This window comes from Chelmon rostratus, chromosome 19, assembly GCF_017976325.1.
Source record: "Chelmon rostratus isolate fCheRos1 chromosome 19, fCheRos1.pri, whole genome shotgun sequence".
Classification (NCBI taxonomy): domain Eukaryota; kingdom Metazoa; phylum Chordata; class Actinopteri; order Chaetodontiformes; family Chaetodontidae; genus Chelmon; species Chelmon rostratus.
The window spans coordinates 16940195-17062090 of NC_055676.1; the positions used below are offsets into that span (position 1 = coordinate 16940195).

At 41.1% G+C, this 121896-nt stretch overlaps 10 protein-coding genes across 15 annotated transcripts in view; 5 read left to right on the forward strand and 5 right to left on the reverse strand.

The window, feature by feature from the left end:
- The window catches only part of slc45a2 (solute carrier family 45 member 2), a 15253-nt gene extending 13561 nt beyond the window's left edge, over positions 1-1692 (forward strand). The window contains exon 7 of the mRNA XM_041960784.1: positions 1471-1692. Coding sequence (XP_041816718.1) covers positions 1471-1692 — 222 coding nt within the window. The remainder of the gene's footprint in view (positions 1-1470) is intronic.
- Positions 1693-5116: 3424 nt separating this feature from the next.
- Positions 5117-6346, reverse strand: rxfp3 (relaxin family peptide receptor 3). The gene has a single exon (XM_041960699.1). It carries the CDS (start codon positions 6344-6346, stop codon positions 5117-5119), a length of 1230 nt encoding a protein of 409 aa, XP_041816633.1.
- A 5838-nt stretch (positions 6347-12184) lies between these two features.
- On the reverse strand, positions 12185-18369 carry btc (betacellulin, epidermal growth factor family member). 4 transcript variants are annotated; one of them, XM_041960480.1, is made up of 5 exons: positions 17661-18369; positions 16851-16958; positions 14289-14397; positions 14040-14183; positions 12185-13353 (listed from the first exon to the last, which is right to left on the reverse strand). In XM_041960480.1, exons 1-5 carry the CDS (start codon positions 17698-17700, stop codon positions 13203-13205), a joined length of 552 nt encoding a protein of 183 aa, XP_041816414.1. In that variant the 5' UTR covers positions 17701-18369; the 3' UTR covers positions 12185-13202. The 4 variants fall into 4 exon arrangements, with proteins under 4 accessions (XP_041816414.1, XP_041816415.1, XP_041816413.1 ...); XM_041960481.1 differs by having other exon boundaries at positions 14289-14394; positions 17661-18368; XM_041960479.1 differs by lacking the exon at positions 17661-18369 and having other exon boundaries at positions 14289-14394; positions 16851-17644.
- Positions 18370-20723: 2354 nt separating this feature from the next.
- gng10 (guanine nucleotide binding protein (G protein), gamma 10) lies at positions 20724-22529 on the reverse strand. The gene is made up of 3 exons (XM_041960518.1): positions 22398-22529; positions 21233-21360; positions 20724-21133 (listed from the first exon to the last, which is right to left on the reverse strand). Exons 1-2 carry the CDS (start codon positions 22476-22478, stop codon positions 21235-21237), a joined length of 207 nt encoding a protein of 68 aa, XP_041816452.1. The 5' UTR covers positions 22479-22529; the 3' UTR covers positions 20724-21133; positions 21233-21234.
- A 1267-nt stretch (positions 22530-23796) lies between these two features.
- On the forward strand, positions 23797-26711 carry nxnl2 (nucleoredoxin like 2). The gene is made up of 2 exons (XM_041960543.1): positions 23797-24374; positions 25831-26711. The coding sequence occupies exons 1-2, from the start codon at positions 24073-24075 to the stop codon at positions 25997-25999; spliced, it is 471 nt and encodes a 156-aa protein (XP_041816477.1). The 5' UTR covers positions 23797-24072; the 3' UTR covers positions 26000-26711.
- Positions 26712-30145: 3434 nt separating this feature from the next.
- On the forward strand, positions 30146-63961 carry csgalnact1a (chondroitin sulfate N-acetylgalactosaminyltransferase 1a). The gene is made up of 8 exons (XM_041959742.1): positions 30146-30282; positions 42131-43476; positions 46346-46562; positions 48477-48578; positions 57671-57849; positions 58674-58768; positions 58988-59069; positions 61614-63961. The coding sequence occupies exons 2-8, from the start codon at positions 42660-42662 to the stop codon at positions 61907-61909; spliced, it is 1788 nt and encodes a 595-aa protein (XP_041815676.1). The 5' UTR covers positions 30146-30282; positions 42131-42659; the 3' UTR covers positions 61910-63961.
- Positions 63962-65229: 1268 nt separating this feature from the next.
- Positions 65230-79700, forward strand: plpp1a (phospholipid phosphatase 1a). 2 transcript variants are annotated; one of them, XM_041960903.1, is made up of 7 exons: positions 65230-65374; positions 65592-65808; positions 68478-68632; positions 72597-72877; positions 75431-75488; positions 77342-77518; positions 78581-79700. In XM_041960903.1, exons 2-7 carry the CDS (start codon positions 65751-65753, stop codon positions 78698-78700), a joined length of 849 nt encoding a protein of 282 aa, XP_041816837.1. In that variant the 5' UTR covers positions 65230-65374; positions 65592-65750; the 3' UTR covers positions 78701-79700. The 2 variants fall into 2 exon arrangements, with proteins under 2 accessions (XP_041816837.1, XP_041816839.1); XM_041960905.1 differs by lacking the exon at positions 68478-68632 and adding an exon at positions 70904-71055 and having other exon boundaries at positions 65246-65808.
- On the reverse strand, positions 79591-99316 carry mtrex (Mtr4 exosome RNA helicase). Its single transcript, XM_041960902.1, has 27 exons — positions 99201-99316; positions 98687-98827; positions 98086-98152; positions 97794-97856; positions 97606-97718; positions 97331-97505; positions 97106-97196; positions 96480-96604; positions 96222-96320; positions 95901-96021; positions 95661-95792; positions 91994-92073; positions 91406-91516; positions 90719-90820; positions 89356-89481; positions 88590-88740; positions 87964-88136; positions 87811-87879; positions 87615-87740; positions 87396-87506; positions 87103-87291; positions 84870-85033; positions 83838-83943; positions 82358-82414; positions 82101-82263; positions 80639-80743; positions 79591-80219 (listed from the first exon to the last, which is right to left on the reverse strand). Exons 1-27 carry the CDS (start codon positions 99299-99301, stop codon positions 80167-80169), a joined length of 3114 nt encoding a protein of 1037 aa, XP_041816836.1. The 5' UTR covers positions 99302-99316; the 3' UTR covers positions 79591-80166.
- Positions 99317-99395: 79 nt separating this feature from the next.
- dhx29 (DEAH (Asp-Glu-Ala-His) box polypeptide 29) lies at positions 99396-110030 on the forward strand. The gene is made up of 28 exons (XM_041959782.1): positions 99396-99698; positions 100174-100247; positions 100437-100550; positions 100644-100773; positions 100877-101016; positions 101107-101247; positions 101866-101992; positions 102089-102247; positions 102609-102777; positions 102991-103111; positions 103196-103585; positions 103688-103954; positions 104075-104218; positions 104399-104575; positions 104799-104939; positions 105023-105167; positions 105256-105376; positions 105495-105579; positions 105846-105934; positions 106447-106575; positions 106740-106815; positions 106938-107162; positions 107295-107431; positions 108365-108455; positions 108549-108833; positions 108915-109046; positions 109168-109264; positions 109667-110030. The coding sequence occupies exons 1-28, from the start codon at positions 99527-99529 to the stop codon at positions 109720-109722; spliced, it is 4134 nt and encodes a 1377-aa protein (XP_041815716.1). The 5' UTR covers positions 99396-99526; the 3' UTR covers positions 109723-110030.
- pstpip2 (proline-serine-threonine phosphatase interacting protein 2) lies at positions 108066-121479 on the reverse strand. 2 transcript variants are annotated; one of them, XR_006007803.1, is made up of 15 exons: positions 121186-121479; positions 119861-119961; positions 117562-117636; positions 116289-116323; positions 116074-116180; positions 115915-115977; positions 114319-114417; positions 113658-113703; positions 112835-112914; positions 112644-112742; positions 112323-112419; positions 112073-112157; positions 111921-111958; positions 108936-111051; positions 108067-108818 (listed from the first exon to the last, which is right to left on the reverse strand). XR_006007803.1 is itself a non-coding variant. In XM_041959784.1 (14 exons), exons 1-14 carry the CDS (start codon positions 121216-121218, stop codon positions 110999-111001), a joined length of 1011 nt encoding a protein of 336 aa, XP_041815718.1. In that variant the 5' UTR covers positions 121219-121479; the 3' UTR covers positions 108066-110998. The 2 variants fall into 2 exon arrangements, 1 of the variants encoding a protein (XP_041815718.1); XM_041959784.1 differs by having other exon boundaries at positions 108066-111051.
- Between the last annotated feature and the right edge of the window lie 417 nt (positions 121480-121896).

A 121896-nucleotide genomic window follows, 5' to 3' on the forward strand; every position in this document is an offset into this window, starting at 1 on the left:
GCTGTCAGCGGAAAAACAACATTGTGAATCTTAAAAGAGCAAACAGGTTCACACGTGCAAATCATTTGGGCTGTTTCTTTTATTCAGTTTTCAACATCAGAATTGAAATTCTTCTGTCTGCAGTACTTTCAGTTTCATGATTAAATCCTTCAAACTTGCCTTACCTAGACCTGCCACGCTGAAAACTTCACATACCCCATAAATCTAGCAACCGAAAACAAAGCTAAACATATGTTAATGTGAGCCATGTGGGCAGTTCTAAACCTGAATCCAATAGAGGTGCAACAATTAGTCGAATAAGTGACCCTAAAAGTAATTAGCAACCATTTTAATACAATTTTTAGTAATTTGCTGATTCTCAGATGTGTGAAAATTTTATCTTTTTCTTTGTCATACGTGATAGTAACCTGAATATTTGTTTGTTTGGGACTGTTGGTCTGAAAAAACAAGACAAATGAAGACACTGCCTGGCTGTGGGAAATTATAACAGCCATTTTTCACAATTTTATAGACAAAATTATCAATCAAGGAAATCACTGGCGGAGTAATCAATAATGAGAAACTAAATTCCCCCTCCTTAATCTCGACAGTGAGCACTGAATACTGCTGAGACCTGGTGAGCAAAGCCATTTCTGTACTCTTAGTTTGAGCTGTATTAAAATATCTGAATGACTTGAATGAAAGATTCGATTTAAAGGGAAACGCCAGTGATTTAGTATTTTAATTCCAGAGAAGGGAGAATATATACTTTTAGTCGTTAGTATTTAATAATGAAATAATGCAACTAATCTACTTTAGTACACCAGGATAATCCACTTGGTATCAGTGCAGTTTTCCAGGAAGTCCTGAGTCCTTAGAGTATATTAATGACAAACAATAAAACTGTAAAACAATTCAAATGTATCAAATAATAGTCTGCCAATCAGCTACACATTGAGAGGTTTCATTCCCAGATATGGAGGCCGTAACACCCTTAGCTGCTCCTGAACGCAGCATTTTTAGCGGCAGGAGATGTGGATCCTCCCTGTTGAATAATTTTTGTTGCTTATTTTTGAAACTCGCTGCCATTTAAAAGAAGCTTGTGTTGTAATATCAGGTGTCTACGCTGGAAGGAAATAAGTTCAGGGGCTATTAGTCTAAACAAAGAAATACAATATCCTCTCCAGGCCGGTGGATCAAAAGTCAATCGTCAGTTGAAAAACTGTCAGTCGTATGTCCTGGCATGCTCAATCAATACTTCATTAAGCTGATTCAGATGAGCATCACATGGCTGAGGCGCCTGAGGAGAGCTTCAGTCATCATAAATTAATACAGACACCAGAAATATATGACAGTATTTTCCAGAGCTGACAGCTGTTAACTGTCACCTGCTGCAGACATGTCTGGGGATACATTGATCACATCAATATATGGCTCCCCTCTTTCCCCCTCCTCCTCCTCCTCCTCCTCTTCCTCCCTCTGTGCTTCCAGGAACAACTGAAGCTGCGAGGGAGCAAAGAAAGCCAGCGAGGCTCTGGCGTGGACTGCGCCGCGCTCACCTGCATGGTCCAGCTGGCTCAGATTATTGTGGGCGCGGGGCTCGGCGCTCTGGTCAACATGGCAGGAAGTGTCATCGTAGTGGTCCTCTCGGCCTCGACCATGTCCCTGTTTGGCTGCATCTTCATCGCCCTCTTCATCAGATATGTGGAATAATTCTGCTTATGTGAAAGTATTTTAATGGTGTTGTTTTAATAAATAAAGATTCTTTATTATATCCTTGAAATGTCTTTGCGTGCACTGCTTGATCCAAATTGAACCCAACTGAAGTTCTACTCACACATAACTTTTACTCTCACTTTATCAAATTAAGTAACTAATTTTAAAGAGAATTCTATGATAACAATTACAAACACTTATTGATTTATCTTTAAACATAATGTATAAAATAGCATTTGTTGTAATTATATTGCTTAGAATTATAGTTATATCTGTATTGGTATATTTTGGGGGGGAAACTCTGTTTTGTCATATGGTTCAGATTAAAGGAATTCTGTAGTTTGAGGTTTTGGGCCGTCCGCTTCTTTGCCTTTAGATGAGAAGATCAGTCCTATACTTTACTTTGGTAAAAGTACTAAAGCATTAGTATAACAGTCCTGCAGCCCGAGAAAACGTACTGAAGTATTGTCAGCAAAATGTACTCAAAATATCAAAAGAAAAAGTACTTGTTCTGCAGAAAAAAATATGAAAATGATCATACATGACAGTTAATTGCTCGTTCAGCGTAAGGAGCAATTCACTGTTCTAGGATCTAGGTGGGGACTTTATGTACGGCCTAATCTGGTGGTTCTTAACCTGGGGATCGTGTGCCCACCAAAGGATCATGAGACAAATCTAAGGGGTCATGAAATGATTCATGAAGTAGGAAAGACCTCATAAATGTAGGCTTTTCTCAGTGTTTTTTCTGTGATATATTGGATACTTTTACCTCTTTGCACAAACAGTTATTTGAATAAAAATAAATACAAAATATTTGTATATTCGCAGATTCTTGGAAATGTATTTTTAAGAAGTCTGTGATTAAACTTCTTCTGGGGGAAAAACCTCCAGGACAGATTATTATCTAAAGCACAGTACGTCTCAAAGCATGTCTAGAGTGGAAAACATGTCAAAGCTGATTGGACTAGAGTGACGACCAGTCGGCCTCGCCATTATTTGTCAGCATGTCATTTTCTCAGTGGATTAACTGCAAAACAGTCAGTCACCCTTCTTTGCTCATCATTATATCTCTGTTTCTGCCTCCAGACTTTGTGAGAAAGGAGTTTTCAAAGCTTGTTTTCTCTCTCGTCTGTTATCCACTTGTCCTCACATTACAGAAGGCAGCTGCAGCGTCTCTATTTCTGCCAACATTTTTCAGGTTCTGGGTGTTTATCATAGTAAATCAAGCTCTGTCAGACGTGTTTTCATATGGTAATTTTTAAGAATTTTGGTGCACAACAAAAACCTTCAGACTATCTCAAACTCTTTGAAAATCTGTTTCCTCAGCATTCAAAACACATCAAAGCGTCTTCTCCAGCACCTCAGGAGATCAGTGGGGATATTAGCTCGTCTCTGGAGGGATACACGCTGTTACATTTGAATTTCTAATCACGGTTTTAACTCAAGTAATTTTTTCTTCAGTGAAATGTGGGTGTGTTGAACTGACAGTGCACTGTGGGCGCCAGATTCAACATCCACATGACAGATCGCTGTGATGGACCAATCTTTCACCCCGGTCCTGGGGCAATTAGCCATTTATTTCTAAATGAATTAGTCTGTCAGTAAGTGCACACCATTAGACCCTTTGTTTGTTATTTATAGCTGATTAATTTAAAAAAAATCAACATGGTGTCTGTTGGAGGTTCTCAGGTGAGTTCCATTTCTGTCAGATACAGATGTGTGTTTTCTGTTTCCCGCTATCATTCACTCACACAAACACACAAAGTGCTTAATTAGGTAATTGAAGCACCAGTAGTAGAAGATGCTCAGTATTAGCGGCAAAATATACTTAAAATACTAAAAGTATTCATTATTCAAAATTCAAAATCATTTTATAATTCTGGATTGTAATTATTGATGCATTTATGTGTACATCTAATATTGCAGCTGGTAAAGGTGCAGCTAATTTTAATGTATAGTAATATATCATAATCTATTAGTTGATTTAAATTTATATATATAAAACACACAAGTAACGTGCATGTACCTCAAAACTGTACTGGAGTTCAGAACTTAAATGTGCTGCAATCAGTGCACATTAAAAAAATGATGACATGTACCTTCAGCTGCAAACGTGCATCAGTCTGTTAACATGTGACTGGAGTCAGCTCAGACAGGCAGCTGCACCCATCTCTGACTTTTAACTGCTGTAAAGCTATAAAGCGCTGATAGAGTGAAGAGGATTAGTGTTTCGTGCTGAATTTGATGACCGATGACTTAATTTTAAATGATCATGAATAAATGAATCATAAGTGAGGGGGATACCCACGAGAGCCCCTCTGCCCTCCTGCACATGACGACACTTCCTGTAGATTCGGAGGAAATCTGTGGAAACCAAAAACACGCGATCATATCCATTAAATCCTCCTGATTTCTCTGTGAAATCAGTATTTCAGTATTAAGGGTTTACATGTGCTTCTAAAGGAGGAAGGGTTGATACATGCAGACACTAGTGATGAGGGGATTTATCAAGTTCCTTTAGTGCTTGGTGGTGATATGATTAAATGTGCACAGTGCAAACACTGAATGCCAGTAGTTACACTCAGTTTGACATTTGAAAGTATGCATTTGCACTTTTCTGACACTTTAATGGTAAATCAAAAATAAAGGATTTGGAGATTCAGGTAAATCCTTCTGACATTTCTACTGCAATTTCCCTTTCAGGATAAAGTATCAATCTAATTAATTGTTGATTTCTTCCCTCCAATAACCCTTACTTAATTTCTGCATTACTATGAATTAATTAATACATACTGGGTTATTTAAAGTCAATGCAGAATATCTGATATACATTTATGACACATGCTGGCATCTTTTTAAGCATTGGTCCAATTTGCTCTCTCCCAGAACAGATTCTGCTCTCTGTTCCTCTCATTCATTCAAAATCTCACTGTGCGGAGCTCACAGCAATCATTTTATCTAATGTACCATGAGGCGTTAAAAGCCGACAGAATGAATAATGCTGGTTATATTTGCCCATTTTTCACCCTCACTGAGCTCCGCATTAATGCCGAACAAAGAGAAGTGTCTCCCATATTGAAGATGCACTTTACTTGCACATTAAAACATTGTTTTGACATTTTTGAACACACATATTCAAAATACAGTATGTCTCCTGTCCTTGCGCACAAGAGAGTCCTTGCCTCTTTTGTTACTAAGAGCAGAGACGTACAAGATCACAGGTGCACTTTCACTGTCTGTCGATGAGTCAGGTACCAACGTGATAAATCTTTCTGGTAAAGCGAATCCAACATGAACTCAGGCTGCGGCTTTCCAGGCGACTGCGAGGCTAAAAATGGAGCTGTGAACATAAATGCATAGAAATAACAATCACATAAGTTAAAAAAAAAAAAAAAAAAAAAACTGTCCGTGCGGCTTTTTTTTAACACGAAGTGCTGTTTTGCGGCAGATCCCGCCTGTCATTGTACATAACAGCCCCCGGAGGATAGAACAACACAGTGGGCTCCACGGGCTGGCTGACCGGCACCAGGACGCGCTCTTGCTCGTTCATCTCCTGCTTTGTGGTGGCTGTGATCGGCCTTATGGTGGGCGAAGTCATCCTCCAGAAGAGCTTTTTCAGCGCTTTCCTGAACTCGCGCCTCATCAGGCAGTACAGGACGGGGTTCAGGCAGCTGTTGGAGTGCGCCAGGCACACGGACACGGGGAACACGTACACCTGCGTGGTGTAGTACTCATAAGTGAAATGAACCACGTTGAGTTTGATGAGGATGCCCCAGGCTGTCAGTGCCTGGTTGGGCAGCCAGCAGAGGAAAAAGGATAAGACCACGATGGTGACAGACTTGGTGACTTTGGCGCGTCGTTTGGCGCTCGATAAGTTGATGTTTTCGGAGGTGATGAAGCGCAAAAGGAGCAGATAGCAGGCCGAGATGATGGCCAGCGGCACCACAAAACCCAGCAGCACTTTCTGGGAGTGATAGAGTCCCAGCCAAAACTGCGCGGTTCCGTTAGTTTCCGGGAATCTAACAAGACACAAGTCCTCATTGGAGACGGTCACGGTAGTGGAGAAAACCGCGTGCGGCAGAGCGGCGGAGACAGCGGCGACCCAGATGAAAACGGTGATGCACCGCGCGGAGCAGCAGCGCGTCCGCCGCCGCCTGCCTTTGAGCGCGGAGGCGAGCGACCAGTACCTGGCCACGCTCATGGCAGTGAGGAAAAACACGCTGGCGTACATGTTCATGGCCGTCACATAGGAGACTATCTTGCACATTGCTTTGCCAAAAAGCCACGTGAAGTCCAGCGCGTTCTCCACCGCCCAGAACGGCAGAGTCAGCACGAACTGGAAGTCAGTCACGGCCAAACTAGTCACGAAAAGGTTGATGGAGGATTTTTTCCACACTTGCTTGGACTTCATCAGGTACAGGACCAACAGGTTCCCAACCAGACCCAGCGCGCAAACCAGCGAGTAAATCACAGAGATGATAATCCTCACAACAGCAGCGCCATCTCCCACAATATCTGGTTTATCCAAGTCTGACAGGTGGTCGCCGGAGGAGCGGTTGGTGGTGTTGAAAATAGCGCTGAAGTTGAGACTTGCAGCATAAACTATCCCCACTGAGCCTTCGTAATTAGTGTCGGTGAATTCTCCAGACATTTTCACTTTAATCCTCGAGGATGCCTACTAAAATCATACCTGATCCAAATGTTTGAGAGAAAAGCTTGGGCTTTAGGTTCGTGCGCAAGCCTCCATCTTCCTTACATGACGCATAAATACGCGCCGAAAAGCGGCATGGACTTTCTGTGCATCGATACACACACGAAATAATTAAGATGCTGCTGTGTATCGCTGAGAGGTCGCAGAGCTTCTGGTGAGGTTGCCGCGCTGCTTTGAGATTTTCTCTTTGCGTCTCAGTTCTCCAAGCGCGAACAAGACGCAGCGCTCAAGGCCAATCTGGCGCTGTCCTTGGTTCTGGTTTGGTGCCAGGCGTTTATGAAATGTAATTAAATTCCACGCGGAGAAAACGTAAACGCATCGCCCCACACATCACCCACACGCACATGCGTACGCGCGCGCACACACGCGGCCACATCCCATTTATATTTAACTGTAGTGAAGGTTACATGCTAAAAGCTTTCATGAGCTGAATTCTGGTCTGGTTTTTTACATTAAATTTGCTTCATTTTGGGCCCCACTTTTCCTCAGGTGGGGGTCTTTTCCATCTGTGCTTCTTGGGATCACCTGGCTGTATGGAACAGATGACACGGAGGGTGACATCATGACCGGACGCGCGAGAACACAAGAAGTTAGAAAGGAGATGGTTGTTATTGAATTAGAAGGCACCAGTGGGATCTATTAGAGTGATACAGTCTAGTGATATACACAGTAAGATATGCTGGGCAAGCAAGGTCCATCAATAATGTGGTATAATGAAATTCAGGTGTGAGCGTAGTCCACATGAGCACAGGTGCAGAGAAACCGGCTTGTTCTTCATCCAAAGTCACGCGCATCAGGTAACCTTGAGAGGCGCTGATCGAGGTGGTTCGATCACCTGCACTGACGTGTTTTGTTGCTTGCCTTTTCCATCTTTTTTCATCGTTTTTCAAATTCTCCACAAGAAGAGGAGAGCAAAGAAAAGTGAGCTATTCACTTGAAAAAGGTTTTGAAGTCTCAAGGGGCTTGGAACAAGAAATGAGGCCAACAATGGAGAGGCAGCAGAGGAAAAAACAGCATGTCGAGTCAGAACATCTTCCCGTCCAGCTCGGTGAATTCAGAGTTTATTTGCACCAAACCAGAGCTGGTGATTGTTGGAACAGTGAAAAGACTGACCAAGATGGTTTTGGTGAGTTTTGGTGTCTCATGTTGGCTCAGTTTGGCAAAAGAGAGAAACTTAGAAGGTGAATTGTTTTGTTTTTCCTGTTTAATAAAGAAAAAAGCTGTAAGAATTTTTCATTTCTGACATTTTTGTGAGCTAATTCTGTTTATTTATTTGACTGAAAAAGCTTGTGGGATCTAGTGAACTATCTCCAAGCTGAAACTGGCAGGGGATTTAAAAATACAAAACCAAAAGAGCTGTTCATGAGTCGGTTTGTTAGTGACAGGTGAATGAAACAAAGCGGGTTGCTTCAAAGAATCTGCCTCATCATCGCCAGTGAGGACTCTCCAGCAACCTGTGCATGCTGCACACACCTGTGACAATATAGCTGCAATCACCTGTTGCTGGGCGGATGGTGGCTGGTGGGAAATTTTTAACAACTCACCCAACACTAACCCCCACACATACAGTATACCCTCAGCAGAAAGAAGAGTGAGCACAGAACATAATACAGAACACCACACAGAGACATGCAGTATACACATGCGTGAAAAATACATTTTAACAAGATGATGCATTGTGTGGATGCTGGGTACATGTTTCCTTTTGAAACGTTAGCCAGCTTCATTTGCAGCATGAGTATAACTCTTACTACATTACTGCTATAATGCCTGTAAGCTGTTGTGGTGGATGGATCCACGATGGCATTTATTTAGAGCTGTGCTTCCGGCCACCTGATGAGTCTAAGGCCAATCTAGTATTGATGAGTGTAGCTTTAAAGCTATAAAACTGTGTGTTGAGGTGTCAGTGTCAGCTTTTATAAATATAGGCTTTGAAAGCGGTTGCGGTAATTTCCCTTAATGCACATCTCAGACAGGAGTATGATTTGATCTCATGATTTAATGCCTCGCAGTAATTTTACTTTTCTCTTATTACATTTTTTACTGCAGTTTTTTTCCTCTCCTTGTTTTGTTTTAAGCTAAAGAGAGGAATATAACTGTCACAGTCTAATTAGAAAGAAAAATCTTCTCTGTAGTTTCAAATAACAAACTTGACATTTTGTGCTTTATAATCTTATTGAGTGTATGTATACAAATCAGAGCCTGGTGGATGGTCTGGATTTTAGAAATGGTTGTTCGGGACTCTGCCTGTGTCACTACAAGGCTAATGGCCAAGAGGTTATTTGTAATTGTATGTGTTGGCATTAGAGATAAGGGTGGGTGGGTGTAATTGGTGCTGGAGCAGCTACGGATGAGGGGCTAAATTTGGAAAATTTTATCTCCTTGTCCTGTATTTCCTAATGGCTGGCCTGCACTGGTTTGGTGTGTTTGTTTGCCACTTTAAGCTAATGGATGTCATCAGATGGTATTGGTGTGACCTTTCATATGCTTGTGCTTGAAGCTGTTTTTTCCAACTAAATAATATTTTTTTTCCTAATAAAGATTTATATTTGAATGTAATTCTTCTTCCTGGTCACATTAGGCGTAACAGTGTTTGAACCTGCTGTTTGTGGCTGTGACTTTTACATCAGAGGACGCAAATAGAAGCTAGTGATGAAAGAACTAAGCTCAGAGCTATAAGAGAGACTCTCAGAATGTGATCTCAGCATGTAAAGGGTAATTTTCTATGATGCAGTTTTCCTATATTCATCATGCCACACAGTGTCATTTAATAAGACAGGCAGGATCATGTGAAATGATCGTCAGTGCTGACGATAGTACAGGAGCCAAATTGCATGTTATCCAGGAGCTCAGCAGGACACAAACTCCATCCATAGTGATGTGTTTGGCCCCCAATCCATTTTCTAGTTGTGGGAATCAAGATGAAAGAGAAGAGCATCTGCATCATCCCTCTAACATTCCGTCACCCAACATTTTTTGTTCGTTTTGGGCTTTTATACCACAAATCCTCTGCGGCTATCAGCATGTCAGAGACCTCTGCAGCACTGAGGGAGAAAACTGAACGTTTGTGACAGGAAAAGAATTTCCATTACAACTGTTATCTGACCCAATCACAACCTGCCATCTCACTAATGGCTTCCTGATCCTCCTTCTTTTAAAGGGTATCTTCGCCACACGACAGCTGATGGCAGGTGGTTGCATTTACAGAGGGAGAATGATAGCTGCAGCATCCACATGATATTTACCCATCTAACCTCCTAAAATCTCTATGATAAACAAGTACTTATGTCAAAAAGGTGATAATAAGAATTTTCATTCGCACTCTGGTCTTAATAATACTAATAGATGGGCTCTGATAGAAGTACAATAGAGGGCAGATTATACTACTGGCCATGTGATTCTAGCTTTTAGAAGAAGGGAGCAACAGAATAACATCTGTGAAATATTAAATCCACTGATGGAGAAGTATTCTGTGTAACAATACTTATTCTTCTGTGCAATAGTATTAACACTGTTATTATCTTTAATCTAAAGGCAGCATACATTGTTTTTTTTCCACAGCTAGTGGGGCAATACGTATTTTTTTAGATTTTTTAAATATATTTTTTCTACATTTTTTTCTTTCATATAGTCAAATTTTATTTTGCTTGTATAATATGTACATACATAGTTTACTTTTGTATGTTGTATTTCGGGGTTTTTTTGGCTTTTTTTTAAAGATAGTTTTATCTTATCTTATCTTATCAATGCGCCATATTGGATGTGCTCATTAGAGGTTTTTAAAGCAAAGTAGAAACAGAGTATAAAGTAACATAATATGTAAATTCTCAAGTTAAGTTCAAGTACCTTCAAACTGTACTTAAGTAAATGGACTTTGTTACTTTCCATCACTGATTAAGTTCAAATGTCTGTGATGCAAATTTTAGAGGTCTGTTGTGATAGGTGCTCTGCTGACCTCTGGTGGTATTTATGCTAACTTCAAAAACAGCACAAATTGATATGAACAGGAAATACATACGACACCGCCTGAACAACTCGTCTTGTTCACTTACAGCACTGATCTGGTTCGCCCTGTGTGGTGCAATATAACTTCCCCTCAAACTCAGCCCAGCTGTCGGAGCCACCAGCTTGCACACATACCACAGAACAGATGGAGCTGTTAGAACTGTGTCAAATGAACTCCATCCGAGGCTGATATACACAGTCCACCGAAGCATACAGTCATTTTAAGTTGTTTCAGAATGACACTATGGGTCGATGTAAGAGATTTTAACATCTTGGTTCCAAATCAAACATCTACTAGAGTTTGGCTGGTATCTGTGTTTCTTATCAGCCTCATTTCTAAGTCCTGCAGACACACCCCTCATATAGAAACTCCAGCATTCCACAGCTGTCACCCTTTAGAAGACAGTCAGCCACCTGAAATTAGGTCAAAGATCCTAACAACTTCATTGTTAACAGAGCAGAAAATAGATGTCTTTGAATACAAAACTGCAGGTTGGTGTTAGCAGGCAAAATGTATCACTTCTTGTTTTTGATTGCATTTGAAGTTATTCTCCTCTTATCTTTTTCCCAGTAAGAAGCCAAAAACATGTCAGCCACGTCTCTGCCTCTGTCAGATGAATTAAGGCTGGCACACTGCAAAAGAAATGCAGCCAAGTGTCTTTTATATGGGATTCCAGTCCAGCAGACCATAACCAAAACAACTGAAAGCTTTTCCAAAGGGATTCGGTGACTGAGGCTGGTGGCACAACCCAACACTGATACTGACTATGCATATGCAAGAAGCACAGACTGTACAAAACATGGCCGTAGTCTCCGTGACGTCAGCCACAGCCACTGTGAAGCTCAGTGACAGCGACTCCATCCATCACCATCTTGACATCTTGATTTTCGCTGGAAATTTTAGCATTTTAATATGGGGGTCTATGGGGACTGACTCACTTTTGGAGCCAGCCATTTGGCCATTAGAGGAACGTCAGTCTTTAGCACTTCAGCGTTGGTCTCATTCCTGCTTGGTATGAACATAGTCTTGCCACCTGTTCACCCACTTTCCATTGTGATGCTACCCATGTCACGGATTTAAACCTTCATATTTTATTCATTTTTAGCGGACGGTCCAGCACGTTTTAAAGAACGACATCTGGAACAGCGTTAGAGTCACAGATGAAGTACAAGATAATTACCTTGTGCCAACAGGATTAAGTCACATTATGTGAGCAGATTACGCTGTATTATGTTCACACTCTCACACTGGAATTTGTTGGCTCCTGCAACATGACAGCTGGCAATAAAGCACCATAGCAGCACAACAACGCAATAAAAATGTAACCAAAGTACAATCACCTGAAAGGGATCTTAAACTGAACAGGTCTTGCACATTTGTTTATGTAATAATAATATAAATCTTGCATGTTTTTTTAATTAAAAGTTGAAACTGACAATCTGTAACAAAGGTCGCAGTTGTTCGTGGAGCATTCTGGAAAGGCCAAGACGTTTATCTGTGACAGAGTGCAAGTCAGCAGCGGCCTTGTGAACTTGAGCTCATTGGTCTGAGATCAAAGCAGCGTACAGTCTGAGTGCACTCACACTTCTCAGAAAACGTCTCATAATGCTGAGTAATTTTTCTTATGAAACACAAAGTGGGTCTCATTGCAAAGGATTTTGGTTTTGTGGCGCTTTGCGTTGAATCTTTGGGAAAAATAACTTGAATGGAAAGCACGTATACAGACATATTTATTGATAGGTGGCACATAAACAACCTTCTCTGCCTCTGACTCCTCACTACCTTCATCCTACTTTTAGATGCAGAGTTAGCACACATACAGATACACATTAAAAAGCCAGTGAAAGGCTGGCAGTTTGGAAACTGTCTCGTACAGTGGAGCACTTTCAGGCCTCTGCACACAGGCTCGGCTGTTCTGCCTCTGCAGCTCGGAGGCTGCTCGGCTCCAAATATACAGTTCAAAAGAGCCTCCAGCACAAGTTCTCCTTGTCCTCCGAACCGGGGTTCAGAACTGCAACCTTCTGGAAGGCTTTTCTTGCATTTCTTGTGTTGATAAGTAACAATATTCTGCGTAAATTTACATGTGTGAGTAGATAGAGAAATAAATGATGCAAACTGTTTGATTTTGTGATGTGGATTGTGAAATATCAATACCAAACAAAGCAGAAACAATATGACACAAAGATGCATCACACTCAAACAGTAATATTGATTATTTCTATGCATTTAATGATCTATTCATGTGACAGGATTTGCCCAAAGAGAACATGGAGTGCAGTATCTTCACACAGTCCCTCTCCTCTCATTTTTCAGAGTGTCCCAAGCAGACCAATTACCTGATCAACCGTTATTACCGGCTGCCAGCTGGTGTCACAGCTTTTTCCAACACAGCAACAATTTATTTAGCACCGTGCAGTCAGCAGTGCAAAGTGAAAAGGTTACAAGCGGCTGTGGCTCCATGCCACTTGGAAAAGGCGTCCGTGCCAGCATACAACCAGCTGAACACTCATCTTGTGTTAATTGTAAATCCAGGATGGCATCATCTGTGTTCTGATGCTTCATCAAAGTTTCAGACAAGACTGATCTTTAGGTAGGGTCAAAACTCCTCCCTGAGCTGACAGCCTCTATCCAGAAAAGTCCTTCCTGCGAGCAGGGCCCCAGTCCTGTTCAGTCCAGAGGGACCTTCAACAGCACGCTGTGAGACAAAAGGCAGCAGCTGTCACATGAAGGACAAAATCCCTCGCGTCTAAACAAGCTCTCTGTAGTCGCACACATCCTCACACACACTGCTCATACAGCATTGGTGTGTGGTGGCTCTGTTGAGTCTTCAGTTAAGGGTGTTTGTGTTGCACCGGTGTCCATCATGCTGAGCTTCTCTGTCCCGTTCCTCGGCTCTTCCCTCCGCCGTCTTCTCCTCCGCCAGCACAGTCTGCATCTACGACTGACAGAGATGTAAACATGTTGTTGACAGGACCCAAGTACATTTTATTTATATGCAGCAGTAAACAAACCAGTCAATAATCACATTTTTAAATGAACAATGGTGGATTCTGTGACCTTATGTTACAGCCAGGCTAGCTGTTTCCCCGTTTCTATTCTTTACATGAGGCTAAGCTAACTGTCCACGCTCCAGCTACGACCCCAAAAAGTTGGGAGTTTTACAAGTGGCCCCATGGAGTAATATCCTTTATACAATCATGTGAACGACTGAGCCTTTCCAGAATGCCCCTCTCATACCCAATCATGATACTATCACCTGTTACCAAATGACCTGTTTACCTGTGGACGTCCAAACAGGTGTTTTTGGATCATTCCACAACTTTCTCAGTCTTTTGTTGCTCCTGTCCCAACTTGTTTGAAACATGTTGCTGCATCAAATTCTGAATAAGCAGATATTTACAAAAATCAATGAAGCTGATGAGATAAAACTTTAAATATATTGTCTTTGTACTGTTTTCAATTGACTAAATGTCTAACGGATTAGTAAATTATCACATTCTGCTTTATTTACGTTTTACACAGCTTTTTTAGAACTTGTCCCCAAACTGTCCCAACAATTCCTTTAAGTACAGTTTAAATCACATGTTACATCACATTTTTAGTCCGTCCCACAAGCACAAAACTTACTGTGAACAAATGCAGATGAATACAATGAGAAGAACGAGGAAAACGAGCCCTGCAATGCAGGCAATTATGATTTGGTGTTTCTCTCCTATCCGCCAGTCCAGGTCCAGATATTCACACCTGGAGCCAATGTAACCCTGCTGACACCTGAGTCAAGGACAGAAAAAACTTTCACGACAAAAACCAATTTGTAGTGCAGAAACACACAGTAACAATGAAAAGCTTCATCTTTTAGCTGCGGACATCACTCACCTGCAAGACGGTGCCTGCTGTTCTTCAACGTAACGACACTCCCCGTGGACACAATAGTTGGCTAGTTCCTCAGGACATTTCGAGTAGTGGCCGGCATCTGTCGTGTCTGCTGGAGAAATGAGGCGACAACATTTAAAACTGAATTAGTTTCAGAATGGGTGTATTCAAAGACAATGCAATACAACAGCACTTCACAGTACATAAACTCATGAATAGAGAAAAGTAGTTTCTCATATATCGTGTTCAAAGGAGTAGTTAGATATTTTGGAAATTTGCTTTGTTGCTGAGAGTAAGATGAGAAGATTGATACTACCATGATGTTTGTCCATTCAGTGTAGGGCTACAGCCTGTTAGCTTAGCTTATCTTAGGTTAGCATAGAGGCTCGAAACAGGAAACAGCTGACCCTGCTCTGTCTGAGGGCACTTAACTACCAGCACCTCTAAAACTCACCAGTTAAAATGTTACAGGTGAGCTGTTTCCTCGTGTTTCCAGTCGCAAGCCTATATTAAGTTAAGCAAACATACCGCAAAATATCTGACTATTTCTGTAACTGTGTCACGTTCTGTCAGCTTGCTTCTTGGACTTACACGCTCACCTTCTGGCATGGCCTGATGTATAAATAGACTGTTTGCAATACGATCCGGTGAGGAGTCCTGATGAATCAGTGCCAGGAAAGGCCTAGTGTCATCAAGGTCTCATTAACCATCTGTCTTTATTAGAACAATTCTTTACTGGATGAAAGACATGCTAAGGTGGGATACAGTCACACTACAATTCCCATTCTCCCCACGTATCGCTTCCCCCTCTTCTCTCTAGCTCACAGACCAACACTAAAACACACCCTAATTGCTAGTGTGGCATAATAATGCTGAACTTCTGACCACCAGTTACACATAGTGCTTTTTATACTACATGCTACCGCTATCTTTACAGCACATTCCAATGAGATTATCTTTGAAAACTTCCCTGTAAAAGAATACTGCGCTTCAGGTGACATCAATGAGACCGCTTCAGTTGTTAGCAGAAAGATGAGCTTCCATGAGCTTATTGTTGACAAATATCCAGTTACAAAGTTCAAAGGGATAGTTTGGAAAGTATGTTTATTGCTTTCTTGACAAAAGCCTAGATGAGAGGATTGATACCTATGACTGTTTCCTACGCATTAAGCAAACGCTAGCAGTTGGTTAGTTTAGCTTATCTTAAGAGGAGGAACAGCTAGCCTGGAAATGAATAAAACTGCATATGAACACCTAAGGTAGCTAATTAACATATCTCATTTGTCTAAGCTGCATAAGAAAATGTAAAAACAGTTTATAAATGACAAGTTGTAGTTTTAGAGGGAGTTGTTTCTGCCTATTTCCAGTCTTTCTGCAAAGCTCAGCTAACCTGCTGCTGGTTTTATCTAGCTAGCAGTTGGTTGGTGTATCTTGCTTCACGGGGGCAACTGCTAGCCTAGAATGGAATAAAAACATCTACTAGCACCTAAGATTACTAGCTAACATGTTATCTCAGTTGTTCAATTGGTAGAAAATAATGTAAAAATAACAAGGTTTGGTTTTAGATGGCGAAAATAGCTAGCCTGGAAGGTAATAAAAACATCTGTCAGCACTTAAGATAAGTACTTATGTTATATCTAACCTACCTTATTTAACCCCAAAATGTAAAAATGATAGATTGGTTTTAGAGGGACTTCAGATGATGAGATATGTTTACCTGTTTCCAGTCTTTTTGCAAAGTTAAGCTAACTTCTTGCTAGCTCGCATAATATTTAGTGTACAGACATGACAAAGTTGTCATTCCTTTAAACTAGCTCTCAGCAACAAACCAAAGGAGTTTCCGTCTCAAAACTTTGATTCTTAAAAAGTCAGTTTTTATAAATCCATTCCATTATATGACGGGTCCTTTGGCGGGTCACTGGGGGCTTGTGCAAGAGACGGGGTACGCCCTTGATTGGTTGCCAGTTTATCAAAGGATCAGAGACAAACCTGCATCTACGATAAAGAATCAGTCACATTCTCGTTCACACCTACAGGCCCAATTTAGGCTTGCCAATTAACCTGCATGTCTTTGGACTGTGGGAGAAAGCAAGTGCACCTGAAGGAAACATACAAACTCTACACAGGAAGCCCCCAGCTGGCCAGTGGGTAAGAACTACCCACCCTTAAGTTTTAGAAAGCAGCTCCTAGATCACTTGCTGTACTGAAAAGTATTGTGTTTGTTTCTTTGAGATTCAGCAGAGTTAGATGACCCTTCCTCTCCACAAGAGTTGATTTGTTTTTCAAAGACACAGAGGAGCTCCAGCCCAGACTCTTGATCAGCTCAGGCATTTTAATTACTCCTCTGCTCTCTGGACAGCCTGAAATATGACTCCTCCACAATTAACTGGCTCTATTTATGTCTTTTCTCATTCTTTCCTCTCCTGTAAAACTTAGGTGCGTTTGCATGTTTACATACACATCTGTGCTTTGACCATTCTTCCATTAAACCTCCACCTTAAAACTTCAAAGCAACCATTTATGACACCGCAAAGAAACAGCCCGCCGCCTTCTCTCCATATCTACCTGTGCAATTGTCTCTGTTGCCATGGGGATGACAGTGGGGCACAGTCGGATTGGCAGACTCGTCTGTGGCATTCCATTCTGCCAGGGAGTATTTGCATAAGGCCAGAGCTGCAGCCGGGAACACAAGCAAAAAGACAATCACACACACAGACGTACACACTCGCGAGAAACAAATGCATGCACGTGCACAATGCATAAACATGTGAGACCACATTCCGGCCACCGCATTGGATCTACGTGAGAGAGGAGATGATAAAAACATAATAACAATCAAAGTTAATGGTGAATAGCTGCTGAGTCACGATGCCAACCAGCCTTATAGGGTAGAAGAGAGCACCAGTTTCTCTTATTCACGCCCACTCCTGTCACTCACACACATACACACTTTTACTGCTGAAACTAAAACCATTAACTGCCCTCCCTGGTCATTCATAGAGCAGTCTGATTACACACACCACAGACCTATACGTATATGAGGACGTTACAATGAATTCCCAGGTGTCATATTTCATTCCACATTAGGAAAGCCTGTTTTCACAATGATAATTAATGACAAGGGATATATTGCTTGTGTGTGGACTCTTCACTCAATCATTAACCAGCACTGAAGTCTGGAGCCCATCTCAGCTGACAGCGAGAAAGAGGTGTTTTAAAGGCGCACCAGCAATCACAACAGTAACTACCACTGGGAGAACACATTAAAATAATAATAACATATTCACATCACTTTAATGTGTCTTATTGAGGTGGCCAAGGCTTATGTTTCGATGAAGAAAGATGCAAGTGATAGGAGAAAACTGTAAGTCTTACCTGTTACTATTCCTACATAGAGTCTGTACACTTTGGCCATCTCCTCACTTGATAAAAGTGCTCATCCGATACACAAAAGTTCGGTGTCATTGACAAAGAGGAGTGAAACTGGATCAACCCTTTCTCAGAGGTCAGTGACCTTTGGAAAAGGTGTGGACGAGCTGTGCAGGTTCCCCAGTGGCGTGTCGTTTTGTAGTCCTTCATTGATGGCAGTTAGTCTCATAGTCATCCCAGGAAAGCTTGAAACTACAACCTGAGCGCACACACAGCCCAAAGTGCCTTACGAGACTGTGACTGGACTGCTCTGCAGTGTGTGTGTGTGTGTGTGTGTGAGAATAGAAAAAGGGGTTGGCTCTGTAACCCGACTCTGCTCTCTGCTCCCCGCCCACACCTTTAAAGGAGAGTGCGACTCCATTCAAGCTATTCAGGTTATTTCCTCGTCAAAGAACAACCGCGCCTTTATATCTGACTTTCCTCTAAATGACAGGCGGGACACTGATTGACAGTAAACAACAGCCAGTTTACCAGCAAAGCCTTTTTGGGTCCATTTCTATTTAACATCATGTTGTCTTTTGGAGGAATGTGTTAATATCTGACCTGAGTTTTGCAGAACTAAAACGCACAGCCGCAACATCTGGACCTCTTGTTGGTCTAGACTGACTCCAGCAGAGTATGAATCAGCTGAAGGAAATTTCAATGTGAAAATGGTTACAATCAATACTTGTACTTTAATTAAGTATTTAAATTTTATATTTAGGGGCAAGTATTGTACTTTTTATAGTAACACATTAATATAAAACGTTTTTTTACAAAACAAATTCACTATCTTACAAGAGAAGAAGTGTTGTTGTAGATTTAACCCCCCAACAGTAAAAATTAGGTCCACCTTGGCCATCAGTTGCAGTTAAATGCTGCTTACACATTAATGCATCACTGATAATATAGAGAAATTTAACTTGCAATTGAGCATTGTTGTATTGCTGCTCTTGCTGAAGTATCTTAATTGATCCACCACTGGCTGTGCTGCATTGAGAAATTGATTTTTGTTGTCATGACCAGCAGATGGCACAAGTTGACACATTCCCTTAATAATCGAATAAATATTTTCAACATGTCCTGGGGAAGTTAAAATTGTACTCTTGGTTTAGATGTTAACCTGCTTTCAGCTTAGATTTTTAGCATCTGTGTATGGCCAGCCCACAACATGCACCAAGACCACACATAGCAGTTAAATAACAGCGAAGCATCTCAGGCTCTCTCTGCCTCTCTTATACCTATTTTATGATTTAATCTGCATATGAGAAACAGGACACTCATTTGGAAAAGAAAAATAAAAGGTAAGAAAGAAGTGTGTGTGTGTGCAGCGCCAAAAAAGTTGTGGAAGAATTTGTTTAACGAGCACTTTGAGACAATTGTAAAAGAGAAAACTGTTTGCATATGCATTTTACACACATTAACCCCCTGTCAGCTGCCCAGTACTACCACACAGACACATGTTTTTTACCTGCTGGTCATAATCTCTGACCCACAGCTGAAACCATAAACCACTGAGCCTCCACCACAGGAGTTTGAATGGGTTAAGGTTTCTGTTCCTTTTGTAAAAAGAGATCTCTGTTACTATAAATGAACAGGAGGATGGTGGCACCACCTCATCTCCTGCAGCTCATCATGGTGATGGGGAAGCTGGAGGATGGTGCAACAGGCCTCAAAAACAGAACTCGAAAGTATCAAGTCTGTCTCGCCTCTGAAAACAGCCACAGTGACGAGTGTGCTCTGTGGCACCTGTAACCACACCCACTGGTGATGTCAGCGCGTACTGACACAGCCAGGTGTACACTGTGGCATCACAAAATTTTGAATTGCTGTTTTAAAGTCTCCTTAAAGACCCGAATCAAGTATGTCCACATTGGACCACCAGACTGATTTGCAAATATTGCACACCTGATAAATATGATATTAATTATATTATATTTATGTATATTATATTAATTATATGTTACACTCATACTTTCCTATATTACACTTTATATTCTCTGCTATATTGCTGTGCTATATTATACTAGAAAACTACACTTTAGTTTTAAAACTGAATTAAAAGCCTCCCTGTGAATGTGAAAAAAGGACCTATATAAACACTAATTATTGGCATACTTAAATGAGTACACATGGTAAGTCAGGTTTTTAGGGCCTTCAGAAATCTAATACCACATGATACTTTGTGAAAATGAATTTACTTGACTTTTAATGAATGTAATTCATAAACTTTATTTAGTAATAATATATATAATATAGAAAAGATTTGCATCTTTTAAACCACAGCACAGCTTCAGTAAAAGTTTTCTTGTTTTTTCAAGTTTTAACTTTAAGCTATGCTGCAAGATACTATAATTTATAATTTAAATTAGGACAATGGAAACCCAGTTTCTCATCACTCAAAGGACTCTATTAAAGTTTGAAAAGGAAGTTTGTCACTGATGAGCTGCAGAACAGAATAAACTGCAGCCACAGTCATAGAAATAGTTGTATGAAAGCTTTCCTCTGTCCAACCTCATGCATTTTGCAAGGTCTTTTTTGGTAAAAAAAAAAATATATATATATATAAAATTGATTCACATGTGAATAAGCTTCACATTGCTCTCTCTTTTCGGTCATTTTCACATGCAGATCATGTTCATTTTCATGCATCCGTGGTATACACTTGAACAAAGGCTGTTAAGAAAGGAGGCATCAAAATGGGAAAAGTATTGAGACTCGTCCAAGAACAGTGACAGGAAAAGGAAGTGACAAAGTAGGGAGCTCATGACTGGCTAGACCTCTTTCAGGCTGATCTACACTGTTTCTGGGGTGAACGTCTACAACTTCAAATGTATAAATTCCGTTTTTATACAGATTTTATACACACGAAGTAAAACAAACATACACTGACTTACATGACTAAACACCCTCGAAAAAACATGATTCATAACATTTCCACATGATGGTGATTCATGTTTTATTTCTAATCTATAGCCTCCAGCTTGAAAATAAGTTCCAAATGCTTTAAAGGCTCAAAGGCGGGGTGAAGTGTGACTCTCTGCAGAGTGTCTTTGCAGTTTTGAACAGGAAGACCCAGTTTCCTCTCTCTGGCTGTGCTCCTAACTTAGACTGAACATCAGGAAGCTCCGACGCCACGAGATTCCAAGGCGTAATTTAGAGCCTGGCTATAAACATCCGCTTTGTGTAACCCAGAGACCATCATTATATGACTCCATCTTATAGCATTAGCGTTAAAAAGATGAAGCGGGTTTATGTAAAGTCCTTTAATGTGTTAAAAAATATACAATAATGTAGTAAAACAAGACATTTATCTAAAAATATATTTGTAAAATTTAATTTTCATGTGTTTTTCTTTAAGAAATAAAAATGTTAAAGACAAAATGGAATTCCTTTCTTCTGGGAGTGAGGTGCCACAGCTGTGTCCACATCTTCGCCCTCTGCAAAAAGTGCAAATCTTTTTATTCCTGATTTGAAATTCTGCCACATTAATAGGTGTTGCTTACAAAATAAAAGGTGCAAACTTTGCAGACTCTGACCTTCACACCACAGCACAGGAGCGTGGTTCTCTGAAGGGGTTGCTGCCTGTGGGGACTCCCACCAGCAGCGCGTCTTTGCCTGCGTTCTGCAGGCAGTACTGCTGGAGCTCTGCAGCCGCCTGGGACACCTGGGGACACACACTTTTATCAAGATCACTGGTTCCCAACCTGGGGTTCCTGACCCTCACTAGGGGTCACCAAAGCATCACGTACTTTTGATTTTTAAGGGCTATAGGACAACTTTTTCTAAAAAACAAATTTTGCCTTTATCTCAGCATTTCAGTAATTTCTGTAGAGAACATGAAACGATTATCTTTAAAGTTTAGATAATAACCTGAACCAAACTATATTAACAGAGCTTTCACTCTCTGCTAAACAGCCTCCGCCTGTATTAGATGAGTACACAGCTAAAACAACCAAAAAGGAACAATCGTCAAGAATCAGGGAGAGGAAAACACAGAATTTGTAGAATGAGCCTATTAAGAATGCATGATTGTTAAAAATTTAAAGAATACAGACAGAGAATTGGGACAGTTCATAGTTAGCAACATCACTGTCAATGAGTCAGTGTTAGACAAAAGGCTCATTTCAGCTGACCAGCTGTTAAATTAGCCTTTAAAACAACATGTAAAAGGCAGTTGAATATGCTGCACAATGGAAGCTTTAAATACAAAACAAAGAAACATTAAGCAGACAATCGGTGCAAGCAATTAAAACTGGATTATAATTACAAGGATATAAGTAAAACCATGAAGAAAGTCATGTGAAAAGGCAAGGGGACAAAAACTTAATACAAAAAAAGCCATTGTTTTTTCCATCAGCCTCTAAATTGGTGTGTTTCAGTTCAGTGTATTTTGACTAGTTTATTGGACCTTGCTCGGTTGATATATAACATGCTACAGCCTGGGTGTAATGCGTGGAATAAGAGTAAAAAACCACAAACATATATGGAAGTATGAGATTTTATGGGTTAGTATTCAGCAATCATGCTGTAACAGGACAAGCAGGTGACTAATAGATGCAGTGATTTGGCGTTTGGATCTAACACAGTAAGCTTGTGGTTTTCCATTGGTCATATTCTGTAAATATTTAATTAGTAAACCCAAAACTCTCATGTTCATCAAACATACCTCTTCCTGTCTAATGTTTTATTTCTTTTCTTTACCTTGATTCTTTCCACGCTGGCCTCAAGCTTCAGTTGTTCCACCAGCCGTCGCATGTTGGATAAATTGGAATTAGAGGTCATGCTGGTGGAAATTGTGTTGGGAGAGAAAATTTCCTTGTTAAAAAAAGTCTCTTCAGTGTTTCAACACAGTGGTTGAGTCCACTAATGGGCAGCAACGGGCTCGAGAAGAAAGAATGGCCGGGTTTCTTTCCAAATGACCTTCATCCACTCCACACAGGAAACAAAGGAGAGATGGAAACATACTGACCTCCACATGTACTTGATAGACACACTTCAAATGAAGAGTTTTAGCTCTGTATTTTCAGTGAAACTACTACTTAACAGCATTTTATACACAGACCACCAACATGCTTAAAGTATTTATATTATTATATTAATTTTAAAAAGTGCATTTTTCCCCTCAGTGAATAAATACAGCTTCATTTTACTTCAGTCAAACTTTAAACTGCGCCACAGATACAGAGAAGGAGTTAGAGAGAGAGGGAAGGCACACAAAGAGAGAAATGTAGAATATGTGTGATGTGGAAATTGGAAAAGGGAGAGGAAGGAGTGAAGGGACAGAGCAGGAGGACAGACAGAGAAGAGGAAGTGAAGACAGGAGCGAAAAAGGAGATGGAAAGGAGAAAAAGAGAAGGAATAAAGCACAGGAAGAAGAATGAAGATGGCTGATAAGCAGGAGAATGAGGAGGAAGAGAAACATTTGTGATTAGTATTTCCCATAAAATAAAAATGGACACAACTGGCAGTTAGATGCATAACACCACAACATAATAAACTATAAATAGGCAGAGGATCCACCTCTTAAATAAATGTCTTGACAAAATATTCCTTATGAACCAAAATATTTTTATACCAGGCATTCATGAAATAAATGAAAACTTTTATATTAACTCTTAAAAGCTATAAAGTAATATTGTCCACAAGAGAATTTCAACAACACAGTTTCATACAAAACATTCAAGTTCAAGAAAAAGCAAGAATAAAAAACAGAACTAAAAATGACACATTCAAACAGGAAGTCAGCCATTGCAAAGAAAGCATAACAATATAATCATCAATTGAATTTTTCTTCATGAAAAAAATTAAATCTATCATTCTTATTGTTGTTTCTAATAATTTTAAAATAAATGAGAAGTTTTTAGATACTTTTGCTTATGGATGAAAAAGTTTGCATATAAAAAAAAAGTTCAGTAAGTATTCTATCGGCTTGTTTGCAAAGCTTTCATTCCAAAAAAGTATCTTAAGGGTTGAATGATCGTGAAACTGAAAACTAACTCAGGACAAAACAACCGTCACGTAATACGACTCTGCGCATGCGCTGTCCGGGCTGCCTGAAATCGCTGTTAGACGTCGTGAACGTCGCTGAAGCTGGAAATTACTGGCACAGGAGCGTTTGAACGCAGCTTTGCCCTGTGAAACACACATGGCTAATGAACCACAACACCGTCCTCTTGTGTCCTCATTGGTCCGCAGGTGATTAACAGGATTGGCTGTAAGTAGCTTTCGCAGAAAGGTAAACGTTACAGTGAAGCGGGAGAAAGTTCTCCGGCCGAAAAAAAAAAGCGACGCAGGGAAACATGAGCTAAAACGACACTTTGAGAGCCGTCAGACCTCCCGGACTCTCGTTTGAAGTGCGTGTGAGACGTTAGCGGACATGGTGGAGGTATTTACCGGGCGGACGCTCCTCAATAAAGACGGGGACTTCGTCGAGCCCGAGGAGGCGTTGAGGAATAAAGTGGTCGGCATCTACTTTTCAGCAGGATGGTGTCCGCCTTGTCGCGACTTCACCCCCATCCTGTGTGATTTCTACACGGAGCTGGTGGAGGAGCGCGACCCTCCCGCTCAGTTTGAAATAGTTTTCGTCTCTTCTGACAAGTCGTCCGACGACATGGTTGAATATTATCATGACATGCACGGAGACTGGCTGGCTCTGCCCTGGACGGATGACTACAAGCAGTGAGTCTCTAAATCTGATGAAAAGTCAATGGAAGTTTGGTTATTTCACTTAGCAAGTGTATGAATCTTTCCTCATTTTAAACAAACATTTTAGACTCTCTTTATATATAAATGTCAAAAACACAATTAGCTGCACTTGGTTGTGCTTTATTTGTCTTTTATCTTGTTAGGATATAACACTATTTCCTATATAGCCTATTAGGCTGTGCTCTTATGTAAAATGCTTATGCGGGTCACCCTCAGGGATTAGGTGTGAATGTAGAGCAGACAAACTGGCTCCCAAAGCTGACAGTGATAGTGCCTTCAAACTCATCTTTTCATCTCTAATTTTATGTGGACATGTGTGTGTGTTTTGTTTCTAACAGAATCAAATCAAAATTAGCTCTGTATCTGTGCAGCAGATTTTGGACCAGATCAAGCATCAGTGTTGGAGGAAGTGCTAGTATATAGGTCCTGCATTTGAAGTGTTGGCGATAAATCAGCCATATAAAAACTTAATGTGTCCAGAGCAGTTTCCTGGAGTCCCATTTTGGTTGTCAAACAGTTGGAAACCCTGAAATATTCAGTTTACAGTGATCAGAGTACAGATCAGATCAACATTTGAGGTGCTGGAACAAGGGATTTGAACTTCCAATTGAATAATTGATAAATCCACCAATTACTTAAGCTTTACTCTGTTGTGTATGCAGTGTTTTGATATTGTTGCTATTTAAGGGCAAGCTAATTTGACATTTATTGTACACTAATCACATGAAATATGAATCTGTAGGGTGTTTTGTAGCTGTAGCCATCACATAAATGCAGAGGAATCAAAATACAATATTTTAATTTGGTGATATTTTATCATAATTATTTGTTTGTTTATTTTTTTTTAAGATCATGTGTTCCAATTGTAAAATATGAGTCAAGAAGCCATTCAAAAATCACACAAAACTGAAAGTACCTCAGCTCAGATTTGCACTTATCTACTGACCCTGAGTAAATGTACTTTAAATATAAAAATATTCCACCACATCAAATTTGCATATAAATGTAAAAGTACCCAAGGGGCCAAGTGGCCTCTGTCAGAGTCATATTATCATGCATTATACTACAGGATTACTGATGCATCAACATGTTAGCTGCGTTTTAAGTTGAAGCTGGCCATGGGGAGCTGATTCTACCTATTTTAAATGCTCTGTGGTGGTTTGATTAACTGTATGACAATGCATCAGCTATCATATGTTCATTATAGGATTTAAAAATCTGCAAAGTAACTGGTTACTGCAGCTGTTGGATGAATGAAGTGGAGTTAAAATTACGATTGAAATGAAATGTAGTGAAGTTCATAAGTAGCATCATATGGAAATTCTTAAGTACAAGTACCTCACATTTATGTGTGAGTAAATGGTTGTGTAAGTGTATGTTTGTATGTATAATGTATATGTATAATGCATTCTTTGTCTCTCTTTCTCAGTGAGTTGAGGCAGCGCTACAAGATCACAGCGGTGCCCAAACTGGTGATCGTGAAGGAGAACGGCGACATGATCACAGACAAGGGCAGGAAGCAGATCAGAGACCGAGGCCTGGCCTGCTTCAGGTCCTGGCTGGACGCTGCAGAGATCTTTCAGAACTTTAAGGGTTAGAAAGCAACGACGAAGATGTGTAAGATTGTTCTTTTCATGCTGCAAGTCCTTTTAGCAAGCTGAACAAAACCAAAGTAAAATATTTTTACGTTCGCTTTAGTTCAGTGGTTCCCAAACTGGGAGATGATCGAAGGGATATGAAGAAAAAAAATATATTTATGTTGTGCAAAATTGTGTTAATTTATTCAGATTTTTCTCTATTTTATGCCTTTTAACTTGACAAATCCAGGATATTTTTACCTCTTAAATGCTCTAAAACCCTTCAAATGAAACAATCTGATGAGGAAAAATGTAACTTTGCTTGAATTGCTCACAGGTTATGCTTCAATGAGGGGTTTACATGTTGATATTGATTTGTTTTTAAGGCTTCAAAAGCCAAAAAAGTTGGGGGAACACTGCTGTAGTTGCTGACTTTTACCAAACATCCTATGCATTTAAGACAAACCTCAGGCATGTCCATTATGGTTCACATGAGAAAAATGCTACTGTAGTTTCTCCTGTTGTTTGAATATGCATTCATTTGTGTTCTTTATAGGCTTGTGCACAAAACAGCTGAATTTCACCCACATGAAGTCGATATCTTCTTTCCAGAGAGCTTGCTTTTGTATATTTAAGCTTTGACATGTAGTTCTACCTTGAGCTGCCTGTATATTTTTGTATTTTGTTTTTTATGAGTTGTTGAAACAGTTCTTATTAAAAAACATATAGTGTGGTATTTGGGTCACATTTATTCTCTGTTTTATCTCACAGAACTATTACAGTGTCAAGGAGCCTCTGTATACTGTGTGTCCCATGTTTCATGAACAAACAAAGTGATTCCCTGATGCCTTGTTAAGCTGCAAAAAGCCCACAGGACATTGCCTCCCACATGCTGGCACTTTCACATCCGTGGTCCTAATTGGCTTTTTTCCCCTTGTGCATGCTGACACTGCTGTTAACACTTTGTACATAAAACATCCATCAGGCATGATGACATTATGATGAGTCTGCACAGGCCAGTCGCTCTAGATCTGCTTTGTAATATTAAATGCCGCAAGGCTTCAAAGGTAAGGTAACACCCGGCGGCTTCATTCAGGCATAAATTCGGCCAGGGATTGTGGTTCTCAGCAGGACGGTTCAGGTGTATTTAGGCCGCCCTTCATCACGGACAAGTCTCAAAGAGCTGTGCAGAGAATGGGGTCCCCCCAGATCTTAGTCTGTCACAGGATAAACTGATGCAACTCCTCAAAGACGGGAACTCAAAGCACAGGACTCAAACTGGCATGTTAGAAAGCGGCAGACCTACTGATGTATTGTGACATCCACTAGAAACTGAACTGTATTGATCTGGTTTGAATCATCTCTCTGGTACCCTTTTGTGGAAGCTGCAGTTTCACAGTAAACCATGTGGGGTCACTGTTTGGTCATATTAGAACATGGTGTTTAAATCTAGGACAGTTTACCCACTCACTTCACTTGAGGCACACATAATGAAGAGGAATTTAAGTTGCAGTTTAATCCAGAGCTTCACGATGAGGTGGTTTCTCGCCCTTCACTCAAAAATGTGCACTCACCCGTTGTTTGACACACATTATTATTCAACACAGTATTAAAATGTGTTTGGAGGGGATCTTTAATTTACAGGTCTGTCGTCTGATCACAGGATGCAGTGGGAGTAGTCATCCTATCATAGCTATAAGTGGAAATCACATTACTCATGTGGATGTAAGGGTGTGAAGGGTAAAAAATGACGAGAGAGAGATCAATTGATTGAAAATAGTTGCCGATTATCTACTAATCATCTAACCATTGCAGCTCTAAACTGACTTGAACCAGCACAGGATGTTGGTCACTGTTGTTCTGTAAACGCTGATGTCTTGTATGATGGCAGGATGCTTGAATAAAATTCAGTTCATTCAATTCATATAACCCTTTTTAGAGTTGTTATGCAGTGCACTGTACATATAATATGACTATAAGAGCACATATAGGCTAATTTTGTGTCCTGTAATGGCAGTGTTCGAGTACATTTACTCAATATGCAAGTGCAATCTTAAGGGTCTTTACTCAAGTATTTCCATTTTATTCCACTTTATACCTCTACTCCTAAATGTTCTACTTTTTACTCCACTACATTTCTAATTATGATTAATACAGGTCAAAATGAGCTCCACCTTTAGGATACCAGCTACAACATTAAAGTCACGTACACATGGATGTATTAATAATTATAATCTAATCATATAATATTATATACTTATTCTGAAATGGGCCTTTTGCTACTTTAAGTATACTTTGGTGCTTATAGATTTGTATTTTTATTTAACTAGAATTTTGAATGCAGAACCTTTACTTGCAACAGAGTAGCCTATTTTTACATTGTGGTATTGCTATTTTTAGTTAAGCAAAAGATCTGAATACTTCCTCCACCGCTGTTTTATGGTCATAAGCTAACTGATATATGGGCCTAAAAGGAATATTGTGATTTTCTGTCAAACACGATTAAAATTAAGTGAAATCCACGTGATTTTATCCATACTGGTGACTGAGCTCTCTATTTTTTCTGTTTGTTTTCTGCCTGCTGCCTGATTGAGACCCGTGTCTATAGAAAACTCTCAGGTCAGGTTAGATTAAGATGGATCTTTATGTCGACTTCACATTGATTGGACGTCTTGTTGGCTTTGGAAATGAAAGGCGGTAGTGTTTCCTGCTGCTGTAACGGTGTCTTGAATCAACCAACAAGGCCGTCTTTATGTGCGAGCGGGCGGGGAGGGAGGGAGGAGAGCTGGGAGGACCGGCGGACCCTGCACGAGAGAGCGCTAGTGTCAAGCTCACTGTGTTAACAAACAAAACTTCCGCTCAAAACCTTCAAAGTAAGACACATATTTGCCGAAGGCCTTTGACCTCTGCGGTCCAATTGACCCCAGACACGAGCAATATCACCATGTATAACAACCTGTGGTGGAAGAAGTACTCAGATCTTCTTGAGTCTATAAGTAAAAGTAATAATACCATCATAGAAAAAAGTACAAAAGTACTACCATCAAAATACACTTAAAGTAGCAGCAGTAAAACTAGTTAGATGGCTCATTTCAGAATGACATTTATTGTATTATTGCATCATGATTACTGATGCATTAATGCGTATATCTCTTTAATGTTGCAGCTGCCAAAACTGGGGCTAATTTTAAATTATTTTCTATATTGCTGGGTAATCTGGGATCAGTAAAGTCTTATCTTAACATGTTATAAATCCTCATAATTTATTTGTTCATTACATGTTATATTATTAATCTGAATCTTCAAAGTGAGACATGGTTTAAGTTTTCAGATAAATATAGAAGAGTTTAAGTATAAAGCAGGAGAAAATTGACATAAGTAAAGTACAACGACTTCAAAATTGTATTTAGGTACAGTATTTGAGTAAATGTACTGTAATGTAATGTTTCTTTCCACCACTGATAATAACATTGTACACAAAAACAGAGCAGGAGGAAACAACTAATCTGACTCTGTTCAAACGGAACTAAATCACAAAACTTCAAATAACTTCTTGGATTCTCTGCTGTTTGCCTGGCAACGTCATATCGAAGTAAAGGGAGTAGTCCCGCACCCAACCCTGATACACATCGTCATTTTTCTGTATAGTTTAATCAGGATAAGGCAAACAAAGTATAGGCTAATGTCCAATTTTGGTCCGTGAGGTGCTGGTAGGCAGACTTTGTTACAGCTAGGCAGAGTAAGGCTAGCTTTCCACTTCCGCATTAACGGCTAAGCTAACGTTAACGGTTAAACTCTCAACAAGGAGGCGAAAAAGCGTATTTCCCAAGAAGTCTAGCTATTCCTTTAAACCGGGAATTATTTATTTATTACTCTGGGTCACACTTTAGAAAATTTAAAACATTAATACATTTTAAAATGTCTTAACGTACTGTAACGCTAACCAGTAAAACTCCAGCATCATGAAGCAGGTAGGTTAGCTAACATAGTGAAGAAATGCGTTTAACCTCGAAATACCTGTATGACTTTGTTAAATTGTTTTCATTTGCGATTATTTGACGCTTCCGAATTGGAGCAACTTTGTTGTATTTATTTTGAAGGCAGCAGCACTCATATTCCGGTGTTATTCTGCACCTCTCCGACAGGCTTCACGATACTCAGCGGTACAAACGCTCACACCCGCTCCTGCACTCCGCAAGTGTTGTCTGTAGACCGGTGGAGGGCTGCAGGACGGGACCGCTGCACCGGGACAAAACAACACCTCCACTCAGGATGGACTGAAGCAACGACCGCGGGAGCAAGAGGTCAGTTGGCCGGATGAGAGAGCATTTTAAAACTGTCAACTACAGATGTAGCCTGTCGATAGCCGTAGTGTGAAAATCAGTACCACAAAATCTCGATAATGCGCCTGTGTTGATCATTCTCACGCAGTTCAATGTCAACTTTAAGTTTGCTGTATTTATGGAACACACTGTGCAGCTACTTTTTATGAGCAACAATGAAAAAACAGCTAGAAATTGTCATTAATTAAAGTCATATATTTCCCATAATGCACTTTTTTTGGCCAGGAGAACCTGGTAAAAAATATGTGTAATGTGTGACTATAACTTGGTTTCATGTGTGTTTCAGTGCTTGTTTGTTTTCACTGAAGAGCTTTTGTCCTTCCTTTGAGTGGATGCACACTTTTCTCTCATATTTGATATACGTGAAACAGTCCTAAACTGCAAAGACCTCAATGTGTGAGTCATGTTTTAGGTCACTTGAAAGCAAAATCACATGGAGGAATATGAAAAAAAAATGAAACACCCACAATAATTTCTGTTGAGTAGACCCAGATAATAAAATTACATGCACTCAGTGGAAGTGCAGGCTTCTTTTCCACAGTATTCCCCTGCATCTCTATGTCTCTCTCCCCTCTCACACACATATTTACACACTCGTGCATGCATACAGTACACAGCATACTGAGTGTGCTGGAGGTTTTATCAGGAAAATGGCTCTAATCCTGCTTAGTGCACTCACTAACAGGCACCTAGCACCCTGAAATATTTGGTTTGCAAGCTGCCAGAGTTGTTTTTCTCATATTGGGAGAATGAAACTGGAGATTATGTGGGATTTGAGGTTGTTTAGCAAGCAGAGAGGAGAAAGACTTTGCGGAGTGTACACATGCTCACTGTATATGCCCGTACCATATATGAGTGATAAACTGGAAAACATGATGTGATACTTAATGACATATATGTGCTTGCTGTGCCTGGAAGATAAAGTTGCCCCCTTGTAGATGCTCAATATATGTGTGTGTGTCCTACATGTGTGTTCAGTACATGTCAATGAGTATGGGAGTGTGTACTTTCTGTTGCCATGCAGGCAGGCAGCGTGTACTCTCATGTTTCACAGATCAAATAACAGAATCGGGCAGGGCATTTTAATGGAACTGATGTAATGTCCCTGCAGCATATTGACAAGCTGATGATATTACAGTTGCCCCTGCTCATTTAGATAATGCCGGTTTATAGAAACGCATTAAAATAAATGGAGAGCTTTTGAGAGGCACTGAAGGGTATATTGTCTTTAGGGCTGACTGTCACTCAGGTAAACCAGTATGATTTTTCAACAGCAGAGGGTGGAGCTGTTGCAATACAACAATATAAAGACCTGTTCTAACTGCTAAAACCAAACCACAAGCTGTGTACCTTTGCATGGGAAGAGGCCACTGTTGAGAAATGCTTCTGTTCAGTTAGATATTAATGTCTGTGTGGCAGTTTACTGTCCACGGTGAGGAGGGAAGTAATGAGCTCGCATTTGTCAACGTCTTTCACAACTCCTTTGCCAAACATTTCCTTGCCACAGATTCAGATCCAGTGGACCTCTGTTGCACAAGTGGCAAGAATTGCAAAGGTGATGATGTGCAATTATGATGGTGCGTTGCAGGTGAATGGCTGAGATGAACGGATGGGATTTGTAGACACACAGGATTTATTTATTTTGTGTCAACCTCAATTGTTTTGCCCACTTATATTTCCAGCTATTTGCAATTTTCCACTTGTAAAATCACAATCAGCAACTGTGAAGAAGCATGTGACAGAGTGTCTTTCTGGACAAACCAAGATTTATTATATTTCACCACAATTACGCAGAGATGAGCTGTGCCCTATCAGCATTGTGCTGTGGTTTTTCATTGTGTTTTACAGTACGAGGGAGTGCCCACTAATTTCTTCTTTCCGCAGACAGACAGTACATAGCACAGTGTACAATTGGGCGGTGGCTGTTATTGTAGCATTGGTTGATGGAAGAGATCAATCTTGTTATTTTGACTCCAACAGGCACTAAAATCAATGTTTGTGTTCCCTGCTGTTCATTTTGGATATAAACCAGAGTCACTTGTTTATGATGGCCAACACATACTGCTTCTGTCTTTAAATGCTTACAAAGCTCATCTCCATGTTCTTGACAAGAGTCAGACAGATACTGAAGGTTTAAACCTGATACCGCTGTCGACATTTAAGATAATTTGGTAACAATTTTTGATAAGGATCCTTTAAAGAGACACTCAAATGAGTTAATTGTTCATTTATCTCTCGTTACTGCTAAAGATGTTTTTAAAAACGCCAAACATTTTTGAGTATTTTTCGATCAAAATCCCTCTCTTTTCTCTTCCTGTAGAATGTAGATTTTTTCATGACTCATGTCAAACTCTAGACCAGCAATCCTCTCCCATCATATTTACCTTACGCAGCCCGAACATTATTTCATTTATTCCATTTCTTGTTTTGTCTTTATCTTCCAGTATTGCTGATTAAAATAAATACAAGTAAAAACTTCTGGTGCTGATAACTTAACACAGACTACGTTACATTTCACTAAGTTGGGAACAAACATACCATTTTTAAGGAGGTCATGTGAACTGGCAACACCACATATGCCGTAAATATCCTTTTATTTTATTGGTGCAAAAACAAAATCGTTAAGACTTTACAGATATAGAAATGGGGATAAAATATACAGGGACGGGCAGAGGAAATACGCTGCAAATATCTGATTAATCTTTGGCACCAAGTTATGTTTGGAATGAATTAGCTCACTAGCTCAACTAGCTTGCCGTCTGTTGCCATTTCTACTTTCAAGAGCTCTGATGCTAAATTATGAGAAGAGTTGGCCTACCAAACTGGCACATGATGATGCCCACGGTAAAACATCACAATTGATGTTCGGCTTTTAAATCTCGATGTTCTGATGGTGGACGGCTCAGTGGTCAACGACTGTCAGTCATCAGCGCCATGGCGATGGACGATGGCATTGGCCCAAGCCTACTTATCACTATAGTAATACAAATTACCAAGTTATTGTCATTATTATATTAGAGCATTCTTGACAAACTATCACTAAAGCAGATGATAGATAAATAAATAATAATAATATTGATGATAATAATACTAATGCTAATAATAATAATAGTGATAATGATAATAACAATAACATAAATAATAAAACATTCTGACCAGTCACCATGGCTATTATAACACCAAGTTGGCCATCTGATCCCAGAGCTGTGTGGGAGAACTGATCTATCTGTCTGTCTATCTGTCTGTCTATCTGTCTGTCTATCTGTATTCTCTGCTGCTGCAATGACCCATTTTCCCCATGGGGCCCATTAAAGTTTCATCTGATACGATCTCACCTAACTGTGAGGAAATGGGACACTTTGAGGACCAACAGAGAGAAAGGCGGGGTTGTTGGTGAATGTTAACACGGGCGCTTGCCGTGAAGTACAGGAGTGTAATGTGGTGTTTTTTAAGGGCCTTCCAGATGGCACGTCGACAGGAAGGTTCCGGGGAAACTGGCCCCCTAATGAATGGGAGGGAGAATCACCTGAGGGGACAAGAGACATCAAAGAAACCTTTCTCTGCTTCTCTCTCCCGCTTTTCCTCCCACATGTTCACTTTATACTTCATTTTCTCCTCACACCATGTATCTGATCTACCAGCTTAATAGTTCCCTCAAGTAATCTGTGGGCAGAGTTGACGCTCTCACCAGCCTCCTTTTTTCCACTCATTTTTACATTTATCTTAATTAATCTCTCCCCTCCTCTCCTCTCCTTGTTTCCTCCCAAGAGGACATTCCTCATTTCTACAGTAAGATAGCTGGAGGGCAGGTTCAGACAGAGCTGTCTGAGAAGAAGAAGCCTTGACATTCACTGAGGCCAGCGTGCACATAAAAGCACATTAACATCCTTGACCTGTAACAAATACACAGCCCGCTAGAGGCTGTAGGAAGACAGGCTAGAGAGACGAAGACAGACAGTATGGAGCAGAGTATAAACATGCATGGTTCTGTGGTTTATCAGGTTGTTTGTCATGATCACAGAGGCCACTTTCAGGGAGAGAGTGGGTGTGTATGCGAGGAGGGGGTGCTGTTTAAAAGATTAGTGCATCCATGCGCTCACATATAAACATGCGTGCATGTGTGTACTTTTTAGATGAGTACTATGAGCATCTTTAAAGGACCACCGCAGTGGTTGAGCCTGTTTTAGCCCATTTACAGAACAGCTTAGCATTTTTAAAACCACTGTGATTAAGAAAATTGAGTAGCATCCACTGGTTTCCATTAACTACTGCACCACATGAAAATTTTAGCACCTTCCCGAAACATTCACTAGTTGTGTAATTTTCCATGTTTAATATCAAGTCTGCATTATTTTTTGTCAAAGTTACATTATTTTGAGGTCATGTGCAGGCTGTTAAAGGGGAACAACACATCAAGATCAGCTTACTCATCATTGTTGAGTACTTCTCAGCCTGTGGAAACAGTTGTATAATGTCTCCAGTGACCCTGGAGGAGCTTTGTTAAGTCTGTGATGATGTCATCCGGGGTTATCTCAGTCTGGGTTTAAAGATGGCCCGTTGAAAACAAAAAGCCAGTGTTATAATCTGCGGGAATGGAGTTTGAGAGACGTGAGCGTTCATTAGTCAGGGATGGTTGAGGAACGCTGTTCGTTGCATTTTGTGAAATCTTAATATCTGAAGATATATAAGTACTGTGTAAGTAATGATTTATAGTTCAACACTGGTTTTCCTGCATTGACAGCACCTCCACACCACCAGACAGATGCATAGGGCTTTAATTATATTCCCAACGGCAACTGTGTTCACTTCTTTAGATGTGTGTTGCTTGAAATAAGAAAATAACATCCTTTTTAAAACTTGCTTCACATTGAATCACTTTCAGCAAAATATACCAGCTTTAGAAATTAGTAGAACACATAAGCTGACCAATCACAGTTCCATGTGGTCATCTCCATGGTCACTGTTGTCCTGACGTGTATTTAATTTTTGAGAAAGCACACATCAGCCCTGATTGTTTGATGTGAGTTGCCAAGTTCTGGAGATATTGGCTGTAGAGAGGCTGCCTTCTCTCTAATATAATGGAACTAGATGGCACTCGGCTTGTGTTGCTCACGGTGCTAAAAAAATAGATTTGAAAAACTGAAAAACAGTAATGTCTTTTTGCCGAAATCATGACCTGGTAACTCAAGATAATCTTCAGACCTTGTTGTTAGTAGTTTCATGTAGGAACTATTGTCTTTCTACTGAACTACACCAGCCAACCATATCAATGGGCAGAAGGAAGCGTGCATGTCCTCATGGATGAGAGGATCCCATGACTGACAGCATGGGATGTAAACATTAATGGCATCCTTCTCGGATCTCTACAAGCTAGCAAAGTCAGACAAGGGTTAGGAGAGTAGATGCATGCCTCCTTCTGTGCAGTGATGTGGTTGGCGTGTGGAAAGAAAAAAGTTCCCACATGAAACTGCTTAAAACAATGTGTGTGGATTAAGAAATGAAAAATGTACTTAATTGCAAGAGCAGCTCATAGCAAAGCAGTCTAGATGGACAAAAAGCAAGCACTACAGGTGAGAGGGAAAAAATGCAGTTTGCATTTTGGGGTGAATTGTCCCTTTAACCCCTGAATGCACCACTATAAATATTGCTTCTAGCGTCGGCTGATCAGGTTTTAACTTTCTCAAGTCCCCCAAATGGCAATGGAAGTGCAACATTAAATCAATGGAGCACCACTTTAAACTGATGAATCTTGCAATGGTTGTGTAACTTTGGCAAAACCTAATACAGACTGGATGCTCACTGTTACACAACTCATAAAAGCAAGTTTCATGAGTTCACCCATAGATTTCCAAGAAATGGAAAAACAATGGCACCTCAGAACAGAAAGAAAAATACTTTTAAAAACCAAAAAACTCCCAAGTATGTAAAAGGTCAGCAAACATGTTGTGTAGAAAACACACTGACAAAGTGCTTTAAAGCAGATATACATTATCTTCTCTGTGGTTTCCTCTCTGTCTTGCAGTTTCTTTCGCTTTCTTTCACACTCAAAGCCTCTGAATTAATGCATCTGCAGAGTTTGTCTGCCTTTGAAAAGAACATATACTGTATGATCTCAGTGCATACATTATTCTTTAAGAGTGACCTGCTTGAACTTGAATTTATTAAATAATACCAGCAGAGTGCGAAGAGAATTGGCTCTTTAAATCCAACTGCAAGGATGAAATGCTACATTTGTCATAATGAGAGGGTCACAAGGTTGCTTCTCAAAGGCCTCAGAAGTTTAAAGGTCGACCTGTACAGGCTGTAGTACAGAGAAGAGCACGCACACACACAGATAACCTGTCACCTGTGTGTGATTTTTGCTGTATTAGTGTGACTGACAGCCAGAAATAGGGCAGAGGACTGAGAAGAAATTCATTCTTTCTGTTTTCCGACAGCAAATTCCTGCAGTTCCTGCTCCTCGCTCACCACTGTCTTTTTTCTCACACTCTTTTTTTCCCTTTCTGACTTTTTTCACAAAAATAAACAGCACTTTTAACAGGTGTTTTGAGAGTAACATTGTATTTTTTGCCACAAATAGAACAGATACACACATATTTCCTTATAGGTACACACAAATTGAATCACACACACACACACAAATGCCCTGTGGTCAGGAAGCAGCAGCAGGGGGGGAAGTGATTTCGGAGGCTGAACCAGATGCTGCAGAGCTCTGCTTTGGAAACATCTCTGGCCACCAAAAACTAAATCATTTCTCCTTTTCTCTTCTTTATGACAGCCTGATTATTTATTTCATCTCTCTGTCTTTGACCCTCTCCCACACTCGTCCCTGCATCTCTGTGTCTATTTCTAGCAGAGAGAATGAAATATGTGGTAAGAGGGAAAACACATTTATCAGTTATGTCATCTTAGGAAGTGGAAGAAATCTGTCCTCTGCTTGTTTCTCTATTGGTAAACAAGTCTGACAGTATGTAGATTTATTAGTTCTGTTATGCAAAGAGGATTTTGGCAAACGCCAGGAAATTGTTATCAGGTGCTCGTCCTGCCAGACACAGAGTTAGAGAGGGAAGTCACCGCTCCACGGAGAGAATAACAGGAACTGTTAAATTTCATGTCAGGTTTACTCTGAGTTTTGTTTCAGTTGAAAGTGACTGCTACTGCAATTAAACTGTAAGATAGGGATTATATGCAAAAAATGTGCGTAATATTGGATGAAGTCTGGGCAGGGTGTTTTGGTAAGGTGCCAAATGTAAAGTCACACATTCAAACAATGTCTTTTCCTTTCTATTTGGGTGTACTGGAAATTATTATCTCATCAACAAAGTGTTCTGTATGATATTCAGATAATACAGAAATAAATTGGAATTCAAGTGGAAAAATTTCCTGGGGTAACTGTTTCACTGTTTTAACAAAAGTCTGCAGCCATGCTAGCCACACTCTGTGAGGCTGATGGGAAGTCATTAGCTTTGCAGGCATTTGGTCATAAACCAAAGTGGACAAATTGAAAATTTTACCTGATGATGGTGATAGAGGAAACTTCTGGGGACCATCAAAACTATTACAATTCATCCTGCCAGTGACATGAATTTCTCTGCAAAATTTCAGGGCAGTCCATTGAATAACTGTTTAGATATTTCAGCGTATGTTAACCTCATGGTGGCACCGCAGAAGAAGTTTAGTTATTACAAAAAAACCCCGGCACACATTGGTTAGAAAACATTGATGTCTGTATGAAATTTTGAGATATGTCACTGCATAAGTGAAAACTGATCAGTAATGTTAAGATTTACTTACATGACACCATGAATGTCTCTACAGAATATCATGGCAATCCATCCAATAGTTGTTGAGATATTTATTTTTACTAGACTAGACTGGATAAAAACTCTTAGGAAACTGTGCAATATTGCTGGCAAAAATCTATTTAGTTTAATGGAAATGCATAATATTTATTCTATGGATTTCTTAATCAAACCAGACTACAAAAACATTGGGCAAGCTGTGTAGAACATCAATAAAACAGAATGTGATAACTTGCTAATCCTTTTTGAGATAAACTCAGTTTAAAACAGTATAAAGACAACATGTTCAATGTTTTACCTCATCAGCATGGTATTACAAGAACTACTGTTTTACACAGTGTGTAATGGAAATATAAATATCACACATCAAATACATGCTTTTTCAATAAATACTTTGAACATAAGCATCATGTGGAAACAAGTACGGTAACACAAAGCAGGAAATTACAGACGCCTGTTTAGACATCCCACCACCAATAAAGTCAAACATGATTATTTAGTTGCCTGTGTTCCCGTGCTGCAGCCATGCCCATCCCCACGGGGAGTCAGAAAACCAGGGCTGAATCAACTCATTCATTCCCGGTGGGACGCAGTGGTTTGACTGTGAGTCTCTGCTCATAAATCTCCAGCACACCAGCCTCCTTTCAGTGGTGCATCTTTCTCTTCTAACTTAACAACAGGGATTCACTGCTTTGCCACAGAGGATCTGCACCTCTGTTGTTTCTGTGACACATTTGGTTATTGTTTTTTAAAGTAACACGTCTCAGCAATGTCACAGGGAAGAAATACAGCGCCGTCAAATACAGATATGCGTTGTTACTGTGTCATTATCATGTATAAAAAAAAAAGCATACTGCATTTTATATATTTGTAATGTGCTGTCAGTCGGTTGATCAATAGAATGTGAATTGACAGCAGTAATGAATTATATTATTAAGAGTAGTTCATTATTTATTTGCACTCTTGCTGAGAGTCAAATGAGAAGCTCAAAAGCACGCTCATATCTGTATGCTGAATATGAAGCTAAAACCAGGACTGTGTTACCTTAGTTTAGCATAAAGACTGGAAACAGGGGAAAGAGCTAGCCATAGCTAAGGTTGATCTGCACAAAAACTGAAATGCAAAAATGACAGTTGATGCATAGGAAGTTATGATCTGGACTATTTGTTAGCTGGTTGCTTCCCCTTAACTCCCACAAAACTACATATATTATCATGCATGTCAGGTAAGTCTCAGGCTACAAGCAGTCAGTTAGCTTAGCTTTGTCTAAGCTGGCCTGGCTCTGTCCAAACAACAGTAGTTTTTACATTTTGTCACACAATAATGTGTTAATCAGTGAGCTTTAGGTAGTGGTAGGTGGATTTTTTTATAGCTTTGGACAAGGCTGTTTGCCCCTGTTTCCAGTCATTATGCTAAACAAGCTAACTGCCTGTTGGTTGTAGCTTTAAATCATTTATCAAGCAAGACATTCAGAATTTTTGAGGATTTGCTGAATTCCTATGTTGTATGTTACTGAAAATTGAGTGTCCTTTGGTGAATGTCGTTGTTGATCTGACAAAGCTCTGCTGTCATTAATAGTATGTTGTTTGAGAATGAGTAACTTAGTGGTATTTGTTTTAAGCACGTTGATCTGCTTCTAGCTGAGTCTAATTATAGTAAAAAACGCAAAGTACTGCATTTGTTCCCCAGTTAAAAGGCAAATTGACTTCTGCAATGTCAGAACTAAGTGTGGGCCTTCATTTGTGTGAATAGTTTGTGGTCACTTTAACTGGCATTAGTGTAGTTTGTTACAGGAAGTCATGTAACCAGGAAAGTCAAAGTCATTTCGGAGGAGTGATGTAATTATTTAAAGGTTCCCAGCTTGTGATCACATGGATGCAAGAGTAATGAGAGGCGCTTATGAACTAACCAGAGAAAGTTATAAACCTCCACCACACCAATAATGTCATGGCATATTTTTCTAAGGATTTATGGACTATAATGACATCATAAGGATTTTTCTGTAATTGAAAGGATGATACCCCATCACAGCGGCCATATTTTGCTCTCCAGCTCTCACTCACCCACTTTTCCCAGAGCACCCTTTCCTCAAACATTTTCTAGGTCGGCAGTGGAGGTCCTGTTGGAGAGACGCCCTGTCTCTACTGATTCAGCGTCTGTTAGAGCACAGTCCAGTATTCACTCCTGCCATATACTAACCCTTTCATTAGGCTCGCCTTAATGCAGCCCAGTCAAAGAGCTGACTGTGTGGGCAGTCAAGAGAGACTGAGACTGATACACAGAGATACATTTACAGATATGTACAGTAAGTTAAACACTGAAACGCCATCCCACAAAAACACACGCACACACACACACACATACATATATATGCCCATATTTGAAAATGATCATTATGATCACCTTTTTGGCTTGGGAGCCCTTAAAATGAAGCCATACTTGTGACCCTCATCACAGGTTATGGCCTGTGAGTGTTGGCATGATCGGTGAGCAATTCGACCATCGAGTGATTTTTCCATTTTGGATTGTTTCATTCGAAAGATTTTGAAGGCCTGCACATACTTTAAAAGAAAACAAAAATATCAGAGAGAGATCAGAAAAAGAGGTAGGAGCCTTCTTAGCTTAGCATAAAGACTTGAAACAGGTCATCAGCTATCATGGCTCTATCCAAAGGTAACAAAATCCATTATATGTAGTTTTTACACTTTGATTTTAGTACAAATTAAACTAACCAGATATAACATGTTAATTAGTTAGCTTTTGAGCTGTTTGAAGGTTTATTTTGTTACCCTCAGAAAGAGACTTGCTGTTTCCAGTCTTTATGCTAAGCTATGCTAACATACAATGGGCTGTAGTCTTATATTTAAAGTAATAGTGTGACATGACTCATGGAGAATGACTTGCTTGCTTTCTGGCAGAGAGTTAGATGAGAAAATGTATACACTACCACTCACATCCCAGTCCATTAAATGAAGGGCTATAGTCAGGAGTCGGTAAGCTTATCTTAGTGTAAAGACTGGAAATAAGGAGAAAAGCCATTGTGGCTCTGTTTGAAGGTAATTACAAATTTTGTCCTGAGTCAGTTTTTACACTTCAGTGTTTATATGGATTAGCCAGACTAGCTTTTTCACCTTGCTTCAAGTCCTCATGTTAGGTAAGTTAACATCTCATGGCTCTAACTTCATATCTGATGGAATTTAGCCTTTCTGATTTTTCTTGGCGCCCTTTGAGGGGTCCCAAAACCCCAGGATGGGAGACACTGATCTAGATGGCTACTCATTAATGTCTGTTTTAAACTATACAAAAATAAAGCATATAAAGCTTCAAATCCAAATCAGTCTATTATCTATACCCGCGTATTCTTTGCAGGGTCATTGGGGAAACAGAAGGACCAAGAGGTTCGAACCCTGAGCTGAAAATAAACTATCAGAGAAACTTTATTTGGAAATGTTGCCTTTGACGCAATCCTTCAAACATCACATTATAAAAATGCTTCATGATGAATGCCATGGCTTTAAATAGGCAAGGATTTAATTTTGGGTCTCTCGAAAGAGATATTGTATCTCAAGACACACTGTGGTTGAATAAACCTAAATAAATAGAGAGCAGTCCAGCAGTATACTGCATGTACTGTATATACTGCAGGTATAGATAGAATATATGGATATGTCCCAGTTTATTTTCTCTGCACCCAGTGAGCACACATTCACAATATCACACATGCACTGTCATTTGAACACTTTTAAGTACACACCCTTGCACTCTTACTCTCACACATCAGTGACAACATTGTTTTCCAGGAGCTGCAGCCCTGAAGGAATGCTTGGTTTGGCGAAGGCAGTTAAACCCTTTGCCATCCTAAGCAGCCATGTGAAAGTGGCCTGGCATGTTTCTGACACAAATAATGTTGACGTGAGTTGGTGGAGGTCAAGATGTTAAGAATAATTGTCACTCTAATGACAAACCACTCTGTCTCTCTCTTTCTGTCATTCTGCTTTCTCTATCAGGATAACGACATGAGGAAACCACCGCTGACCAGCAAGGATTTACTTTCCCAAGAAACGTAGCATTTTTGCCCCATGCATCACCCTGCTTCATCCGGGCTGTTGTGGCTGCGTACTCGTGTTCCCAGACGTTTCCTTGAGAATCTTTCTCTGTGTTTGGTAACAGGCAGGCAGACAGGAAGAGGACATCATGGACTGACTGAGAGAGTCAGAGCACATGCAAACAGATGAGTCACATATGAGTGATAGATGATGTAACAATGTAATGATGTCTTCTAGCAGACCATGGAGCTTTTGATGCTCACACATTCACTTTGCCAATGACAAAACAAGCTACAGACTCAGGCAGTGGAGGGGCAATGACCTAATTTAGATCAAGTGACCTCATACTGATAAGTAGCCGGCCTCCTCACTGGGTGATGGAACATAATCACAAATGGACTCTTATCAGCGTGGCTGGAGTGTGTGAGGTTACATGATATTTCTGTGTGTGTATGTGTGTGTGGATGACTGTGTAACTCAGTGAGTTTTGATGCTACATGCAGCAATGTTGCGGCGTGGTCTACTATCCAGGGTCTCTCGTGTTGGGGGCATGCTGGTACTCCTCTGCTGCTCCCTGTCGCTGCTCTATGTGATGACCTGCAGTCCGCCGCATTCTGACGACCCTCCACTGAGTCATGCTCTGCCCCGTCCTGGACCCATCCACCCCAGCTTGGGGGGTACAGGGCCAGGGATTGGAGCAGGAGCAGGTGGGACTGGAGGAGCCCGAGCTGGGCCTGCTCAAAGCGGTGGATCCCCCGGTGTTCAGTCTTATCAGGTGCTACTCCAAGAACGCGAGGAGCAGCACCGCCTCCACATCTCGTCCTTGAAGAAGCAGATAGCTCAGCTCAAGGAGGCTTTGCAGGAGCGTAGCCAGCAGCTGAAAGGAGTACAGGAGAGCCTGAAGAGAGCTGCTGGAGGCCCAGCAGACGGACAGGAAGCAGGGGCTGGTTTGCAGGGTGGTGGTCTTGGGGAGGCCCAGGGACCAAAAAGCCAGCAGGCGGACCTCCAGGAGTTCCTGCGGAGCCAGCTGTCGAAGGCCGAGGTGACCGCCGGCGCCAGGTTGCCCAGTGAGTACGCAGTGGTGCCCTTTGAGAGTTTCACCCTACAGAGAGTGTACCAGCTGGAGATGGGGCTGACGCGTCACCCCGAGGAGAAGCCTGTGAGGAAGGACAAGAGAGAGGAGCTGGGAGAGGTGCTGGAGACTGCCCTGCACAGCCTCAACACGCCATCATCCCAGCAAGACAGCAGGAGTGCGGCTGAAAGGTCCCAAACAAGCAAAGTGTACTCACCGTCTGACTTCGTAGAAGGTATTTTTTCCAAGAAGTTAGATTTATATACCACTTATTTGCAAAAGTAGAAATGTCTTGAAGGTATTGCAATGCCACCTGGATTAAGTTTTCTGTAAGCATAATGAGGAAATGTTAATTATCATATCTGGCAACCCACAAAATGTTGATCTTCCACAAAATATTTACTGACAATGTTTTTAACATTTCCCACCAAAACATCCAATCTTGCAGTATAATATATCTTATAGCAACTACAGCAACTGTGTTACGGTTATGTTTAGTCGAGGAAAAGATTGTGCTCTGGTTTAATGGAAAAAAAAAGTCCACAGTAACTTGAAGCAATGTTTATTAACGTTTAACTGAAACCGTGATCTGTCCCTAAATTGAACTAAATTTCTTACATTGCATAAACCTAACCGAGGTTCATCACAAGATGAGTATGGATGTTTATGTTGGAATGTGCATAGCTCTGAAAAGAAGTATGTTAACAGCAAACTCACTCTCTGCATCAGCCTTGTAGATAATAGCGTAACGTTTGTCACAGCATAATTGGGAAAACAAATTAGCACTATATAAATGTAATTTCCTGGAGACAGGGTTGCATACACTATACTTCACTTTCTTCTTCAAGCTGGCTTACTTTGATCTTTTATTTTGTGTACATGAATCCCTGGAAGGTCAGAAATATGTGTGTTTGTGTGCAACCAGGATATCCTCCTAGTTTGTTCTGCACAGCTCTGCTCACCACCTCAGGAAATGAACACAGCTGTTCCTCGTTCACATGGAACATCTTTTCTAACATGGTATTTGTGTGTGAGTGTGTTTGTGTGTGTGTGTGTGATCTACTCTGTGAAGGTCACCATCTTCAGTGCGTGAGTGGGTGGAGGTTTTAAAGTGAGTAATAGGGGCACCTGGCTTGGAGGAAATGAGCCATAGGTCACTACATAGTGCTTCCCGCATATGTATGGGCTTGTGTAGTCCTGTGTAATCTATGTATGTGACAGCAATTTTAATAGATGTGCATACATTTGTGTGTATTTGCGTGTATTCGCATAAACAGCCTCTACAGTTCCTCAACAAGACAGCAGGAGAGTGCAGCTTGCTTTTAATGAAATAGCGACTACCTCCTGCTCATATTTTGCCCCTAATGCTCCTTAATGGACTCCGATTGTAAGCACATCTTGAACAAGCAGGGATTTATCCAACCAGCCAGACAAGTGAAAGGCAGTCTAGATTACTAGACTGACAAAAGCATCTTCAGGGAGCTTTCAGGGCTGCATTAGCCAGCAAGTGAGCTGAAACTGCACACAAACAGTGGAGGTATGCAAAGAGAACTCGCCAGACACGGAGTTCTGTCCTTAGAAAGGGACCGAAAAAGTGCACTTAGACGGAAAGACAGAGACAGGAAGTGAAGGCATTTAGTCTAAATTGCTCTGCGTATTTACTAAATGAAAGCTTATCGAGTCTCTTTGGGAAATGAGGCCTCCCATTACAGGAAGCTGGCCAACTTAAGGGGAAGGCCTTAATTTCAAGACGCTATCAGACTGTAAATCTTCTTCGCAGACATCTTTCTGTTCTTCTTTTCTATTTTCTGACTTGCTCTTCACTTTCTCTTTATTATTTAGTTCCCTCTACTATGTGTCAGTCAGCTTTTTTTCTGTCATCCCAGCTCTCTTTGAAGGCAATGTCTCTGTTCCAGTGATGTGTTTTCTTCCTCTTTTTCCCTATTCCTTTTCACTCTGGTTTCACTTCTCACTTTCTGCATTCCATTTCCTCTTTTTGTCTACCTCCACAGACCTCAATGGGTCTATTAGCAAGTAATAATCCTTGTAATAGCAGAGTAATTAAAAAACATCTCTCTGGAGGAACAAGCTGACCTAAGGCCTGCAACAAGAAACTGGTGTGGATGACCAGAATAGCCTCTTTTTCAGTGTATGTGTGCTGGGGGTGTGCTACATGTATATGTACAGTTATGGCTCTTTGCCCAGCAGCAGCTGATTGCATGGATAATAACTCCCGTGGCCTCATATGCCCCCCCTTCTTTCCCCACATATACACACAGTATCAGTCCGTCACTAAGAATTGTTTACAAAGAAATAACGATGAAGCTGATGCTAAAAATGATGTTCACTTAAAAAATGTTTATTTTTCAGACAATCTAAGATTAGATGTTAAAACTAACAGGGAAAACATGATCCTTGGCATTTAGAAACACAGACATCTCAAGGGACTTTAACAAAACTGCACCCTGGAGAAAACAAGAAAAACGACACAGAGGAACAACATGCGCAGTAAAAAAATGACATTAAAACTCACAGTCACATTTACATTTTGTCCTGTATTCACATATGAAAACCACAAATATAAATTTTACACTTCAGGTTTCGGACAGATTAAACGAGATATAACGTGTTAAAACAGGGAGGTGCTGCTAGGCAGATTTTTTTTAGCCACACTAGCAATTAACATGGATGTCTTGTCATGAAATTTTGTATAGACATTCATTGTCCCCAGATGATCAATCCTACTGACTTTGGTGATCCCCTGACTTTACCTCTAGCACCACCTTCGGGTTGACATTGACCATGTTAACATTTAGTTCAAAGCAGTTTTCACAGAGTCGCTAGCATGACTGTAAACCCTCAGTCTTGTTTTATCTTCGGACAGAGCCAAACTAGCTGTTTCCGCCTGCTCCAAGTCTTTATGCTCATCTCATCAATTTTGGGCAGTAAATCAAATAAGAATATAGTTTTAAATAGGCTTATATACTGTATAATACTATTGGACATAAATACCCAGACTGGTTATCATGAAAAAGTATGCACAGTCGCTGTGTGTTTGTTTGGTCATCACTCTTAACTTCATGTCTCTGTGTCTGACCCATCAGGTATCACACGTACAGAGAAAGACAAAGGGACGCTGTACGAGCTGACATTCAGAGGGGAGTCCAGTAATGAATTCAGGCGTCTGGTCCTCTTCCGTCCTTTTGGACCACTGTTGAAGGTGAAAAACGAGAGGGTGGACACAGTCAACGTCCCAATCAACATCATCGTCCCGCTGTCCAGACGCACAGACAAGTTCAAACAGTTCATGCACAACTTCAGGTGGGACTCAGCAATTAAGCCTCTAGCGACGTTTTTGAGTTGTTTATCCAGTTTCCAGCTGTTAATTGCAAAATCACACACACAATGTGACATAAACAGAAGCACCACCAGTAATTTATTCAAGACGGTTCTTTGTGTCACACGTAACTAATTCAAGAAAATGCGATACTCTGTTCTTCAAACCCAGTTTCAATTCCAGTTTTACATATTAATTGGGCAGACAGGGACGAGGAGCGGGAGAGATTAGAGGAAAGACACTTTTTTTTTAGGGAACATGTAATTATCATTTTAAAGCTGCACATGTTGTCTTATCAGTTAATTTATTTTGGTGCTAGTCGGCATAATAAGAATGTAAACAAATCTCAGCGCGATTTAAGTGATTCTGACAAGACTATGAATAAAGATGGCCTTACAGAGCCCAGCTCAGTTTTTATCAGCCACCACATGCCCACAGGAAATGTACTTTCATACATATTTTTGATGCATGTAGCTAATAAGCATGTCAAATATACTACATTATACCACAAATAGATCCAGGCTCGTATGTGTATGTGATAAAACAATTGTTGATGAAGACAAAGTATGAAAGGCAGTCAAATCTCATCATCTAACAGCAAAACGTGCTTGTTTCAGCTCAGTCTGTCACCGTCAGTTAAGGAAACATTCTCCTTAATGTCTGCGATTTATTGTGCTGCCGCTGCTGCTTATCACAGCTCTTTTTACATGGTAAATCCTGCTTAGTAGCAGTGTTGCAGCCCATTAAAATGCCCCCCTGGGCGGACCAGCAGTAGTTGATATACAGCATGGCAAGAAGTGTACTTACTTGAAAGACTCAGCAAGTTGCTGAGCAAACACTTTACCCTCATCCATATTAAAGGTGTGCCAGGAGAAATTGTGTGTGTGTTTGAGTGTGATAACGCGAGTTACTGAGTGTTTATCAAATATCCTTTATTCACTTTTAGACTGGAAAATAACATAATTTGTGATGCACTGTGATATGTTTCCCAAGTGGAGAATATAGAGCCAAAATGTGAATTCAGACAAACACAAAGAAACTGCAAACATTTGCAGACAGGCTCTCTGGAGCAGCTTAAAAGGAAATTGTTGCTCTTACCTCATAATGAAATAATTATAACTTTTTTTTCTACTTTGTGGTCCAAGTGACAAAATGAAGAATGCGTCATCAGATGCCAGCTTTTACAGAGAGCCGCTTACACAGCAGCATGTGTAAATCCAGTAAAAATCGGATTATTTCTGGCTACCCATTATCGTCTGCACGTATTAAGTCATTTCTTAGCATCTTGTAATCATCAAGTTGTGTTTTATGAGACATTTTCCTCCATGTGCTTCTGGGGAAAATCTAGACAAATTTGTGTGTGCTGTAAGAGAGGAGTTGAATCTTCAGCATGTGTGTGATACATTTGACATGTCTCCATCAAAGTGCCTGCAGGCATCTCCCACCTGGTCTCTCTTTGACCTGTGTACAATCTCTCCCTGTGCTTTAACACAGAGTCAGTCAAGGTTAATCTATAGTCTACAATTGTCACACAACAGTAATAGAACATAAAACATTTCAATCTCCCAGGTTGAAATATGAAGTCTTTTAATGCATGTCCAGCCCAACCCAGTTTACAGTGACAAGCAGTAAATCACCACATTGGAGAAGTTGAAACCAGCAAATGCTTTGCATTTTTCCTTGATGAATGATTTAAGCAATTTAGCTTGAAACTATCTGAGTTGTTGTTGCACTATTCTTTTCAGCATTTGAAAGAATAAAACCTCCAAAACAAGCCTTCATTTTCAAAAACCCTAATTTGACCACAGAGCTCTTCTTCCTGTATTCCCACCCCGCTCAGTTTGAGAGCGCTTTCATCTATAATGTCCCTTCCTCTGTGTGTTTGTGTGTACGTACAGGGAAGTCTGCTTGCGTCAGGACGGCCGGGTCCATCTGACAGTGGTGTATTTTGGGAAAGAGCAGATGAGCGAAGTCCGCAGCACTCTAGAGAACACATCCAGGTGGGTTGGAACCATAGCCAAGATCAGATCTTTGAATTAGAGGCCAAATGCATGATATGGAATGTAATTTATGTAATGAAATGAATGCTGCCGCAGTCATGCAGCCTCTCTTAAAAGCAGACGTAAAAATATTTTTTCCACACATACAAGAGAAACCTCTCTTCTTCAGGTTTTGTAATCTGTCTCTCTCACGACACACACACACACACAAAAAAAAAAAGACGCACACCTCCTGGCTCGGCGTCCTGCCACAGCCAGTCATCTGTCTGATGAATAATGGAGCAGTGCGCCACCCACACTGAGGAGCTGAGAGCTACCAGCCAACACAGATAAATTACAACAGACCTGTGATCATCCCTGACTCACTTGAAACCTCTCACATGGACCTCGACGGCACCCACACCTCTGGAGACGATCGCTGCCGGCTGATCAGAAGTCAGATCCACTGTGGATTGAGCCACAGATTCCCTGAGGGGGTTGCTATGGTGACGCTTGTCGATTCCCAGCCCCGAAGGTTTTTGTGTGGCCTTGAATCAGGATGTCTAGTATCACACAGCGTCTCTTTGTCCCACTGTGTCTCTGCCTGCTGCTGTCACAAAGGGGAACTGTGAAGATTTAAAAAAAGGCAGTGTTAAATACACTTAAACTGAAGTGTCACATGAAGTGTAAAAAAGGCAAAATCAGAACCTGTGGACGTAGAAAACAGAAGCATACCACAAACCTGAAATATTACCGATTTTAATCTGGAAGAATTCTTAAAAGGAGCGAGCGAGCTTAGTAAGAGAAACACACTGAATGGAAAACAGTTGGAGCAGAAGTAAGTGGAGGTACAGCCAGTTAAAGAAGACTGTTGGATAAAGTACACTGTAATTTTTCTCCCTGAGCAGCAGTTCTGCCTTGAACTCTTTCAGGCTTTTTGTATTCTTCTCACAGCCTAACAATGCATTCATCAGTTCTGTAGCGGCTTATCTAGGTGTGAATCAGTGCCTGTAATCAGCTCTGTACTCTCCTTTTCTTTTATCTGGTTTTCAGACCCTAGTTGAAATGAATAGAAATCATCATTGGAAGATAACTACCTGTGGTCCCATTATCTCGGAGGCAGACACACACATACAGTATGCGTGCAGAGATGCAATCATAAACTGCATAAAGGCTCACAGAGGAATATGTATACATGTGTTCATGTGCAATTGGGCTGCAACTGAGGATTGTCTTCTATAGCGAGTTATCTATTTTAGTCTATAAAATAATGAAAGTGGTGTTGGCCAGGTGTGTGAAGTTGAGACAGGTGGCAGGGTCCAGGAGACAGCCTGAAAAACTAGTTATTTTCAAGCACAACCTGGTCCTAAGTTGTATTGAACCAATTTTGGGTAATTTTGTTTGATAAAAGACTTAGAATTAATCAATTATCACAATTGTCTTTATCGATCAACTAATCTGTCACAGTAATTGACTGATCGCATACCCATGCATTCCAATACTAACAGAATCTTATTTCATTCAGCTCTTAACCTAAAATAAACCTGATTACAGTGTTAACCCTAAAAACCAAACTATGAAAGAAGTAGCTCAGTATCTGCCAAACATCCCCATTCTGAAGGCCTAAAACACACACACACACACGCGCACGCGCGCACACACACACACACACACACCTTCACCACAAACAAGTCAATATCTGTTCCCAGCAGTGATGGCATCTTTAGTGGCTGATCTGATTCCACACTGCCCTTCCTACAAATTAAATTCACCTCTAGAAAGTGGTTTGATTTGTTTCTGCTCCCAAACAACCTTTAGCTGTTTGTCCTTTTTTTGTAAAATCACCTGCAGTCACACTCTCTGCTCTTTAGGTAGCACAGTGTCCCTGCTCAAATTCCTCTAAAGAAGACATTTTTTCATCCATCAATAGGCACTCGAGCCACTTGATGCAAATGTTCCGTAAATCTAACAAGATCTAAATGGTCGCCACCAGTTTTCTAACTGTAATTCATCTTCAGGGATTAAATCAGGGTGAAAAACGGTTAGGTTTTTATTGTAGGTGCTAATTATTTGGATACATGTATCAAAAGCCAAAGCAGTTCTACTCTAAAACAGGCTAAAACAAGCAGAATTTAGGAGATAGAAAGCAATGCTCCAGAAAATCAGAGCCCAGTCTTCAAGCATTCTGTCAGACACCAGGGATATCGTTCAAAATAGATAGAATCAGCTTCTGAACTTTCAAGTATAACGCTTACACATCCATACTTCAAAGCCTGAGCTCAGGCTCAAACCATCGGGGGGCATGTACGTTTCTGAGCCTTACATGCTGAAGAATAATGATTCAGAACAACATGTGATAAAGAGAAAGAGATACAAGAAAAGGAGACGGAGGGAGATTGTGTGTAAAGTAGGAAGAGCCAGTGATCTGTTGTTCAGAGATACCAGTGGATACGTATGAATAAGTACTGTGCTTCAGTCGCAGGGGAGAGACGATGACTGAGGGGAAAAACAGCAAGAAAAGGAAGTTAGAGGAGAGGTGTGATAACAAGATGGGAGAGAAAAGCTAAGTTGGAAGAAAGACTTTCCGAGGATGGAAGAAGAGCATCAACAGGGATATCAAAGGAAGTAGCACGTTGAGATGAAAGAAAGGGATCAGAAATTTGGGCAGACAAAGACACAAAAGATGTGATCATTCTGCCACTGCTTCAGCTACAACCGTTACCTCATCTTTCTCTTTCCAATAAGCCTTTCATGTTATTGTGGGTCAACAACTCTCTGAAGAGCCCCTGACAGCTCCGAGAAAGTGAGAGGATAATGTCAACCAGAAAGTGACTGAGAGAAGATTATGAGTGGATGAAGTGATCAACAAATCACTGAGGAGTTTCAGAAGCTGTCCAATATTAATTTTAAAGAGAGCTTGTGTCTTTACAGACTGCCAAGACGGGCCCATTCTGTAAATTACTGACTGTTGATAACTCGTTCTTGCCTGAGGGCTCTGCCTGAGTGATCACAACAAGTCTACATTTTTTATAGCTTGCACTTACCTTTCCATTACATGCACAGACTTTCTTTTTTCTTCACAATAGCCCAGAGAGGATGCACCGGAGCCTGCTATGTAAACACCAGACAGGTAAAAGACAAGCGGGAAAAATGTTATTGCAGGCAATTAAAACTCCCAGGTCAAGGTGAGCTAACAGCTGGCATCGCTGCATCAGAAAACAGAGAGATGTTGGAGTGAAAGCAGTTTAAATGTATTTATGAGGCAAGAAGACCATGGTTAGGACCCACTGAAGGTGGCACCACCTCCTTTGTTTCGTATGGCTGCTTTGATATATTGTGGGATTTCTGGTGACACAAGACTGACCAACGATGTAAAAAAATTTTCATTTGCATGAAGTTATTATGCAAGGTTATGAGAGCAAAAATTGCACTGTAGTGATTTGTGAAAAAAACAAACAAACAAGAGGAAGTGATGTAGTGGTGGGACAGGATGTGTAGTGTTTGCCTGCTGTGGATGATTGTTTGAGGAGGAGAAGGTTTGTGTTGAACTTCCTGGGATCTCCCTTTTTTTCTGTCGCTGGTCCACCAGGATTACTTATTAAAGTGTTGTTTGACACAGTGTCACATCAATTGTGGGAGAAAGTGCAGGTTGCATATATACTCAGTGTTTCTTCGTAAGCGAGCTACATGCTAGCTCGTGAGCACTGACACTGCGACAAGCGAGAGGTGGCGGACGCAATGTGGCGCAGATTGCGACGGTGGTCTCTATGAGACATGACTGAATAGCTTTGCAAGGTATTGTGGGATTTCAGGCGATGAAGGACTGACCAGCATGGAGATAAAAGGGCAGAGTCAGCAACTGCTCACTGTCTGAAAGCACCTTAAAGGTGGCAGCATCCGCAGCCGCAGGGCACAATGCTGCCAACACAGCTACCCTTAATCAGCCTGTACACCACAGACTGCCACTGTCCACTATCCACCCTGGTATTACCTCATCATGCAGCTAATGGGAATGTGCTGTAGTTGAAAATTGAGGACATGGTTAGCAATATCATGCAATTAAAATTGCAGGTTTTGCTAACTAGTGCAAATATAAACAGACCAGGTAATTGGACTTATGTTACGCTTCTGCTGGCACTAGATGAAAGTCAGGGGATCACCAAAGTCATTAGGACTTACACATTTGGGAAAATGAATGTTTTACAAAATGTTGTGGCAATCCATCTAAAAGTTGTTGAGATATTTTTGTCAGGACTAACCAACTGACCAACATTCCCATCCCAAGAGCAGTGCTGCTAGCATGGCTAAAAAGCCAGAATGCTTCACTGGTGTCTCAGAAGCGGGCTGAATAGAAGCCTGGATACGGCCACATACACATACATTCAGTAAGCACCATGTTTGCAGTTTCCTCAAGCTATAACCACACACATGCAAATACATACAAATGGTTACACAGAGGCACAGATTCACAGAGAAAAGAAAAGAGACACCCAGAGAAAATCTGGTCCTCCCCTCCTTGTCCTGAGCAGAACTAACAGGATCAGGCCTGCTGCTGAGACACAACATGACAGCTCTTTTAGGGCTTCTCTCCCTGACACAGTTTCAACAATTTAGCCTATACTAGGTACCAGCCATCACGCCTACAGTAAACAAATCGACTATTTTCGGCCATAATAAGGGTGCTGATGCCTGAGGGGAAGAGGGAAGAAAAAGAGCACAATATAAAAAGTAATTTAGAAAACAAGGATATTGCAGGGCTTAAGTGGACTTTTCTACTTGGCAATGATAGTGTCTGTGTTCATATTTTTGGGCTTGTTTTTCAGAGGCATAGAAAATAGGTTAGTGGACAAACAGACGTCTGAGAGTTATTAAAAACAGCTAATGCACTCAGGTCGGCCCAAACAGCGTGCGCTCACCAGGATGAATAAGAGTTGTAGATAGACTTTGGCTCAATTACATTTCCCCCTAAATATTATCCGTAATCAGGAAAATATCACCACCATAAAACTACTAATGAATTATTTATAAGTCTTAAAACACACTCACGTATGCACAGCTGAATTAGTAAATGATTGCAGATATTCACATGTCTCTAGGCTTTATATGAAGCTGCTGCCAGGAGACAGTTAGCTGATTGTAGCATGAAGACCGCAAACAGGCAGGGAAAACATAGTCTGCATCTTTTATCCAAAGTTAACAAAATACGCCTACAAGCACACTTGAAGCTCACAAAAGAGCACATTATTCAGTGTCTTGTTTTGTTTAATCTGCTCAAAATGAAATGTAAAAGCAGCTTGAGCTGGTAGGCAGATTTTTTACCTAAGCAACAGCAGCAGCAGCAGACTGTATTCTCGTAGCTTTACGTCCTCTCCATCTGTGTGTTAGGTGAAGAATATTGGCTCTCAGGACAGATTTACATCAATTTAGCTTCCCTCCAAAGAGAAATCAGTTAAAGGCTGCAGTGAAATTTAAGGTGGTTTCATTGGTGAGGGCCCAAACTCAGACGGTGGCATGCAAATGCTACATCGCAATGTTACAGAAATCAGTTTTAAAGAAATAGCTTGACATTTTAAGAACCACACTTATTTGCTTTCTTGCTAGATTGGTACCACACTCATGCCTGTTGGTAAATATGAAGCTACAGCTGCTTAGCTTAGCTATGCCTAGCTTGAAGACTGAAAACAGGGGGAAAGAGCTTGCTGGACTCAAATTTAACAAAATTTCCATACCAGCACTTCTAAAGCTCACTAATTTACACAATATATTTTGTGTGTTTAATCCATAGTCCAGTGCAGAACCCCCCATTAAAACCACAAATAGTTGTTTTTACATTTTGTTTTTTTTGTACTGCTTAATCAAACTAGATACGAGCTTTAGAGGTGGGCAGATTGTTAGCCAGCAGTGTTTCCTACAAAAGAACGACTTCAGAGGTGCTGGCAGGTAGATTCTTTACCTCTGGACAGAGCTAGCCCAGCTGTTTTTTCCATTTCTAGCTTTTCTGCTATGCTAAGTTAACTGGCTGCTAACTGTAGCTTCACATTTAGCCTAGAGACATGAGAGTGGTATCAATCTTGTCATCTAACTCTCTGGAAGAAACTTAATTAGCATATTCCCCAAAATGTCAAACTATCCCTCTAAAAAATAATGTTTTTGCTCAAACAAAACAAAAAATTCAATTTTGTCACTTTTTTTTTGTTCATTTGCAAGAAATAAGCATTACATTAGCTTTCTCGCTCGCTGCAGCGCTCCTCTTGAAAGCTGACAGTTTTCTCTTCATCTCTGACAAATGGGCCTCCCGCTCCATTAGCGTTGAGACTGAATCAACATGTGAATCTGCTATTGCATTAACATTGTTTGAGACAAACAGAGCTATTGTGCTCTGTCTCTTCCATCTGTGGACAGTTTAGTGCCAGCGAGTGGGTCAGCCTCTCCAGGGACTCTGAGCAGAGCGCGAAACAGATCGACTCTGTTTGGATTCAGACGTTGAGACTGAACTCTGTCGGCCTATTGACTGACCGCACATAAACACATGTGGATAGATTCATAAGGACATTTTTTAATTGTTCCTGATGTTTTACTGATTTCTCAACATTGTTGGCCCACTGAAGTTGTTAGTCCGACAAACAAATAAGACAGTAATAAGTGGCGTCTTGTTTATGTTTCTCTGGGATTTACAGCCACTCTGACCAGGATTAAAAGGTTTTATAATGTCTTGTTTATGGGAGGAGCTGAAACGATAGACAAAGGCTTTTACAAAGAAACACACATGAATAAATATCCGGATACACATTTTTCACAGATGTCGCACACACACAGCAGTTAGATGGAAATGTGGGAAGCATGATTCAAGCGGCCTCTGGCAAAAACAAACCGACCGTGTCTCCTCTGGTGATCCTGGTTTCCTTTAACAAAGCTGTGTATGTCTGCACCTGTCTACCTGGTCCCCCTCTTAATGTTGCAAAACAACAACACATGAAAGAAGGAGGAGGTTAGAGCCTGTTTGTTCTGCCTCAGCGGAGAACCAGCTTTCCTCATTTTCTTCATATGCAAGTGTGTGTGTTTTTGAGTTTGTGTGTGTGTGCATGCATGAGAAAAAGGATTAGTCACTAACAGCGTGAATTGTTATGGTTAAGCAAAATGCCACAGCTGTGTACATCTGGATCCAGCTGTGTCTCTTTCTTTTCACCGCGTCCCTGGAAAACTTCAGGCCAGTGATGGAGGAAACGTTGCTGTTCCATGCAATTGATTTTCGGTCGCAAAGTTTGTCTGTATCAGAATCAGAATCTGAGAGAGAAGACCAGGAGCTGGGAAATGAAGTCAGTGTGCAAAACGCTGTTCTCATGTGAACTTTTGGAAGAAGATTTGTGAGGTCATTATGTTGTAATCTTTGGGTGGAAAATATTAAAGGCACAAAAGACAGAAACAGAGGATTACCAAGGCCAGATTAACCCTCAAAGGGAAGCAATATTGTTCTTTGGGCCCCTACTAACCCTCCGGTTCCTCCTGCTGTGTTGCATTTAAGTACCCATTAGATACAGTGCATATAGCAACTTGAGTATATTTTGCCTAGAGCCCTAGATACCAGCCAGTACTCAAATTTTGAGAAAATATCCGCCTCATGTGTGCCATACATGTGATACTAATGGAAGTGCATTCACTCAAGCACTGTACAGGTACAGTACAGGCTTGAGGTACTTGAGTATTTCCATTTTATCCTACTTTATACTTTTACTACATTTCAGAGGCAAATATTGTTCACTTTTTTGCTGCGCTACATTTTTAGCAGCTTTAGTTATTATGTAGATTTAGGTTATTAACACAAAATATAAAGTAACTAATAGGTTAAGATGCCCAGCAGTATATAAAGTAATGAAAATTAGACCCACCTTTACCAGCTGCAGCAAATAAGTGATAAACACATGAATGCATCACTTATTATTATCCAGTAAAATATATGATACTTGAGTGGGCCGTTCTTCATTTTGGCACCTGTACTTTTGTTTGTTTGTTTTTTTTTTATTTGAATATAAGACTTTAACTCAGAGTATTTCTGTACTTTGCTATAGCCACTTTTACTCAAGATATGGCCTGAATACTTCTTCCACCTCAAGCTGGCTCCTGCATTATCCCTAAATGTCGAGGTCCTGTCTTGTAAACAGGCCCAGAGCCAAAATCCTAATTAAATAGCTTTATTATTTAATTTGATTTTGTGAAATCAAATTGCCAAAAAACAGTCATGGAAGAAGTATTCAAGTCATCAAATAAGTAAAAAACAGCAACATTCATTTCATAATCATTTTACATTGTATTGTACTTTAGTGGTGCAAACTAACAAATAACTAATAACCACAAACTAATTGGCACAGAGTGAATCTGAGGCCCTGGAACATCTGTCCGCTGTTTTTGGTTGTTTACTGCAGATGTCAATATAATGCAAATCATGGTGAACATATGGCTGCAGATTGTACAAAATAAGATTTCAAAGCTGAGGTGCACAATGACCTCGAGGACCTTTGTGCACACCTGACTTGCAAGATCACCAGCTGAATATTTGCATTAGAATTTCAGTTTCAGCCAGCGTATAGATCATCAATCATCATCGTACTTCTGCTTTCGTCTGTGTCTTCCTGTTTGTCGGTGATTTTTCTTCAGTTAATCGCTCTCTCTTTCTCTCTCTCCCCCTGTTTTTCAGTTCAATTCAATTAAGCCATTGGCACAGTGTTTTAATGAAAAACATGTTGCCAAAGCATATGGGCAAGGCGAGTTTATTTGTGTCACATCTTTCCAACAAAGGGGCATTTCAAAGTGCTTTACATAAGTCAAAGAAATGCTTTAGAGGAACATTTAAGAATGCACAATAAAACAATAAAAAAGGAAGCTGCACAATAAAAAGAAAGGGAAATAGATTGTACATATAATAGAAGGAATGGGAAAAAACTCTTATACCATGTGAAAATAGAGTGAAAATATCTTTATGATCCTGCATCAAATTATGTCGGGCTTTAAGACAAGCAGTTATATATATTCTCTTTGCAGTTCTCCAAGGAGGGTTTGAATAATCTCTTTGTTTTGAATATTCTCTCTGCCTAACCACTGTCTCTGTGTCTCTGCAGGGAAGTTAATTTTAAGAACTACACTCTGCTGCAGCTGGATGAGGAGTTTTCTCGGGGACGGGGTCTGGACGTGGGGGCCCGAGCCTGGAAGGGAGGCAACGTGCTGCTTTTCTTCTGCGACGTGGACATCTACTTCACCGCCGACTTCCTCAACACCTGCCGACTCAACACGCAGCCTGGTGAGAGATGCGCACCCGATAGCCAGCCTGTTTGAACATGTGGTGCTTTTATGACTTGTCAAAACTTAATATCAAGATACCTCCAGTTACATTGCAGGGTATGTGTCTGCAGATAGCTTCAATATGCATGTGCAGATATGTGAAATGCTATTAGAGATAGTCAAATAAAATATTTTTCATGTTAAAACATCGTGCACAAATACTCTTTTTAACAGAACTACGATGCACTAAAACTGTGTTGTAATAACTCAATTTCAAGATATCTCCACTGTAGTTTTGACAAGTAATACCTGCGATAGCCAAAAAAGATAATTACAATATATTTAAATGAGCTGAATTAAAGTTATCTTTCATTGAAATTATGATTCATCAAAACTACATTGGAGATATCTTCTATTTAAAATATAACTAGCCATTGTTTCAATGGAGATTCACATTTCACACAGGAAACACTGAATTGTTGATATTCTCCAACTCAACGATTCATTCTCACTAGTCAGAGTATAATTAGAAAATTGTGAAATTTGAGTTGTGACTAGTTAAAATGTAAGTACAAAAGCTTGAGTTAATGTTTTGACTGGTCATAAATACATTGTGGGTATCTATAATGTGAATCCTGTCAGTCAGTGATAAAGCAGTGTGGTGATTTCTGTGATGTCGTTACACATATCCTAAAAAAAATTTCTGACTAGTCGAGATCTGTTTAGAGGTATCTTGAATTGTTGTTCTTACTACCCAGAATGCAGCAGCAGATATCTTGAATTATTATTCCAACGCGTTAGTCAAGTGTTGTTGTCTGACACCGCTGTCTCGCTCACCCTCAGGTAAAAAGGTGTTCTACCCGGTGCTATTCAGCCAGTACAACCCCACTCTGATCTATGGAAGTCCTGAACACATCCCACCTGTGGAGCAACAGCTGGTAACACGCACCAATCAAATCGTTCCTCTCCTCTTCCTTTTTCCGAACACTCTGCGAGCCACTTGTGGAAAATATCTCACTCAGTGCTGTGCTACCTTGCTGGGAGGTTTAGAAATATTCCCCTCTCCAGCTGCTATGTGTACAAATCCACAGAAACATGTTGAAGTGGCTCCTGAGTGTGTTGAGCTGATAAGAGACTTTCAGTTCTTTTCTCTGTAGGTGATCAAGAAAGACACAGGCTTCTGGAGGGACTTCGGTTTCGGCATGACCTGCCAGTACAGGTCCGACTTCATAAACATAGGTAAATATTTCAGAACGACAGCATTCACAACACAACACTGATCACAGTCATACCTATCACAACATCTTAGCAGTGCAGGAATTTATACACAGTTGCTCATGGGGGTTGCTTATCTGCACAGAGGCGTTACATAAGGCAGGGTAAAAATGGGTTTCCTGGATGGCCACCAAAATATGCACTCTGCTACTTGAATGGTGCCATAGCTTAATGGATATGAAAAACATCAGAACACAAATGGTTCAATATTACATTACTGTTCTTAACTGGGAGGAGATTTTATTATATTACTCTGCATGAAACAGCTCTGAGGGGCAGCAGCAGCATATATTAGCATATCTCATAGCCCCATGTACTCTCCATCTGTATATTAGGTGAGGGATATTGGCTCTCAAGACAGATTTACATCAATTTAGTTTCCCTCCAAAGTGAAATCAATTAAAGGCTGCGGTGAAATTCAAAGTGGTTTATTGTTTAGGGCCCAGACACACACACGAGCATACAAATGCTCTCGCTTAACCACTGAAATGATAAACAAGGCTGCAATATGGCCAGAAATCTGTTTTAAAGGAATAGTTGGACATTTTGGGAAATACACTTATTCACTTTCTTGCCAAGAGTTATATCACTCTGTACTAAGATTTATGACCGGTGATAAATATAATACTCATCATTGTCATCTGTATGCTAAGGGGGTGGCCCTCTCTCTCTGGAAGGTGTGACAGACACTGGGGTTTATTTATGTATAAGGCATTACTGGGTTTTGCCCCCTTACATTACTGTCTTTTAATGTGGGCCCTTCTCAAACATACTCAAATAATTGGATTACGTTGGCAGCTGCTTTCACTGACCTTGGAAAATCCTGTTTTTCTCATTGTGCACGTGCAACCTGGAATAACATGCAGAACCATTCAAAGCTTACCTCATTTTTATCCTTAGGGCAGTTCAAATTATTAATGTCATCTTATTTTACCTCCAGCTGTTCTAGTTTTAGTTGATTCTTCTGCTTTGAATTTTACTTGTTTTATTTGTTCTTGAGGTTTCATTATTTTACTGATTTAGTTTTTGTTGTTTTTACTTTTATAACCATTTTTGGCAAAGCTACCTATTTGTGTTTGTATCTGTGTTTTTTGTTCTTACTTGGCTATATTGTAAATGAGGTCTCTACATCAGTGTGTTTCCGAGTAAGCATGTATGTGTATGTACAGTATATACAAGGCAGTGTAGTCTGTAATATTACTAAATCACTTTTGATTTATATATTCTCATGAAATTGTTGTTGTAATTGTCTTTCTATGGACTCTAGAAAGAGTAGATGTTGCATTGGTAATAGCTAATGGGGATCCAGACAAATTAATAAACAAATGAGATGACTTATCCTACTCTCATGCCTGTACAGTAAATACTGCTACAGCTAGCCGTGGATTAGTTTAACGCAGGCATGTCCAAACTATTCCATAAAGGGCCGTGTGGCTGCAGCACACCAGGCCAACCAATCAACATCAAGGGATCCCTTAGTTATCAGCTGAAAAGGGAGATCAGCTGATTAAATGAGTCCAGCCTGGTGTGCTCCTCCTTGGTTGGAACGAAAACCTGCAGCCACACGGCCCTTTATGGAATAGTTTGGACATGGCTGGTTTAACGTATCTTAGCTTAGCATAAAGACTGGAATCAGGGGAAAACAGCTAGCCTGGCTCCCCTCCAAAAATAAAAAACTACCTACCAACACCCCTAAAGCTCACTAATTACCACAAAAAACATCAAGTTTATGTATTGGTTTTTGTATAGATCAGTCAGACAAGATACAGTATAACGTGTTAATTAATAAGTTTTAGAGGTAGGAGGTTAGCTGTTTCCCTCTGTTCCCAGTCTTTATGCTAAGCTAAGATAACTAACTTCTGGCTGCATCATCAAATTTACCATACAGACATATCAATAATCTCTAACGCCTAACGCTTGACAAGAAAGGGAATCAGTGTGTTCCGCAAAAATCTCAAACTATTCCTCTAAAAGCATAATTAAGTTGTGCAGTTTTATGTTCTTCAGAAATTACAATTCAGGCTGTTATTTAGGCCACGAGTACATACACACAAACAAATGAACAATTTATCTGTTGGGTTCAAATTCCTCTCTTATCTCTGTTTAGCCCTGGAGCATGAGTTAAAAAAGGGAGACAGAAACAGACAGAATAATCAAAATAAAACTGCAGAGAGACACAAAGTATGAGAAAAGGCAGACATGAATGGTTCAGGACAGTTAGGTCTAAAGATGCAGGTTTAAACATGCATGGTCAAAAACTGTTCAGCAGTCCAGAATGTCCTCACTCTCAGGCAGTGAGGACAGAAAACTGATTATGATCACATACTGTAGACTCTAATGAGGATTCATAATCAGCACTCCTTTAAGAGGTAGTGATGGCAGCACTGAACCAATAATTGCTTAGAAATGTTAGCATATCAAAAGGTTTTTTACATAACAACACATCCTATGATGGTATAATGAAGCTTTAAATTATATGGCATTCCCCGTCTGCTCTCTCATCTCCAGGAGGGTTTGACATCGATATCAAAGGCTGGGGGGGCGAGGATGTCCACCTTTACAGAAAGTACCTCCATAGCAACCTCCTTGTGGTCCGAGCGCCGTCGCGAGGCTTGTTCCACCTGTGGCATGAGAAACATTGTGCTGATGAGCTCCCTCCAGACCAGTACCGCATGTGCATGCAGTCCAAGGCCATGAACGAGGCCTCGCACGGCCAGCTGGGGATGCTGTTCTTCAGGCACGAGATCGAGGCTCACCTCCGCAAACAGAAACAACAGCAAAACTCAAACCCCAAGAAGACCTGAAGTCTTAAAGCTTGCTGAGTTATAATCACCACAACGACTGCGATCATTAAAAATTGCGCAGATGAATTCAACTGATATGAACTACATCAGATTTTAAAGGAATAGTGCAACATTTTAGAAACTGTGCTCATTCAGTTTCTTGGCTGATAGTTAGATGAGGAGGCTGATACCTCTCTCATATGTGTATAACAGATATGGAGCTAGCAGGTGATTTGCTTAGCTTAGCGTGGAAATGGGGAGTCAGCTAGCTTGGCTCTGTCAGAAGGTGCAAAATGCTGCACCTATGGAGCTCACCAATTAACATGTTGTATTTCTTAATTGTACAAAAAGCTGATTGTAAAAATGACCTGTGGTCTTATGGGTGGTTATGTGCCCAAGAAATAGACAGAAAAAGATTTTGTCTCCTTTGTCCAGAGCCTGTTTCCATTCTTTATACTAGGCAAGGCTCCATATTTAGTGTACATATATAAGACTGGTATCAATCTTTTCATCTACCTCTCTACAAGAAGGAGAAAAGGCACATTTCCTAAACTGTCAAACTATTCCTTAAATGAAAAAATGTGAAGACCTTTTACTTTTCCAGGACTCCGTGCACTTTGCTGCTCTGGAAAGGTCAAGACAGAATTAAGAATTAATTAAAACTGAACTGCTTAAGGTATTCATCGTCACAGCTGGAGTGGACATTTGTTGGACATTAATCAACAGAATGGTCTCCTGTGTCAAACATCCACCTGTAGCTTAATGTCCATTTGTAATATTCTCTGTAACTACAGCAAGTCCTTTCAGAAAGAAAACATAGGACATAAGTTTGAGCTCTCTGAGCCGTGTGCCTTCTGTATTAAAAACCCAAACACTGTCTCCTCAGTTTGGCCAGTGAAAACTGAATCTACCTACAAGTTTTTATATGTAGGGAAACAGAGCCACCTAGTGGAGAGAAAGTCAACAACATGTTAGTGTATAAACAATGAAGGACTTGTTTAAAGCCTGCAATGGCCTTGTAAAACATTTATATAAATTATTGATCTGTAATCCTCATTTCGTTATTTATGTTATTCTTTTGTAAATGCCACCATTTTTAAGGATTCTGGTTTCCGGTGCAGTTGTTGCCTGGACAGTATTATGTTTGGGCCGTTCACCTCTATTGTGAAGTGAGACTGATGTTGGTGAGTCAAAGAGAAACATGCTACGAATGACAGTATCTATACGGCCCGACAAACGCAGAGCACAGTGACTACAAAAGCAGTCAAGTTAAGAGAAAAAGGTTGAAAGTTTTCAGGCTGGATGGCAAACTGAAAAACAGAAAGGTTGTAATGCTCTTGTTTTGTCTTTTTTAGTTGATTTTATACCAAAAAATAATTGCCATAGGGTCAAAAACAAGATGGCAGTTAAGCTATTAACTAATTATTATTTTTCTCAAAAGCCCTCTCACCATAACATGTATGCATTTATGCCCAAAATATACATAAAGATAAGTTAATTTTTTAAAAGTTTATTTTAAAAGATGAAACATGCTGTAGACTAATTTCTGTTTCTTGTTACATAACTAATGTGTGGACACATAATGGATAGACAAGGAGAACGGTAATACTGTTCACTGTCCTGACATTGACGATGACTTAACTTAAGTCGGAACAAGACTACTGATTTTAATATTTTTGTTTCTGTCAATCAAATGTGACTCTTGTGAGGCCTTGTCAGAAATATCCACACAGAGTGCATTAATGAAGAATTAATGTGACATGTATTGCTGAGCAGTCACAGAAACTGGAGATGTTAGGGTTTAGGTGTAGAGATATGAATGCCTTGATGGTTACTTTATGTTTGTTTTAATATTATCTCCCATAGATCTTGTTCCAGCACTTCTTCAGTCAGTCAGAACAAGCTGTACTTTTGGTGGATGACCAAAGATGTGAAAATAGGCACTTTTTGAAACATGTTTTTATCGTTTGCCATTGAAACATTCCTTGTAATAATATATCGAATGACTTTACATTTCAACTTATTTTTTCACTTCATGTAAATGAGCTGAATAAAACATACTTGTGCATTGTGTGTATGTTGGTTGACGATGTGTTTGCTTATGTCATCTGCTGTAATTACCCAGTCTTATCCAAGTTGTAATTTAAAACAAATTTAAGAGGAAATTAAAAATTACTTTGATTTCTTGGCTAGCATATTATGATGCAATGTGCTGTAGAAATATTTTATTCTGTTTATTTGCATGATAATAGTTTATTGAGGAGCTCATGTAATTTCAGTTTTTATTCCAAATAGTTTTTCTGAAGTTTGTTTACATCCCACGCTTTATTTCATTAAGACACTTTTTAACCACAGTCTTCACCTACCAATCAAGTCAAATAGGGCAAAGCCAGTTAAGTGACTTTGCAAATGAATGTAACACAGAATCACAATGTCAGACAAGCCAAAACATTACATTATTTTAGTATTTTATTAGTGTAGTGTAACCTCCACAACACTAGATGGGGTCAATGAGCTTATAACGACCTGCCTCCTTTTCCCTGAGGTGTACATGCCATGACATTTAACCACCGCAGTAATTAAATATATATACCTATGCAAACACAGAGGCATATGAGGCAACAAATTACATGCAGATTAGTGTATGTAGTGTACATAATTTGATGATTTCCCAATGTATTTCCATTTAGCCCAAATTCCTATATGATAAATAGCCACGAGGGTTATTTAAAAAGTGGCTTTTTATAATTCCCTGCAAAATGCATTTTCATTGTGCAGGCAATGCCAGAGTTGATCAAATCAGAGGAGTTTCCTGGTCTAAATGAGTCATCGTGATATATTTGAAAAGGAACGAAGCTCTGGCTTAAAAACGGAAACTCAGGAAATACTTTGAAATTGACAAGAGACAGTTTTGGCGGCTGTTGTTTTGTTTCACTACTAACATTCTGTAGCTGTGAAGAAACACATACACATGAGGTTTAGGCTCCAATAAATAACCACAAAAATGCTGCACAGGTTCGCGCAGGCAAAACTGCAATCCATGCTCCTCACCAAATGTTTGTTACCAATGGACAGACTCTTACAGGATTCTTTGTGCAAAGATAAACTAACACGCTGCTAGCTATTCCTGTTATTTTTTAGATTTCGCTAACGGTCAGGAGATTGTTATCAATCTTCTCTCTCGGCAGGAAAGCGAATAAACCGATTCCCAAAATGTCAAACTGCCCTTTCCTATTTCAGGACACAATCAGCTGCTAACAGAAAAAAAACCCATAACGTTTAGACTCGGTATGAGTCACTACCCACTGAGCGGGCACATCGTTAAGCGGCATATTTCCGATATTTCTGCTAGCACTTAAATGCAGCACGAGGCCCACAGCTGCGGGTGCCCTTCGTTCTCTCTGTTCGGTCAAACGCCTTCGCCGACGGTTACAGGCACCGACCAGCCGGACAGGTGTCCGTCCAAATGACTGGACCTCCGTGACAGTGAGTGTTTGTTGTCTTTAACAGCTCTGCAAATAGTCATGAGAGACATGTGGGGTTATCGACTCTGCTGCAGATAACCAGCGCCAAACAACAACAACAGCAACACGCGCAAGAAGCGTTGTTTCTTCCCTTGATGTGCGCTCTCCTGTGGCCTGGGCGGCCTGCCTGTTCCTTGAGAGAGCGTCGACGTTTTATTGTGTTTTATATCATTTGTTAGTGGGGCTTTTTGATCTCACATCCGATCGGAAACAACCGCAGCACGAGCGGCAGCAGCAGCAGCAGCGACGTCCCAAGGAGGAGCATCCCCCTGGTGTTTATTACATGAGAGGACGCGCCACAAGCCAGGGACTCGAGACAGAGACGGACGAGAGCAAACATGTTTGAGACGAGAGGAATCCCCTTTGTCCTGCTCGACTTGGCTTGCCTCATTCTAGGTATGTGCTTAAATGTCTGTTACAGGCTGCTGGGGGCTGTTTGTTGCTGCTATTATTGATATAAGCCGATTTGTGACCTGATATAATCCTTCTGCTCAGATGCTCACAGGCATCCACTGTTTAATAATGATGTTATTTTCTTGAGTGCAACAGTTTGTAATGATGCAGCGGCTGCACTACAACCCTGATAATTCCTATCATCAATATTACAGTCATTATATTGCCTTGTTCTATAATGTCTCTTAAACATTCACATTTTAAGGCCGCATATATGCCTGACTTCTTCTCCTGTAAACCACACATATGAATTGAAAACTGTGTCATGAATCTCACTGCTACAGGCTATGTTTTAAATCCACTTACCAGCACTGACACAGCTCACTTAAGTTTCCTGGTTCTGTAACCACACGTGGTCCTCTCAGAAGGTCTAAAATCGTTACATGGGAGGGCACATATTGTTCCGAAACTGTATTCAGATGAAGGTATATGTTAACCGCTAGTGAACATGGTAATTTTACCAGTTGTTGTCTTGCATCTGAAACCACTGTTTGGCATATTAACCTTATTTGAAATTGTAGTGATGCCTAAAAGTTGAAATGTCGCAGCCAGCCTTAAAGTCTTTACATCTGAATATATGAATCATTGCATTAGTTCTCGAGGTTCTGCGTGATTTCAGTTTTGCAGCGTAAGAACAGACATCGTCTCTGGGGCTTTTTAAATCTGGTTATGAATGACTGATAAGTTCCATGACTCATTAAGTTATAGCTTCCCTCGCACAGTCCACAATGTATTAAAATGGCATATTTGCTTGTAGGATTAAAATGACACTTGGTGGTTTTATGGGTTTTCAGACATGTTTTGGTTGTCAAACTCCAGAATCTATGAATGTGCCAATATTGCTTGTTTCATGAGTGGAGGGGGAATTGAAAATATATAATATCTTCCAAGATTTCTTTTATCGTGCATAATTTTGTGAGTGCAGCAGTATGACAGTACAAACTCGGCGTGCTGTTCGGATGACTGATGCAAACCTGATTATTCTGCTAACGACACCAGCTATTAGATTACGACCACACATCTGTGATAGTCTGTGTCCAGGCTGAGGCGCTTTCCGACAGTCACGCACAGCCGCATGTGACCGAACATGAACATACAAGCAAGGTTCGTTGACACGGCTGATTTAATTTAAAACACAATCACTGAGCAGGCTGCTAATGAGTCTTGATAAAAGATTAAATTGAAAAGAGCCAACATATTTATGTTTAAAGTTTTTCTTTCTGTGTGTGTGTTTGCCCCTCAGCAGCACAGTTCCAGGTCATCTAGAGATGAGAGCAAGTTAAAGTGTAACACTGCTGCGTGCTGCAGTTGGGGGGCCTTGCCGTCACCTCGTGTGTGTTTCTTTCCTGACTTCCTGGCATTTCCAGCTGTTGTAGCCAGTCAGCTCAGGATGGGGCAGCTGACGGTGTCAGCGGCAGCGGAAATTGCAGCCAGAGCAAAATTACCAGACAGAGTTAAACAGAAGTTTGTAGGACTTTTGTGGAGGTGTATCTTCATGCTGTGTCGTGCCTTGTTAATGTGCATTACAGCTCAGTAATAGATCTTCATTTGTGTTTGAACAGACGAACAACTGTTCCTGTTCTCCACTATACAATGGGCTAAACGGGCCAAACAGCCAGAGAAATGACAGCAGCACCACATTCAGACTTTGAACTGTCAAGACCGATTAACATAATCCGCATCTTTATGGCGTTTTATCTATAGGGAGTGCTTAGCTGTGTCCACAGCTCCTTTCACACCAATGTGAGTGAGTGCTCCGACAACAAAGCTTCTCAATCCTCCCTGCTGAAAGACTGTCCAAGAATAACATCATTTTTAGGAGTCATGGAGTCACTGCTGTTGCTGTCTTTACTCTGTGATGCATAATGCTGCAGATCTGACTGAGCTCAGTAATGCACATTTTCTGAGGCTGTTTTTCTTACTGTGAACAAATCTCACTAAAGGACCAAAACTAATAATGAATTGATCCTGATAGCGAGTCTCGTCCATGTAGCCTGACGTAGCCATGTGCCATGAACCTCCGTTGCTGTCCAAAAACTATTAAAAACACGTCAGTGAGTCATGCTGTTGCGCTGGATGATGTGCTCCTCTGTTGTTGAGTCAATACCTCATACACGTCATGCTCATAGGACTGTAAATACTCAATACATCGACAAACTGACAGCTTATAGCACCAAATAAAGGCGCTATTTGGAGTAATAGTGTCCAGCAGTTAAGGGGAATTATTTAACCTTTTTTTTTTTAAATGAACTAAATACTTTTGATGTGTTTTTAAAAGAGTTACATCTTCTGTAGGAACAAATGGGCTTGGAGTCTTATGCATTGTTGGTTTTGGTCTTTTCATTGAATTTGATAACAGTAGGAACATAAAGAATAAAGCCAGACTTATCCTTTAACTGGACCTGTGCAAAGGTCGGGGTCTCTCACCTCTGTCACAGAGATTTAAAATACGTAATTTGTCCCATATTTGTGCACTTTTGCAGTTCTACATTCACTTCTATCTGAACGATGACAGTTTTGAAGACCTCAACACTTTGCGTTTGCACTTTCACTTTCTCAGCCATGCTTTTTCTCCCCCTTTGACCTCTTCCTCCTGATCTCTCCGTCCACAGGAGGTCTGCCTCTGGCAGCCTTTAACCTGGGTAAGGTCCGCCCCTATCAGAGGGGCTTTTTCTGTAACGATGACAGCATCAGGTACCCTTTCCACTCCAGCACAATCACCTCCACAGTGCTCTACACTGTGGGCTTCACCCTGCCCATTAGCTGCGTAAGTAGGAGTCACGCGAGACAGGTTTGGCAAGGCATGACTGCTGTCATGGCAGATATGTTCACTTGACAACTGCAGGCGTAACTGATACCTTCAGTGCATTCCAAGGTGTGCCAGGGCCTTGGCTCCTGTACGATGTGTGCTGTTGTCCTCGCACACCTACAAGGAAAGCAGCCATTATTGTTATCAGCTACTCTCGTGCCTCTCCTGTAACGTCAAGTCAAAATGCCTGCCGTGAGAGATGGTCTGTTGGGACTGATAGAGCTGGCAACATCACATTTCCAGAGCCTAGTTTAGGATGAATTCAGAATGGATATCGCCCTGTTTGATCATACAGATACTACTTTGATTTGTTCCGTAGCTGTTACAATAGCACAGCTGCCTGTTCTTGAAACCAGACCAGGCACAGTGCGTTTCATTTACAACCCTGATTCCAAAAAAGGTTGGACACTGTGTAAAACATAAATACAACAGAAAGTGATTATTTGCTAATACTTCTTCACATATACTCACTGAAAACTGCACAAAGACAAGGCATTTAATCTTTTACCTCATCAACTGAAGATTTTTGTAAATATCTGCTTATTCTGAATTTGATGCAGCAACATGTAAGTTGTGACAGCAGCAACAACAGACTGGGAAAATTGTGGAACGCTCCAAAAACACCTGTTTGGATCATTCCACAGGTAAATAGGTTGATTGGTATCATGATTGGGTATGAAAGGAGCATCCTGGAAAGGCTCAGTCATTCACAAGCGAGGATGGAGCGAGGTTCACCACCTTGTGAGCAAATGATTGCATAAAGGATGTTATTACACGAGCTCAGGAGACACTGCTGGTAAACACAGTTTGTTTGCAAATGATTGCATTCTGTTTTTGTGTACGTTTTACACCTTTTTGCAGTCAGGGTTGTAGTTCTGGTACCGTTTCCCATCTCAGCTGCAGTTGTGTATCAAAAAAGCTGAAGGTAAAGGAGGATGTCCACTTAAAGTAAATGTTAAATCCTTTTCCTGCACACACGCACACATGCACATAAAAGAAATGTCCTGGACCAACGTCTCAGCTACTACAGCAGGATAAATGAAGCTTTCTGCGTCAAAAAAAAAAGAAAAAGTGATCATATAGGTCAATGTTTAGTTTCCTCATTATTTTCAATGAACATCCCCAAACACTTGGACCAAACTCAGTCTCACATGAAAGACCTGAATACCATTTCATTCAGTGAATTAGCAGTGCAATATTTCTACTTCCAAAAAATACCATTAGAATATGGATGATATGAAATGAGGCCAAGCTTCTTCTTTTTTGCTTTTGATTAACCTTTTTTTTTTCCATGTTAATCTACTGGGTGAACTCTCCATTGCTGTTGTTAATTAGTGCAACAGACATGCAGGCTGCATGCTGTGTCCTTCTGTTCCTTAAAATAGCTGGAATGCTCTTCTGGAAAGGAGCGATTGTTTTTGGAGATCAGCAGACAAGAAAGTGCTGCTGGTGTGTGTGTGTGTGTCTATGCTTATTGCTTTGAGCTGTCGGTGATTTATCTCTTCCATCTCTGTCTGTAGTCTGTTATGTATCTTGATGAGTAATCGTAACCCCAATCTGTAACACTTTATAGTCTTTAATATTATTGTCGACGAGTTTTTTCACATCTCACTTCATCGTTCACTGTCTGTCGAAGGAAGCTGCGGGAGAATATGTGCGAGTTTAGAGCCGGAGAGGTTAAGTGAGCGGCGCACCAAAAAAGAAGAAATGTCAAGTGTGTCGATGGCAGAGAAAGTGTGTAACCTTAGTGTGTTTCGGTCACATAACACCGCTGTTTCTCCTCACTCGCTGTGGGTTTGCTGGTGAGAATTCAGTGACAGGAAGTGAAGCCAGTCTAGAAACAGGATCCCTGATGAAAAAGAAAAAAAACACACCTGGTGTACCTGCATGACAACGTAATGAGGGCACACTTCTCAGCAGTGCCCAATAACCTGCAAAGAAATGTCATTTTCGTGCTCCTTTATTGACTTTTCTCTATTAACCTCGACTTCTCATCAACATTTAACTGTCTGATTGCCATGCAGCACTTTAACCGTTAATATTTGCACTTCAATGCTCCTGAAAGTTGTCGAGGACGCCGCCGCCGCCTTCAGAGAATGCGATGTTTGGTCTCCTGCTTTGCACAGGCACGCAGCGTTGCATCATGGGTGGGGAGTCCGAGGCCCACTGACGTGATCTTGTAACCTGAATTTTGTTTCTTTGTCTCTTCTCTCATTGCTTCTCTGCTAGTTGGACTCCCATTTGTAATACTCAATGTGCGGCACAGTCCTTTCCGCCGAGGCTTTTTCTGTAATGATGATTCAATCAAGTATCCCTTTAAAGAAGACACCATTTCCCATCAGTTGTTAGGAGGTGTTATGATTCCTGTCACAATACTCACTGTAAGTGCATCTGTTTTGTTTTCTGCTACCGGCTCCCTTTTATATTTTCCTCTTCTTGAATGCTCATCTTCATCCACTTTTGCACTCTTAACTTCTGTTTTCTTTCGTATTAATCCATAGTTGCTGCTAAATACATTATTCTGTAATAATGTATGTGTTTTTAATTGCTTGCATAAGCCATCATTAATTGTAAATTAATTTGCTAACTGCATGTTGTAGAAAACCTTTTCAAAACTCCCAACATTTGAAGATGAAACAGGAAGGTGACCTGAGGCGACACCAGCCCTGACTTAGTTTGGAGAAAGACACTAAGTACGACAGATGTGAAACTCTTCTCAGGCAGATACCGAGCGATGGCATTTAAAGAGCCAACGAGAGACTCGCTCGATTCAACATGTAAACACTGAAAATATCCTTTCATAAAAAGTTTCAGCAGAAGCAGACCTCCCCTTTATACAAAAACTCATCCTTTAATATTTTTATTAAGAAATATCCCACAGTTGACTCGGAGATGAGGAGAAAACAAAGATTTAAGCCGATGACTAATTTGAAAATATCAGAAGAGGTAAGAGGGTGGGAGCTGAAATTGGCTTGAAAGCTACGAATAATACCATGCTAACACAGGTCTTTGTCAGCTAAAACATCTTCAGCTGCAGTAAGTTAGGATAAAACAGACACCTGTACTCTTCAGCAGAAGCTTTGAAAGGTACAGACAGCAGAGCGGCAGCAGCGAGGGCTCGTCACCGGCTTTTATGTGGGAGGAGCGTAACCCCTCTGGGCCTGCGGTCTGTTATCAGACACGTTCATGTGCACAAGAGGAATTCATGAGTCATTCTCCAAACGCATCACACAGATACAAACAAGCTCAAATACACAAAAATGTCTCACTGTGAGAGCTAATAATGATGCTATCTCTTACATCAAACACGTGACATTTATTATTTTAAGTGGACATCATCCTGTGGCCGTGATACGTTCAACAGTATGTACAGATGAGCGTTCATTGTTTGACATTTTGGGAAATAAGCTCATTGGTTTTCTTGCAGAACAGTAGATTGATACCGCTAAGGCATGAGACGGTTAGCTTAGCTTAGCATAAAGACTGGAAGCTCTGGAGCTCACTAATTAACACATTATATCTTAATTCAGTCCCAATAACTGAATTGCTGGTAGGTGATGATATTTGCTGGCCATTTCCCCCAGTTTTCAGCCTTCATGCTAAAATAAGCTAACCGGTTTCTGGTGGCAGTTGCTATTTAGCATACAGACATGAGCGCGGTATCGATCTTCTCATCTAACCCTTGTTAAGAATGTGTGTATATCTCAAAAGTCAAACTGTTTTAAACACAGAACTTTTTGTGACGTTAGTGTAATATGTCGAATTTTAACACCAAACCTATTATTTTAGACGGGATTAGGGAATATTTCTGGCTCTGATGTTGTAGACGTCACTCAGTTGCATCTTTAAGTTTCATTTGGAGTCCTGTATGTCTGCACGAAACCTCTAACTCTGTATCCTTTCCTCCCTCGCCTCCTTCCAGATGGTCTTTGGCGAGTGCCTTTCAGTTTATCTAAAGCGCATCAAATCCAAGTCCTCTTTCGGCAGCTACGTCGCCTGTGTTTACAAAGCCGTCGGCACCTTCCTCTTCGGCGCCGCCATGAGCCAGTCTCTCACCGACATCGCCAAGTATTCTATTGGCCGGCTCAGGCCGCACTTCCTGGATGTGTGCAAGCCTGATTGGAAACTTATCAACTGTTCTTCAGGGGCTTATATCGAAGACTTCACCTGCACTGGAGATCCGACCATGGTCAACGAGGGCAGGTAGGCAGAACTTTAATCTTTTACAGCATCCACAAATCCATCCAACTTCAGGATTTGATGGTTTTGTTTATCAAATATGATTGAAAACTTAATGTTTTTGGGTTATGTTTTTCAGTGTTTTCTGTCATTTTATAGACAAATTGATTAATTGGTAACTAGAGAAAATGATCAGCAGATGAATTGATGATATGATAATCATTAGTTGCAGCCTTAGATGAACGAGTGAATGAATTGGTTTGTGATTTCACATGTCTGCTGTTGAAGTTAGCTCCTTATTTAAACTTGTGCCACTCTAGGCTCCGGCTCTGTTGCTCAACAGATTAACAGAAAAAGCTCCAAACTTCTGTGCTGTCCATTGTTTTGTAACTAGCGCGTGCTCAACTTACAAAGAGCAAAGGTTAAATGTGTCACTAAACAACTCACAAATGATTATGTAATTCATGGCGGTGATACAGCTATTATGGCATGCCCCTCTGAAGTCGTGCAACATTTAGTTTATGGTAAATGTCTGCACATAGATGACATAAAGCTGCTGTTTTTTTTAACAAGATGCAGGTGGATAGACAGCAGAGTCGAGTTAATATCAGGAATGTAGTGCTTGTTTTGATTTTGACTTATCAGCTCAAGGCAGAAGGAAGTCTAGTGGGAGGAGAGGATATCCTCTTCTCATTCTGATGGAGGCACGACCAGCGAGACCTGCAGTAATTATAGATGCAGAGGCCTAAACTGTGAGATCAGCTGTGCCGATTGTATCAGAGTGTGAAGAAGAGTTTATTTTGGGCTATGAGGAACTTTTTACTCCTCTAACCAGCTCTGTGTTGTACTTCCAGGTAAAGTTGGTTATCCTGCTTATAGATTAGTGAATGTCCTTTCCCTGAGGTGCAGCCTTTCAGTCTAAGAGCTGAGTGGAAATGCGCCCACCAGCCCTCTGGGTTATCTACGGCACATTTACCAGGGTGTGGTGCATGATCGTTGATGTTTCCTGTAGCCCCTTACTTCTCTATTTTTATTATTTTTTTAATGTAGCATAACGAGACAGACACTTATCAGCAAGTCAAAAGAAGGATCCGATGATTTGACGACGATATCCAGAGCTTTCAAGGACACATTATATTTCCAACCCCTGTGTGTGTGTGTGCATGTGTGTGTGTGTGGGATGCCCTGCTGGTCACTAATAGAGATAGTAAGAGCAGCAGGAGAGTAGATCAGGATCATCTTACTGTAATGTGATTCCTCCTTGGCTCTCCCATCCTTGGAGAGAGGAGGCCTGCTGGCAGATCTGAACATGCGTTTGTTTGAATTTAAGAGGCAAAGCTGCCCGAGAGGTACTCAAAGGCTGAGTGTGTAATGAAAAATATTACTTCCCTTGTATGATGGGAATTAATTAGACATTAGTAAATATTTTATCCCAAATGGAAGCTATTAATGTAGGTGAGTGGTGGCCTCACAGGGTTTGACCAACCTGCAGTTTTAATGCGATGCCACAGGGGATGTATGGAGGTCAGCATTATTATTGCATTTGCCGGTTTTTGTTACTGTTTGATCAGCCTTCATTATCCTCTAACAAACACTGTTGGTAATGAAATGATTTGTAGATTAAATTGGTTAGCTTGAATGATCATAAAAACACACAAATGCCAAGCATACACTGATATCAGCTTCTCAAGTTTGGCGATTTTCTGCTTTGCTTTATTTTCATATTGTAAGATAAATATCTTATGTTTGGTTGGAGAAAACAAGCTCAAAACGTTGCTTTGTGATGGCCATTGTTCACCATCAACTAACTGATTAATTGACAAAATGATCAACAGAGTGATCTGATGTTGCAGCCCTGAACACTACGTTTTCATTTTACAGGACTAAAATTTACTTTCTTGCTTTGTCAGTTTCTATGAGTTTTTATTTTGTAATGTAAGCTAAATGCTAACATCAGTGTGCTAACATGTGCACGACAACGTACCATGCTAATGTTACGCAGGCATAATGTTTGCCAAGTTCAGTCTTCGTTTAGTGTGTTAGCATGCTAACATTCGCTAATTAGCACTACTACTACTACTAGCTGAGGTTGGCGGTCATTAACCAAAGTATTGATCAAATTTAGTCGTTGGTAAATACTGCTGTCCAGACTACACATCTCATCCAACTCCACCTCGTGAAGCCCCCCACCCTTGATCCAGTGCATACCAAATAAGCAGGTGCACAGTAATACTAAACAGCGTTGGTCTATTCATGGCTGTTGCTGTCGATGTGGTCCAGACAACGGCACTGGTATTATAAACAGGAAGTAACTAAGGCAGGGGGGCAGGACTTGAGATCCACCACATCCCTCAACATCTCTCTCAAGAGTCACTTCTTCAAAATGTAACAAACAGACTTACCTGTGGGTGAACATGGACTCGGGCAGAAACCTGGAATAAGGGTTTGTCAGGGCGTGATGGTGTGTTCAGAATGAACAAAGTGTTCATGCAACAAAGACGTCTTCTAAACTGCTTGCTGCAGATGAATTATGCACAGAACCGAGTGATGAGCCTTGCTTTTCTCTTTCTGTTGCAGGCTGTCCTTCTACTCGGGCCACTCCTCTTTTTCCATGTACTGCATGCTGTTCCTGGCTGTAAGTACCTGACCCACTTATTTATTGATCTGCACATCACATTCATCTCTATTAACAGGGGCACTGCGGCAGGTTGCACAACAGGAAACTCTGAACATTTACGTTTTTGAGCACTGATCTGTGAATTCATTTCGAAACAGCTGTTGTTATTTGTTATGTTATTTGGCATATCAATGAGCAGATGTGATGTATTGATCACCCCAGCTTTTGGCAATATATGCCGATTTGCCTTTGCTGAGAGGCAGATGAGAAGATCGATACCACTCTCATGTCTCTGTTCATTAAGCATAAAGCTACAGGCAGCAGCCAGGTAGCTTAGCTCAGCATAAAGATTGGAAACAGGGGTAAAGGGCTAGCCTGGCTCTGTCCTGAGTAAATCAGCATCAAAACTGATTTGTTAAAAATGTCATTTTGGGGTCTTACAGGAAGTTATGTCCTGGACTATTTCACGCCCTGTGAAAGCACAACTTGTCGTTTTTACGTCTGTCCAGTACCAGCCAAGCTGTTTACCCCTGTGGCTGTGCTAAAATAAGCTAAGCTAACAGTCTCTTTGCCGTAGTCTTTCATTTAATACTCAGATATGAGAGTGGCAACGATTTTCTCATCAACTCTCCTCCAAAAAGCAAATAAGCAAATATCCCAAAATGAACTATTGCTTTAAATGTAGGACCACAGCCAGTTAAATGTTAGCTTAGCATAAAGACTGGAAACAGGGGAAACAACTAGACTGGCTTTGTCCAAAGGTAACTCAAGTAAAGATATATAAGATAAGATAAATATATATCATAATATCTTGGATTACGTTTAAGTTCATACAACAACTGAAGTGTAAAAATGACACATTATGGATGTTGTTGTTAGGTGAGCTAAGATAACAGTCTGCTGGCTGTAGCCTTTTGTTTAACAGACAGACATCGATCTTCTACTTTTCCTTTTTAACTGCAGTGCTCCAACATCACTTTCACACACCTTTGATGGCCTGGTGACCGTTACCGTCGCTGTTGTGCTCAGAGGATCGCAGCATCCATCTGCTCAGAGCTGATGTTACCGTCCAGCCCCGATGAGCATTATCGGCTGCTGATGCATTCAATGCCAGCAGATATAAATAGACACAGGGACAAAGTCCTGGCACCAGCATAAAGCTCTCTCTTCCTCTGCACTCGAGTTCAAGGGACAGCAGCTGGCATTTAAACCTGTACCTACAAACCCATTTCCCCCAGAGCCATTTAACAGAGAGGGCGTGCGTCAGAAGCGAAGTGTGACAGGAAGCGAATCGTGGATCTGGACAGAGCGGCTAAGCGTGTTTGTCCTTGATTGAATCAAAACGAACAGAAACGCCCTGTTGTTAATTCAAACAAATGTTCCACCGTGTAACATGACGTTCAGCAGATTCTCTCTTGATAACTCATCCTGCTCCAAAGGCGGTGTGATATTTAATCCTCAGGTTAGATTGTTTCCTGTTCCAGAGAATAAACAGTTGCTTCTGTCAGTGAAATCGATTATTTCAAGGTCAGTTTGACAAAGTGAATGAATTTCTCACCTTTAAAAAGACAAAGGAGGAAGTAAAAATAGAATCTGATAACTAAAAGAAACAGGATGTTTAATTCAGGAACATTTTCATAAAAGCTTCCTGCATGATAGATTTGTCTCTGGTATGGTGATGGAAGTGGAAATGGAAACGCACTGAGTCATCTGCAAATCACTGCAGCTCTTTTCTCTGCAGCTCCTGCAGGAATGCTGCCTGCCACGGTCGTCCACACTCATTACAGCGATCGCCAGCGGCACGCTTTTATTTATGCGACTCCGAACATAGCTGCTCTGTGTTTTAAAAGCGTGGCGTGTGTGTTTCTCAGCTCTACCTGCAGGCTCGGCTCCAGGTCGAATGGGCGAGGCTGCTGAGACCCACAATCCAGTTTTTCCTGATCGCTGCCACGGTGTTCACAGGATTTTCAAGGGTGTCAGATTATAAACATCACTGGAGCGATGTGCTGACTGGACTCCTGCAGGGCGCCCTCATGGCTGTCCTGGTGGTAAGTGCTGTGTCTTCACTTTGTGTTACATTTAAAAGATCAATTCGACGTTTTTGGAAACGCTAATGCACTTTTTAAAATTATTATTGTTTGGGACATTTTCTGCCTTCTATTAGACAGCCATAGTGGAGAGATGACAGGAAGTGACGGAGTGAGATGCAGCACTCCTTGGAGTCCTTAGATGAAACCAGGGAAGGCAGTTTGACTTAGATGAGAAGCTTGACATGACTTGTACATCTATTATTTAAATATAAAACTGCAGCCAGGAGAGGTTTAGCTTAGCATAGCATGAGCAGTGGGAAACAGCTAGCCTGGGTCTATCCACGCAAAAGAGTCTCTAGCCGTGCTAGCTGCTCAGTGAGGCTGTAGTCTAGCTTTAGTGTTTAAAGACAAAAATACGACAATCTCTCGTGTGAAATAACCAAAACGGTTCGAACGTTGGCAGAAAAATCGTGTGCCCATGTAGGACCTCAACGCTCATAAAAAGACGATCACACATTCACAGGTTGTTTTTTTTTTTTTTAAATGTAGCTTTTTCTGAAGATAATCAGAAACTCTGTTTGCAGTGCTGACGGTACACAGGAAAACGTTTTTTTAGCTTGCAATGGCAAAAGCGTGCGCCGTTGTCTCCTCTCTTAACCTGACAATATTTTATGCAATGGCAGGCGAGGCCAAAATAGTGCTGCTGCTGACCTTGCTGACCGAGCTTTTACATGTTTCCATTGAAATGTACAGTTACACTTCCTCTTTATTAAGGAACAGAGGCGTCGGAATGGGTGTTGCAGGGCATTGCTACATTATCCAACACTTAGATGACGCAGACCCCCAGTGTAACAGTTTTTGTGATGAGGCCAGGTCATGAATAACTCCTAGATGTAGCTTCATATTCAACAGAATTTTCATGTAACTTGAGGCAAGAAAGTGGAAAGTGTTTTTCCCTAAAATGCCAAACTATTCCTGTAAAGGTACTGATCCATCGCCTGGATCTGGAGCACAGACCCAAATAATTCAGCCTCATTCCCGTCTTTGCCCGTTTTAAAATTCTCCCGCTGTATCTTGCAGGTCTTCTTCGTGTCTGACTTTTTCAAGCCACACGTAGATCCCCGTAAAGAGGTGGACATCCCACACACAACCCTGCAGGAGACCCCGACGAATGGAAACCACTTTGAGAGCCCCAACTAAGCTGATCGAGAGGTGGAGGACGATGACCTCCGCTGTCCTAACGCGCAGCCAGGACTCCCAGCTCTCCAGCATTTCATCTCACGCAAATTCTCGTCCGACAACCTGCATGGATTTACAGTGTACTTACTTCAAGGAAGCTCCTGGATGACTGTGCATCCCAGAAGAAGCTTTTGTAAGCTTCAGATTTTAAGTGTTTTAGGCAATTTGCTGTCTTTGTCCAATGATTCTATGTCTGGAAGGAAGGTGTTGAGACTACGTGTCCAAGCCATGTAGATTTGCTCAAGAGACTGAGGCAGATGTAGGTTAGAGATTCTCTAAGGGCAGGAACCAACAATTTATTCACGCATCTATCTACTGAGCTGGTGGGAAGACTTACCTGCACGAGTCCACTAAAGGGTCTAACCACTGCTGGGGGAGAGAGAAACGAGGGTTGGAAACCTGTGAATGTAACCTTGCTTTGTGCTTTTCCTGACCTGGAGTCAGTCTGCTCAAGGATCTGATTCAGGATCAGTTTTTAGGTCGACTCCCGCTCCCAGAGAGATGGCCGAGTCTCATCATTTTGCTGCCTTAAGTCCAGTGTTAATAAAAGGGCTACTTATTAGAGGAATGTTTGCTTCTCAAGGCTAGAACGTGTTAGAGACTAAAGCTGATCCTAGACCAGAGGGTTAATCCCCCTCACACCTGCAGCGGCTGACTCCAGGTCACTGCCACTGCCGACTTATTCTCCCACCGTCTAACCTGGTCGAGGAGGAGGCTTGACTGGAATCCCGTTTGGTTAGAGAGTGGAAGAGTAGACGGTCAGTTTAAGTCCCGTGTTGCCTTTGCTGGACTGCTACTGCTGCTATCACAGCTCCTGTGTATCCAAGAACTAACAGACAACAGTGTACTTTTGTATAATCTGTATGTAAAAACAAATCAACATACAGACTTTTATTGAAAAAAAAAAAAGTTACAATATGTACAAATGTCTAAAATAAGAAAAAAAAACAGGAACAATAAAGCCATTTTACTTATTAACATGAACACGAATGAAACATGTTTATGTATTATGTCATGAGCCGTCACACACAATTAAAGCATGACTCGTGTTGTTTACTTTCTCATTAAAGTCATTTTTTATGTGCACCACTTTGCTCACTGTAAGGACCAGTAATAAAAGCCTGAATGTTCACTGTATTGTGGCCACACAGATGCATTCACCTGAAAGAAAACTGCTTACACGCTCTGAAATTTCTCTGCTTACAACCCGGCTCAACTCGACAAATTCAGGTAAGCTGTCAGAAATATGTGAAGGACACGAATGATTTTCCCAACTTAACTTTGACATCTCACATTAACATTTTGGGAGGAAAAAAATGCGTAACATTTGACCCAACTGTGGCGCTAAAGCAAAGGGAACGGAGGGCTAATCATAACGAAAGGGTGAAAAACATCATTCATTCATGTGCTGGAAAGCTGGAAGGTCTCTATAGGTAGAGACTGGCAGCAAACACGATGTCTCTCTTGATCTTCGTTATGCCTGCAGAGGCAGAATTAAGAGTGAATTCATCTATTCATGTATAACTTTAACAAATCAGTTTAATTCCAGAAAGACGTTTGTTTCAGTAGTGTGTCGGCTACTGAGTAAAAAGCGCCTATTTTGCTGTTCCAGGTATAAACACGGTACTTTTTAAAAAGCGGGCCTTAAATTATTCACCCACTTGGTTTGAATAATGCCTAAAATGTAGGTTTGCAAATAATTTTTAATTACCGATTAATCTGCCAATTCTTTTTCTTGAGAGACGATTTAGAAAAGTCAGAAAAAGACAAACATCCATCACAACATCCCAAGTATCCAGGAGTATAAAATGATGCTAATATTCACATGCGAGGCTTTAACCATTGCAAATGAACTTCCTGTGGAATGATTGATGTTTTGATTGCTCTGATGTTTCTTACCTTCAGCGAACTTGTTCTCCAGCTCAGTGTTGCCTATGGCCTTGGCTGCAGAGCACATTTGTCTGAGCACCTCCTCCAGACGGCGCATGCAGCGGATGATGCTCCCTGCAGGAGACAAGGACACAAACAAACACACACTGCTTTTTATTTTACTGTCACAACCCAGCATTAACTTATAATGAATGTTCGATTACAAAACGCTCCGAACGGGTCCAGAATTTCTGCACAATTTCCTGATCATTTCCAAGAGGTTTCTCATAAAAAAAAACAGATTTGGTTCTAATCACGAGGAACATAGAGACTGTTTATGTGCTTTTGGTTAATTAGTTCCAATTAGCTGATTGTAGCGAGTGAGTGCACACCAGCTCACAAGCATGCTATTACTGAACATATGGACATTTTATTTTTCCAATAACAAATCAAAGAGGAATCAATTAATATGTTCTTCAGTTTAAATGAAGCATTTCTTTCAAGGAAATTCCAAATTTCTTGATAATTAGTGACAAAATAAAACTCTTTTCTGAAAAACTCTCCAGAAAATGATGAGGAAATTACAGACCTGTAAAACAAAGTGTCAGTGAAGTAACATAAAATTTCAGTGATTTCTCAATTCTCCGCCTCATGCCTTCGCCAGCGTACATGAGCACATCCCATACTCCCTCGAGTTTCTCAACTCTGCACCACGTTCACAGCTGAGGTCACAGAGGCAGAAACTGTGATGGACTTCAAATCAAACCACACATGATAAATGAGTTAGTGAGCCTCTAACAGCCTTTGGAATGTTAGTTCCAACTTGAGGGCCGGGCCCCTCTGAAGGGTCACCAGGCACATCTAAGGGGTCCTGAGATGATTAAAGAGGTGATGAGTGGCACTGGCACATATTGTGCAATACTACATATTTTTTACTGTTTTATATATTTTTCTTCTACTGTGCAATAGTAACACTATTTATTATTCGTTTATCTGAAGGCAACATATATTTTTTATACTCTTGTGGCAGCAGTATTCCCATACACTTATATAATGAACATATACAATGCTTTTTTCTATTTTTTTTCTCTATACCTTTTTTATTGACTCCTACGTCTCTTATGTTTGCTGTATGTAACAATTTAATTTGGTGTGGGATTAATCAAGTGTTATCTTATCGTTTTCTCTAATCTACTTCGGGAAATACTGTATTGTACAATATTTAGTGAATTATTGGACACTTTTGCCTTTTGGGGCCATTAACAATTAAACCGTCAAATGAAATTTTTAGCGGAAATCAGTCTTTGTTTCGACTGCGAGTAACTGGAAAGCGATAAGGGGCCTCTGCTACAGACTGCTTCCACTTGTTAACCACTTGTTTAAACTTTAGCACAGCAATGTATTTTATTACATTTTAATTTGAAAAGCAATGTAACTATAACGAGCAACTGCAAAGAAACAAGTAATGATGACATTGACATGAACGGCGTACCTTCAAAGACATCAGTCATCTTGCAGATTTGAGCAAACGTTGCCCCGTTAGCCCAGGCGTACACCACATCCATCAGGTGGGGTTTGAACTGGTTTAGATAGGTCTCCTCGTCCACCTCCAGCTTGGCGTCTGCGGAAACCTTGGCGATTCGCTTCGCACATTCCTGAGCACGACAGAAACGACAGCATTCGCGTTTCCACCCAATTCACGCTTTCACCAATAAGAAGCAAAGTCAGGGTTGTTTGACGTCGTCTCACCTGCATTTGCCTCAAAGGCGCTGCAAGCTGTTCAGTCAGTTTGGGCATCTCACTGGCCTGGAGGGCAAAAATCACGTCATTAATGCTGTGATAGCACTGACTCGTAATCTGTATTACAAACGCCCTTATACCAAACTGACTGACTCTGACGCAGAATCGAAGATCTCGGCCTTCTCTTTGTTTCAATCAATTCAAGAGTCTTTATTGTCATTGAGCATGTCAATGAAATGAGTAAAGAGGCTGCTGACATTTAAACATTTGATCCTGCTCGTCTTTCCAGACGAAACTATTCATTTTATAACTTCAAATTAAGCTTCTGAACGTTCCCTCCAGCAGCTTTAGCTATCAGCTGGTCTACATTAGCACCTGCCTGACTGTTAGCGTCTGTTTCAACTTCCCAGTATTAATAATAGAGGCTTTCACAGGGAACGAGCCTCGGCTTTCCTTTCAAAACCTCACAGCCCTCTCTTAGAGGAGCAGTTCTCGTTCCTTCCAAGAGTTCAATGGGAAGATCGTTACCGCTGTCACATTTAGCTCAGTGTGAGGCTACAGCCAGCAGCCAGTTAGCTTAGCTGAGCAACAAGACCGAAAACAGAGGGAAACAGCTTGTCCAAAGTGGCTGTATGTGCAGGACTATTTCTTGGCCGGGTTTGCTCTTTTGCTAAGCTAAGCTAACTGGCTGCGGCTGAACGAACAGATGTGCGAGTGTTATCGATCTTCTCATCTAACTCTCTGACGAAAGTGAAGCATATTTCTTTTACCAAATTAGACTTTTTTCCATACCTTACTTTGCAGATAATAATTTTTTTCTGTGTTTTTTTTATGCAAAACTCATTTTAACAAAAGAGGTCGACCGAGTCACGTGTGCCAAGTCTGCGTGTGCTATCAGCATCACCTTTTGGCACTGAACTGCTTTTGAGAGGCCTGCCTGTCACAGGATTGGGGGGATCATCCACAAGTCCACAATGGGGATGAGAGGATTTCTCCTTCAATCATCGACTGAACCTGAATCCCTTTAAACTCTTACTGGATGACTTTAATGTCAGAGTGTGTGAAAGGTTTGGAAATCACACAGGTTGGATCGTTTGTTGTCATCTCGAGCTAAACTAGCAGCAGGTGCTGTTTAATGACAGGCGGCAGCTGTATACACACACACAGACACACACAGACACACACAGACACACACAGACACACACAGACACACACAGGTTTTGTGAGGACTGAGCTGATGCAGAGCCAAAGCAAAGGTTTGTTAAACCATCCGAGGCTGGATTGCCTCATTGTGAGAACAGGCTTCATTAGGTAAAACAAACACACACCACCCTCAGGTTTCTGTTTTGGTTGCAGCGCAGGGGAAGGGGCCAAGAATCCAACTGGAGCCCGAAATGTGTGGGAATCAACTGTTTATCTCGGAGACTTAAACGTCTGTGTGTGTGGAGCGTTAGAGGAATTAGACGTGTTTGTGTGCGTTTGTTCGTACGTTCTCCTGGAAGACGAAGCAGGACAGCAGGGCCGTGGCTTGTTCAACAGACAGATCGTTGAAGAGGCCGTTGAAAATCATCTCCGTCAGCAGGAGCTCGTCGCCGCTGTAAAGATTCACACAGAGTGAATGATTAGATGATTTTATGACTTTATGAGACAGCATCTGATCTCCTCCTCGTGTGGCGTGGGCGTTGGAATAAGTAAGGACAGGTGAGAGCAGATGTTCCCTCGTGTTTCAGCCCCTGCAGGACTCACGCTTCCCTAAACAACAACACATTCACCAAACAAGATCTGTGTTTATCTCATCAGCAAAAAGACAGATGGTGGAAGCAGACAAGCGACTATTACTGTGGCAGCACCTGGCTTAAAAAGCTGAGTATAACACTACTGTATGCAAGAGTTCACGTTTTAAGGGTTTTTGCCAGAAAAAAATCACTCCAGCAGCTCCTGTGGAGCTGGTTGAAAATCTGGTCTTAAAAGCCGTTAAAATAAAGGTTATAGTGTGTAAACTTTTAGTCCAGTTTTAACTGAAGGCTGGACGTCTTTTCTGCTCTGTTCCGTTATCAGCTGCTCCAACAACAAACTGAGACTTTGGAAGAAAACAAAAAAAACAACAAACCTCTGCGACATTAAATCAAATTAACTTTCTTAAATCTTCATTATTATTAAATCCTCATGTTTCATGAATAAGCCTCTCCACACAGCAGTTTCACATGCAGTACATTAAAGTTAGTTTTCCTTAAGCCGGTGCCATAAACAATTTCAGACTAGAGCTTTGAAGCCGAACAAGCTCCACATTCACGCAGACTATCTTCATCTGTTAGAGGGGGCGACTGCCGGCCGTGATTAAGTCAAACAGCTATGCCTCCGCTGTCAGCGTCCGTGTGTCACGGCGGTAAATCAGCTGCAGCGTCTGTCTACAGGCTACAGGGACGGCTAAGCCGACTGACTTTACAAAGTTTACTCATCGCTCAATGCTAAGCAGCAGATCTCAGTTTGTCCGTTTGGTGTGCGCTCGGTCCTTCCTTACCTGCTAATTTCACAGGCGACCCGCCCTTTCATCTCGATGACATCAGACGGACTGGCGAATCCGAGGCGCCGCAGAACTCTCTTCCTGCACTTCAGCTTGTCCATCTGCAGGACGGTGCGAGCTTTCTTCAGCTCTCGCTTGGCCGTTCGAACGTTTGCTGCGATCTGAAACACACACACAAACATATGTGGTGTTACACTATGCAACCTTTACCTGATGTAAACTTGGAGAAGCTCTTCCATGGTTTCTGGAAAAGATTAAAATTATTAATAACTGCCAGCTGTTTTGTGTATGAGATAATTTCCAGCACTACATTAACTGTCACAGTGATGGAGAGGAGTGTTTGAGTTATCTGCCAACATCTGCCTGCTTATCTGTCCTCCACAATGTCCATTCTCCACTTTAACCTTTAGTCTTCTTCATTACAACAAACTTCAGAGCCAAAGAAGCAAACACATGCACAAAAAGCATGATTTATTACACAAAAAAAGCAGATTTATATTTCAGAGAAATATCCTAATTTCTCAGAACTGGCGGCTGCATGAGAGTCAGTGAAGAAATCACTTGCAATTTAATCTCTCTGATGCTGAAAAAGCATCACCACAAACACGAGCTTTGAAACGAACAACTGCTTGTTGTGGTAACAGCATCGTAAAGGTCAAAGCAGGGGTCAGCTGCAGAAATGAGACTGAGGATTAGCTGCAGAGGGCCGTCCAGGGATCGAAGAGATGCAAACAGAGGAGCAGGTTAAACCCTCACTCAGCCAATCAAACAAAGTAATCCAGTTTACACGGTACTGCATAACTCACGTCATTTCATAATGCACGGCCAGGCCACAGCAGGATGCAAATGTTTATGCAAATTGTCAAACACGGTCTGGTTTGCTTCCCCTCAACTGGTAAAGCCAGTGTGGGTGTTTCGCATCTATTGTGCTTTTCCTTTTTAACTCCCTCAAGTCAAGTTGAACTGAATTGAACAGTGTGACTGGGTCCTTGAACTTTCTTTATGTGTTGCACTAAATTATGAACAGTATGATTTTGTAATTGCATGTGGATCAGGTGTATGCTTTTATTTTGAAAGGTACATGTTACACTTCCACCATTATACTGTGTATTTTTCCTATGCTTCCTACAGTCGTGTTGCCAGTATATTATTATGGGACTAAGTACTGTGTGTTCTCATGCCGTTGTCTATCGTTCACTTTAGCAGGAAGTGTAGCAACTGCATTATTTTAACTGTATGTGTAGCTATACTTCTCATCTTTGCCCTGGACTTTTTCTGACTTCCTCTCGCGTCTCAATGAGGTTGACATTTGAGTTAACTATAATTTTTTTCTAATGCTTTGATTTATGACCAAATATCTGCAAAAGTAACGACATTCCCATCAGCCTCATTTGCAAGTATTAGCATGTTCGCGCTGTGGGCATTATCACTGTGAACACGTTGCTATGCTAGCATTAGCTTCATGGCTTAGCACAGTAAGCTTCTAGCATGGCTGTAGACTCTTAGTTTTGTTTATAAGTGACGTTAAGTTACTTCAAACAAGTGAATACATGAACAAACTGAACGTATTGATATTTTTACATTTTAGCGCTAATATTTGACATCATTTTTTGGGAGAAATCTGTCATAGAAAAGACATTTGTTTAAATGCGAGCATGGCAGTGCTAGATTGCACTGTTGAGACCATATTGGCTAACGATTAGCATTTAATGACTTTATTATGTTTTGTTCTGGACAGTTCCCTGGGAAAGCACCGAGAGAATTAAGGGAAAAGAGATCATGTGAGTGATTTCACATTATAATTGAAAGGTAGTTATGCTGCTGCCTGACAATAAAATGCTGAAAAGAAAAGGAAGTGCGGCCACTTTCTGCTTAACAACACAGCACAGACTTAGACTCACTGCACGGATACCTGGTGGAAAGGGATTTCTTCCCATGCTCGCTGTGATGTGATGGCTTTATCTGTTATCTGACCTATAACTGGCCCTGCAGGAATAACAGCCTTGCTTTTTTCCTGTGTTTGTCTATACTATATGAGCACATATGGCCAAACCCAACCTGTCTGGCAAGAAAATACAATGGAAGGTCACTGATTTTAATCCAACAAAAGGGTAGCCAATAAAGAGAACAAGAAAGGAAAAAAGTAATTCAGGTTTCAATAACCATGTTTGACATTTATCAGGGCTTTCTATGGCTGACCTTTAACCCTCCACACAAACTGAAAACTCACCAGAGCTTTCTTCTCACAGAGGGAATAGACAGATTCCAAGTTGGGGTCACTGTGCAGAGAGTGGGAGTACATGCGGTGCTCAAAGGCCTCCACTTTCTGAATAACTTTCTTCAGCGCAGGGTCTTTGATGCCCATGTCATCTATGGGGTCGAGCACAGGAACGCCATCTGGGAAACGCTTCTGCACCTCCTGCAGACAAAATGTTTGGAGGGAAAGAAAAGGAAAGAGCAAGCATTTAGTGTTAGCGTTGGCGTTCTCCCAGCTCTTTGCTTCAAGATGGCTGCATTTTATACCTGAATGGACTTGAGCATGAGCTGCCTGTTGTCAAAGGGCCTCAGGTCTTTGGGGATGTAAAGGCGAACTGAGCTGATGGAAGTCAGGAGATGGAGCATCACTGGGACCACCTGGGTAAAAACAAAAAAAAGATTAGAGTTGCAGTCACCCTGACTACAGAGACATGTAGTCATATCTGTGTACGTAGTAAGCTTTGAGGGTGTTTTCGTTGCACCCACCTGCATCTCTCCAGTCTCCCCTGGAACAGCAGGTTTAGCGGCCTCAGTCGCAGCATTTTTTACACTGTCCTTACTGCAGTGGACCAAAACCTCTACCACATACAGCGGCTCTGAGTCTGTGATGGTCTAAAGGGGGAAATGCACGTTAGTCACAGCCATGGGTAAGTGGACTCAGACACATGCGACACTGTCTTACCTTCACGTTAGTCTTCTTGCAAAAGTTTACAACAACTCCCCAGCCGAAGTCAGCGTCTTCACTTTTCACCTGAGAGATTACAAAGGGAGCCATTAAATGACATGTGAAAATCCATAATTATTGTCATCAACCTGCAAGTGTCTGAAACTCTACCTTGACAAGTCGCCCAGGCTGCAAGAAGGGCAAGCAGTATTTGGGTTTGTGGGTGAACTCTTGTATCTCTTTACCCAGCTTGGCCAGCTGCTGTCTGATTTTAAAGTAAGTGACCACGGCCTCTTCATTGGGAATCTCAATGGCGTGGTACTGCTCCTCATACTTCTTTATTTCTGCACCAAAAAAACAGTAATACGATTGAAGTTCAAACTAGGGCTAGGCCACACAAGGACATGCAAAGTAACTCACTTACATTTAAGGACATCTACATCTCTTAAAGGCTTTTCTACACACCAACCTCTTCACATGAAAAATAATTCATAGCACTTTATAATGAAAGACATCTGTGGAATCATTGTCAACTTGGAGTCATAACAGTCAGAACTGTGCTTTTTTTTAGTGTTAAGCACATCTCATCAAACAGAGTAGTTTGTCATTTTTGAATTATGCTAAATACAGCCTCTGGGAAGCTTCGTGCTACAGCACAAATCAGAGAGATGTGAAATACATGCTAATCAAGAACGCAGATATCATTACATTAGTAGACTCTAGCATCGGGTTTCTCTGGAGGGTATTTGCTCATCCAGCCTGGACTGTGCTGTAGTAAAGTATGGACGTATGCTTACTTTCCACAACGCCAGGCAAAGCCCTGTAGTGCTGGAACTGGTAGAAAGACTTTTCCAGCATGTACTCTGGGTTGATCTCCTCCACTCGCAGCAGGTTGAGCACCATGTTGTAGGTCAGGTGGAAGGCACTGTTCAAAGGGTCTGCTGAGCCCTGCACAGCACAGAAAAAACCAGACAGAACAAAAATAAACATTAAGAAAATGCTCTTATTGTAATTATATACAGCTGTGGTTAATTGTGCATTTTGATTATGTTGGAAGGTCTAAATAAAAGCAGACTGAAGTCACTTTCCCCAAATTAAATATGGAGGTGGATTTTGCAATCACAAAATCTGAAACTCCACAACCACAGAGACAGCTCTCTCCAAGACACCCCAGGAGTCAGGCAACAGTTTTACATTAACACAACCTTGTTCAAAAGCTATGCAGCATCATATGTATAGCAGCTATTAATGTGTCAAATCAAAGACAAAAGACCAAGAGCCTCTGTGACTGTATGTTGTCAAGCTTTTGATGGAGCACCAAATGGCCTGATGATCCATAGAGAGAACAAGTTAAGAGTCACTTCTGACAAGTTCCATTCAATCGTTCAAGCTAACTGTCAGCGAGACAGCGGAAATATGCTTTACTGATGGGATAGAGGGGCTATTCTTGTAGCGGAAGAGCGTGTAGACAGCAGCGAAGTGGTCCGCAAAGATGTGATCAATGACTTGCAGTTACATTCAGAAAAATAACTTGTTCTTTCAAACAACTGGTGTTCACAGCACCTTGAGTAGCTGTTTGCCCACAGCTGGACTCATCTTCTCATCCACCATGAAGATAACGATGCCCCTGTCGTCCATTCCTCTCCTCCCAGCTCGCCCAGACATCTGGATGTACTCACCTGATGTAATCTACAGCACATGAAAACACGCACGACATCGAGCGGAATGAAAAATGTTAGCGGATGCTTCTCTATGCCTGAGATAAAATGAGCATTTGTTGAGCTGAGACAGGCTGAGAAAAGAAATTGCACTGCAGAGAAAAAGGTATAAAGGCAAGGAGATAATAAATTACATATTTGACTGAGAATATAACCACATATTTGGGAAAATAGAAAAGGTATTTCTACAATTAGTTTCTGGCTAAGCGTCTGCATTAGTAACAGAAATCTAGATGTTGAAACTGTCTCATGAGGAAGAGACTGAACCAGTTTTCCCCGAGCCTGTGAGGACAGCTCTCTGTGTCGCACATGGCTCTGATTAAACCCCACATATCTACTGCTCTTTGAGCAATAAAATGCTTGAAGAAAAAAAAAAAAGGCAGATAAGATTATTTTTGTGTTGAAATGATCTGATCTTTATTTCAGGCATGCCATGAGATCAGCTCTTGATTTGAAACACAGTGTGCTTCAGGAATGAGACGTGTGTATTTAAATGTGTCAGTGCCTGCGTGGAGCTTTGGCACCATCGGACGCACCAGATGTTCCTGATGAACCTCTTGGAGGGCAGTTTCCTTTCTCTCACACACATTCTCTTCAAGCCTTTGTGTGTGTGTGTGTGTGTGTGTGAGCTTGAACTCCATGTGTATGAAGTGAAGATGAAGGGTGCTTCAAAGTGACGGCAGCTCCACACACAGCCCCCAGCTCTTATAAACAATACGTGGCTGTTTATGTGGCGATGCTAGCTGCAGGATTTGAAGACCTTATAAAGGCCTCACAGCAACACGCCGTGTGACAACTCCACACTGCACACAGGGCAGAGCTGTAGTTTTAAAGAGATAGCACAGTTTACGGGAAGCGTTTCTATTTCACTGGCTACTCATTGAAGGAACAGGAACCGGGAGATTAGCCTCGCTTTGTTCCCTTACTGGAGGTTTATGGGCTAACAGCAGCTTCCCTCAAAAGGCAGAGAAGCGTTTCCAAAAAAGGATGCCTGGTTTACATAAACTACACTTTTTGGGCTCATCTTCCTGGTTATGTGTGCCCACAGCCACAGCTATGAAGATTGCAGATCTACAACATAATGTACTTGTTAGGATTTTGCATGAACGCAGGATGAGGGGGAAAACATTCAGTACATTTTTCATCTTCCATTTCATCAGTCCATTGACTTATTATGTGACAATAACTGTGCGTGTGTGTGCTCTTACAAAGCGGTGGTTCTTGCCATCAAACTTGCGTGCGCTGGTGAAGAGCACAGTGCGAGCCGGCATGTTTATGCCCATGGCGAATGTCTCTGTAGCAAACAGGGCCTGGGATGGGAGTTAAAAAAAACAACAACATTAGGACGATCTCATCACACTATTCTCAGAAAATCTTTTTCAACCCTGCTTGAAAAGGTGCCCTGTGGAGCTTTGAAACAAATGCATGTTCGCACTCAGCGTTTCTAACCTGGAGGCTTTGTGTGCATCCTAGTGAATGTTCTGAATGAGTTTCTTTCTTTGTAAAACATTCAGAAAGCCAGTTTTTCACATCCAAAAAAGACGGTGGTGTACTCAGTCATTAAATCTTGGGATGCACTTAACAAACGTTGGTGCTAGTGAGAAAAAATAAAATCTTCTAAGATGTGTAGATAAACTCTATCTACGCTATGTAACTTCAGTAATCTACATATTCCTGGCTCCTCTTTGCGTGAGTACCTGCAGATTCCAGTTTCAAAGCATTTTAAATGTTGCACTATTAGCATCATGTTTGCACGCTCACAGTCTTCTTCACTTCACTTTTGTTGACACACTGCTAAGTTTCTTGGCGTGTTACTGACACAGCTCCATAGCGCCCCTTGTGGTCAAAAACGTCGGCGTGTTTTGATGAGCATTTTGATGCAGAGACAGTCGCACCTTGAGCAGGCCTTCAGAGAAAAGGATCTCTATGGTCTCCTTCAGGATGGGCAGCAGGCCTCCGTGGTGGATTCCTATCCCCCTCTTCAACAGCGGCAGCACATGCTCCACCTGAGGAACACCAGGAGCGTTGCGAGGCAGAGCAGTGTTTGTTCATAAAATTTAACGATGGTGCAAATTCAGCAGTTCGTTCTTACAATCACAGCCATCAGCACCAGAGAGGCTGAGAGTGGAAAAGCATCTAATCCTTGTAGTGGAAAAGTGATTTACTGTTGGCGTTGCTCGTGCCATAGCGGTCTACCCACTGACAACTATTACCTCAACGCGGCTGGTTTTCATAATGTGACTCAACACAGCAGGGTAGAACAACAGGAGCACTGTGTTTGAGGCCGTGTTGACATTGTGTGTGCAGGTATTTACATTAAGGTGGTTTAACTGTCTTCTCTTAGCAGAAAATGGCTTTGAGGGAAGTGCTGAGGCCATTTTTCAGAGCTTTTACAAGGTGGCGATGCTGGGTTCAGAAGCTGGAGCGAGAACAACGTGGATGGTTAGAAAAAAGACGGTGTGAGAAAGACCAGCTCGCCTCACCTGAGGGAGTTTCTTGTCGTCGTCTGAAAGACAGTCGACTGCGTTGTTGAACACTTCCTCCACCAGATGTTTCTCGTCATCTGGAACAAACAAACAGGGCATTTCTTAACAACAGCTTCTCACAGCTGTTCAGAAAATGCTCTAAAGATGAGCCCAAAGCCATTTCTGACATGAACACTGTGTGTCTCAACTGCTCATCCACAAACTCCCCCACACTTTTGGGGTAATATTAAAATGTTGCACCAAATGTAATTTCTCTTGGCATGTGTGGTTCATGTGGAACAACAGGGAGGGTTTTTATTTTGAGAAATGCTTGCAGGGAAATTTTAAGCAAAAAAAAAAAAAAGATGCTGCTGCATTTGTCTGTGTTGACTCTAGATTTCATCTGATTTCGCAGTCATGTGTTTCAACACGACAGTTTTCTAATTCATGTCATTTTGCAGAATTTCTTATTAACTTTTTCAGAATATTTACACATATTTCATGCTGTTAAACTGATGACTGATTCTATTTAAAGCCTCTGATTGAAGCTGTGGTCTTACTACAAAAACAAATGGGCGGTCGGCCGCTGCCACATTTTCAACCAACTCTTTATTATTGTGATAGGTTGTACGTGAGTGAGTGTGCCACCACCAGTGTCTTATTATTGTAGTAATTGTTTGCTGTGGCGGCTTGGCTATCCCTGCCCCGCTCTATCCATGTGGAAACTGAGTCACAGGTCGTTCTTTATTCATTATACTATTCTGGGAAACCTTCCTCTTGTGCCCGTGTTAGTCAGAAACTTGGACTTCCACAAAGTCTGATGGCCCAGTATTTATTTTTAATGTCAAATGACTTCAGTGTCAATGGGACTTATTTCAGAGGTTTAACAACAAAGCAATACCACAGACAAACAGGCACAGAGGCCAATGTAAAAAAAGAGCAGTCAGCCCAAGCTAAGTCAATGGCTCCAGTTAAACAGCCAGCACGAGCACTTAATAACACACGTAACCCACAGAGCAGGGGTACGAAAGGAGCCCAGAGCCTAATAAAGCTCTGCTTGCAGCCCCTAGAGGCTGCAAACTTCATTACGCTGCTCGAAAATGCACTAACAAACACTTTGGAGCCATCCGCAGAGAGCGAAAAGTCTTGAAAGGAAAGCTTAGAGAGCATCTGAAAAGGAAACATAAAGATGCCTGGTCAGGGGACTGTGACTATCCATGGCAAACTTCAATGGTCAGTCGTTTCAGGGTATCTTGTTGGGACTTCAAGGGCACCTTCATTGATTTCATGCATGAAAATCAGTTAACTAGTTACGCTAAGTATCACTCAGCCTGCAAAAATGTCTTGTTTGGCTGAGGAGAGAGCACTGTCGAGTGTGAAAAAATTACTCAAGTGACACATTTATAGTGTCCAAGCTGGTGCAGGGACCCTGCACTGCAAACTGGAGATGTCAAGTTTTAAAGACATGTGCACATACCAGTCAGAAAGGATCAAATGAATATTGAGAGGCTGTGTTTGAAATGTAGGGTCGTAGAGTGTTTTTGGAGTTTGACACATCCTTGGGACTAAAGCTCAGGAAATTTCTTCATCTGCTGTACCAGTTTCCCCCAAACTTGACTTAAATTTGACTTAACAGTGGACAGAAGATCCAGGGGTCAGTCAACATAAGGAATCATCCTGTGTGGACCATGAATATCCAAACCAAATTCACAGCTATGTGTCCAGTAATTGCTGAGACCTCATCATTGGTGTCAAAAACAACTATGATGCTGCTGTACAACAGAAAAAAACTACTGTTGCTGCATGTCAGCACCACAACAACAACAAAATCTGGGTCTATGTTCACCTGCCAAGTCTCTGCATGAACCAACCAAAACTTCTATAACTTGTCTGTTACACACTGTAGTTGTGCACTGGGTCAGCTGGTTTGCGTTTCGGCACCAGCCGGTCCCCTGACTCCAACACGGCTCTGCCATTCCACAAACACTGCCCAGAAAATATGTGTCACAGAGAGGGAGAGAGAGGGGGGGGCTCTGTCTTTAGTGTTCACAAAAAACAGACGGAGGCAAACGATATGGATGGAGGAAAGAAAGAAAGCACAAGGCAGAAAAGGTAGAAGAGAGGGGATGGAGGGGTGGAGAAACCAGGAGAGCTACGTGGCTCCCTCTCCTCATTATCACCCACCTACACACACAAACAGAGGAACTGCATAACACCAACAACCTGCCTACATACATGCTGGTTAAACAATCTGGCTTCTCAACTGTTTGCTAGAGAGAATTGGTCCCTATGACTTTCTAAATGACAGACAAAGACAGAAACTTTCACGATTTCAAAGTGCTAATGGTTAGGTTGGTACCAATGGTCATTCCAAGTCATGATGTCAGCTAAATGTGTGATACAGTTCTTCTGTAGGCATAAAAAAACCTCACATTTGGTTATAAAGGCTTATTATTTCTCTAAATTATGCAAAATGTTAATGGGATAATTTGACTTCTTTACAAATCAAGATTATTTCATTTCAACATTTTTGCTCAATCAAGTGACATTTCGTTTAATCTAATGAAATTAACGATTACTGGATACCATGTGCTTCATTTTCAAAGACAGTCTGTGAGAGGAAATTCTCATAAGACTCGGAAATGTTGGAAATGAGAAATTATGTTTGGCAGAGTTTTTCCATGTTTATTCTTTTGCAAGATTGATGAAAAAAATGGCAGAGTTGACAGAAGAGAGGCCTTCAGCGCTGGAAGAGCTCAGCATTAAAACAAACCTCCTCGTTTGTAGAAAAATGTCACAATACAGAGAAAACAAACCGAGAAGAGGGAGGAAAATTTTCCCAAGTACGACTCCATATGCATGTTTTATTTCAGCGAGAAAGCCTGAAGCAGGTAGATATGAGCCAAACTCAATCTACTGCTGGATTATCTCCCATCCTGCAGAGATTTGTCCTCATGAGGCAACTTCACTTATCCACTGGACCAAGCAGCGGGACCAGCTGCGCAGGCACAATAAGCCATATGGCACTCACTCAATGGGGAGGATTTATCCAGCTCGGCTTGCCAACAATTTAGCATTTTGGTGAGAGGTTTTGCTTGCCTAATTTCAACTCCCTCCCTACCTCTCACAGCAATTTATCACACAACTTTATTTGTTTTGGCATTTCAATGTGCAAAGACAATCTGCTCAACATCCCCTGCATCTAACCACAAACATGCTCATTGTTCAGTGTGACTCCATCATATCTGATCCCTGACTAGTGCAGTGAAAGTACAGTACAGAGTAAGAGCCTATCTACGAATCAATTAATCAACTTCTTGCTGCAGCTCTAGAAAATACCATTACATTATGAAATGTACAGTGAGGGGGCTACGAATCAAAGTTGTCAAATCTGGATAATATTTTCGACATTATCACAGTCAAATCACCAGAATTTATGCTTTGTACATACAAAAATCATTAACTGACTTCTTGCTGAATTTGGTTAATGCACAATTTGACCTCACTCTGATTAGCAAGAAAAAAAGGAAAGTGGATAAGTGAATCACATCATGTGCCACTGATGTTCAAGGGTCTGACATGGAGCTTATACAAGAAAAGCATTTCACAAAACAACCAGAGTGATGTATATACCTACTCAAACAGAACATGTGCTTGTACAAGATAGGATTACAAAAACACATACCTCTGTTAAAGTCCAGTTTAGCCACCTGCAGAGCGTAGGCCTCACACTCTTTCTTGCTGAAGCTGAAAATGATGACAGGCTGGAAGTTCCTCTCCATGATCATCTTCACTATCTTGAACACACTGGACGGACCTACAGAAATGACGAATGTTAGTAACGTGAACACAAATTCAGATGTAAAAAACTGAGTGTAAGACATTTACACATTTTAGGCTTGAAAGCTCACACACACACACACACCTTTAGTGCCTCCTTTCCGTCCTCTCGGGTCCCACTTGCCCCCTCCGCTGCTGCTCCCAGAATCCCCTGTGTCTCTCAGCACCTGCATAGCTGTGTTGAAATTGTCCTCTCTGAAGTCTCCCTGAAGAAAAGCAAAATAAGCAGATGTTATGTGTCATGTATATCACGTGAAGACTGGTGAACAAAGTGGATGCATCTGAAATTTAAAGAAGATGGCTAATATGATGAACATGAGACAAAACACATGTCTTTTATAGGACTAATTAGCCAACTGTCATAACTTGACCTAATCCAGCATCTGCAGTTTGTGGGTGACCTTACATTCTCATCAACTACCAGGTGGAGTCCATCGCCCCCTGCTGGAAAGATGTAGTGTTGCAGCGGAGTGGGACGGTAGTCTGTGTAGACTACGTGGCATGGCTGCAAGAGATATGAGACAGAAATATTTCATAAATTAAAAACAAAAAAACACTCCTGATGTTTTCATACACATAGATGATGGTCACCTGCTCATATTACATACAGGAAGAGGGACAAAGTAACTTAACCCTTATAATGCATGAAAGGACAATATCCCACCTGCTTATGTAGGTGGCAAATCCACTCAGCGAACTGCTTGGCATTGGGGATAGTGGCTGACAGGAAGACGTAATGCACATTGTCAGGAAGAAGAATGATGGTCTCCTCCCACACAACACCACGCTCTGAGATGCACAGGAAGACACACAGAAAGAAGAGGAATAGGTTACAAACAACAGGCTTGGAAAAGTTTGTATTTGTATCTAAACTCTAGGCCAGCTGTCAAAGAGGCAAAATCTTCCTAAGAACTACTGAACTAAAGAAACAGCTGAGCTGAAATATGACAATGTAAATGATACAATCCAAAAAAAAAAAACTCTTTGGTTTCATTTTAGTTATACATTATATTTTTGTTTCATTTTTGTAATGCATTTAAAGCACAAATTCAGACATTATGACTGCAGGTCAAATAGCAATTTTTGCCCGGTGGAGAAAGGCACACATGACATGCTTGTGAATTTTGTCCCTACAAGCAAATTCTTTGTTAGAGGAAACGAATGATCTCAAATCACTCATACAATCCTCCAAAGAATGAATCTGTTCATATGAGCGGTTCCTGCATGACTCTGAATGTTCCAAACCACACTGAAGAACCGTTATTTGCGCCGTGTGTGTTCTGTACACACCTGCATCTCTCATGTAGTGGATCTCATCAAAGACGACCCACGCCACTTCCCTCATGATCTCAGAGCCTCGGTACAGCATACTCCTCAGGATCTGTGAGGAAAGCAGTTTACCATGTCAGACCAACCTCTCTACGCTGCTCTACACTTTCCAAAGACCACCTTCACATCAAAGTGATATTTGACAAAGGTAATAATGACCCTTTTTTAGACGTAACTGCATCTTACCTCTGTTGTCATGACGAGGCAGGAGGCGGTGGGGTTGATGGTGACATCACCAGTCATCAGTCCCACATCCTGGAACTCTTCGTACATCTCTCTGTACTTCTGGTTGGACAGGGCCTTGATGGGGCTGGTGAAGATCACTCTCTGCTTCTCTCTGAGGGCCAGTGCAATGGCATATCTACAAGAGGAGGATTTAAGAGTAAACCATTTTAGATTACTAATCCGACACTACCAGAATCCCAATCAACTGCGATGTCATGTTTATTGAAGATACTGACTCTGCACAGACAGTCTTGCCAGCAGAAGTGTGTGCAGACACAAGCACTGACTCGTTGTTGTCAATACATAAGATAGCCTCACGCTGGAATGGGTCAAGAATGAAAGGGTACTCCTGCAAGACAAGCAAGAAATGTCAAAACAAAAGAAACACAAGAGTAGAAGACTCAACTTAAAAGGTGTATCATACCTTGGCAGCTTTTCCCACTCGCGGTTTCAATGGTTTATATTCATCACCGGCAGGCAGGGCGACCTGTTAGGGAAACACAGAATTTTTAACAATCCAGGTTTTGACAGTTAACATCAGATAAATCAGACAGAAGACAAACTTAAAAAAAAAAACAAATCTTTGTTATAGAAATTATGTAAATCACATGCTGTTCTGGCACATTGTGGTGCCCAACACCTTACAGAGACACCTTGCTAGTTTTTCCTTCTATTTGTCATCAATGTATAAATTTGCTTTGATTCACTTTCTTTACCTCATGTGAGCATCCTTCGACAGTCTCAACTTGCTCCACCTTCACTTGGGGCATAAATTCTGAAAGACTGAAGTAAAAAACAGTTAAACAATATCTGAATGTTCGACCTTCATGGGGGTAGTGTCTGTTTCGGGGCAGCTAAGTTTTAGCATTAGTTCCAGTGGAGGAAGAACTCAGGTCCTTTCCTTAAGCAAACATAAATATCTCTACATAAAAATCTGTTAAAATAAAAATAAAAGCATTCAAATGTTGACATAAGCACATTAGTTATATAAGCTAAATATAGTTTCATGGGTACTAAAAGCACCACATATGGCCGTGTTTCAAAGTGTTATAGTACCAGATTATAGTAAGAAATGTTTTCATGTGTATGCAACAGTTTAATGCAGTTGGTTGAGGTGGATCTAACTACTAACTACTGAAATACTGTTCTTAAATATTTATAATGGAAATAATATATAGTACATGAGTACTTGCACTTAGCGCTGTGTTATGGCTATGTGTACTTAATTGCAACTGATAGTGTATCAGCAGAAACAAGCTATATCAGCACCGAAACTCTCTGCACAGGCACACAGTGCTAAGATGCAACTCAGCTCACTTTAGGTCATTAGCAGAGGCTGCTTCATGTCGAGGTTTCTTCCCAAACACCACCTCCTCTCCACCGTCACTGTCTGCCTCCCTCTTGGCCCGGACAGAGGAACCAGCATCCTTATCAGTGCCATTTTTTGCCACAGGTTTCCTGTATAAGAGAAAAACACACCGGTACAGCGTTGTGGTTAACTGAGCATGTTCTTAGACCCGGTTAGCTAATGCTAGCTAGACTGTTTTCACGTCACTTTGGACTTCTAGTCTCACAAAAATGGGATTAAACATGGTATCTCACATAACAAAAACAAATATTAAAAAAAATATATGAGTTGATCTTTATTAGCACAATCAGACACTTTTCTGGTTTTGAATTAAGAACTTTACTTGCTAACTAGCAGGTTGACGTTAGGGACTGTTTCTCTCTCTGGCACGAGCACACATCATGGTACGATCAGGTTCCCTGGACAATCCATTCACCTCATTTCATAATCCAAACATTATTTTGCGAAAAGCCAATAATTTACCCTATATCTGATGCCAAAGATGCAGGTATTTTTTTGCTCGTGGTAGGCTGTTGCTCCTCGTCAAACACGCTGAACAACCCGTCTCCGAAGGGGTCGGCCATGGCTGTTATGGGAACACTTCCCACAATACAACACGAGGTTGCTCCTCGGTAACACTTCCGGTACGGCAGCTGTGTTGTCCAAAAGTTACCCAGCCCGACAGGACTACACATTAGCCTCAGTTTTTGCTCTGTGTTTGTAACCACCACCTTTCAGGACTTTGCGGATGACTCGGGACCACATAGCCACATATAGGACCCGCTGACAGGAAGTGTTTTAGTGACATTATGGGTGGAAAGAAGAAGAAGTCGGCGGCGCAAGCTACTACCCCGGTGGCCCCGGCAGCAGCAGCGGGCAGGACTGGTGCCACTGCAGCGGGGAACGGCGTGGCGGAGGAGGCGAAGAAACAGCCAGCAAGCAGCAAACTAGCTAAACCAGCAAAAGAGATTAAATCAAAAGGTGGTATTACCTGGCTGTCATTGCCCTTAGAGTTGTTGGCATGGTAAATCCCCAGGCTGTAGTTTTATAATTTTATATTGTATAGGTGTCCATACCTGTATGTTGTATTGCATTTGTTGTATATATTCGTGTATTTACTTTAAAACCGTTGGACTGCAGGGGTGAGCATGTTTCACGGCAACACCTAAATGATGTGTCAAGTTACAGCTTCACTGTTGCCCTTCTCTTACCTGTTTTCATGTCACACTGTGACACCTTGCTAACATAGCTTGTCAGATGGGTCATTTGTAGTGACAACTGTCTGCACATTAGACATAAAGTTAATCTCATAATTAACAGAATGCATTTAATAATCTGTAATGGATGCTGCATGATACATCTCTGATCTAAAAATGAAGCAAATAAAAAAACAACAACATCTGGCTCAGTATTAACATAAATTGCCTTTAACCAACAGTTTTTATCATCCCTGCAGCTCCGAAGACCTACAGTCTCGCCAACACGGCCCAGGTTGACACAGGTGGCGTCTCGGACAAGTCCATTCTTAAAGTAGGTCGCAGGTTCAGCAACTAAATGTGTAGTTTATCTAAATATTGCAGCTGTAACCTGTTCTTGACCAGCTTGTAACACACTGCTATACTATACATAATGAAATAGTCGATTTTTTTATTAGCCACAAATCCCTCCTTTTTGTAAATATTATGTCGATAATGAATGAGGTTTAACCCTTTAACGCAGGTTGCTATCCAGGCCGACCTGGAGAAGAAGATCATCAAGCTGATCAATGACTTCAGAGAGGAGAACGGGGACAAAGGGCCCATATCTGGCAGACTTACAAGCAAGAAGTTGCTGGTAAAGAATAAAAAAGCATCCCTGTGACTCTGAGATCTGGTTCTATGACTGAATGTTGCATTCAGGTTGGCGTTCTCTTGTTTGTGCTTGCAGGACCTGTACACAGCTCTGCAGAAGTTCAACTTTAAGAGAGAACACATTGAGGAGGCGATGAAGAGTAGCGTGCTGTACGGAGGGGATCTCCACTCTGCTCTCGACTGGCTCTGCCTCAATCTTAAAGATGGTAACAGAGCGTCAGCGGTCATTAAGATGTCATCGCTCTGGAGCTCTTGAGGACACGAGGCCGTCAAAACTGTAACTTTCTTTGTCTGTTGTCTGTGTACCAGATGAGCTGCCAGAAGGTTTTAGCCAGCAGATGCTGGAGGAGAGCCAGAAGAGCAGGCCCAGGTTCCAGCCTCCTGCTCAGCAGAAACCTGCACCCCCGAGCCCCAAAGCACCCACCAACACCCGCAAAGAGACGAACAAGGTTTGTGTGTCTGTTCACAAGTATATGTGGGTTACACAGATGTGCATTGTCACAGTAAATTGAACTTTGTGAGTGGGGTGTTTTTGCCAGGCCACAGAGAAGGATGAAGCTGCGAGCATGAAGGACTGGATATTAAGGTATGCAGAGCAGAGCAGTGATGAAGAGGAGGAGGAAGAGGAAGAAGGAGGGAAGAAGACACACAATCCCGAACTGGACGAGAAGTTTGATCCAGTAAGTGAAATTAAAGCAACTTAGAGCTGAGGTTTCTTTTCAAAGAACCAGTGTGTTGCGTTCAGTGGCGTCTAAGATGGCAACCAGCTGAACACAGCTCACCTCGCCGTTACTCACAGTGGCCGCTAAAAACGGGAAGGTGCTACTGTAGAAACATGGCAGTGAAACATGTTGGACTCCATGGAAGAGGACCCGTTCCCTCTGTACATACAAAGAGCTCATTCTTAGTTAACAAAAACACAACAGTTCAAATTTTCAGGTGACTATACATTAATGAAAACATATTTCTGAAATATTATGTTCCATATCTGGCAATAGATGTCCCTAAATCCTATACACTGGACCTTTAAAAATTAAAATAATAGTTTGACATTTATGAAATATGCTTATTCACTATCTTGCAGAGCATTAGATGAGTTTATGGCTTTCTACAGATTAAACGAACAAGATTAACCTGTAGCTTTATAATTACCATACAGACATGAGAGTGATATTAGTGTAACTCTTAGCGCGACAGTGAATATGTTTGCGTGAAGCTGGGGAGTCGTGATGGTGTAGTGAATGTCAGTGAGTATGTGCATGGTGTAGTAACTGTGTGTGTTATTCCGCGCTGTGTAGAACGACAGGTATTTGGTCCTTACTGCTCAACTGTACGACACAAAAGAAATGGCCTCTGCTGCCAAGACAAAAGCAGACAAAGCGGGCCAGAGGATGGCACAGGACAGGATACGCGTCATTCAGCAAGGTGAGTGTGCCTAAACTCTCGCATGCAGAGGTTCAACAATTCCTCTTATTCACCTTTGGCTCACTCATATAGAACCACTGGACTTTCTGTTTCTAGAAATGAAGCAACTGGAGTCCCACCCCATGTTCAACCCAGCTATAAAAGTGATAGACGTGCCTCAGAAGGAAAAGAAGCCGCGTCCTGTCAGCGAGGACAAAGAGGACCTCGGCTTCAAGCTGTTCGAACAAGGCGAAAAGGACCCTCCTGCGGAGAAAGGTTCAAATACACACCAACTGAGCCGACTTCAATCCATTCATCAAGTGACTTTAACAAAACGAGTTCAGAGTGTTTTACACTCTGTGGAAATGTAAACTACGACATACTGTGGCCTCAAGTTGTTGTGCTGTCATTCGAGCCTAATATACTGTTAAGTACTGATGTTTTGATTGAGGCCACCCTGCTAAATTCATCTCTTGCTGGTGGCCATATTGTTTATTCAGTTTTTGGGAGACATGGATTTTAGATTAAAGACAAAAAGTCTTTAAAAATAATCAAAGTGGCCTGAATTCATGATGGCAAACTTAGATTTGCGCGCTGACTTTTTTTCCTGCTCATTTTTTTCCGTTTTCATTCGCAGTTGCAAAGAAGAATGAGCCAAAGGACATTCGCAATTTTGACTACACAGCTCGCAGCTGGACGGGAAAGTCCCCCAAACAGTTCCTCATCGACTGGGTCCGAAAGAACCTGCCCAAGAGTCCACCACCGGCTTTTCACAAGGTTGCTGCTGGCAGATACTGGAGATGCAAGTAAGTGTGTGTGTGCGTGCGTGTGTTTCTGAGTCTTCGTTCCCACACACAAGAACACACATGTTGTTGAATGTGGTTGACTAGTCAAGAGGAATCTTTTTGAGATAATCTGGATGTGCTGAAACTCCACTTCAGTTGACTGCACATGACAAAAATATCAATCAATATATATATAAATATTTTGTATTGATCGGAAGTCTTTTCACTGATCAGGGTGCGTGTTCAGAGGCCAGACGATGTTCTTGAGGTTTGCCCAACGATCCTGACTGAGGACAGCATGCAGGCTCAACATCTGGCAGCCACGCTGGCACTCTACAACCTGGTCAAAGGACAGGTAATACTTGCAGAGGATACCACAGTCTTTCTGTGCAGCTTGACAGAACATTTACTTTATCTGATAACAACTGTTCACTCTCAGTCAGTGCACCAGCTCCTTCCTCCAACCTACAGAGACGTGTGGCTGGAGTGGAGGGACAGTGAGCAGCAGAAGCAGGAGGAGAGCCGCACTGCTGCCAACAAACCTCGAGACCAGTTCATCTCCCGGCTTCTGACCAGGCTCAAACAGCAGCAGAACCAAAACCAAGCGCAGGAATCTGGACCCAGGAGCCAGCTGCAGGGCAGCGCTGGGGATGAAGAGCCTGAAGAGTCCTGGGAGAACCTGGCTGGCCTTGATATTGGGGAGGGAGTAGACAAACTGGAGGACAAGAGTGAGAAAAGAGGAGGGAGGAAGGAAGCGGTTGGAGCACTTGAGGCATCTAGAGAGCTCTTAAAAAAACTCAGGAAGTCCTCACTGGCCCATAAACTACAAGTAAACACGCTTAAGCATTGTGCAATTAACCAAATTAAAGAATATAATGCTAAAGATGCATAAAATGAACCCAAGTAATTCAACAAGGGTCTTATCTTTAAGGCAGAGCGAGAGCAGCTTCCTGTCTTCCAACACCGGCATCAGGTCCTGGAGGCTCTCCAGCGCCACCGTGTGGTGGTGGTGGCCGGTGAGACGGGCAGCGGAAAGAGCACTCAGATTCCCCAGTTCCTCTTGGAGGAGCTGTTAACAGGAGGCAAAGCGGCTCAGCCCTGCAACATCGTAGTGACCCAGCCCCGCAGGATCTCTGCCATGAGCCTGGCCTGCAGGGTCAGCCAGGAGCTCGGCTGCGAGGACGGACCGGGATCGAAGGTGAGAAAATCCACTTTTAACTGGACATCTTAAGGCATGATAGGCCCTAGTGTGAAACCTTGACAGGATGCACCGTCAGCTGCTTTAATGCTCACGTTTCACGTCGAAATCACATTTCAGTCGTCGCTGTGTGGATACCAGATCCGGATGGAGAATCAGTCCGGAGAGTGGACCCGCCTGCTGTACTGTACGACCGGAGTTCTGCTCAGGAAACTGCAGCATGACAGACACCTCAGCTCCCTGACGCACATCATCGTCGACGAGGTGCTGACAGCTCCTGATCAAACACAGGAAATGTCTTCGCACCCTGTGATGATGATGATGATAATAATAATGATGCACAAACACACACGAGCCGTGTGCTCTCATCTAATCCCTAACAATCCATAGACCCTCAATCAACCCGCTAAGTGCATGTCATTAACAAGCTAACCATCTCCTCAGGTCCATGAGCGCAGCGTCCAGTCAGACTTCCTGTTAACCATCCTGAAAGATGTTGTTATGAGGAGGTCAGACCTGCAGCTGATCCTCATGAGCGCCACAGTGGACTGTGACAAGTTCTCCAACTACTTCAACCGCTGCCCAGTGATCACCATCCCTGGCAGGACTTTCCCAGTGGAGGTAAGAGGAGCTTTAGTTTTTGTTTACTTGTATACACAATCTAATTGAACTGTCCCCTTGTCCATGTTGACGGCTTTGGAAGTGGACATGTTTACATTAAGTTCCCCCCAGATGTGTTTTTGCCTTTGGCTCTTGACATTAAACAGGGAACCTGATGGAAATTAGCCTGAAGACGTGGCCCCGGAACCAGGATATTTTCAAGAACCTGTGGTTTTGTCTCCAGGTGTCCCACTTAGAGGACATAGTGGAGCAGACGGGGTACATCCTGGAGAAGGACTCGGAGTACAGCCAGAAAATTCTTGAAGAAGAAGAGGAAGTCAGCGTCTCTGTCACACAGAAAGGTGGCAAGACATTACAGCACCAGGTAACACTGGCTCTCTGCAGTGGTTGTAAGTATGTGGCGGCGGCGTGTTATGTATGTATGTAACAGGCGTATGTCTGTTCCAGGAAGTGATAGTGAGGGACTCCTCTTCCGGCTGGGACCTGGGTCCAGATCTGGACCACTTCAGTAGCAGGACTCGGCAGGTGCTGCAGTACATGAACCCTAATAAGATCAACATGGACTTACTGGTTGAACTCATCGCCTACCTGGGTACAGCACGCCGTCATGCTTGCTTCAAACAGCGCATGTTCATACGTGTTCTGGTCTCGTTCATTTTCTGTTTTTTGTGCTCTGCCAGACAAATCACCACAATTTGCGGAGGTGGACGGAGCCGTTCTTGTGTTCCTCCCAGGTCTGGCTCACATCCAGCAGCTCTTTGACCTGCTCTCCTCAGACAAGAGGTTTAGGGACAAAAACAGGTGACATACACAAACTCATGTAAAGTACTGTAATCCAGCATAAACTTGTCATAATCCGAAAAACTAAAGAAACTGCTCTTTCATCTGGTTCACTGTGGGCTATGACCGGCTCTTTCAGATTCAGGATTGTTCCTCTCCACTCGACTCTCACTTCAAAGGACCAGGCTGCTGCCTTTACAGTGCCACCTGCTGGAGTTAGAAAGGTACTGCTGAATGTGGTGGAATAAAACCAGTCTTTTTTAGATAGATAGATAGATGGATGGATGGATGGATAGATAGATAGATAGATAGATACTTTATATCTTTATATCTTTTTCTGTTAAAACTATCTCACACCACCACTGATTATTTTGCTTGTTTTAAAATGAAAATACCATTTTGATACTTTATGAAAATAAAATAACTGAGCAAATATATGAATAAACCCTGAAAATCCCCACTGCTATGCCCTGCTCTGCGTCTCTTTTAGATTGTCTTGTCGACTAACATTGCTGAGACAGGTGTGACTATTCCTGACGTTGTGTTTGTCATCGACACTGGAAAGACTAAAGAAAATAAGTAAGAGCTCATTAACGATACCAGAAACATCTTGCATATATTATTATTATTGTTATTAATATGTTGTTTTCTCTTTGCTGTTCTCATAGGAAGTAAATTATTGCATCTATTTCATGGCGTCAGTCCTCAAAATATGTTTTATCTAATTATCTGCCTCTATGACTTGATACCATGAAGCAAGCAGACTACAGCCATGCTATAAGCTACATGCTAACATCAGCCTGCTAGCATCCTCACAGTGACGATAACATGAGGATGTTAAGCAGGTATAATGTTTATCATGTTCACCATGAAAGTTTAGCATGTTAGCATGCCAACATTTGTTAATTAGCACTAAATGCAGGCTGATGGGAATGTCAAAGTATTGAATTAAATTTTGACCTGATGATAGGGCAAGATAAATGATGTGTGGATGATATCTGTACAAAATTTCATGGCAATCCGTCCAGTAGTAGCTGAGATATTTCAGTCTAGACCAAAGAGACTTTACTCCAGTCTGCTGTGTCACTCAGGTACCATGAGAGCAGCCAGATGAGTTCTCTGGTGGAGACGTTTGTCTCCAAAGCCAGCGCCCTCCAGAGGCAGGGGAGAGCAGGACGTGTCCGAAACGGCTTCTGCCTCAGACTCTACCCAAAATACAGGTACGGAGCTCATCGTCCGTTATGCAGAGGTAGGAGGAAAACAAGTCCCGTTAGCTCCAAAGGATGTGTTCATCAAATAAGCCAAGAACGGACTGCACAGGTCATGTCATGTTGTTGGTCACGTGCTGATCTCCTCTGCTCTTGTTTGATGCCCTTGACCTCAGGTTTGACGCCTTCATGGATTACTCTGTTCCAGAGATACTACGGGTCCCGCTGGAGGAGCTCTGCCTTCATATTATGGTATGAAAAGATACATAAAATGTACACAAAATTCACACAAAGACAAACACTCGTACCACATGTGGAAACATTATCGAAGCTTCTGTTAAAGGTGTTTTCCCCCCTCGCTCTCCCTCTGGAAGAAATGTCAGTACGGCTCCCCGGAGGACTTTCTGAGCAGGGCCCTGGATCCTCCTCAGCCTCAGTCGGTCAGCAACGCCGTCAACCTGCTGAGGAAGATCGGTGCGTGCCACCCCAACAACCATGTCCTCACCCCTCTGGGACACCACCTGGCGAGTCTGCCCGTCAACGTGAAGATTGGCAAGATGCTCATCTATGGAGCCATCCTCGGCTGCCTGGAGCCCATAGTACGTCCCACTGCCTCGTTATTCAGAAATCACACACTCACACACTGATCCTTTAACAGTGTGAGGAATATTACTACTGTTACTACAGAATATCATTATTATATATGAGTCTTAATAAGAGATCTGTTTCAGGCAACCATCGCAGCAGCCATCACAGAGAAGTCTCCCTTCTCCACACCGATGAACCGGAAGGAGGAAGCCAACCTGGCCAAAGCCGCCCTGGCATTGGCCAACTCCGATCACCTGACGATATACAATGCATATATTGGGTATGGACTTTTAAAAAGACTCTCAGATTGATCACACACCAATATTGATTTCATGTCATTGAGATGTTTTAATGAGAATCTGAGCCACGCCTTCAGTAGCCTGCAGACTGAGCCACAGTGCTGCAGTAAATACTACAATAGAAGAAGAGTAGAAAGAGTTTAAATCGAGCTGTTTTGGGGATTTAAGAAGTATCTTCAAGTCTTGAAAAGTCTTGAAAAGCGTTGATCCAAAGTATTTAACTTTGTACCACTTATGTGGATCCAGGATGTGGATTATTTGACTGGTGTAATTGTGAAAACAGTATTAAATTAAAGTCAGGTACGGGGTCAATACGAAACCTTGGGAGTTTGGATAACAATAAATTTCACCAATTATGTTTTTAAGGTTAGGAATACAGTATGCTTGAATTACATACATACTTCTTGAAAAATGCTTGATTTTCAGCATAATTTTGTGTTTCATCTACACAATCACTTTTTTAATGGTGGGCTTTTAATATTTGAAATGATCCCGTCGTCATATTTGTTTGTTGTCTCCTGGAATCAAAATTAGCAAACATTAAATAATCATGATCAAAACGTACGAAGTAAATATAACAACAAACAACATGACAATATATGTTGATTGCTCTGGGTTTAAAGGAATTCTGTCAACTTTATTTTTCACAATTGCGTTTATAGCAACAGAGTAGATGTGATGATACAGATTTCCAGAGAATCGACATTTTCGGTTTAGATACTTTAAAGGTCCTTGAAAGTGCTTGAATTTACCCCTTAAAAAGCTGTTAAAACCCTGCTGGTATTCAGTGTAGAAGCCATCATGATAGTATCAAGGGTAGTGGTTGTTCATGAATACTCTACTGTCAAAATCTTTTAAATATTAAAAATGATCAATCTTGATGGCTCATTTTCTCCCTGCTTTCTGACTGTAAGGTGGAAGAACACACAGACGGAGGGACTGAGAGCAGAAATGTCCTACTGTAGGAAACACTTCCTCAATCGTACAGCTCTCATGACAATAGAGGTGACACACACACATCCTCAGCAGTGGCTCTTTTTAACACAGGTTATCTCTCTCTTCCACCTCCCGCCTAATCCGACTCCGTCTTTTTTCCAGGATATCAAGCACGAGCTGATGAAGATGATGGAGCAGGCAGGTTTCTGGTCGTCTCGCTCCAAAGCTCAGGCGATCCCGCTGACCAAGCAGCACATCGCTGTCCTGAACGCAGTGCTGACGGCGGGGCTCTACGACAGCGTGGCTCGGGTTGTCTGCACCCCCTCCGTGGACGTGCTGGAGCGGGTCGCCTGCACAGTAGAGACGCCCCAAGGCAAGGCTCAGGTCCACCCATCATCTGTCAACCGCAACCTGCAGACACACGGCTGGCTGCTGTACCAGGAGAAGGTATGAGTGAGCTGTGTGTGTGTGTAATAAGTTTTTTTTTTTTTTTTGGTCACATTGTTGTTAATGAGTGTTTACACACAGGTGAAATACACTAAGATCTACCTGCGAGACACCAGTCTGATACATCCTTTCCCCATGCTGCTGTTCGGAGGTGACATCGATATTCAGCACAGAGAAAGGCTCATCACACTCGACGGATGGATCCACTTCCAGGTCAGAGGTCACTGCGGTTTCTCTGGTTGCAGCAGTTGTGTGCATGCTTTACTTTGTGGGCTAACAAAATGAATCTTCTTCCAGCTTTATTTAATGTAATCCATGTCGTTCGCCCTTGAAGGCTCCTGTTCGGATTGGTGTGATCTTCAAACACCTGAGGAAGCTCATGGACTCTCTGCTTGAAAAGAAGCTGGAGAACCCGAGGATGAATCTGGAAGGTAAACTCAAGCATCACGATGCGACACACATCTTTTTTTTTTTTTTTCCAAAAGTAAGCAGCATAGAATTAAAATGAACACAATGACCATGATGTATCTACGATCATAATGCTAAACCTGAAAAATCATGAAGTAAATGGTTGTAAATCCTGAATGGCTTTCATTTTTTTACCATTCTTGACAACGGTTAATACATGGAAGTCATTTCAGTTGCTCTCTACTGTTTATCAGTTGTTCCTCATGAAGATTATTAGATTAAGATATTTTTACAAGCCAAATGATCTCTGCCGTTTACAGTATTGTATACTGTATGTGTATATACAGTCTTTAAGCAGAACTCTGCAGATATAAACAAGGGGAAAACATGGCACTTTAATTTGATCCTGTCTCTGTGTGCTGTAGGTGAGAGGACCATCCAGGTGATTCTGGATCTGATCAAATCAGAGCACACAGTGTGATATCAGACCACCAAAGGACCTGATTGGCACTGAAGAACTCGCAGACCAGTACCTTTTCTATAACTATCAACGGACCTCTGGGTTCAGTGGTCCTGGGGACTACTGGATGCCTATTCCTATTTGCTCTGGTATTTGTGATGAACACCTGCAGACAAACAGCAGCCAGCAGAGAGAAGTGGCCATCCTAAAGTTGACCTCATCGTTACCAGGAGCTCTTACTCACATTGAGGACCGTATAATAAAATGCAAAAATACATGCCGAAAATTTGTTGCCAAATGTGATGGAAATAAAGCTGTACACATTTTTATCTGAACCTTTCATTGTTGATAGCCAAAATAAAATACTGCCTTCGTGATTATTCGAATAAGAAAAAGCAGGTGTAAATGCAGGCAATCGAAGAGAAAGTTCATACTTTAAGTGCTAAGAAGAACTTTTATTTATACAAAACCAACACCAGGTCTGCTCCACTCAGTCAGTTTGTAGCAATTTCTACAAAATCTTCTTAAATAAAGCAAAATCAAAGTGCTAAAATTCCAACAATCTTTCAGCATTCAGAAAATATTGCATGGCATGGTCGCATGCATATTTAAATTAGTTGACTGTCAATCAAGGGCATAGACCTTAATCTAACTTAACTTTCTTTAATAAACAGAAACTAATTTACTTAATAGTATATAAACCTGTTGTTCAGGAAATAAACTTTGGAGGACTTTCAAAATGACAGGATGCTGGTTGAGTGAGTGGTTGATGTGTGATCACAAAATCGCTGTCAGCTGACGTGTTACTCTCACATCTAAGAGCAGATGAAAACATTCTCTATTCCCTATGCAGAAGTACAGATCCACAAAAATAAATACTAAAGTGAAGATACATTAAGATGCAATTATGTAGAAGATAGAGACTTGCACAATATAAGCGTTGGTAATAAATATGCTATGATCGAAACAGTGGAAATGTCTTGCTAAGTTCATACAGTAATTAGCTGGATGTCACTGTTATATGTTTATTATCTAATTTTACAGAATTTGATGATTGATTTTAAAAATACAAGAACAAAAGAATAAAATAATGATGTTTACTGTTTATAAAACTGTGACATGTTTAAAACATCACATAACGTCCCCCAAAAATATGTATGTACACAGATATGACACTCATTTGCATGTGGTTCCACCTTATCTTTAGAGGAAATCACAAAGGAGGAAGTGATGAGAGTTATGTAACCTTCATGTCCATTGCAGAGTTGTACAATAACTCGACCACCTGATCTGTATGTTAGTACTGGATAACGCTGTACCCTGTGTCCTGCACTGTCGAGTAGACGGTATCTGCAATCAAAGCAAAGATCAAAATGATGCGGTTAAGTAAGAAAAGCAGAGGTGTGAAGCATCAATTAAGTTGCTAATTGGTCATAAGAACTAATCCCACCACTGAAAAATGCTTTAGATGACAATTATCAATACACAGTAAATTGTGGTACTTGGAGGAGTATTCTCATGGAGGCCCAGTATACATTTTAGATTATGTTTTGGTCTCTCATCCTGTCCTGCAGTGGATATCAGGTCTCTGATACATGACATCATTCTCTAACCTGTCTTTAAGCTGCTTTTATTTCTGAGGAGCCCTTGTGAAGCTCAGTGTCTCCAACCGTCACAATCTTGGTAAGGTGTGACTCCGCCTTACTCCCAGCTAATCTAAAAACGAGTGTGGATGGAGTCAACAACCATCTAACAACATGGTAACCTCACTAGCACGCTAAGCTAACCAGCACGTTAAGTATGTCAGGATAAAAAGCATACTGTCTAAGCCACAAAACCAAAAAATCAAAAAAATCTTCAGCTATTTTACCTAGCTGTCTATAATATCTCTGGCTAACCCCATTAGCTAGATGTCAACAGCCAATAAGATGTTAAGTTCACAACATTTTAAACTAATTAGCATGCTGCACAAACCACCAAATAAGCCGAACAAGCCTGTCACCACCCGATCTGAATGTCACATGTGCGTAGGTCAGGTTCTAACACCTGACCTAAGCACATAGTTAGGGTCAGGATTACCTGACCCTAACTATGTGCATCGGTCCCCAACCACTCACCTACACACTACTCAGATCGGGCAGTGACGAAGCCTCTTCATCCTTACAGGAAACACATTAAACACTGTAATAAAGTAAAAAAAATAATAATAATAAACACACCTCTGCTGTTGTTTGTTGGATCAGGTAATGGCCCCCTCCTGCAAATTCACAAAACCGCTTTAACAATAAGGACTGTGCTTATAGTTAGTGTTCAAAATGTGGTGAAGAAGAGGATGAAACAGTAAATGGAGGGACAGACTTCTCTTGTTCACCTGACGATTGGTGGAGGCAGTCGAGAGGGTGGAGCTCCAGTTGGAGATCTCTGACCACTGTAGAAGTTCTCGTACACCACTGGAGCTGATAAAGAGGAAGACTGATACTGATACTGTTGACATACTGGCAGGTGATGAAGCAGTGCATGCTTGTGTGTCGTCTGATAAATACCTTCCTCTGTGTGTGTGTGTGCACTTTGCATCTCAGCACTGGTTAATTGTTAATGACACAGAATTGTACGTATCCTACCTGGTGGTTTGTCACCAGTCCGTCTGAGATTTATAAAGTGCTCAATATCTTCCTGGACATCACACTGTTCCAGTGACCTCCTCACTTCCTCGTACAGCTATGAACACGCACACGTACAGAAAGACAGTAATAATACGGTAAGAGTCCAATTAAACCACACCTTTATAGATATGGTGAGAGGTTTGTCTGAAAAAGTTATGAAAGTGAGATCTGTTCCCTATTGGTTTGTCACTACAAGCAACCACTTTCACATAATGCATACTCATTGGATCCATTGTTAATATAAAATATTGATTATAGCAGCTTTAAGAGTCGACTTGCCTCATCACTGGTCACACACTGCTGGGATAGCTGGTTGAGGTGAGTCCAGACTGTGTTTCTGAGAAAGTTGATACGCTCCATTGCCTGTTTTTCAAACATCTGTGAAGGAAAACATGAAATGTTCAGCTCATTTACATGACAGACTTTACTGTATCTTCAATTCAAACGTGTGGATTCTTTCACAGTTTTACCTCACAGGCCCTGACATGTTCCTTCAGCCATTCATCTGTAGCTTTTCCCAGTGTGGCCACATTCTGCTGGTATAACCTGTCTGCCAATCAAACACATACATCCATATAAACAGAAACCACTATACTCTCTCATGCAGGCTATCATAGTGTTTGCACTTAACATTCACGTCAGTCTGGTTTCACAGTTCCTCACACTTTACTTATATTGATTTCCTTCCTGTGTTATCACCTAGCAAGAAGAGTCTACAGCCATGTTAATGCTAATCTCTGCATGCTCACAAGGACAATGTCAGCATGCTGATGTTAAACTGGTACAATGTTCACGTTCACCACCTTAGTTTGGAATGTTAGCATGCTAACATTTGCTAATTAGCTCCAAACAGAAAGTACAGCTGAGACTGGAGGGAAAGTTATTAGTTTTGCAGGTATTGTAGTTACCAGAATTATTACAAATCATCCTATGATACATGAATGCCTGAACTAAATTTCATTGCAATCCATCCACTAGCTGTTGAGATATTTCAGTAAAATACAAAAATGTCAACCTCATGGTGGCGCTGGAGGAAAAGTAAGGGTGGTTGGTAGAATTAATCCTCTGGGAAACATGAATGTTTGCTCCAAATTTTGTGCCAATTTGTCAAGTAGATGTTGACGTATTTCACTGGATAAGTGACGTTACGTGAAAAGTCAGCAAACACCATGAGGATTCATCCTCTGGGGACCATAAATGTCTGCACAAAAGTTTCAGTGCTAGAAAAAAACGCACCAAACACACAATGTGATAAAGATGTCTGTATCGGTTTTTTGTTTTTTGCAAACTTACCTGCGTCTTCTGCATTCTGTTTTGCTTGCTGTGCTTTTGTGTAGAGCTGAAAGATGACGAATAAAGAGCAAATGAGTACTGGGTCTTCAACAGTGGGTCTAAAACACGAGCAACAAACAGAAATTATTGCTCATTACTGTTCAGTCATATGAACATAGTCAAGTAGGCTGACACACACAGTAGATGGAGGAGGTCTGAGGCACAGAAAAAAATGGTACATTTACTGTTCACACAAAACAATACAATACACACACACTAAACACTAATATTTTACCAGCAGCTATAGCTGCATTGGAGTCAAACCTAAATCAACTGGACAGGACTCTTCAGAGCACACACCTAAACCAATGTTAACAGGTTTTCTACCTGTTAACCACTTCTTCTGCACAACAATGCCTACTTGTTTCACATCAGGGGACAAACACAATGTCTAAACTTAAAAAAAGAACATGAAATACAAGCTTATCAAAATCTACTCTAAAGCAATTTAGTCATCATCACAACATCACAGGGGCCAATCAGCACTATAGTGTCCATTTGGCTTCTACAAATGTCCCTCTCCCACCCACTCTACTATGCTGTGGAAAAAGCCCTTCTAATGGTGCTTTGTCACAACACATTCACCCTCCATCAGCGAAAAACTCTGCTTTTTTCACTGTACCTTCTCCATGTGCTTGGTGTTGTTGGTGTTGGTGTTTCGGTTCACGTTCTGCTCTGCTTCTTCTTTATCTCGGCACTTCTGCTCGTATGTCTTCTTTGTCTGGGGACGGCACCGCATTCAGCATTAAATATCTTTTATGTACAATAAACTGTTTATCACCACAAATGATACGGAAAGGAAAAACATTAAAGAAGTAGCAGCACTGACAGAACTGAAGTATGTTCTCTTCAGGCTACTGGTGTTGAGTTCTTTTGGTGCCACAGACTCATTTTTCTTTTCTTTTGGACAGTGCATGAGAAGCACTTCTTCTTTTGGCAGCGGCTTTCATGGTTAAATGGTGCCCTGTGGTTCACTTCCCAGACTGGTCAACACAACTTCTCCCACCAAAGAGGAAGAGCAGAGACGGGATAAGCATTTTCACTGCTTTCACAAAACAACTGAAACTCTCGACATGAATCACACACTGACTATTCGTCGCATTGTTAGCTGGAGCTTCAAAAAATGCAGCATGACCAGAGTCTACGCACTCGAAGCAATGACGTCACTTTTGACGGACGCGTAAACACTGCGTATAGTATAAGTATAAAGAAAAGGCACATACAGTCCTCAACTACGTCCTCAGGAGCACATTTACCATACGCAGTCCAGCCATGGACCAGGTTTAACCTAGTCGTGGCTAAAATCTTGTGGGTTTTTTTTCTTACATTAAAGGTAGCACGAGACCAGTTAAAAAACAAACTTGAGCTATCACTTTTAGACCTTTAAATGTAAATAACAGATTATTTAGAAAAAGGAGGCAAAGCCATGCACCCCTGTTTGCATCAGTGGAGCTGAGGTGGAACAGGTGAACAGTTTTAGGTTCCTGGGAATCAGGATCACAGAGAACCGTGGTCATGGACATGAGACACGCCACCCCAGTAAAGAAAGCTCAATATCAACTGTATTTCATTAGGAAACTTAAGGCAAATTTAATGTGCCAGCATCACAAACTAGCGTGGGATGTGCATGTTCTAGGAGAGGAGGGCTCTGCAGTAGGTGATTCAAGCCACTCAGAATATCATTGGTGCCCACCCATTGGTGCCCACCTCACTGACATCAGTGATGTCAGTGAGGTGAGGTGCCTGCACAGAGTCCAAAGGATGCTAAAAAGACCATTCCTGTTCACCCTGCTGGCCAGGCAAGTGATACAGAAGTATCTGCTGCCGTACCACCAGACTACAGAGCTGCCCTCTCCTCAGACTGTGAGACTCCCCCACTCGTCCTCCACACTCCACCATGTACAATATTTGTTCTCGTAGTCCCTTTGTGGTGTAAAGGAATGAAAACTTGCATTCCATGGTGTAACCTTGTTTAATAGAATGACAAATGAACCTTGAACCTCGACTTTGACTTTGGTTTGCAGAGTCAATAATTATGTGTCATTAATCTTGCCTGTGACTGATATATGCTAATAATGAGCTAATCAAACATTTAATCACTAACATATTACAAGGAAAGAAACTCCTGAGAGAAAGTCTGAAAGTTTCCTTGTAGTAATATATTCTGAGCCTTTAACAATGAACTCTGAACGTTAGACGTTTATTCATTTTCACTTACATCCATTGTCTTCTTGAACTGTGAAGACTTCTGTTTGTGGAGAACATCCATCTGTTGCTCTATCTGAAACAACAAGGTCATATCGAGTTTACCAACTTAATGTGTGCTGCAAAGACGCCGCAGTCACCTCGGTGCATCAAAGGTAGATAAACTGGCAACCTTTTTCCTCATTTCTTTTTGTTTTTCTCTGAATTCTTCCAGTTTCTTGGCCTCCTCCCTCATGCTCTGCGCCAGCTGTAAGTGCGATAGACTCACATGTTCAGTCTCTGCAATGATAAAAACATGGTTTGCATTCTGAGCTACACAGGAAACATAAACTGAGACAAACAGCTGAATAGAAGTATTACAAAGATTCAAAAATATTAAGTACTTACGTAATTTGAACATGTCCAGGGACTTTTTTAATGTGCTTTAAAAGCAAAAGAGAAGAAGATTGCAAAGGGGTCTCAGACAATATAATATCTGTATCAAAGTAGTACACATTGTAACTTCAATGCCTCCATAAGACCCTTTAATATCCACTACACACAACACACAAAGAGGACATTATAGCTACTCTGTGAAGTATTGACCACTTGTATCACTGTGGAGCAATGTTGTTATGAGTCGCACACAAGGATGTAGGAGGCATGATCAGGTTCATGACCGACAGCTGGTGGCAGTAATGTGCTAAGAGATGTAGAAACATGCCAACAAAGGCGGTGAAGATGACTGCTAGCATCTAAACATGGACAGAAACAATAGCAATTTTAAATATTCCAAAAAAATAGCTTTACAAAAATAAGGAAGGAAATGGATGCAACATATTTTAGACCTCTAGCATATGCAAGGCAATTGGATGGTCAGCCAGTAGGACTGATAGGGCCTTGAACAATTTGTTATTGTATCACTTTTTTCATTGCTTTCCTAATGATTTCGCTAATGAAGGTAATGCATCCTCGACCAGGATAAGTGTCAGAAAATGGACAGATTTACTAAGTGAAAAATATTTCGGAGAGTTTTTGCTAAAATCTTGTGAATTGCTAAAAGGTCTGATGGTGCTGCACCCAGAATTCACTGTTGCAGAATTTTTTTAGGCCTTTTTTGTCTCCAGAGGAAACTGATAGCCATGCTTTTTATGACTTTCAAAGACATGTTGATAACTTGCTAAAGGATTCACAAAATGCTTTTTTGGTGACAAATACTGAATGGAAACTTTTGTTTGTTTACAAAAAAGCCCACTTTAACTGAAAGGCTTATTAATAAACCAATGATTTCATTCAGTAAATAATACTCCCTGTCCCCATTATTCTTCCTTCCTCTTCCCAACTCAAACAGAAACAGCAGAAACCCAGTCGCACTGATCATGTGACCACTGACAGAACGGGAACTGGATTTGCTGATGCAGAAACAACATGTCAACACTGAAAATAAAAAATTTGACACACTAAAACAACATTATTAAGGAACTGCTAAATATTGCGTCGTCATGTACAGAGTCAAAATGACCCCATATTTGGTGACCAGACTCTAACTCTTCTTTGACCGCGCTTTCTGCTTTGCACTTGAATCCAAACCAACAGGCACCGTGTCACTTCTGCACAGGCAGACTGCAAATAGATCTGGTCAAACACATAATAACAGCATCTCGACACTGAGGTTGCTTACTTCATCTCATTGTGTCCACACACCTTCTTGGACAAACCGAGGAGATCTTTGGCGTACTTCTCTTCAATTGATGCCCTGAGAGAAACAACCAGACAAAGTGAATACAATAAAATAACTGAATAAGATCAAATAAATAGGAATAAAAACAGTAGAAATAAAACATATATCAAACATTTCCAAAAGTTTTGACAAAAAGAAACATGTTTGTAGAAACAGGCGTCATAAATTAGCGTGTCAATTATTAGTTAACTGATGAGAAAAAAGACATGACTACATTTATATTGAAATGCATGGTGGTGCTCTGAATTTAGTGTGTGTGATTCCCCAGACACCCTCCTTGTGTAGAAAGCAATGAGCCTCTCCTGTTCCATCACGCTGTTCAGCATTAAATTCAAAGAAAGTCTCTGTGTCATAGAAGTTATAATTGCTGACAAGTACTGCGCAAACAGTTAAATGTGTGTTCAACAGCACTACAGTGTGATAAAAAATATTTATCACAAGTTTCTATTATGGTTATAATGATTGTAATTGAAAATGTTACCCAAACAGACCTCACAGAGTGGATCTTATAATCCAGACTGATAACTGTGACCCTTATCGTTTCTCAGTGTGTTTTAAATGGAATTAAACAATTACAGATCAACCTCCCAGTTTCGTAAATGTCACTTAAAATCAAAAGCGTCCATATAGAAGACAAGGCAACGAGGGGGCTCAACCAGGAAATAACTGCTGGAAATAATTTAGTCCTATTGACGTGAATTCCTTATCATTTTGTTGGGTCTGCATCAGGAATCAGGAACTCCAAAAGGCCAGCAGAAAGTCAGATGACGCGGTGTGGTTTACAGAATACACGAGGGCTTTCTGTGTGACGGCACACGTGTTTGCATACTGTTTGGTGCAAATGTAAGCAAGCCTTCACACAAATGACCAGAGACTCCTTCTATGGGTATATTCTTATGGGAATAAATGCAACAGCACACATGTACCGGTCACCGACACAAAGCTCCATGTTTGGTAAAGTATTTGATTTTTGAATATATTATATTTTTGTACAGCCTTCTGTAAATCTAAAGTGAATATGATGCACATTGTCCAGATTATGTACACTACATGTCCTGTAAAGTTTTGTTTTTTGAACTATAATATTTGTAGCATGTGTCCATTACTGATTCCTTTTTTTTTAATCTCAGCAAGTGTGACTGCTATAACAGTATTTTGGGATCGCTTGTGTCTTTGCTTTTCTTTTCATTTTTACATGAGGGAACTTTGAGTTATGTTATTATTCAATATCCTCTTTTGCTATATCCACAGCTGTGTGTTTTGTTATGCCGTCAGGACGTCTCTGTTACCTCACTGAATCAATAAAGTTAAACTGCAGCATTTGAATGCTTGTACTTTGACTTGGCGTGTGTGTGTGTGTGTGTGGGAGGACAGATTACTTATCACACAAGGAAGGAGGAAATCAAAATTCAAATGTTCAACTTTGTATGACTCCTAATTGTATGACTATTTGTGATGAAAGGCTTTAAAGTACAGTACAGTACGGTAGGTTAGACAAACACTTTTTCTGTTCCTCCTCTGAGAAGAATTCATTTCCGCTGGTCTACCACAATGCAGTTCTGTGTGGAAATAAATGCTGGTTTACCTGCAGATTTAATTTAAAAGTAGGAAGACTCTACCAGATCAGAATATTACCGTATCATTCAAATTCAAACACAAATCATATTATACGTTTGTAAGCAGTAATTATTTGGGGGTGTAAAGATTTGTGCACTTGAAGCTGAAAGTCTTTCTGGCTTTTAGTACTTTGATTACTTTTAGCTTTTGATACAACAACATTGGCCAACTGTTCATTTCCACTCAAAATGGTTTCATGTCTATTTGACACGTCCTTTACTCCTGTCACTAATAAACCTTCCCACACTAATGATGTAAAATTTGCGTTCATGTTCATGTTCCTCGTCTTTCTTTGCTTTCAGTTTCACCTCACACTCGTCAAACCTTGCATGCACAATAACTGTATTTGCTATGAAACCTTTAATTTAACATAAAGTTCCATGTAATTCTGACTATTATAAAACCCACAAGAGAACCACCAGGGACCAAGTCTTTGGTACATTGTGTTTGTCTCTGTAGCGTTAACTTGTATTAATTGCACCATAAGAACTATTACAGATTGTACTCAAACTAGTGCAGCTGGCCAGGAATTTAGAGCTGGCATGGAGTCTTGCTGACCTGGACTAGAGCAGAACAAACATACAAATATTTGCATCATTACATATATAAATCATGGCACTACCTGGCTTTCATGAACTCCTCCACCTCCTTGCATGTCCTCTTGCCATCATTGAGATACTGGATGATAGCATCATAGCCAGCAGTGCAGGTCAGGTCAGAGTTCTGTCAATAAGATGGCAAATATTTCATTCTCTTCCTTAGTTATAGACATTGTAGCACAGTTGGGGTTATTTGTTTAGAGTGCATGTCCTGTTTATAGATAGATGTTACATTATACAAATATTATTACTTCAGAACAGTTACCTAACAGTCAGAACTTAGGGATTTGGCTGCTACAATACCACTAACATCTACCACCACTTCTTGGACCAACACCCATTCGGTTACTGCAGGGCAGGTAGCCTCTGTCTGAACATGTCCATTCACACAATGAAGTTCCCAAGACACACAGACATAACTAAACACTTTAACATTAAGATATTTGACACACGGTGTAAATTGATGTTTTTAACTGTACTTCTCCATAATTTAGATAAGCCGAGGGTAGAAGCCTATAATCAACCTAAAAATCAAAATCAGTGGGTTATTGACTTTCTATCGCTATAAAAAGATATGAGGCCATGCAATTGTATTGTTAATTAAATTATACAATAGAATAAATATAAATATAAATGTACCAGTGATGTAATGTAACTAAGTACTTTAATTCAAGTACTGTGCTTGAGTCCAAATTTGAGGTACTTCTACTTTACTTGAGTATTTCCATTTCCCATCCACTACATCTCAGAGGAACTATTGTACTTTTTACTCCACTACATTTGTCTGACAGCTATAGTTACTTGATAGTTTTCATATTAAAATGTTAAATCAAAAACATATGATCAGTTTATAAAATAATGATGCATACATGTTGCTATACGTTGCTATACATTAAAATATGCAACTACATTATAATAAGTAGATTAGGATGAGCTCCACCTCAACCACATATAACAATGCAATGCAGTTTACACATGAATTCACCAGTAATAATAATGCAATAATATAATATATAACAGTATAGTTATTTGTGTACTTTTACTAAAGTAACATTTTCAAGGCATGTCTTTTAACTAAGTATTTTTACAGTGTCGTATTAGTATTAGCATAAATCAGCTACCAAAAGCTAGAAAGAGGAACCTATTTGAGACCAAAAACAAAGCGTTTGTATTTCCCATCACCACTCGACTTACAGTGAAAGAGAAGCTACAGCGCAACACAGATAAACTAGCTTAAACACACATCCTCTTTATGACCGAATTTACGACGCAGCTTTACTTTTTGTCGAACTAAATTAAACAATCAAAATGACTGTAAAGAAATGAAACACAGCAGTAGAAAACTCACCCAGAAGAAATCCTTGAAATGTAGGTTTTTCATTTCTGTGAACTGGGCAGGAGCTTCCTTTCGGCGGACAGTGAACGTCTCTCTCCCTGTTGAAACTACAGTGACAGGAAGGAGCGCCACCGCAGGTCCTTCATCCCCCCCGCCGTCAGACTGGACAACTCTACCGTGAAGTTATTATGTGTCTGTATCTGCTCACACCTGGAGTCAGTGTCACTTTATCAACCACATCTACCTCCTCTGTGACTGCACTCTATTGTGAGAATAATACAGTCTTAAAGCCTAAACTCTAAAATGTAAAAGGATATATTGTGCACGCGCGAGACACACGCCGCCGGTCAAATTGACGCATGCGCAGCGATGACGCCTGACGTCAGGATTGTCTGCACGTGCAGTTTGTATCCAAGCTGCCAATAACTTGAAAGATTTGAACAGTTATTTTAATAGAAATATTCAAACTAATATTGATTATTCCTGTGATTTCTGTGGTCTTTCATTATATCTATCACAAAATACGTAAATAATACGTATAATATACGTAACTTGGTTGAGGAGGAGCACAAGAACATAAATACGCAAGATGAAAATTAAAAATAAATCACAACTGGTATATAAAAATAAAATAAGAATACAAATGTAAAAATAAACTATGCAAGAGCAAAATTGGAAAATTTACAAAACCTCCGACAGATTTGCTGAATTGAGGATTACAGC

Bases quoted from the DNA above. Each gene is read 5' to 3' on its own strand.
- rxfp3 (XM_041960699.1), bottom strand. From the start codon at position 6,346: ATGTCTGGAGAATTCACCGACACTAATTACGAAGGCTCAGTGGGGATA.
- btc (XM_041960478.1), bottom strand. From the start codon at position 17,112: ATGTTTTTATCATCTCCTCTCTCACGTAGATCCAATGCGGTGGCCGGA. The intron at 14,184-14,288 runs GTGAGTGATGTC...TCCTTGACTCAG, and splicing joins CAGCAGGCACCGTCTTGCAG to GTGTCAGCAGGGTTACATTG. The intron at 13,354-14,039 runs GTAAGTTTTGTG...CATCTCTGTCAG, and splicing joins TTCATCTGCATTTGTTCACA to TCGTAGATGCAGACTGTGCT.
- gng10 (XM_041960518.1), bottom strand. From the start codon at position 22,478: ATGACCTCTAATTCCAATTTATCCAACATGCGACGGCTGGTGGAACAA. The intron at 21,361-22,397 runs GTAAAGAAAAGA...GTGTGTCCCCAG, and splicing joins CCAGCGTGGAAAGAATCAAG to GTGTCCCAGGCGGCTGCAGA.
- nxnl2 (XM_041960543.1), top strand. From the start codon at position 24,073: ATGGTGGAGGTATTTACCGGGCGGACGCTCCTCAATAAAGACGGGGAC. The intron at 24,375-25,830 runs GTGAGTCTCTAA...TCTCTTTCTCAG, and splicing joins TGGACGGATGACTACAAGCA to TGAGTTGAGGCAGCGCTACA.
- csgalnact1a (XM_041959742.1), top strand. From the start codon at position 42,660: ATGCTACATGCAGCAATGTTGCGGCGTGGTCTACTATCCAGGGTCTCT. The intron at 46,563-48,476 runs GTGGGACTCAGC...GTGTACGTACAG, and splicing joins CAGTTCATGCACAACTTCAG to GGAAGTCTGCTTGCGTCAGG. The intron at 48,579-57,670 runs GTGGGTTGGAAC...GTGTCTCTGCAG, and splicing joins ACTCTAGAGAACACATCCAG to GGAAGTTAATTTTAAGAACT.
- plpp1a (XM_041960903.1), top strand. From the start codon at position 65,751: ATGTTTGAGACGAGAGGAATCCCCTTTGTCCTGCTCGACTTGGCTTGC. The intron at 65,809-68,477 runs GTATGTGCTTAA...CTCCGTCCACAG, and splicing joins CTTGGCTTGCCTCATTCTAG to GAGGTCTGCCTCTGGCAGCC. The intron at 68,633-72,596 runs GTAAGTAGGAGT...GCCTCCTTCCAG, and splicing joins TCACCCTGCCCATTAGCTGC to ATGGTCTTTGGCGAGTGCCT.
- mtrex (XM_041960902.1), bottom strand. From the start codon at position 99,301: ATGGCCGACCCCTTCGGAGACGGGTTGTTCAGCGTGTTTGACGAGGAG. The intron at 97,197-97,330 runs GTAAGATGCAGT...CTTTCCTCACAG, and splicing joins GCCTCGTCATGACAACAGAG to ATCCTGAGGAGTATGCTGTA. The intron at 91,517-91,993 runs GTGAGGCGAGCT...GGTGTTCCTCAG, and splicing joins ACGACAAGAAACTCCCTCAG to GTGGAGCATGTGCTGCCGCT.
- dhx29 (XM_041959782.1), top strand. From the start codon at position 99,527: ATGGGTGGAAAGAAGAAGAAGTCGGCGGCGCAAGCTACTACCCCGGTG. The intron at 99,699-100,173 runs GTGGTATTACCT...TCATCCCTGCAG, and splicing joins AAAAGAGATTAAATCAAAAG to CTCCGAAGACCTACAGTCTC. The intron at 105,377-105,494 runs GTGACATACACA...CGGCTCTTTCAG, and splicing joins AGGTTTAGGGACAAAAACAG to ATTCAGGATTGTTCCTCTCC.
- pstpip2 (XM_041959784.1), bottom strand. From the start codon at position 121,218: ATGAAAAACCTACATTTCAAGGATTTCTTCTGG. The intron at 113,704-114,318 runs GTACAGTGAAAA...GTCATCTTTCAG, and splicing joins ACACCAAGCACATGGAGAAG to CTCTACACAAAAGCACAGCA. The intron at 111,959-112,072 runs GTGAACAAGAGA...GTGAATTTGCAG, and splicing joins CTGCCTCCACCAATCGTCAG to GAGGGGGCCATTACCTGATC.